The following is a 127,269-nucleotide window of genomic DNA, read 5'->3' on the forward strand; positions in this document are numbered from 1 at the left end:
CACCAGTAGCCCAAAACCACATGTTAGTAGAAAAGTAAAAAATGGATGAAAATCCAAATTGCAACGGCACCCCAAAATACGGGCCTTAATTCATTGATATCCCACTTTATGTTTTATAGGCACCAAGGGTGTAAATCGCTAAGGTATCTGTATTGTATTGAATTTCAAAACTGAAAACCTGAAACCATGCTATACCAAATTTTATATGGTACGGTTTGAGTACAAAATCAATGTTGAAAAACGGTGTAATTGCATTATATGGTACAATATGATTTCAGTACAAAAGAAGCCATTCTATTGCGGAACCATATCTAATTGAATGCCTGAGTTGATTAATGGTTCTTTACCTTAATATATTGAAACAAAACTAAATAGATTGTGTGTTTAAAGCACCTGAAATCTCATCCATACTCGGAACAATACTTTAACACACATCTCAAGACTCAAGGTTCTTGCATACAACAATATCTCAACATGGTAATTGGTAACCAAGGTTGTCTTTTGCATATTCCCCAGTCATTTCCAGATAATCAAAAACACAACTCAGTTGAGCTACAATTTGAACATGTAATCTCAAAGTTAATGCCACAGAAAAATGGGAAAACTGTTCGGTATTTGTTACATACCGACGGTATGGTATCTGAAACCGATATTGTATTGTACTGAATTCAAAATTTTGGTTTTGCACTGTATTGTACCTAATTTTGAAACTATGCAGTTCGGTATAGTTCAAATAGAGAGGTTTCGGTATTGGTAAATGGTTTTGGTATACAATGGAGATGCTTAATAAGCATAGACACTCCAAAGTTGAACTTGCATTGCACATACACATTATTCCAATCCATTACTTATTTCCAATAAACTATCGTTTACATTTTCTAATTCCAAATTACTTATAATCAGACTGGAGATTACCTGAAATACCTTTAAACTTCAAACTGAAAAGAAATTAAGAAGTCATTTCCAATCGGATCTAACACAAGCCACAAAATGAACCCTTTCTTCTCCCTCTCTCTCTTCTTCTCATCCCTAAAAAAAAGAATAATAAAAAAAAGGGAGTCGAGTCAAATGTAGCGACAAGAATTGTAAAAGAAATAAAAGAAAACAAAGACCCTGAAAGCCCAGTCACCAGAAGAGAGGCAGGATTCAATGAAGTGATGGAGTTCTGGTTAATGAGAACTTGGTAGGTGAGAGAACTTTTTGGAGGCAAAGAAAGAAGCTGTGCCTGAGATCGCCATGGCCATTGCTTTGGCCATTCCTTGTGAGCCTATAAGCAGAGACATAGTTGAACGGAAAAGAACAAAAATGAAACAAAATGGAGAAGAAGAGAAGTAAGGAAGAGGAACAAAACATAGATGTGGGGTGGGGGTAGAATTGAAGGAGAGAGACAAAGAAGGATTTTCTTTGTTTGCTTTAGAATCGGTCAAGAAGATCACGTTTGTCGTGGAAACATAAATAAATAAAGAATTTCAAGCAAGGACAACCACCTCGTCTAAAACAGTGAGGAGTTAATTTTCAGGCGAGTTCATCTTTCTTTGAGTGCCCCCTTGAATTCTCTCTCTACTGCTCTGTAGTTGCAAGTGATAGAATGAGATAGCCGTTAAAGAGCCGTTAGCCCTTTTTTTGAAATCTTTTTTAACCGTTAGAATTTAAATGTGGAATCATTCTTGTATTAAAAATTGTATATGCAAAATATTTTATGATATAAATGAATCCAGTTTTGGTATGGAGCTTTACCATTCTATCTTTTGAATTGTTTCTCTTTCCTGGTATCTCAGCTTTTTTTTTTTTTTTTTTTTTTTTAAACAATGTAGAACCCTCCCACTTAATGGCAGCTGCAATCTAGTTTATGTGAAATTAGATAGATCAAACTAACTACTTTGGAAGGAGCAATTGGAATCAATCTTTATTAGCTACGATCTCGTGGATTCCATCGACGACACCATCATACAACCTCCAAAGATGATTACCACTGATAATACTATAACCCCCAATCTAGAATATAAAACTTGGAGAAAGAAAGATCATTTTGTTTGTGCTTATATTAATGCAACATTGAGAGAATCCCCTGGCCTCACATTCTTGGCCTTCCCACTTCTAGGATGTTTGGATGCCTTAGCTGAACTATTTCAACAACAATCTACTGCTAGAAGAACCTATCTTCGAAGCGAATTGCAGACTATCAATAAAAGATCCTACACAATCACTGAATACATTCAGGAGATCAAATCCATTGCAGATTCCCTAGCTGCAATTAATGACAAGGTACAAGATTTCCATTTGGTGGCATATACTTTGAATGACCTAGGTCCGAATTACACCACCTTTATTATTACCGTTGAGAATATTATTACCCCACCTGTTTCATTTTCAGACCTTTGAGTTAAATTACTAACACACGAACAATGACTCCGTCGTGGTTATAGTAATATCAGTTCTCCTCTACCTGATCCCACCTCCCCCTAGCTCTCGTTAGCACCAATTGGATCATCACTTTTGATACTTCGTCAACATCTTTGCATTTAAATGATATTCTTGTTGTTCCACAAATTTCCAAAAATTTACTATTGATTATAAATGCCCTATTGAGTTTTTCTCCCCTGGAGTTTTTGCATGAAGGATTTGAAGTCAGGCGCAATTCTACTAAAGGAGCCTGTCAAAGATATACTTTACTCACTTTCAGCCCATGTTGTGCCTCCTTTGGTTCTTTAGAATTCCAAAGCATCTTTTGAAATATAGCATTGGTGCATCTTCGTTAATTTTAAATAAATTACATAATAGTATTTTAAATGATTCATTTTCTAAAATAAATCGCCTTTGTGAAGCCTGTCAGCTTGGAAAACATCATAAATTATCATTTTCTTCATGAATATTACTACTCGTCCTTTAGAGCTTTTTCATTGTGATCTATGGGGTCCAACACCAATTTTGTCCGTTAGCGGGGTATCATTCTTATATTATTTTTGTAGAGGATTTTACTCGTTTTACATGGCTTTATTCTTTTCACAATAAATCTAATGCGATTTATTGCTTCAAACATTTTTAAATTATGGTTGAAAATCTATTTTCTTTTACAATTAAAATTTTCCAAAGTGATGGTGCCTTTGAATTAACAAAGGGTGCTAAAAAAAAAAAAATGTACTTAGATGATTTACATTGTTTCTTGCATCTCATGCCCACACACCCCTGAGCAGAATGGCAATTCTGAAAGGATATATCGTCACATTACAGAAACAGGTTTATCTCTTATGTTTCAAGCATATATGCGAAATGAATATTGGATGGAGGCATTCATGACTGCTGTTTTTTAAATAAACTGGATGCTAACACTGGTCTTACGTGGTAGGTCACCATATGAGATGCTATACGGTAAGGCACTAGATTATTCTATCTTGAGAGTTTTTGGTTCACTATGTTTTCCCAATTTAAAGCCGTATCGAGAAGAGAAATTGGACCCAAAATCCAAACCTTGTGTGTTTCGGAGACATTAATTTTGGTATTTTATTTTTGAATGATCTTATTTTAGCATGTGGATGATTATTACTTCTTTTTTTTTTTGGGGGAGTAAATAAACTTTTTTCCCGAAACGCACTAAAGGAACACCCAATGTAGGAAGATCAAAAGTCCAACAACTAAGGAGTGGAATTTAGCACAACTATCTTCTCGATGTAGGATAGCCCTATCCTACATCGAGAAGATAGTGTGCTATTCCCCCCTTAGTTGTTGGACTTTGTTTCCTACATTGGGTGTTCCTTTAGTGCGTTTCGGGAAAAAAGTTTATTTACCCCCCAAAAAAAAAAGAAGTAATAATCATCCACAATATTACCTGACTTGAGAATAAAGGAGAACTTACAACATCCACTAGATGGTTCATATCTAAAACCACATCTTGCACACAAGCACCTGTGCTTCGTTTGAGTTCTAAATAGTTGGTCTCATCCTGAAGAAAATCTATGCCTTCCCCAACAACAAGGAAGAGGCCTTCTCGTAGAGCCAATACTTCACCCTATAGAAGATGTCAAAATGGATGGGGTCTGAGATTGCTAAAATCAGTAGGCCATCCTCCCCTACCAACCCCATTTTTGTTTTCCTATCTAGCTGCATCGGTGTTTAGTTTTAAAGTGGAGATCTTTTCCACCTGTTCTCCCATGCTCACATAAGGCCTGATTGTCAGGCAGGTATATCAAGGTTTTTTTTTTGAAAGTATAGGCAAGGATTTAAGGGCAACATTGTGAAGCCACAAAAACATTGAGGGTGATTTAGGAATTATGAGGTTATCTAACTATGAATTAATGAAATTTGTACTATTGTGCAAATTTATGAGAAATTTGGGGTGTCTATGCCAATTTGATATATTCTTGAGATGTTTCTACTTTTTTTCTACTTATTTTGAGATGTCCTCAAAATTGTTAAACATAAAATAGGGTGTCAATGCATTAAGTCCTTTGCTTAGGGTTGCTACAATTTGCACTTTATTTTATTCATTGAATTCCATGTCACTAGTTCCTCTAGTCTCTCATTTGATAGAGGTTAAATTTCTCTGATTCATCTGGCAAAGGTGAGATTGAACTCTTCTCTTTGTGATGTGTGTTATGGGAAAAATACCCAAACCTGGTTCAAACTGGAGTTAAGGGATCAACGCCAAATGGCACACATTTGATGATCATACAAAAAGACTAATACCAACCATTAGATTAGAACAAAGGAACCGAACGATGAACAAGGGGCTAAGACATAGATGACGATAGGTAAGAGTAAGAAAAGGCTAGGAGCCAAGGTAACCCAATTCATTATTCTCTTCTCACTCTTTTGTCTTAAGAGAGAGTTCTTTCTGCAATTTGAGATCCACGAACATTCTAATTAAATTGACCATCGGAGATAGATCGCTGTTCACAACGATCGGCTCTGTGTCAAACGATCATTCCTAGTGATTGCAGGATCTCCATTTCACAGGTTTTGAGTAGACCAAATTGGCTCATACAACTTCGATTTGAGTCAGATCGATCTGCTCACCCCGGCATCCTCTCTTTTTGTTTACCAAAAAAATCAAAAAAATAAAAATAAAAATTTAAAAGTAAAGAAATTTTGATTGAGAGCTCTTGAAATCCATAGATAGCCAAGGTGAGCACATTAATCGTATTTTGTTTGAATACACATGCACACAATTTTGTATTTATTTCAGTGATGGATTTTCTATAATTTTAGTTGCCCAATCAATTTCATCCTGATAAAATATCAATACTAATATTTGGTCTTGACCTAAATATTGGCTTAAAGAAACAAGAAGAAAGCATAAATTGTGTCATGTCTTTTGGTTAGTAGATTTAGAGCTGTAGCTGCCCTATTATAGGTGGTTTGACTATGTAATCTGTGACTATTTATTTTTTCATAAATAATCATCTCCTACTGAAAACAATTTCATCCATAAGGAAGAAATAATTTTTTAATCTACTAAATGGATGAAAATAAAAGGTAATTTGGCCCTTTTGAAATCATTGGATAAGAAGAGATATTAGTTCAATTTTTTGGAGGAATCAGAGGTGAAACTTTTGAGAGAGATAAGAGTAAACAGAGAGTAAAACATAGGGGAGATATATAAATATTCTCTCAAATCATTTAGGTTGAGAACTTTCAATCTACCCGTCAGGAGTAGAGGTCTGTGCTCGTTTCACATCTCTCCACCACATATTAGGAGGGGCCCACTGGGTCTCACTCTCGATTCATTTTCTTAGCATTTCGAGATGGCCCCACCTCTATTTTATGGTGGGTGAAATGTGGAGATACCACACAACAAAGGATCCAAACTCAATAATCCTAAAATACACCCATCCTCACATCTTATGAGATATGTCTCCCAACTATGTCTAGTGAAATATCAATTGTGCCATAAGACTTTGTGCTGCTGTTTTAGGGTCTCTTTGGGGTTACTTGAATCTGGAGATTTAATGTATGGAGTCATGGTTCATAAAATTAACTGTTTGGCTAATCTGAATTTGTGGAATGAAATCTGTGAATTCATATTAAAAAATTGTTTGCTTACCTAAACCTGTGGAATAAAATTTATGGATTCATTATGAAAAGCTATTTGGTTATTTGAATCCATAGATTCCTAAACATTAATGACTTATATCCCAAAAAGAAAAAAATGACTTCATTAATTTTTATCTTAAGATGTTAGGCTTCAACATGATTTGATGTTTCATGTTTGTATGCAACGTTTCATTCTTCCTTTGGGGCACCCCGTAGAACTAATCGTACTCATCTTCTTTGGCTTCCTATAAAAGAGTCCTATTATTGTACCTAAAAATAAATTGTACAAGTGCTCATGAGACCGTAACAGAGGAATGACATTTAAACCTTAATGTTAAAACAAACACCACGAAATAGCGAATTGAAAAAAAAAAAAAACGAAAACTCATAGAGATTTAACGTGATTCACACACCGATTTATATGTTACATCCATGGGCAAAGAAGAAGAGTTTTTCAATTATATAGAAGAAGAACATAAGGAGATCTCACAACCTTTTGCTAAGAACGGCATTATAAAATCACTCACCCAAAACACTAATCGAAAATCTCAAATCTCTCAATAATGTGGTACGCAAACAATATATATATATATATATATATATATATATATATATATATATATATATATATATATATATATATATATAAATGTATATATATAGAGTGTGTGAGAGAGAGAGAGAGAGAGAGAGAGAGAGAGAGAGAGAGAGAGAGAGAGAGAGAGAGAGAGAGAGAGAGAGAGAGAGAGGGGGGGTAAGGTAAAAGGCTAAACCAATCGGGTTGGGTCGTACCATATCATAGGGGCTTAGTCCCACAACCCCCCCCCCCCCATAGATCTCTGCAAGTGGACCATTAGGGTTGCTCGCCAAAATATGTTAGTGTGATCAATCTTTCAAATCAGGTACAAGAATTTGGATCAAAACATAACACTTTATAATCGAGAAATTTAAGAACCAAATCATTTGATTTGCCCTTTAAATTGAATGCAAGATATCAAATGAATGAGAATGCAAGATATCAAATGAATGAGAATTGTGCTCAAGGAAACTTTGATTATTTCCTTTTTGAGAAAAATGTTTTTTGAAAACCCTTTTGAAGTTTCATCTCAATGCCACTTTTCCTACTGTCGATATCTCTGTTTCTCGTGTTAAATCCAAGATATCTCAAGTCCCAATTGACATATCCCACAGGATTTGGTATAATATTAGTTTGTGGTCAATGTCAATGTTGATTTCAATGTTGGGCTCAGCTCATTGGTGATCGTAATACTCATAAATCATGACTCCTTATGTCTTCTTCACTCACACCATTCATAATTTATGGCTACCATCATCAGACACCACACATGCGAATTCTGAGACGCTAAGGCCCTGCAAGCAAACACATCCCACAGGGTTTGGCATAATATTAGTTTGTGGTCAATGGCAATGTTTATTTCAATGTTGGCTCAGCTCATTGGTGATCGTAATAATCATAAATCATGACTCCTTATGTCCTCTTCACTCGCACCATTCATAATTTATGGCTACCATCATCAGACACCACACATGTGAATTCTGAGACGACGCTAAGGCCCTGCAAGCAAACATATCCCACAAGGTTTGGTATAATATTAGTTTGTGGTCAATGTCAATGTTCATTTCAATGTTGGGCTCAGCTCATTGGTGATGGTAATACTCATAAATCATGACTCCTTATGTCTTCTTCACTCACACCATTCATAATTTATGGCTACCATCATCAGACACCACACATGTGAATTCTGAGACGCTAAGGCCCTGCAAGCAAACATATCCCACAGGGTTTGGTATAATATTAGTTTGTGGTCAATGTCAATGTTCATTTCAATGTTGGGCTCAGCTCATTGGTGATCGTTATACTCATAAATCATGACTCCTTATGTCCTCTTCACTCGCACCATTCATAATTTATGGCTACCATCATCAGACACTGCACATGTGAATTCTGAGACGCTAAGGCCTGCAAGAAAACCCATGCCACCAACATATAACAACAGTCATTTGAAGGCAAAGTGGGAATCCCACTCCCATGCCGTCCACTTTGGGGGTGAAAAGCAACTAAAAAGGTCTATCAATTGAGCCAATAATTTTTTATTTCAGTTGAGAAAAGTGTGTCAAAATTTGCTCAACAAATTACAGAATCAATCAAAGTTAAAACCAAATGAATTAGACATATGGCTGTGTGACACAGTTTTTGGAGTCTGTAGCTTGAGTGGAACAACTACTGACATCGACAAAAACACCAACCGACCGGATTTGTATTTGCATGTAGGTAAGACATAATTGTACTTCTTCTAGGATTTTCCACACGGAGTACAAAACTTTGTGAGAAATGGAGTAAGAACATCAATGACATTACGTCACACCAAGAAAAATATAAACATCAAAAGCAGGATATTAAATAGAAAATAACAATGGATGAAACTGCATTTTCAACTAAACAAATTTCGGGCCATGGAGAACATGATCCTCCAGCATTATGAGCTTTTCTTCAAATGAAAATGAAATGGCTTTAGACCACCCCACCTAGCTCTTCAAGAACTCCATGACATAAGTGTTGAAAGCGTAGCAGGCAACTCGGAAGCCGGGGAAGCCAGCCCCCTTGGCCAGGGCTTGGAACTCCCGCTCGGTCCTCTCTTTTCCACCAGGGTTGTGTCCCAGCATGATGATGTCCATTTGGATTTCGGTCTTGGCCGCAAGTGACGTTTCTGGGTTGGCCGGGAGAATGCCATCGACAACGATGACCTTGCCGTGTTGGGGCAACGCGTCATAGCAATTCTTGAGGAATTTGAGGCAGTGTTGGTCGCTCCAGTCGTGGCAGATCCATTTCATGAAGATCGCATCGGCTTGAGGGACGCTGACGAACATGTCGCCACCGACATGTTGGACGCCAGGGTAGGGAGGGGCATCGGCTATGACGTGGGGCAAGTCGAAGTTGATGGCCCTGCTGATAGACGGGTACTCGGAGACGATCATGTTGAGGGTGGCACCTACTCCGCCGCCCATGTCCACCAGGGAGGTGAGGCCCTGGAAGCCTTTGTAAGTCGCGAGTATCTTCTTCATGGTGATTGTGGAGTGGTTGGACATTCCGTTGTTGAAAACCTTGTTGAACCTCAGATCTGTGCCGTGGTAGTCAAATGAGGTCATCCCATGGGCCCTGTTGAACGGGATTCCACCTTCCAACACTGCCTCTTTCAAGTAGTACCTATGAATGGAGCAAAACCACAACATTAATTATATCCTATTTTTTTTTTTTGCTCCCAGCCAAAAAAAAAAAAAAAAATTAAATGAGTACTGATTAATAAATAAATATTATTAAATACATACCAGCTCTCCATGAGGACTTTGTCTTGATTCATGAGAATCAAGGGAGTGAGGCAGACTCCATCTTGGTTCTTGACCAAGAACTTGCACACTGGAGCGAGACCGTAGAACCTCTGGGAGCTGCCGTCGTCGAGGGTGGTTTGAGAGCAGCTGAGGATGGAGTAGGCAGCCAGAAGGCGCAGCATGCGGTCCAGCATCACTGAAGCTTCTGGGTTTTGTGTGGGCAGTTGAGCGGCCATCTCCGACGTTGACAGTTGTGCTCCGGGGCCTGCCTTGGCGATGATCTCGAAAAGATCGAGCTCAACAGCTGATTTAAGCACCATAGGCAGCACCGAGAAGCTGGCCAATTGCATGGCGAACATACATGCTTCCTCCTCCTCCTCCTCTTCCTTGCTCAGCGACCTCCTCTCCTCCCCTGAACCCATTAGTTACTGCTTGACTTTTGGGTTTTGGTGTTTCGAAGTTTGGTTTATATCAACCACAAAGACAAGCCCTCGTCTTCCTTCTCTTGAGTTTCAATGGTATATATATCCATTTTCGCAGGCCAGCAACTACTACGATACTTCAATAAAAAATTTATTATTGTGTTGTATATTCTATTGGTAAGAGATGAACTAGTTACATATATAATAATGATATATATTTAAAAATGTTGCTGACTTCAAAATATGCGGTAGGTAGGCAGGATTAGGTAGAGAAGGGGTTCATGCATGGTCGAATATGGGAAGGAGAGAATCTGCCATCAAATTGTCCTGGTCCCGGCCAGTGTTGTTGATCAGTTTATCTGATATGATGTCTTTGGGGTTTGTATTTAATTTGTATAAAATTAAAATAAGTCAAAAAATTAATCTTTATTTCTGTATAAAAGACTTAAAATTTGATTAGTAATTAAAAATCCTGATACAAATGGATCAACATGAAGCCCTTCTCATTATCCTTGGAGAAGGATGAACTCATGAACTCATGAACCCATGTGTGTTGGCCTGAAAGCGACTTTCGAACTAAGAGTTACTTCCCTTATTTAATGGTTAGTCTTAGAGATAGGAAAGAGGGGGAAAAAAATAACAAATCCACACAGCACATTAGTCCTCATCATTCTTTTTCTTTTTTCATTCAAAGTTTTCAAACTACTACTTGTTTTCGCGGTGTCAAAATCTATTGTTGATTCTTTTTCTTTTTTATGTAATTGTAAATTTTAGAGTTGCTGTTGGTTGTGAGGCTTAGTGTCATGGAGAATGAATGTCCCTCTGCTTTACTCTCAACTCTTCATTTCTGGATTGCTCAGGTAGCGGAACAGCAGCAGTTAATTGATCTCTGTTCACAAAAGCTGGTTTTCTAACTGCTGCTATTGCACCCTTCAGCCATGCACCTTGGTCCTCTGTTATTAACCCCTCATGGATCATTGCAGGTTACCCTTCCTAGCACCTGGTTCTGGGCACTTTGGTTTGTCAAAGGCATGCATTTCATACATCAGGAAATTAAGTTATCCTTAATTGGGTAAAACAGTGGCTTCGATGGGTTTCATGGTATTATCAAATCTCAAACAACATCAGGAAATCTCAAAAAACCTGCTGCCTTGAACAGTACCTGAGAAATAAGGATTGAATTGATGGTGACCCAACAGTCAAGTTTGATCAAATGGTTACCAATATAATCTAAGCATTACTCCAGGAAGAGATAATCGTTAGGCAGTCACCATTATTGCATGATATACTTCATTGGACAGATTCGTATATCAATAAATTTCTTATTGATATGAAATCCAGATTTGTATATCAATAAATTTCTTATCAATTGTTAGGCAGTCACCACAAGGCTATGAAATCCAGATTTGTATATCAATAAATTTACAATCCTATTGCAACCGCTGATTACTTATTTAAAGAAAATTTCTTATGCACAATACCGAAATAAGCAACATTGTCTCTTGCAACTTTTCCTCACAAAAAAGGCACATAGTTCCTCTACATGATTCACGAAGAAGGGGGGGGGGTTGTAAAGGAAGCAACTAACTGAGCTGACTGTTACAGAGGAACTTAAGCATGAACACTGATAGTGATAGAACATAACCATAATCTTTGATGCATATGGGGTGGCACAGGGGGTAACTCAGGGTCCCAAACTCGGAATGGGATGAAATTCATTATATTGATATGAAATGAGCTTTTGAGAAGGTTACACAGCTTTGCAGTGATGGACGTTGTTTTTTCGCGTTTCAGGATAGTTTTGAGGGCGTTTTACTGTTTTTAGTGGCATTTTCATAATTTTGTTTTGAGTTTATTGGCACTATAAAATCATGTTTTGGGTGAAGCAATTGAATATTGTTGTTTTTAAATAAACTTTTGAGAGACAGAGTTCTTCATTTTCAATCTGTTCTTCTATTTGGCCTTGATTTCTTTGTCGTTTTGGCAATTTCAACAAAAAAAGCCTAACAACCAGTATGTATGATCTTATAAGAAAAAACTAGAAACACAACTTCCAAACCCATCTCAAAGAAAAAATAAAAATAAGACATTAAGCTGGAAAAAATAGAACATGCAATAGAAATTTGCAGGAAAATGTAAGTCCATCACCCAGAACCTAAAACAGACTGATTCGATAAAAGGGAGAAAAAAAAAATTACATTGCAAAAGAAATGAGGATTCGAACTTATGGTGCAAAGAAGTTAGGTGCAACAGCAACAGTGCAAATAAGTAGGCCCTGCAAAAGGAAAAATATGTTATCCTTACTGAAATCCACCAAAAAAGTGGAGAAAGAAAAAGTAAAAGGAAGATGGAAGACGTGAGAAGCAGAAAGAAGATGAAGAAGAGGCAAGAAGCAGCAAGAAGATGAAGAAGAACATTGATCTACCTTCTATGCTCTTTTTCATTGGAAAAACCCTAGTTGTTTCTCGTTGAGATATCGTTATTTTATGTAAAAGAGGAGAAGAAGAGAGAGAGAGACCCACGACAAGAGAGAGAGAGAGAAAGAAAGAGTGTGACACTAGGGTTATGTGGTTTGGTTGATGTTGACAACCTATGTCCATGGTTGAGAATGCTGCTATATCTTTCTATTCTATAGTAACTAAGTTGTACATAGCTTTGTATAGAGAAGCTACAAGAGTTTTACTGAGTTACAATCTCTTGAATACGCATCCACCTTAGTATAACCGTTTGTATTTGGGATGGAAGTCATATGTCGAGGCTTTGCAATAGAGATAAGACTCTAGTGAGTATCTTTGAGTGTGATTAGGTTGCCTTTACTTGTTGCACAAGTCTTCTCAGAGTCTTCTTACGATTTTCTGTGGTTAAGCCCATGTGGGACTCTTGGTGGTTCCCCTAACATGCCCCCACAAGCTAAACAACACGGATGTAATGTTGAGATTGGAAATCAGGAAATTGAACCGTTGAGATGATAGTGGCTTGGTGAAGACATTTTCCAACTGATCCTTGGAAGAGAGGAATTTGACTTCAAGTTGTTGTTTAGCAACCTTATCATAAACGAAGTTGTAATCGATCTCCACATGCTTCGTGCATGTAGGAAAGATTGGGCCAGGTTGGCAGTAAGATAAGTGGTCCCCACATTATCACATCTCAAAACTGGATGAGTGGATAAGAAGATCAGTAACTCTTTGAAAATAGACTGAAGCCAGGTCAATTCTGCTGTAGTGTTTCCAAAGCCTTGTGTTCTGACTCCATGCTCAATGGGACCACCGTGGCCTGCTTCTTGGAAGTCCAAAAAACCAAATTTTGACTCAAGAAAATTGTATAGCCTCCAATCGATTTTCTATCATTAGGGCAGCCCACCTAATCTACATCCGAAAATGTAGACAATTTAAAATCTGCAACTCTTCCATAGTCTCCCCTCTCTGCATCTAGTCCTCATCTCTGTCATCTTGTACTTACATCATCAGCACCAAGCCACCTGTTGTGGCAAAAGGCTGCTTCTTGATGAAATCGAGATAGCAATTTTTGGAGTGCCTTTGATCAGTTTTGCAGACACCTATACCTTCCTCGGTGGGGAACTTCATCATTATGTGTCTCGGGGAAACTATGGCACCCAATGCACTCAACGTTGGTCTCCCCAAGATGATATTGTAGGCAGAGATATTGCTGATAATCGTGAACATTGTTGGCAACAATACTTGTTGGGGATTAGTCCCCACCGTCAGATCAAACTAAATGTTTCCTTCTACGGTGGTCGAGCTTCCCATAAATCTGTAAATGAGGGTTCCATTTGATGTTAGAGCCTCTTGGTCTATTTTTAGGTGTTGGAATGCCTCTAAGTAAAGGATGTCAACTAAGGATCCTATATCCACCAACACCCTGTAGATCCTATGATTTGCTAACTTGACTTTGATGATTATGACTTCATCATGAGGAGTGTGAACATCCACAAGCTCCTTCTTTGAAAAGGTAAAAGGTTCACAATTAGTGATGCCCTTCTATGGTGGTGGCCTCCAACGATCAGCTTCATAATCTCTATCTTGAGCATATGGCAGTCATTGGTGTGATGCCCTTTGACTTTGTGATAAATACATTATTTTGACATTTCAGCCCTATTCTCCGGCCTAGCATGTAACTTTTCGGGCTTCTTCAACAAACCAATGTCTCGAATCTACATCAAAATAGTAGATCATGACTTGTTCAGAGGAGTGAAAGCTTCTTCATCTACTCGTTGGGTCCTCCATTCTTGCTTCCCTTTTAGTTCTTTCCTAACTGATCTTTGTCTGGGGATTTCTTCTCGATTATTTTGTTTTAAGGATTACCCGCTATCCTTGTAATCACTTTGGTTTGCCTCTAGGACTTCCTCCACAGTAGCCATTTCATACCCCAAATCTAGTAGTTCAGCTAGGGACCTAGGCTTCACTTCTAGTTGGTACTACTCTTTCGAATGCACTGGAGGCTACCTTATCATCCAAATCCTTAATCAAGATTGAGATGTTGTTGAAGTGAGTTATGAAGTCTCAGATTGATTTAAAACGGCCTTGTTCAACGCCAAAAGGCTGTCCTCTGTCTTATCCTTCTTAATTCACCAATAAAGCGAGCGAAAAATGCATAACCCAACTCTATGAAGTTGTGGATGGAGTGTCTAGGCAAACGAGAATACCAGGTAGTTGTCAGACCTTTCAAGGATGCTGGGAAACATATGCATTTGATGACATCTCCTCCTCTGCACATCATCATGATAGAGTTGAAATGACTGATATGCACCATCAGATTAGTCGTTCCATCATACACCATGAAGGAAGGAGTGTGGAAACCCATAAGTAAAGGAGCACCCATGATCTCTAGAACAAAAGGGTTCTTCGGTTGAGAACTTTTTGCATCTCATCAGAAACCTTTTTGTCCAACTGATACGAACGGTCATTCATATCTTCGTTCTGCTGAGAAAGATTATCGCCTCTTACCACCAGAAGACCTTTGCCCCCTCCTTTTGCACACATGGAGGCGCTTGACTCAGCATAATGCTCTCTAGGAGCTTTCCTCACCTTGGGAGCTTGATGACCTATAGCTATGGCTTTTGGAAATGAATGTCTGTCATTTTGTGCTCTAGTCAATCAAAAACTTAGCGGTAAGCTCCTCCATGGTGGCCTCTTCTACTATCATCTTCTCTGTTCCTCATTGAATTAGTGGGGATTAAAGTTGTTCCATCTCCCTGGGCCCCATCTTGTTGATTGAATGGGGAGGGTTCCATTGTATTAGGCACAACTACAGTTGGGCCTTTAATTAGGAAGCATAAGTTGGCTCCATTGGTTCACCATGGCTTGGAATGAGTTCATCATGTTCATCATCCTTCTCTCTAGAGCCTGTGGTTGGGTTGGATCACACGCAGGGGTTGAGGTCATTCCTTGTAGGGGAAGATCATCATTCAATGCGACTCCAGAGTTAGGGACTTGCATTTCTCGTGGAGGTAAGTTGGGGGTATCTTTTGATGGACCATCCTTACGGGAATTTACCTTCTTCTTCCCTTCACATGCTCGTCCTCGGACATAGAACCATTATATGAGTTATCTCCTGCCATCTTTTAATCAACAGTATAGAACACATGGAATAAGAAACAAAAATGTCTTTCCCACAGCCAATGCCAAATGTTGTTCCAAAATTTGCCAACTCCGGTTTGGTCCAAAAATGTCATAAACCAGGGATCTATAGATAAGAAAAGCATTGAAAGTGGGCTGCCTCCTATGATCTCTATTTTGGATAACACAAATCTCGTGGAGAGGAGTACATGCTCGAAGAGTATGAATACTCTTGGGTAGTTGTAGGAGTAAATGCCAGACTAACTTTTTCTCTTACCAGATGATGATAGGCAAATAGGATGCCTCTTGGAGAAGACGAATGTCAACCATTGGATCCTTCAGAGTTAAACGAAGGATTAAGATTCAAGATGGCACCAAACTTGTGGGGTAAAATAAGGGCTTGATGCACCTTCTCCCAAATCTGTCAGTGATTCTAACCAAAGTGGGCTTCAGTTATGACTGTCTCTTTCTTGAACTCTAGACAAGCCATAAGGAAGCAATACTCAGGGGGTTACAGGCGAGTTGGCATATTTTCTTGATAAGAATAGAACATTCATTGTATAGGTACGAAGCAATAAATGTTGAATTTAATGCTTTAACATGTGTGCAGACATACAAGGACCGTCTCTTATCGACTCACCACTCTTGTCGAGAAGTGATAACCAAGAAGTCCACTGAATGCTTACGCCGACATGCTGAACCTTCTACATGACAATCAATGAGGGTAGTACCATAAACATAGTCATCTCTCTTGAAAAGTAGCAAGCTGGTTCTTTTGATTGAACTGAAACTAGTTGTCCTAAGCCGATAGGTTCATACTGGTTCAGCGGTCAAAGTAAAGATTAGTATTACACTATGTAATCTGCGATTATTTTTTTTTCTCATAAATAACTATCTCCTACTAAAATATTTTTCATCAAAAAAAGAAAAAAATTACTTTAATCTACTAAATTGGTAAAAATAAAAGGTAATTTGGCCACTCTAAATATAAGGGATAAGGAGAAGTAATATTTCACCTTTTCTAGAAAATCAGAGGGGAAACTATTGAGAAGGAGGTAAGATCTAGTAAATATAGGGGAGAGATAGAAATGTTCCCTTAAATCATTTAGGTTGAGAAAATTCAAAATTTACAAAGCTCACCCCAATAATCTTGAGTCCTGATCCTCTCCTTTTCAAGGATAGAAGTCTGTGCTCCCCTCACACCTCTTCACCACATATTAAGAGGGGTCCACTAGGATCTCACATTTAATTCATTTTGTCAGCATTTAGATATATGCTCCACATTTATTTTTAGGTGGGGAATTGTGAGGGGAGCATGGGGTAATGGATCTAGATTCAATAATCCTGAAATACATGCACCATCACACTTTAAAGATAAGTCTCCCAACTATGCCTAGTGAAATATCAGTTGTATTTGCCACAAGGTTTTGCGCCGCTGTTTTGAGGAGTTTGCGCAGCTGGTTTTGTGCCGCTGTTTTAAGGAGTTTGCGTAGCTGGTTTTGTGCCGCTGTTTTAAGGATTTTGCGCCGCTGTTTTAGGGAGTGTTGTTTTGGGGTTATAAGACGCCTCCATCAACCCTAGCCATATATAAAGTGGTCTAGGCTTCGGTTTCATATCCAATGTACGTCTGCTTTGAGGGCTCTTACATACCTTGAGTTGCCTATCTGTGTCGTCTCTATTCCATTCTTTTGATTCATTAACTTGTTACCTTTCTTCTTCTTCTTCAGGTATGATGAAGTGAAAGGATATAATTTTGTATCTTATTCATTTCCTGTTGTTACTGTAACAAAATTGAATTGGATATCAATTCAATTGTAAAGGAGATATACTTGTCTTGAGTTTCATGTTTCTGCATCGATTTTTGCCTTTGTTCTGCAATTGAGATTGTGAAGTTGGAAACTACATTGGCTTTGCCATTCAAGGCAAATCGGAGATCCAATTGGGTTGGAAACAATAATTTTTTGTTGCCACCTTCGTTGGAGGAACGAGAGTAGTGACAAGTACTATATACATCACCAAAGATTCAGATCTTATTCTCTAGATTCAGTTAACCCTATGATCATTGTTTTGCAGAATACATGTAATTAGATAGTTATCGAACCAAACGATTTTCTAAATTGGCTCACAACAATACTTGACTTGGTGGTTTTGAGAGGCCGATACATGGATCACACATCATTCATCATAGGTTCAAGGTATCTGTTTCTTTCATTTAACCCCTTATTAAATTCTTGTTCAAATTAGTCATTAAGTTGTACCATGCAAGGAAGTGATTGTGGTATTTCCATCTCAGTTAAGCATGGATATAAAGAATGAATGGACTTATCGGATCAATGATTTACCAGGCTATTATAAGGTTTGTTGTTATCTCTTTCTTATTTAGTCAATGTTTGTGTGTGAGGTTCTTTGTTAGTAAGGGAGGGAGAATCTCTTATGCCACATTTTTTTTTCCTGGATCCATCCATTTCCAAGAAAAGGGGGCAGCAACTGCACTTGAAGTATAACAAGGAGTAATTTTTCTAATTTCTAGATACCTTAATATTGCATAAAAACTTTTAGTGCTATTAGGAATTGGTAACACAATACTACCTCTTTTGTCACCAACTTGCAGCAGTTGTTCTAATCGGCCTATAGTCAGCCTCAATTAAAGTGGTATCAGAAATTTAATTGTGGTGTTATAATAATGCCTCTGTTTGTGTGAGTATTCAATAGCAATTATATGTTACTCCTATTTGTGGAAGTATATATTGTCTCTTCTTCTCTGCAATTGCTGAGCCAAGGAACATTTTCCATATATATATTTGGTAATTTTCTCCTCTATTTCTTTTTCCCGTTAGAGGGTTTTTCCCCCTTTCTTGTTGTTAATGGCATTAATTATATGAATCCATAATTTGATAGTTGGTTGATTGCAGAGATGAGAAAGAGTTTGTCTCGACTATGTATTGTGTAAATAAATCTACATATTTAGGTTATTTAAATAGTTAGAATAATAATGAGGTTAATATTGTTTGCATATGATATTTTAATTCACCCTCCCTCATTGTGAAACTAGAGAAGATATGGTTAGATCTGGGATGACTTGATCACCTGTTCCTTGGCTAGATGTATGTTTGGTTTTTATTATCTACAAAAAATGAAACATACCCTAGTATAATCCAGAACAATGTAGTTCCAGCTCCTAGTGCCTATTCATTGATATAGATCCAGAATACACATCTCTTGCTATTAAGTCTTCAAACATTTCACCATAATAGTTAAGAGAGATGAGAGAAAAAGGCTGAGGAAGAGAAGATGATGAGATATGATGGTAAAATGTTCTGTCTAAGAGAAATTATCTTTGTGACACCTATATTACTTCTTTAACATAATATTTAGAATTACATACAACTCCCAAAGTAGACAAAATGTAAAAAGAACAAAGTACAATGTAAGAGTTTGCTGGAAAAGTGTTCACAAGGAAGGTGTTTGAGATTTTTTAAAGAACATTTTAATGGGGGCACTAGCTTATTTGCCCATGAGGAATTAGCAAAAGAACTAGTTTTGGAAGTCTAGGGTGGGGCTTTTAGGGTTCTGGTTGAACAGAGATTTGTGGTGGAATACAACTCCTTGGAAGTTGATGTGTGTTTGAGTTCATGAGGATGCTTTGTATACATGTATTGAAGGTTCTGCATTCATGGCAGCATCATATCCCTTCCTTTTTGGAGTAGAAGAAACTTGGAAAATAGATCAACAGTATTATCTTGACACCTAGTGATATCTTTCAAGGTGGGAAATTGAATGTAATTTCGATAAATGTTTCCATAAGTAGAGAATTGAACCATCCTTAAATGTGTATCTCTATACAATGACTACATCCAGTCAAGACAATAAATTAAAACCTGCAAGTAGGCGGTCAGGGTATGAATCTCTTTTGGGGCAGGGGCAAAGCCTAATGGATGTAGGTTGGATTCAACTAAACCACATAAATATTTGTGTTATCTTCACCATCTTCTTCTTCCTCTCTACCCTATTATTAAGTTCTTACGTTTGTCCAACTTAAAATGGAATGGGTTAGAACTCATGTTACCTCCCTTAAATGGCATAAATTATATTTGATGCACAACTTTAACGGTTTGAATTAGTGGCCAGTTAACTCTAGTGCAAATGACCGAAATGCCCTTCCATTGCTAAATCACTAAACTTACATTGTGTCTCATCTCATATTCAATCTTTAGGTGGGTGAAGGGGGAGTCTTTTTCCTAAACCCCTTTAGGTTAGTTGACTTTTATCTCTTTCTTTTCAGGTAGCTGAAATGGTGAGGACAAAGAGCTAGTTGGGATGATAAGGGGATGTGTCAAGACGGTTACATGTGGTAAAATGCTCTCAAGAAATGGAAAGAACCGCGGCAACAATTCCCCTACACCCATCCTATTCTGAGGTTGGCTACATTTCCCCTTCTCACAGGTATGGTGGACACTGTTATAGAATACTAACATTTTCTTTTCTTTTTCGGAAGCTTGAACGGCACAAAATATAGAGATGTCCCCCATTTCTTTTCTATTATTAATAATTTATCATTAATAAATTATTGATGCTAACTAATAAAAATCATTGCAGGCGAATGGGTATCGGATTGAAGCTTGTTAGGAAAATGGAATGGTTTAAGATGTAAGGAGCAAAATATTCATAAAAGACAAAGAAGCTTAGTTAAAACTGTTCACAGAAAGATGCGGCTTTGCACAGTTGAGAACCCCTTCAATCCTTGTCCATCAGTGCCAAAGATTTCCAGGTTTTTTGAGTTTCATTTCATGTATGTGTGGTGAAAGAGACGTACAATAGAGGATCCCGATTCTACTTTCGGATTCATGGTGTCATATACAATGTTTATGATAGACAAGAATTGCAAATGACGGTGGAAATAGGGTTATGATTCAAATAATATATGATTTCCCTTATTCATATCTCAGAAGTACTTCTTACGAGATCTATGTCAGCTGGGAAGATCATGTATATGGAATGTTGTAAGAATTGCGTTAGAAGGCTGAAAGTAATTATTTTTAGTGTTCCTTTGTTCTGAAGACTCCACTCATGCCACATGTGTTTCATCCCTAAGGGGAAAAAAAGAGGAGAAAAAAGGAGAGAGATTATCATTGCAATTGATTTTCATTTTGTTTGGGACAAAGTTTCTCAAGGTGATCTTCTTGTTCGTTTTCTATTTACTTCTGGCAAGTCGGCTGATGTACTGAGTCTATTGACCAAGGCTCTCCCTACTCCTCGTTTTCTTCTCTTACATGCCAAACTCAACCTCTTGGATGGTTGCTTGAGTTTGCAGGAGGGTGTTAAGGAAATATCCAAGTAATAGTTGTATGCCACTGACATTATCACTTGTGACAATTTGTATCATTCAAACAAGGCCCCGTAAAAGGCGGGGCCCCCCCCCCCCCCGCGGCCCCCCCGGGGGGGGGGGAAAAGACCAACCCCCCCAACCCCATATTTTTTTTTGGGAGCCCCCCCCCCCCAAACCTTTTAAATTAGACATCACATTAAAGAGTTGTTGATCTAAATAAACATCTGATAAGCAATCATCAAGGATCGTTCCCTACAATAGAAAATGTGACCAAGCAAACAGAAATAAGTGGATATTAGCAACTAACTAATTAAGTAAATAAATAATGGGCAGTAAATTACAACAATGCATAACGATCATGCCATAAAAAATGTCAATTCCCTACAATTAAAAATTTTAAAAATAAAAAAGGTAACCCAAGAAAATAGAAATTGGTAGATACTAGTGAAATGGGTCCAAATCGACATCCAAGTGGATTTTAAAATACAAAGTGTTATTCATAGCATGAGCAAAAAGAAAATAGAAAATGCTTCAATCTTACTGTCCTACTTTCTAAAACTTGCAAGATTTCATCACAAGACCACAACTTACTACGCTTACTTAGATCCATACGATGTTCTTGTAGGATAATTTCTCTTCCCATATCTTGTATTTGATCATGCATCTTCAAGACTGAATTTTTATGAAGGATTCCATCATCTTCATCAATAAATATAATAAGGGATCTTTGAATTAACTAGGATATTGAAAACTTTGGATGATAGCCTCATGCTTCCCATATGAGAGTTACATTTTCTTTTTCCCATCCAATAAAAACCATGTAACACCAAGGAAAATTTCTTTATGATAATCCCCTTCTAGCTTATCATAGCTTATCCTCAACCTTTTTTGGACTTCTTCAGGAGAGATTTCTTTCAAATGTTGTATTGTACTTTCCCACTCTTCTATGCTTGTTCTTTTTGATAGCAAAGACCTAAACACCTCTACCTCTAGAGTTAGAGATAATCCTCTTGAATAGCTTGCCACATCAAGAGAAAGTTGCATATAATCGTCTGGAGGTAGTTCACTTGAAAAGGCATGCAAATTGAAGAGCTGAAGAGATTGGTCATGATTTAACTCCCGAGGCTTGTATATTTAACAACTTTAGCTTTACTCAAGATTTCCTTGTCTCTTGTTGTTATTATAACCTTGTTTCCTTCACCAAACCAATTGATTCCGTCAACCAAAGCATTTATTTTTTCCACACTATCAACATCATCGAGAACTATACAAACTTTTTTTTTACAAAGTCTTTCTTCTATGACTTGCTTTCCTTTATCACAGTTAGATATGTCAATATCTGTCTAGTCTGAGAATATCTTTAAGAAGTCATTGCTGCAAAGACACCAAGCTCGTGATTGACGTTGCTTGTGCTCTGACATCTGAAATAAAGCTTTGCTTTTTGAAGGTTGAAATGATGTGGTTGTACACAACTTTGGCAATAGTTGTCTTTCCAATACCACCAAAGCCCCATATTCCCACAAACTGGACATCATTGCAATCAAAATCTAATAAAGATAGTAGATGATCCCTACAAAAATAAAAACACAATAATAATAGTTGAGAATAAATAAATTTATACTTTTGTGGGGTAAAGAAATTTGAGGTTTTCAATGGAATTGAAAGCAGTAAAAAATAAACCATAACAAAGAATTAACATAATTAAATAATAACAATATGCATCCTTGCTCACATTAACATAAATTTCATGAGAGTGATAACAGAGCACAACTTCAGTAACTAATTTATTTCCAGTATTAAGTGATTGCAGCATAGAAAAAAAAACCACTATCACTCAACAAACCAAATCTTGGGATTAAAGCAATATATAGGTGATCTGGGTGATGATTCGAAAAGTGTATATACATGATTAGTAACAGATATTGCACCAAAAGACATCAAATAAACATATAATCTCTGAAAGTTTGAGATATGATAATGTGTAGAAGACTTACATGGTATCGTCAACAACTTCTCCTTTCAAACTTCCTATCTCTTTCAAAGCATCCCTCCAGCATTTCACAATATGGGGCTCAAAGTTCTTCTCATGATCTTGAAATGCTTTTGCAAAACTTCCCTCCTGATTACGAACATTTGATAGGTCAATGTTTAAGAATATAGGCAAGACCAATTGACCACTAGATCTCTCGCATTCAACAATCTGAGCAAGCTCGATCAAGCACCATCTTCTGGCTGCATAACATTCAGAGAAGATAGGGATCGAGATTTTAGACTCTTGGATTGCTTCTAGTAATGTTGAGCCAATGGATTCTTCTGTCCATAAATTTTCACTATCGACGAAAACATTGATACCTCTCTCCTTTAAAGCCCTATGAAGAAAACTAGTAACTGCATTACAGGTATCCTCACCCCTAAAACTGATAAAGACATCAGAAGTAGAAAATCCAATTGTAATGAAAGAAGAAGAGGAGGAAGCCATGAAGTATTTTGGTTGGTTCAAGACAGAAGATGTCAACAACAGCAAGCGATCTCCTCACAAGAATGAACTCCCCAAAATCACTTTTCTATTAAAACCCAAACTTTCTGAGTCTTGGAAGACGAGTTGTTTCCCGACATTTCCCATTCATGAGACCACAACTACAAGCGATTCCTGCAATTTTTTGGATTTTTTTTGTAATGGGGTTTGAATTTTTTTAACCACCGACTCAAATGTGACCTCGATTCTTTCAACCTGTTTAATTCATATAATCTGGGTAATTGAGTCATGGCCAGATTAGCAATCAATTAGATTACTTAATTCCCATTAAGTGATGATTCGTTTTAGTTTATATTTCACTTAATATTCAAAATAATACTATTGATCAAAGGTAAATTTGTTAACTCAAAAAAATCAAGGGTATTCAAAATAATACTATGGTGGTATTCATAATAATCTCCCTTAAATCTTTTTCTTTCTTTTTTTCTTTTTTCTTTCTCTTTTTTCTCTTTTTTTCTGACATGAGTTTTAATCTTCCGGCTCAACTATTCCTCCTAAACCCCTTAAACATATGAACAAGTTTATACCTAAGTTGAATGAGAACTATTCAACTTTCATTGAAAACAATAAACATTTAACGTCATTGTATGAGTGGTTCTACAAATACAAGAAAAGAAGCCAAGGAGTCAAACTCATAAGCTCATACTTCGTTAGACAATTATCTCATCTACCCATTTAAGGTTAGATGAATTAGGGGGTATTCCTAAGATCAATTGTAGCAACAAAAGACCTCACTCATAATTACTTTCAGAGCCCCATAATAATTATCATGGTGCTCTCTCACTTGATATATACTACTTATCATCACACTCTCCACTTAGTTTAATCTACTTGATTAATTTTCACAGAAGTTGGAATATCTAGTCATCAAATTTTGTCTGTTTTTCTAAGTAGCTTGTTTATCATCACACTCTCCACTTAGTTTAATCTACATGATTAATTAATTAATACATAATCTACTTGATTAATTAATTAATACACAGAAGTTGGAATATCTAGTAATCAAATCTTGTCTTGAAATTTCCCAAGACCACAAGTGGATTCCGGCAATTTTTTTGGGGTTTGGTTTTTTATTTGTTTTATGGTAATGGGCTGTGAATTATTCAACCACCCCACTTAGATGTGACCTAAATTCTTTCAACATGTTTAATATATATAATCTGGGTAATTGAGTAGTCATGGGCAGGTTAGCAGCTAATTAAATTCTTAATTCCCATTAAGTGAAGGCTCATAAGTTTATACTTTTCTAACAAAAATACAGTTTAGATGTCACTTGATGCCCAAAATAATAGTGTAGATCCAGGGTAAACTTGTTTACAAAAAAAAAAAGGTAAACTTGTCCTTTTATCTTTATGCAAGTGTAATTGCCTTCATCGTTAACATATCCTGCTCAAGAACAAGCTTAGATTTTTTGGGAATTGAGGCCTTAAAGTACTGACAACTCACTTTATGTTTAAAAAGCACAAAGACCCCAAAATTTAATTTTTATTGAATATATTTATTAATTAAATTTATCACTGAAAATAGTTAAATCATTGTTTATTTTCAAAAATATTCCTATAATAAACAGTATCTGAAAGGTTTTCAATTAAATAATACATAGTTAGCCATATATGGATGACTTTAAATTGGGTGTTGAGGGCAAATCATGGTTTTATTCCCAAATCCGACCAACCGGTCACTTGAGGTGGTTGGTTAGGTTAATCAACCGCTTTAGCAACCGCCCCCTAGTACTTTTCAGTACTTATGGTGCTTTAAGCGGTTGATCCCTAACAATGGTGTATCCTTAACAAACATGTGGAGGAGTCTTACCTTGTTAGCGGACATCTTCCAGCTCGACCTTTCTCACGCTAGAAATCCACCTGTCTAGTCCATTAGGTTTGCGGGATCTTCTCCCGATTCCCAATAAGGTAGGTTCTTCACCAACCAAATCCAAATCTATGGGCTCTGTGGCCAAAACATGGGCCTCAATCCGGATAACCCACAATTTCTTTCTGCTTGAGCTTCAGGTACTTGAACCTGCAATACGGATTTCGGGTTAGGATTTTATTACACTTAAAGCTTGGCTTACTTATGCACGGAGTGTTTCTACTTGTGGCTAGCCTTAGATTGCTAAGTAGCCATTTTAAAACACTAGGATCACATGTGAATTGCAAAGATCGAATTGGGCAATCATATTTTCTATCTACTTCTTTCTTTTAATCATCTTTACTTTTTAATGAGTTTAGTTAGAAATATGATATGGATAACAAGTTTGAGTGGATAACCCTATGTGTGAGTGGGTCTTGTCTAACACACATCCACCAAAGCTTCAGGAGGTGATGGATTTGATTAAATTAACCCCCTTCCTAATGTGCCTTTGTGTGACATGTGACATTGGAGTGCCTCGCCACTTGGTGAGTATAAAAGCAACTTAATTGGGGAATCCGGATCATCACCCCTGATGGGGAGCACTCCCCAACGGGTTTACCACCACAAATTCGGTGGGACCCATTGGGAAAAAAATAATAAAATAAAAAAAACCTTCCCATCACCCAACCCTTGGGTCCCCTGTATTTATGGTGGTAAAGCCGTGGGGGAGCACAAAGTGCTACCCCGACGGGTAGCTGACCCGGACTCTTAATTGGGAGTTATTAGAAGGAAGACAGCGAAGGTTAATTGGGCAAAGGTTATCTAGAAGTTGTCTTTATTGTCAAGGAAGCAAGTATCTTGTTGGCACTTTTTCCATGGGAAGATCCTCATGGATGATTTAATTATGGCTAAGGGAATCCCTATGGCCTCTCGAAGCTGCAGCTTTTGTAGGGAGGCATTAGAGGATGTCAAACATATTTTTCTACAGTGTCCTTTTGTTGGCCGCTATAGGGAGTCCTTGGCAGCAAATTGGGGAAGGTGTGACATGCTCACACATCTCTTGTAGAGAGCTTTAAGTTGTGGAAACAACTAGCTAAAACAACCTCTTCAGGGTGCGGGTTTGATGAATGGTTGCTTATTGCTAATTTACTACATTTGGCTGGTCTGAAACAAGCACAGGTATGAAGAGGCTCGCCTTCCAAAGGGCTGGGTGTTGATTCATATCTTCTCAAATCAATGGTTTTGCTCTTCTTACATCTCTAGGGTTAAAGCTTCACATTACGAGCACTAAGCATCCTCAAGAAGTTTCCTAGTTATCTCCTCCAAGTGAGTTGGGTGAAACTAAATACTGATAGATGCTCTTTGGGCAATCCTAGCAAAGAAGGTCTGGTGGGTTATTTAAAATGTAGTTGTAGCTGTGATCTTGAACTTCAGCATTTTCTTGAATGTGAGAACTAATTTTGAAAATTAAATGGAAGCTTTCATTCATGGGGTAGAACGGGCAAATAAGCTAAAGATCCCGAAGCTTTGGGTTGAGGGTGATTCAATGGTTGTGGTTGTGCTCATTCAGCAGCATAAGATCCCTTGGTTTATCCTTCAGCGATGGAGGGCTCTGCTTTCATTTTTAGATGCTAGCGATTGGAAAATAACCCATTGCTGCAAGGAAACCAATACGACAGCAGATTTTTTTAGCAAAAACAGTGGCTCACAACGGGATCTTCAGCTCCTAACATCCCTTGGACAGCAGCCATGCATTAGGATGGATATAGATCTAGATGCATCAGGATGCCGTAGGTTCAGATTCTAGTGTTTCACTTTGATAGCTAATGTGAGTGGGAACCAGTGTGGATGGGTGTATTGGGGGCAATTGATATTGCGGGTTAGAGTGCTTAGTCCCAAGACATGTAGGCATTGTCGTCGTATTCTTTTCTTCTCGCTTTGAATACAAATGAACTTTTGGTTGGGGGGGGGGAGATTAGTGACTTCAAGAGCCATGGATTATTATTGATAGGCCAAACAAACCACAACTACATCCAAAGAGCCAATTTACTTCAAGAAATCAGCATACTCAGTTAGGATACCTTAAAATATAATAGAAAATACCTTAAAATATAATAGAAAGAACAAAGAATGATGGAGCTACCATCGTAGGGTTGCTCAAGTGGTAATGATCAGCACCTCTTAATGAATAGGTCATAGGTTCTATGCTACCTATGGTATATGTAATTGTCTCCACTCCCTAATATTTAAGTTATGAAATTCCACACAACAAAAAAAAAAAAAAAACCCTAAAAGAGTTCTTAGATTGTAAAATATGTTGAATGATAAGTTCAAATACAACATTTGGAGTTGAAATTAAAGAAACTTGCTCGTAAAGATCTTTGCAGGCAACATTGTTGTATGAACTTGAAAGAGACTTGATGAACTGCTATTGCTTCTACAATAAGAGGATAATCAAATCCGACACTATAAGAAAAGGCCGAAAAAAGAAAGCCATGTATATCTAAATTAAAATTCCAACATCCCCCTCCCCTTTCTTTAACAAAAATCAAGGAGGTTTAAAACCCCCACCCCAAAAAGAAAAGAAAAGAAAAGAAAAGAAAAGAGAGATTACATCATTAACCATATCTTGAATTAGTTTGCACTTCAAAGCAATAGTAAAAAGCAAACGTAAGTAAAATGAGCACCGAGGCCACTTAAGTGGGGGTGAAACTCTGGTCTCCTCACTTAAGTGGTAAAAATTACCGGTAACTCACTTTCAACAAAACCCAATATTACTCATTATTTGTTATATAAGAACTAAGGTTATGAATTAACGATGTAAAAGGAGTTGAAATCCACACTCACAATGTAAGGGTTTCATTTCCAAATCCATCCATAAGTGATTGCCTTTTTTAATTGGTCAATGTCCAGTAAATTTATTAGTTTTATTTTCTTATTGGCTAGATTGTCATCCGACTATAAACAACATTGGTTTAATATTTTTTTATAAAAATTTTTAGTATCTATTATATTATGAACTTAACCCTAACATTTCTAGAAAACATAAAACTCTTCTATCCGAAAAATAAAAATAATAAATAAATAAACAAAATCTACAATGTCAAGTTTTTGTTTTGTTTTTTGTTTTTTTTTTTTTTTTTTTTTTTTTTTTTTTTTTTTTTGTATTTTTTTTTCTTTCACTAATGCAACCAAAAAGAAGAAGACAGGTTTTCTCTCAAAGTGAGATTATGTCTACTTCATTACCTATATTTTGCGTTCGGATTTCTTCGGTGTGATTCACCTTCTATGTGAAATACGTTCGTTTTGGCTTGCAAGTCGAATGATACCAAAAGACAAAGATGCGACTTAGAAGAACAGAGACTTGGATTTCCTTGAGAATTGATCATCAACTATGACCATAGTCAGACATAAGCTCTGCATATTCATCAATGGAGTTGCTCAAACCAAATTACTTCATTTTATGTCTAAGGGATGTTTCAATCAAAACTTCTTTTGAAGAATTAATCCTTTTTCTTTGTCTACTTTTTTCTTATTTGGAATGTTTATGGAACAAGGAGACTACCAAAGGGAACAATGGTAACAGTTGTTCAGGTCAATGGTTGAAGGCTGTGCACTTAGTCCTTTTATACATAGAGGCTTGATTGTAGGTTGTGATTGTATCAACATGCCAACTGTTTTATTACTTTCTAAGGTCACCAAGGAGAGACAAAAAGGGCAAAAAGGGACTAAAAGACTGTTCAGGTAACTTGGGGTTCCTATAAACAATGATAGGGATTCCAATCTTGCTTCAGTTCAGCTCCATAAATGCTGAACTATTCAACGAGAATTTACAACCATCAGATTGTGCATCTCACCGCTTATTTCTCTATGGTCGAGATCGAAATCTTGATCGAGGTCTCGATCCGACGGTTCATTCCATCGCGCTAAACAATTCAGCACATTACTAAAGCAATTTCTTAGGGCTTCAACATGGTCTATAGAGAAAATACAGAGACGACATGACCCTTGGTGATAAACAGACTTTTAATAAACCAAAATAGACCCAAATGTGCACTTTGCTTCAGTTAATGTGAATAACCGTTTAACAAACCATTGGATCGGGATCTGGTCGAGATTTTGATTGAGATGTCAATCTCAGCCATTGATTTGCAATGGTCAAAATCTCAATCTGATGACCGACAATCTCGCTAAAAGTGTCATGTGCATTAAATCTGTATAACACAAGCAAGGTTCTCCAAATATGGAGTCCGGATCATCTCCCCGACGACTTTATAACCACAAACTACAAGAGGCCCATAGGTAAAACAATAATAAAATATTTAAAAAAACCTAATCACCTAATCCTGTGAACCCCTGTATTTTATGGTTGTAGAGTACCGTCGGAGAGATGATCCGGACTCCCAAATATGGATGGATTTAACTAGAATAAGGTCTGTGTTTTGTTACCAGAAAGGGAAAAAAGAAAAAGAAAAAGAAGGAAAACGGCTGTGTTTGGGTAGGTCCCACTGGTGGGGACTCTTTTAATTTTAAACCCCATAATTGTCATTTTGGTGGTACTGGTGGGTATCAGTGGGCATGTAAGACTTGCCCCGACGCTCTTTCTGATTTTTGAGGTTCAAATCGTCGTCTCTGCTTCCACACCCCTTACTCTATAAATTGCTTCTTCATTACCTGGACCGCTCTTATTCAGCGGTTCAGAGAAGAGAATATGGTATATTGACCTCTTGATCGTTTCACTTTCTTCGAGGATTTGAGCATCCATGGGGATGGGGAACTGCTTCGATTCTTCTGGTAACCTCTTTCTTCTCCCTCCTTCGCGAACTTAACCTGGTTTCTTAAGTGATGCAGCTCCATTGATTCTTGGTCTTTTTGAGTTATTTTTCCTGTCAAAGAGTATCGTGTTTGCGATGCTTATCATCTGATGTAAATTTTTTGTAGGAGTCTTCCTTGTTTTATTTTGCGCTAAACGCTGTTGGGCTTTGGAGCTGGAATTTTAGTCATATTGCCTTAACTTCAACGCTTTTGTCTTCTTTCTGTTATTGTTCGGAAATTGAATATGAGATTCTTATTGGTTGTGTCTTTATTTTTTTTTTTTTTTAATTTACTTCCAAGGCAATTCTTTTTGATGGATTTGAAATGGAATTATTATTACCAGTTTCGGTTGTGGTTTTGTTCAACCATATAGCCTTCAGATGAGTTCGTTTGGGAGGTTTAAGTAGCAGGGTTTAATCTGCAAAACGGTCCTTGTTTATTTCTGTTTTCAATCCTTTGGCGTGTATTAATTTCATAAATGTATTGTATTTGATAGTTTTACTTCTGTTGTTTCTAATGAAGTTTTGGATCATCTCATGATGCAGAGTTTCTGGAAGGATCACACCCCTTGAATTATGATTACATGATATTGAGGATGTCTACCTATATCGGATCAATGATTTACCAGGAGAATATAAGGTTTGTCTATCTCTTTTATATGTAATATTTTTTTATCTAGAATTTTCATTCTGTGTCTTTGTGATATTTTGAGATATTTTTTTCTTCTTCTTTTCTTTTTTAAATTGGAAGTCGAACTCTTTGTGCAAGTGTGTGCATGTGTATACCTGTGGTAACATTAATATGACATTGGATTACTCCTTAAGCTGAAAGATATGGTTCATTTATATTTATAATCCAAAAGGTGCAACAACCCAACACTATTTCTTACAACCAATGGATTATAGTTATAACTATGTCTGTAGGAGGGGGAGAACTCCTTCACCTACTTCTTAAGGATTTGTCCATTTCAAGAACGGCAGTGGCCATATTTGCTACTTAGGTAGAGTATGTGGCAGTGGTAAATTTTTAAACTTCATAAATTGAATGCCACTTAAACAACTACGTCATTATATATAACAGGTCACGGATCATAATATATTAAAGCCATTATTTACAGTTCCCTCCTCCATTTGTTACTGATCGGTTTCAGTTTTTATAGACCACCTATGGCTGATCCTAATTAAAGGCAGTGTAGCATTAATTGTAGCAGAAGTCAATGCTGTATTATACATTTAGAAGCAAATATTTTACAGCTCCTATTTTTGAGGATGCTAGCAGTGGCATTAATTACTATGTCTCATTGGCTCTCGTAAAAAATGGTAAATTTTATAATCATCAAATGAAGTGACTATTTTATATTTCATGGTTTGTATTTTATTTCTGCTGCTTTGAATGTTGAGTATGCAAAATGAATAATATACAACCCCTCTGTCTGGCACTGTTGGGCAGTGGTATTTATGAGCCATTTCTTATTTGTCTTGATAAAAGTTATAATATTTTAACAGTGACTTGATTATGATATTTTATATTTAGCATTGGTAATACATGAGTGCCTCTATTTGTTTGTATTTAGCAGCGGTGTTTTATTGCCGCTTCTACATATGTAAAGTATATTTGCTTTCTTTCTCTCGATCGGTCTCTGCAATTGCTGAGCAGGGAAACAATTTCTTGTTCGTTTGGTGATTGTCCTCTCTTTTTTGTTTGTTTCCAGATTGGAATTGTCTTCTTGTTGTATGCCATTGGCTTTAAAAATGTAATTCATGATATGGTCCATCTGTTGACTGCAATGGATTAGAAAACATGGTTAGAATTGCCAAGCAGTGTGTATAAAGGGCATAAAGGTCCAGGAGGCCAGATGTAACCCCCAAATTGAGGTTAGTCTTCAAGATCAGTGAGGTTGAAATCAGCAGTAAATTAGGGTTCTTGAACCCCTGCAACTATGACTTCTTAGGAAAAGTACAGCTGAAAGCGGCTACTTAGGTCTGAATATGTCCAGCGGCTAGGGTTTCTGGAGGCTTGGTGGGATTTACAGTTGAGGAGGAAGGAGAATAGGGTTCGGCCAATAGGTTTAGGATTTTCATAGAACCATGCCTGAATTCAGTTATTTAATATTTAAACTTTATTCTGGAATTCAAGGGTTTAAGTATTTAGGGTTTTCTCCAATTTAGGGTTTCTAAAGTATGACTAGGGTTAGGGTTGGGGTAGAAGGTAGGGTCGGGGGAGGCGAAGATGATCCTAAAGTAGAATAGGATTTGGATGAGGGGTTTGTAAATTATGAGCGAAACTAGATTGGGTTTCTAAGGTTTTTAAGAGAAAAGGGAGAATTAGGGTTTACTGGGGTTTAGGTGAAGGCATTAGGCTGAAGAATTACTGTGGAAGTTCTGCTAACTTTTTATTTCCTCTGTTTCTCCTTTCAAATTGGCTAAGGGGTGGAGTTTATTGTAATGGTAAAACAGAGCATTTGCTGCTTCTATTGTAGTCATGTGTGCTGAAAGCGAGGGTGTAGAAAGTAATTTGCGGCACAGAAGGATTACTTTGTACCTCAAGATAAATTTGGGGTTCGATCCTTTTTGCCTACTTATAATTTAAGTAATTTATTTTGGTAGGTTGAACAAAAGAGGAAAAATATAAAAGTGCATAGAGTTATTTTATTCTTAACAAATACTAAACCAATGGAAACTGTTTGGTTATTAACTGTGCGTCCTTAATTGGTCTTTTTTGGATAGATCAGGGAGTCCATATGAAAATTTTTTGTACATTTTGAAATAGAATCCCAACTTGACTCTCCCTTCTGGGACTGCAACTCTAAACAAGAACTCAGATAACAAAGTAAAAGTAGATTTGGAATCCACAAATTTTTCTACGGTCAACTAAAACTAAACTCACTACGACTCCCAAAAAGAAGGCAAAGATGACAAATTTGCCACTGCCAGGTTCTGCCTTCCTAGAGGGGCAGCAAGAAAAGGGCTTCCCTTCTTTTTTTTTTTTTTGGAGGGGGGGGGGTGTCTATCTGGTTACATCGAGGTCCCTGCCACTGCAGTATCTGGTGAGGGGTCATAATTCATGCTGCTCCACCCCTGCTTTCACAAAGAGGCTGCTGTCTGCATAATAATTTTTTTATATCATTGTTTTTTAATAGTAATCAGTTAAACATCATTGTTTGCTTAAGATCCATCTGACCTCATTGAGAACCAAAGAAGATATTAGTGAACCTAGGATTTTGGTATTGTTAATGAAATCGTGGTAGAGTTATGATCCCCCCCCAAAAAAAAAAAAGTCCAAGATAGTCAAGTTTTAGTTCAGTTCTAGAGTTGCGATTGGAGTATTTCGGTTCCCTTTATTTACATGATGTAATCATGCAACTACGTTCAGACTAAATAAAATAAAATAGTTGTTTGTGGTTTGAGTAACGGGCTGGATGTGTATGAGATTCATCCCCCCGGGGGGTGCCTCCTTTTAACTCTTGTCTCCCCTGCAACTCTGATTTCTTCCGAGGCCTCCACCTAGAGGATTATCACATCCACATCTTCTGATGGTGTAGGTAGATCGATCCTTTCAAGGAATGAACACTAATTAAATCTGGAATGAATCAGAACAAGGAAAGGGCTTTTTGCCTCTTCGCTTACTTCTCATCCTGAAATCTTGAAAAAGACCTGGACTGAATTTTGCATATGAAGCCTCTTAGAAATCTTTGGATTCAAATTCATGAGTTTAATGGCCTTAAACTAGCGTTTCTTTCATATGCTGGTGATCTGATATAACTCTTCGCTCACTTCATGTCTCAAAACAGAGAGAGGAACAAATGTGTGGAGGAGCAATCATTTCCGAGCTCATTGACGGAAAACAGCAAGCTGACGAAGGAAGACCTCTTATCAGAATTCGAAAGCTTTGCTAATATTGTCGGCTGCAATTTTAATGAAAACCCCCTTCCAAATTGAAACCAACTACAGGTGAGTTGAGTTATTTTAGTCCCTGGAGTTTCTAAATGTGGAATTTCTATGTGATTTTCTTCTTTTGGGAATTGTCTTGAAATGCAGGAAAGGATAAGAAAGAAAGGGCAAACTCGGCACCAGAATCGTCAGATGCAGGTTATGGGAAAAAAAGAATATATACAGAGGCGTCAGGAGGAGGCATGGGAAAATGGGCTGGCAAGATTTGCAACCCGTGCAAAGGAGCCTGTGTTTTGGCTGGGCACTTACAATACTCCAGAAGAGGCTGCGATGGCATACAATGAAGAGGCCAAAAGAATCCGTGGTGGCAAGAAACTTTCCCAGAAAAACAAACAGCATAATCACCACCACCTTTCAAAAGAAGACGCTGCCGGAAAAAAGAATCTAGCCAGAAGAGCTTAACCCTGTCACCACTGCCAGCAGAAGCTAAATAAAAAGTACTGAATCAACCAATGGTTGTGCCTGGTAAAATTGTGGTGATTCCCAATGACTGGGCCTGGTAAAATACCAGATACTATGGACCCAAGGTTTAAAGTATTCCACGATACCATACGATACTAGCCGATACGTATCCATATTTGATCCAACCGATAGGATACATCTCGATACGTCTCTCTATTGAATTACACTAAAATACATTAGCCAGAACGATACAATATTCGATACAAGACGATACGTCTCTTAAAATCACCTGATCGATACGATACTCGATACCGATACTTTAAACCTTGTATGGACCACGGAGTGAGAAAGGATGAGACAACAAGAGATGGATAATTTGTGGGAAGCAGCACAACAGGTAGCAATTATGGTGACGAAATGGAGCAATAAACAGAAGATTGAGCTAAAGTAAGCTCACAGTGCTCAGTTCAATTGGGTAAGTTAGAAATGTATTAAAACTTATTTTCGTTTATTTTGTTATAACATACTTAGGACTGATTGTGATCTTTTGCTCTGCTGATGATCAAAGCTATTGCGGAAGTTGCCTTGACTTGTCTAATTGAATTTGTACAGGAAAACAGTCTTTTTTTTAATGTTTTTTTTACTCATATAACAACTCATCTATATGTCTGTGGTTGAGTCATCAGCTGAATTTTCTCTATTTGATTGATATTGATGAGGCTATGCCTAGTTAAGGGAATTTTACAGTTGTGTTGGTTGTCAAATAAATGACTGGTGGTTTAGTTTCTTGCCATAATTGAGAATTTATAGAATATATATGATTTTTTTTTTTTAAGGTGGAGAAACTCAAGACAACAAATCAGCATGAAAACAATGTGATCTTGTTTTTCTTTTAAATTTTTCTGAGGGTTGTTCTGATCAGCATCATACTCTACATTCGGATAATATTATAATGTATGAATTTCATTAGAGCTGAATTTCTGTTTCAGTTTCTACAGGCTTTCAGTTTTCTGGTAGTAGTAGGATTTGTCTGGGTATTGCGGCTATTAGATTTCCTGATTCCATTGGAAGTTTGCAGAGACCTATTGTAATTGCTGGTATATAACCCATCAATTGCATCTTTAGATATATTTGATTTGTTTAGCAGAAATTATTTACTTTTCTCTTCTTCTGGTTGCTTGTTCCTACAATCCGAATCTCATGTTTTTATACAACTGCATTGTTTTCTGTGTTGGCTAATGGTTTTTTTGTTTCTGTTTCCATATAGGTCCTGTATTCCTTACTGTAGAAAGGAATTAGCCAACCATATCTATCTCTGACCTTTTTTTAAGGGAAAGCAAGAGGAGCACGAAGCATCCTGATTAGAAATGTGGAGGGGCCGCAGAAGCTGCTACATGTCCTTTTAGTCCTTTTTTGCTTGCAGATGGAGATGCTACCTTTGGCAGTTGTATATATTTGTAGCTTGTACAGTTTGAACCTAACCTTTGTTGTATATATTTTTAGCTTGTACAGTTTAAACCTAACCTTTATTGGATATATTTTTAGTTTGCACAGCTTGAACCTAATCTTTGTTGATTTTATTTTATCTTTATTTGTAGTTAAGTTCAATGGTTGAAGGCTATGCACTTAGTACTTATAGAGGCTTGGTTGTAGGTTGTGATTGAATCGACATGCCAACCGTTTTCTTACTCTCTAAGGTCACCAAGGAGAGACAAAAAGGGAAAAAAGGGACTAAAAGACTGTGTGGGTTACTTGGGTTTCCTATAAACAGTGATAAGGATTCCAATCTTGCTTCAATTCAGCGCCATAAATGAGTTGAACTGTTCAACGAGATTTACAACCTTCAAATTGTGCATTTCACTGCTTGTTTCTCAACGGTTGAGATCAATACTTAACCGCTTTGATCTGACTGTTCATTCCATCACGCTATCCAATTCATGCATTAGTGAAGCAATTTCTTAGGGCTTTAACATGGTCTACAGAGAAAACACAGAGACAAGACGACCCTTAGTGATAAACAGACTTTTAACAAACCAAAATAGGCCCAAATGTGCACTTTGTTTTAGTTAATGTGTAAAAGACCGTTCAACGAATTGTTGGATCAGGATTTGGTCGAGATTTCAATCGAGATATCGATTTTAGACATTGATTTTCAATGCTCGAAATCTCAATCCGATTACCGCAGTCTTGCTGAAAGTGTCATGTGCATTAAATTTGCTGGACGCAAGCAAAGTTCCCCAAATATGGAGTCCGGATCATCTCCCTGTCAAGAGAGTAATAAAAAATAATAAAATATATATTTTTTAAATCTCATCATCTAATCCTGTGGGCCCCTGTATTTTGTCAATGTAAAGCTGTCAGAGAGATGATCCGGGACTCCCAAATATGAATGGATTAACAGCTTAGAGGCGTGTTTTTAACCAGGAAAGGGAAAAAAGAAGGACGAAAACGGCTGATTTGGGGGCCAAACCCCTAAATTGTAATTTTGAAATGTAAGATACTACCGTTTATCAGTGGGCAAGTAAGAGTTTGCTCCGCCTGCCCACACCCCCCCATCACGCTCTTCGTTAATCCTCGACTATCTCTTAAACCAGCAGAGAATATGGTATATTGACCTCTTAATCGTTTCACTTTCCTCGGGGATTTGAGCATCCATGGGGATGGGGAACTGCTTCGATTTGTTCTGGTAACCCCTCTCCCCTCCTTCACGAACTTAACCCGTCGGATGCAGCCCATTGATTCTGGGTCTTTGAGTTATTTTTCCTGTCAAAGAGTATCGTGTTGCGATGCTTATCATCCGATGAAAATGGGGGGTCTTGTTTGCGCTAAATCTTTGGGCGGAGCTGAATTCAGTCATATTGCAATTCAACACTGGCCCGTATTGTTCGGAAATTGAGATAGAAGATTCTTATTGGTTGTGTCTTTTTTTTTTTTTTTTTAAGAAAGAGATTCTTTAAGATGGATTGAAATGGAATTCTATTACAGTTTCGGTTGTGGTATTGTTCTACCGTAACCCAAAGATCGTTGGGAGTTTTAGAGGGGGAATCCGTGCACCGGTCCTTGTTATTCTGTCTTAACTTTGGCGTGTATAACTTCAAGGGTGGCGGGCTAAGAAGTTTGGATCAGCTCTGATCCGCGGAAGGACACACCCTGAACTATGATACCTGTGAGGGCCCGACAAAATGCATTTTGCCTTTTTCTTTTGATCCATCACGCAAGGTGTCATCTCTCAAGTCTGAATTCTAAACTTCAAATAAGTTTTTATGTTTTTCGTTTTTCACAATGAGCAACATACCCAATGGTTCATTTATATTTATAATCCAAAAGGTCTAACAACCCAACACTATTTCTTACAACCAATGGATTATAGTTATAACTATCTGTAGGAGGGGGAGAACTCCTTCACCTACTTCTTATGGATTTGTCCATTTCAAGAACGGCAGTGGCCGTATTTGCTACTTAGGTAGAGTATGTGGCAGTGGTAAATTTTTAAACTTCATTAATTGTATGCCACTTAAACAACTACGCCATTATATATAACTGGTCTCGGATCATAATATATTAAAGCCATTATTTACAGTTCCCTCCTCCATTTGTTACTGATCGGTTTCAGTTTTTATAGACCATCTATGGCTGATCCTAATTAAAAGTGGTGTAGCATTAATTGTAGTGGAAGTCAATGCTGTACTATACATTTAGCAGAAAATATTTTACAGCTACTATTTGTAGGATGCTAGCAGTGGCATTAATTACTATGTCTCATTGGCTCTTGTCAAAAATGGTAAATTTTATAATCATCAAATGAAGTGACTATTTTATATTTCATGGTTTGTATTTTATTTCTGCTGCTTTGAATGTTGAGTATGCAAAATGAATAATATATAACCCCTCTGTCTGGCACTGTTGGGCAGTGGTATTTATGAGCCATTTCTTATTTGTCTTGATTAAAGTTGTAATATTTTAACTGTGACTTGATTATGATATTCTATATTTAGCATTGGTAATACATGAGTGCCTCTATTTGTTTGTATTTAGCAGCGGTGTTTTGTTACCGCTTCTACATGTGTAAAGTATATTTGCTATCTTTCTCTCGGTCTCTGCAATTGCTGAGCAGGGAAACAATTCCTTGTTCGTTTAGTGATTGTCTTCTATTTTTTGTTTGTTTCCAGATTGGAATTGTCTTCTTGTTGTATACCATTGGCTTTAAAAATGTAATTTCATGATAATGATCCATTGGTTGACTGCAATGGATGAGAGAATGTGGTTGGAGTTGTTATGTAGTGTGTATAAAGGGCATAAAGGTCTTGGAGGCCAGGTGTAACCGCCATATTGAGGTTAGTCTTCAGGATCAGTTAGGTTGAAATCAGCAGTAAATTAGGGTTCTTGAACCCCTGCAACTATGACTTCTTAGGGAAAGTACAGCTGAACAGCAGCTACTTGGGTCTGAATATGCCCAGCGGCTAGGGGTTCTGGAGGCCTAGTGTGATTTACAGTTGAGGAGGAAGAAGAATAGGGTTCGGCCAATAGGTGTAGGTTTTCGTAGAACTATGTCTGAATTCAGTTATTCAATATTTCAATTCAAACTTTATTCTGGAATTCTAGGGTTTTCTCCAATCTAGGGTCTCTAAAGGATGACTAGGTATAGGGTTGTGGTCAAAGGTAGGGTAGAGGGGAGGCGAAGATGATCCTAAAGTAGAATAGGGTTTGGATGAGGTGTTTGTAAATTATGAGCAAAACTAGATAGGTTTCTAAGGTTCTTAAGAGAAAGGGAGAATTAGGGTTTACTGGGGTTTAGGTGAAGGGATTAGGCTGAAGAATTACTGTGGAAGTTCTGCTAAGTTCTTATTTCCTCTGTTTTTCCTATTCAAATTGGCTAAGGAGTGACGTTTATTGTAATGGTAAAACAGCTCATTTTCTGCTTTTATTTTAGTGATGTGGGGGGGAAAGTTGCGCACAAGGATACGCCGGACAACCCCCCCCCCCCGGCACCCGGCTTAGTTTTTTGTAATGGTAAAACAGCTCATTTTCTGCTTTTATTTTAGTGATGTGTGCTGAAAGTGGGGGTGTTGAAAGTATTTTGCAGCACAGAAGGATTACTTGGTACCGGAACTTATATCTCCTCCCCACCTCTTCTTATTTTGGTGTTCAATCCCGATTGTGTACTTCTTATAATTTAATTAATTTATTTTGGTAGGTTGAACAAAAGAGGGAAAAAATATAAAAGCACATAGAGTTATTTTGTTCTTAAAAAATACTAAACCAATGAAAACTGTTTGGTTATTAATAGTGTGTCCTTAATTGTTCTTTTTTGGATGCTTCAGGGGAGGCAAAATGCAAAGATAACTTTCTTGGACTAAAAATGACATGGGTCAAACCACAGGGGGTCCAAATGAAATTTTTTGGTAAAGAAAATTACATTTTGAAATAGAATCCCAACTTGACTATCACTTCTCGGACTGCAACTCTTAACAAGAACTAAAATAACAAAGTAAAAGTAGATTTGCACTCCTAAAATTATTCTACCGTTGACTCACTAGGACTCTCTAAAGGAAGGCAAGATGACCAATTTGCCGCTGCCAGATTCGGCCTTCCTAGAGGAGGCTGTAAGAAAAGGGCTTCTCTTTCTTCTTCTTCTTTTTTTTTTTTTTTTTTGGTGGGGGTGTGGGTGGGGTTCCAGCTGGTTACATCAAGGTCCCTGCCACTGCAGTATCTTGTGTGGGGTCATAATGCATGCTGCCTTACCCCTGCTTTCACAGAGAAGTTGCTTCTGTCTGCATAACAATTTTTTTTATATCATAGTGTTTGAATGGTAATCAGTTAAACATCATTGTTTGATTAAGATCCATCTGACCTCATTGAGAAACCAAAGAAGATATTAGTGAACCTGGGATGGCTTGATCCAACCAGTTCCATGGCTAGATGCACCTTTTGTTCTCTCCAGTTTTAATCAGTGTAATGTGATCGTTTGATTAAATGATCCTTTGATCCATCCACCCTCAATGAGAAACCAAATAAGATATGGTTGAACCTTGAATTGCTGGCTTGATCGAACCAGTTCTTTGGCTAGATGTACATTATGTCTGGTTTTTAATTACCTGGACTGTCCTGTGCTAATCATCCTGTGTTTTCTTTTTGCTGGATTGGGAGTTAATTAGTGGTTTAGAGGTGATGCTTGTACACTACCTACTCTTGGTTGAGATAGACCAATGTGGGTGACCTGACAGAGATTAACTGCGTCTAGTTTGATATATAGTTTAGTTGGATACTTTACTCTGTGTATTATTTTGTAATTGTGTCCATAAAATCAATTTATTTTTTAAATTCTGGTATTGTTGAGTTATTTGTGTCCCTGGAGTTTCTAAATGTGGAATTTCTTTGTGATTTCCTTCTTTGCGGAATTGTCTTGAAATGCAGGGAAGAATAAGAAAAAAAAGACAAACTCGGCAACAGAATTGTCAGATGCAGCTTACGGGAAGAATGAGAAAGTGGCGAGATTTGTGACCCACCCAAAGGAGCCCGTGTTTTGCTGGGTACTTACAATACTCCAGAAGAGGCTGCGAGCCAAAAGAATCCGTGGTGACAATGCAAAGCTGAACTTTCCCAAAAAACAACCACCACCACCTTCCAAAAAACGCTGCCTGAAAAAAGAATCCAGCAAGAAGAGCTTAACTCTGTCACCACTGCCAGCAGAAGCTAAGGAAAAAGCAACCAAGGGTGACTGGTAAAAGGGGTCAACCAATGGTTGTGCCTGGTAAATACTATGGACCTTGGAGTGAGAAAGGATGAGACAACAAGAGACGGATCATTTATGGGAAGCAGCACAACAGGTAGCAATTATGATGACGAAATGGAGCAACAAACAGAAGATTGAGCTAAAGTAAGCTCACAGCGCTCAGTTCAATTGGGTAAGTTAGAAATGTATTAAAACTTATTTTCGTTTATTTTGTTAGAACATACTTAGGACTGATTGTGATCTTTTGCTCTGCTGATGATCAAAGCTATTGCAGAAGTTGCCTTGACTTGTCTAATTGAATTTTTACAGGAAAACAGTCATTTTATTTTTATGTTTTCTTGCTCGTTTAACAACTCATCCATACGTCTGTGGTTGAGTCACTAGCTGAATTTTCTCTATTTGATTGATATTGATGAGGCCATGCCTAGTTAAGGGAATTTTACAGTTGTGTTGGTTATCAAATAAATGACTGGTGGTTTAGTTTCTTGCCATAATTGAGTATTTATAGAATATATGTTTGTTTTTCTTTTTTTGGTTAAGGTGGAGAACCTCAAGACAACAGGTCAGCATGAAAGCAATGTGATCTTGTTTTTCTTCTAAATTTTCTGAGGGTTATTCTGATCAGCATCATACTCTACATTCAGATACACTATAATTTATGAATTTCATTCCAGCTATTTCTACATGCTTTCAGTTTTCTGGTAGTAGTAGTAGTAGGATTTGCCAGGGTATTGCTGCTATTAGATTTCCTGATTTCACTGGAAGTTTGCAGAAACCTATTGTAATTGCTGGTATAACCCATCAATTGCATACTTAGATATATTTGATTTGTTTAGCAGAAGTTATTTACTTTTCTCTGTTTCTGGTTGCTTGTTCTTACAATCCGAATCTCCTGTTTTTATTCTTCTATATTCTTCTACTAGTTCTAGAAGTGCAAATTCCCATTAATGGGTCTGGTTAAATTTGAAGATTAAGATTTATTTCTTTCTTTTGATACCTGTAAAACCTTCTTTCTATCTGTATTATGAAAGATAGCATTGAGCCAGCCAAAATGTGCTTATACAATTCCAATTATGGTTAATCACAACTTCTCATCATCGCCTTAATTGTTTCTCTTATTGTAGGGGAAGCAATTCATATTGCATCAATATTAGTCTTGATTAATTTATTCTTTTTAAGCTTAATATATGTACATGTGTAGCCAGAGAGATTGCCTATTTTTGGCAGGATTATTATCAGACTGTCACTTTAGTGAAATAACAACTGCATTGTTTGCTGTGTTGGCTAATGGGTTTTTTGTTTATGTTTCCATATAGGTCCTGTATTTGTTACTGTACAAAGGAATTAGCCATATCTATCTCTAGCCTTTTTTCGAAGGAAAAGCAAGAGAAGCACGAGGCATCCTGATTAAAAATGTGGAGGAGGGGCCACAGAAGCTGCTACATCTCCTTTTAGTCAAGGTTTAAAGTATCCCACGACACTATACGATGTTTGCCAATACGTATCCATATTTGACCCAACCGATGCGACACATCTCGATACGTCTCTTCATTAAATTACACTAAAATACATTTGGTTGAGCGATACAATACTCGATACAGGACAATACGATCTCTTAAAATCATCTGACCGATACGATACGATACTTGATAGCGATACTTTAAACGTTGTTTTTTGTCCTGTGCTTGCAGATGGAGATGCTACCTTTGGCAGTTGTATATATTTTTAGCTTGTACAGTTTGAACCTAACCTGTGTGGTTTTATTTTATTTTTCTAAGCTCTCACTGTTGCTTGAGATGGTGTTTAATATTAAATCAATTTTATTTGGATTATTTTAGATTATGAGCAAGGCCATGCTGGCCTTCTACAAGCTTTTTCAGTCTCCAAGAAGGCCACTTCTCCCCCTTTTTCCTACTACAAGCTTTTTCAAATGTTGGTTTTTTTTTTTTTTTTTCTTTTTTTTGGCCAAAAGAAAATAGTAATTGAACCTGACGTGAATCGAACACGCAACCTTCTGATCTGGAGTCAGACGCGCTACCATTGCGCCACAGATCCTCTCTTTTTCAAATGTTGTTAAAATGCTAGGTAGCATAACTCTTTCATCCCAAAGACAAAGACAAATGGGCTGGAGAGATTGATCTGCTTTTGCTTTGAAGTGATCAAAGGCTGTGTCATTCGGGACAGGTAAAATGCCTACCTCCTCAAATGCTGAGGTGTCACCTTAAGAGTCCTAATAATATGATGATAATAGTAAATCATTTTCAAAACTTTCAAATTTTAAAAATTCTAGAATCTACTTCACCATCCCTCCCTTACTGTGAACTATTGGAGTCCTTGACAGCTACATTGACCTCCTCTCTTGGATTAAGCAATAAGGGATAAATAAACTCTGATTCCCTTTATCCTAAGGAGTTCTTTATAGGCCCTCTCAATAGGCAATGACTCACTCACATTTGCACTTTTCACATTATTTAGATTTTTAAAATTTTACTCACCAGAACAGAACAGTTAACAACATATTGTATACCAATTAAATTTTCTTAAATTTTCTTTTCCTTGATTGAAAGAAATTGGGAAAAATAACTTTAAGAAATTGGATAGCAAAATTTGCTTATGAATTTGTATTCATAGTATTCTTTAAGGGGGTCTGTATCTGTAATTTTTCTTAACGGAAAATATCTATATCTGTCTGTTAAATAACTTAATTCAGATAATTCTTTATTGGATCGGATGATATCTAGATAAAAACCTAATCAGTTTACAAGTCTGATCCAGACGCTCTACCGCGCATGGAAGTATTCTAGCTTTGGGAGTTGAAGATATATTCGTCCTTATATCAATTTAGATTGAAAATCTAAGCTCACACTAACTCTGAGGGACAATAGATTCCATGCTAATCATCACTAAGACACTTAGCAAGCTATACTAACAATTCCACTCCTTCGAAATTAAAAAAAATAAAATTGCCTGCCAGTTCAATAAATAAAAAAAAGAAAAAAGAAAAACCGGAATTCTTCCCTAAGGCTGTGTTTGATTGCAAAAGTGGGGTGATGAAGAAAAATGTGGGCCCCATGTGTAGTGGGGTGAGGGAGAAGAGAAGAAAATGAAAGGAAAGTGTGAAAAAGTATTAATTGTGGATCTCACATTTTACTTATTACATATTTTTCCATAAAGTCCTACACTTTTTGTGCGGTTTTGAAACGGCTTGGGGTGGAAAAGTTTGGTTGCCCATCACCAAACAAGTTTCATTGATTCAAGGAAACTTATCTCTCACTTTCTCACCCTAAGCAACCAAACAATATGCAATTTTAGGATTTAAAAGTAAAGTAAGAAAATTTTGTTTTTTTCAAGAATTTTCCCACCCTACCTTTTTCCAACAAACAAACGCAGCCTAAATCAATGAACGAGCGAAAATGATTGATGGCAGCAACAGCGACAACAGCATACAAGTGTCCCAATTAAAACGTCTACTTGAATCAAACAATAATGGATTTGGCCGGTTTCAATTTAAACAACGAAAACAATAAACCATTCATTTGGTCGACATCTTCTAGGAGTTTATTTGTTTAAATTGTTGGGCTTGACTTCAATGTTGTGCAACACTGTGCTGCAAACGGTGATTTTGATCTCGATTGTCAGTTTTTCAAAAGCGTGAAAACATGTTTTTGAAAATGGACGGTCAAGATCTAAATGTCTCGATCATTCGCTGTAGGTGCTGCATATTAATTACATGGCACTCTAGCAAGTTCCCAAATTGTTAGGTTAGAAAGAGATTGCCAAAATGATTATTATTATTATTTTTTTTTTGGTAAAAAGAGAAACACTTCATTCATAAATTAAGAAAAGTACAGACATACATAAAAAAAATACAGACACATAAAGAAAAGAAAAAAACAACAATGCATGACAACACAAGGTTTGGACTAAACCAATGAGCGGAAATTGACCAAACTGTTGTACATGCAATAGAACAGGTCACCCAGATGATTATTTTTTAAAATGCTCGCTTACCATGAGGTGGCCTTCAGTCTCCAAGAAGGCCATTTCTCCCCCCTTTTTCCTACTACAAGCTTTTTCAAATGTTCTTAAAATGGGACGCAGCATAACTCTTGCATCCTCTTTGATAACTTAGAGTTCTACATAGACAAATGGGCTGGAGAGACAGTGATCTTCTCTAAGTGATCCAAGACTATGTCATTCAGGATGGGTAAAATGCCTACCTCCTTAAATGCTGAGGTTTCACCTTAAGAGCCCTAATTAACTATAAGATGATAATAGCTGTTGAGCCAACGTTGAGCATTGATGCACAAAAATAACTTAAATATACGTAAGGAATTGTTCCACATATACACAATTCTTCCTCTAAGAATGTTACATTGTATCTTAATTTTTGTAGGGGTTTCGATTAGGGTTTTAAAAATTTTCAATAAATGTTCTATATAACAACCCCCACCCCTTGACTTTAAACCAAGAATCTGATTGAAATTGAATAAAAAAATTTTATCCAAACAATATTAATATCGAGTTGAATGGAACAAATTTTTTTCTACTAAAAAGTCATTTTATTAAATTAAGAATAAAAAGAAAAAAATTAGTAAAAAATACATTTGCAGAGCATGATCCCTACTAGACCTATAAACAGATTAGATTCGGCTCAGATTCACCAGTATCTGAATTCGAATCCAATTAGCAAAACCGCTATCTGAATCCGAATCCGACAAAAATTTAGAGAAGGCATCCGAATTCGAATGCAAAAATTTATTGGATATCCAATAATAATCTGATCCGATAAACCATTTGATTATTGATTGCTAATTGTCATTTTTTTTATATTTTTGTATTTCTAATTTCTAATTACAGATTACCAGTTCCGAATCCGATTATTTGCCCAATTTTTTAGAGAAAAGTGTTTAATACTTTACTTTAACTAGATAATTTCTAATTATTCCATTACTGATTACCAATATCTGAATTCGATTATCATCCATTTTCAAAGAAAAAAAATGTTGAATACGTTACTCTATCTGGATATTATCCAATCCAATAAGCTATTATCCAAATCCGAATCCGGTTGCTTAACGTACGGATACATATATTTTCCGGTAATAAAATTATCCTTAAACGAATACAAATGCGAATTCAGAGGTGGATTTCGGCTATCCATTTACAGATCTAATCCCTGCCTTCCACCTCATGCCTTTGATATTCCAAAAAAAATCAGCCTAAAAAATTTAAGATAGGAAAACCCCTTCCGTATCAAAAGAACCAAAGATTGAAGTTTCATTGTTCATCTCACTGTTTTCTTTTCCATCAAGAGTCAATCAATTTTTGTCATTTGCTTCAACCACAAACACTGGAGTAAGGCTGCTTCTTTCTCCCTTGTCCACAAGTTGCACTATTTTTTCCCTACCAATTAGTCTCATAATGGGTACCATAACATCTTAGCTTTCCTGCAACCCCCAATCAAACCTTTGGATTAACCCCTAAATTATGATACATTTTATCCATGGCCAAGTCACCCTTCACATGTAATGGAGCCTCCACATGGGCCCCCTCAATTGAATGCATGGTAGAGTCCAAGTTCTACCCATAAACCAATTTTTGAAAATCTCTGCAAATTGTTTTGTGTGGGGCCTTTCTTCTAGCACATTTTCAAGACTTGTCAAAATTTATAATTCTAGAATCTACTCCGTCATCCATCTCTTACTGTGAACTATTGGAGTCCATGACAGCTACATTAACCTCCTCTATTATCTGGATCTTTCCAGATCATGGTGGCATGTTCCACCAATGTTCATGATTAATTCCTCTTTGTTATCGTCCAGGTTTCCTGGCTTGAACAGTTTTATTTAATGAAGTTTACTTGTTCTTGACAACAAAAAAAACCTCCTCTATTGGATTAGGCAATAAAGGGCAAACTATGACTCCTTTTATCCTGAATTAAGAATGTAGGCCCTCTCAATAGGCAATGAATGACTCACTCACCTTTGCACTTTCCATAGTATTTAAATTTTTAAAATTTTACAGAACAGTTAACAACATATAGTATACCAATTAAATTTTCTTTTCCTTGATTGTAATTGGGGAAAGTAAGTTTGAGAAATTGTGCTCTGCCGTGTATGAGTTTGTAGATGTATGTAGAACAAATGAATGGCCCAGTTGATTCCCTGGTACAGTTATTCCTTAAATTCGAATAGAAAAGAAAAGGGTAGATGAAGAGTAAAGAAATAACAAGAAGGTGGTTTACAAAAAAGATCCATTAGATCCAAACAGCCCCCCAAAAAGATGAAAAAGGAAAAAGAGAAAAGAAAAGAAAGAAAGAGAGCTTTTGTTATTAGCCCAATAGATATGGCAGTTCCGATTCTTGTCACCATCATCACCAACCCATTTCAGTTTCTCATCATTTAATGCCTTACTCTTCCTTGATCTCTCTCTCTCTTTCTCATCTCACTCAGCTCTTATATATCTGATAGTTACTGTTCCCGGCCTCTCTTTCTCTCTCTATGAATCATCTCATGACGACCATGAAAAGAAATATCGTTATCTGGGCTTTATTAGTAGTTCTGGTGAGCTTTGAGTTGCAGAGAAGTAGTTCACAGGTTTATTCAGAGATTAGCAGGACAAGTTTTCCAGAGGGTTTTGTTTTTGGGACAGCTTCTTCAGCCTTCCAGGTAAGAACTAGCTACTACTTATTACTGATTTCCATGCTCTCCCATATCTGACATCTCACTTTCAAAATTCATTGAATCTTGGCATTCCAAATCAGTTCTGGGTTGGAGTTTGTTGGTTATGCATGTCTCTTCTTGCTTTCAAACTGGGTTTTCTTTTCTTTTCCGGTTTGAAAAATATTTTATGCCGTAGGAGTTCATCTGTTTGGGTGGAAAAGATTCTTCATGTCTGTTTTCCATGCAGTCACCAAATAAAGAAAGAAATTTGAGTTATTGGTTTCCCATGTGAGTAGTCCCTGTAGCCTGTTGGTGACCATAAAGGCTCCACTTCTCATGGCATTTAAGTCCACACGGGAAGGAAGTAGGGGCCGCGGAGTTTGAATTTAACTTACAAGCGTTTTGGTTTCTAGAATTTGTTTGATAGCTAATTATTTACAGTGACTTCTCTATTTATTTTGTCGTTTTAAATTGTTTCCAATCAATAGGAATGAGTGTTGACATTTCGTACATGAAAATAGGAGTAGCGATCACCTCCTTGTTCTGGAATACATTCTTGGACAGCTTTTTAATTATACAATTATAAGAATAAAGATAGAGCCTCCAATAAATACTAGACCTGTAAATGGATAACCAAAATTTATCTCTGAATTCGTATTGGTAGTATTCGTTTAAGAGTATCCGCATTTGAAATTTTTCTTACTAAAAAATATTTGTATCCACTAAGCTACCGCGGATAATTCTTTATCGGATCGGATAATATTTGGATAGAATAAAGTATTTCAACATTTTTTTTTCTCTGAAAATGGATGATAATCGATAACCGGATAATCTAAAATCGAAAATTACTTGACTAGATTAGAGTATTAAACACTCTTCTCTAAAAAAAGGTTGATAATCGAATTTGGAAACCGGTAATTGGTAACCGAAAATTGAAAATCAGGAAGAAAAAAAAATGACAATCACCAATCAATAATCTAATAGTTTATCGGATCGGATTATTATCAATATCCAACAAAGTTCCATATCCGAATTTTGATGCCTTCTCTAAATTTTTGTCAAATTCTGATTTGAATTCAGATGCCAGGATATCCGAGCCGAATCCAATCCGTTTACAGGTCTAGTAAATACCACATGGACTCCACTAAATTTGTGATGAAGAAGCTTCAAGCGATTAGGGAGAAGGAGGTGATCTGGGCACTAGGATCAGTTATGCCATTCAATCTAGATCAGACGCTCTGCCGCACATGAAAGGATTCTAGCTCTAGGAGGTGAAGATATATTCACCCTTATTTCAATTTAGATTGAAAATCTAAACTCACACCAACTGTGAGGGACAATAGATTATGTTGCTGCACAATCCTGGTCGTCCCTTCAGCCGGTTGAACCTGCAAGAATGAGCTCGACCGTGGAGATCGAGTTTTCACCTCCGACGATCTAGTCAGGGGCCCGACTAAGGAAGACAAGAAAGTAATGAACAATAAGAATTCGAATAGTGATAGTTTTATTCAGCATACCTTTCTCTTGTGATGTCATACATTTTTATAGTTTTTCTAGGCCGAGTTTTTACTGGAACTCAAATCCTTAGTAAGTCGGTGGTAATGTGAATCTTAGTGATTGAGTACCACTTGAATACGAATAGTTGAATTCTACTGGAATACTATTCTTCTTGGATTACGATTCACTTATTCCACCGACCTTACTTGGTCCAGTTCGGATTGGTCCGACCTGATTGGTCTACCCGATCTGATTGATCTTTCCGACGTGTTAAACGAATGGTTAGACAGCATATTTCCCGTATCATAACCCAAAGAATAGTCAACGGACTTTGGAGATTTGATCCCAATTACCGATCACAAAACGCTTTTATAGTTAGAAATCAGGTCCTATTGCCGATGTCACTTGATGTGATCCCCGTTAGAACCGAAATGACGCACGCTTTAATGGGCACTCCGGACGTGCGCATGAATGATGTCTCATGATGGTTTTCCCGGTTTCGATAATGCATGAATTTTAATCGTTTTCTTTGCTTTATCCTTTCATCCTCTGGATTGGAATCTTGGGAGTTTATAAGTGAAAAATTCGTGATTAACCGTCTAGGTGAGACTTCCTCGGGAGACATTAGATTGAAATCATTTTTTGAAGTTCAAAGGTTTCAATCTAGGCCCTTAGATTAGGATCTCTTAAGTGGTTTAAGAACCACTCTCACTTTACTCATTTGGGATTTGCATTTTTGCATGAAAGAACAACTCACTTCTTTCACCTTCAAAAGAACTCCACCCCCATCACAAGTAAGTCGCTCGTGATTTTTATCAACTTTATCTCTACTTGGTGCTATGTTTTGAGTATATTCCTTTCGACTCTACTCCATTTCTTCCATTAACGAACTCGAGCCAGAACGTAATGGTGTTAAAAAGAAAGCTAAACCTCAAGACTCCCGACCCCACTTTAGGGTGAGGCGCGAACAGAGGCATCCTCCGGTATAGGACACGAGAGTGATACCTCATTGACCCTCTTGCTCGGTGTCGCCAAACCGGCTAGTGATGAGGAGTTTAGGACTTCAAGTATCGTGCTGGTTTAGCACAAACAGGAGAAGATGGCGACAAGTTCTCCGAACTTGCTTTGAGAGAAGTCGCCTAGGACCTCCGAACATATAGATTTCGATCCGAGTAGTTCAGTCCCTGAGCCGACCGAGAGTGACTTGAACTCATCCGAGCTCGGATGCATACCAGATGATTTTGTGCTAGAGTCCCCGCTCTATGAGCGTCTCACCGACCTCTCGGGTGAGTTTGTTGTGTATGAGGATGCCTGTTAGTAGCTTTAGGCTCTCGTGCACCCAGCCTTTGTTGACACTCTTAATCAATTTGGGATGTGCCCGGGGATGTTAGCCCAAATAGTTGGCGTAACATAATTTGTTTTGGGGCCTATAAACAAAAGGAGGTCGGTGTGACTCCGACCTTAAATTTGTTCCTCAATTTTATGCATAAGAAACAGGAGCAAAGTCGTTGGTTCTATCTTCCAAACGAAGCTCTTGACCGGATGGGAGGGTAACTTTGTTGGAACAGAACTCTTCCTCAAATACTAAGGGTTAGAGGTCTAGATACTCTTTGTTCACCCTCTTCTCCTCGATTCCGATCTCTTGGCCAAAAAGTCCTAGGAAGGTTCAAATATTCTCCTCCCCCATCACCAAAGAAGCAAGGATCGACGGATGATCCCACGAAGATCGGAACTTGCTTCAATGGATTTTGTTGAATATCCCAAATTCTTCATCATTGGGGTCTACCGAAGATGTATGTGCCATAGTCATCCTATCAAAACACCGGGATATGATCGGTCCGTGAGGATGATCTCAGACCATACCATGCTAGAGGTGAGCAAAGCACAACAAAGACACGACGGTCCCATCTAAGGATAAGAAGACCAAGGATAAGATCTCGTGGAAAGATAACCCCGATCCTCCCACCAACAAAGAAGGTGCCACAAGAAGAGCCAACGACCACCCTCCTAGTGAGGATCTGGTCAAGAGATTCCACGAGGTCGGGAGGCTTAGCTCCACCACATTTCACCAGACCGAGATGTAACTCAATTGAGTCCCCAATGCTAGAGTTCCAACGAGTGGGGGTGGAGCTATCCTTCCATTCGACTTTGAATATCTTCAAAGTTTTGGTCGCTACAAGCACACACGGAGGATAGATACCTCGTACTAGAGTTACTTCATATCATTGTAAATCTTCACCTGTGTGCGATGCGTGCTTGTCCAACTCCGGGTCAAAGCATGACTCAAGAGCCCAGAAACGCAACAAGAGGTTGGAAGGGAGCGCACCTTAAGTCAAACAACACTCTTGATTGCCGAGCCGAGCTCCGAGGTGCTCGTAAAGGGGACAAATGAAGCTGTGGAGCTTAGAAAACCCTCTCCAAACACCGGAAGAAACGCAAGGTCGGGAAGGAAGCAGATTCACCGACAAGAGAGAGCTGGATCACAAGTAAATTGATGAAGGCGGTTGAGAGAAAGCTCCATGTGTTTGCAAGAGTTCTCGAGTAGGCCTTCATGAGTCCGGTACAAACGTGGAAGGCGTTTTCATCCAGTTAACGCATGGGAATTAATCCCAGAAATTCTAATGGACCGCCTTGTTAACGAACAAGGTATCTTCTGTACTCCGCTTGAAACGCAATAAGAAAGTCACCTAGATGTCAAACTTATAGTGCCATGAGGTAGAGCTGGTACCAATCTAATCCATCAATGATCAAAAACCACATAGGCTCATTGTGTCTAGAAGTAGACATGACGGATTTATAATGGTGATGTGATGCTTAGGACACTTCGATCCGTTGTATGCGAAGGTAGGGCATTTAAACCTACATCTCGCTCGAGACGCTTAATGAAAATCCCTAAAACCATAGCTTTCCAGATTTTCAATCGCCCAAGTCATGATATCTCTCATCCGCTTGAATCATTATGGTTTGTCTTTGAAGCTTTGTGATGTGGCTCATCTCCTCCAACTAGAGATTTGAATAACCTCAGGTTCGAGACTTTGCACCTCCCCCTTTGAGATTGTGAGTTATCCGTCGACAGGGTGGTGGTCACCGCTCCCTCGGACTTCAGAATCCCGGAGCAATTATGTGTTGCATGGCCATCCCGATCAACTCGCAGGATAGATTCATCGCTAATTGTTCTTGAACTTCAACAATTTGATGCATCCGATTGACTTGCTTGAGGGTCTGGAAGAATTGGAAGATCTTGTTGAACGGAGTTCGGAATTTCCACCCGGAGGTTTAATGCCCCCAGGTTGCCTGTACCTCCCCGACCCTCTCGATACCAAACCGATAATCTGTCCTCATAATGGCTATCGAGTTCCCACGACCCAATTGTTCCCACAATCTTCCCTACCGTGAACCCAAGAATGACTCGACCGAGTAACCTCCGACATCTAGTAGGTCCACTAAAGAAAACAAGAAAGTATTGAACAATAAGAATTCGAATAGTGATAGTTCTATTCAGATACCTTCTCTTGTGATGTCATACATTATAGTTTCAGGCCGAGTTCACTGAACTCAAACCAGTAAGTCGTAACAATCTTAGTGATTGAGTACCACGAATACGAATAGTGAATCCGAATACTATCTCTGGATTACATCACTTATTCCACCACCTTACTTGGTCAATTTGATTGGACCTGATTGTTACCCGATCTGATTGATCTTTCCGACCTAGTTCGGGTTAAACCGAATTGGTTTAGACCAGTTCATATTTCCCGTTATCAGATTCCATGCTAATCATCACTAAGACATCTTAGAAAGCCTCATTTATACTCGTAATTCCACTACTAAATTTTTTTTTGCCTGCTAGTTCAATAAATAAAGAAAAAATAAAAATGAAAAAACGTGATTGTTCCCTATAAGTCAATGAACGCGTGAGAATGATTGATGGCAGCAGCAGCAACAGCATACAAGCTAGGGTCAAACAAGAATGGATTTGGATTCATTTGGTCGACATCTTTTGCTGGGAATTTATTTGTTCAAATTGTCAGGTTGGAACTTGGAACCAACTTGAACCGAATTTTTAGATTTGAGAACACCACCATATATGATATATATCTGAACAAATGCAGTAAGGAATGCACACTGTTCTTATGCACAACACATAATTGTCTCACCTTTAACTGATAATATTAACCAACCCATTTCTTTCTCATGCTTTCCTATTCCATACATTTCATGTGTGAAAAGAAAATCATCGTTTATTTTTGACCTTACCACCACCACCACAACCGCGTTCTGGTGCCACCGACCCATTTCTCTACTCAAAACGTTCCATCATTTAATGTCTTACCAGAAAGGAATAAAATGTCTCCTCGCTCCTTAGTCATTTTCCATTTATAAATCCAAAACATCCAGCTTCTAATCATTATTAACCCATTATCTCTCTCTCTCTAAGACTCAAACTCTATCTTTGTGATGATGATGAGAATGACTATGAGAAATGCCATTATCTGGGTATTAGTTCTGGTGGCATTTGAGTTCCAGAGGAGCAGTTCACAGGTTTCAGAGATTCACAGGACAAGTTTTCCACAAGGTTTTGTCTTTGGAACGGCTTCTTCAGCTTTCCAGGTAAATCACTACTTCTGCTTCTTCCCATCCTCGATCTCCTAGAATATCTCACTTATCCACTCTAATGGTTCCAAAATTTCTTGGCAATTCAATTCAAATCAGTTCTGAGTTTGCTGTTCGTAATGGGTTTTTCTCTTGCACCCACTCTGTTTTTTTCCCAGTAGAAAAAGGATTTCTGCAAAACAGAAAACCCACATTCAATTCAATTATTCAAATTTCAAAGACTTTTTACTTGAATCTTTCAATGGGAAATGAAGAAGGTTTTGCAGAGAACGTCAATGGGGTTAATTAGAGTGAATTACGAGTAAATAACCCATATCTATCGGATCAAATTCGATTTTCAACCGTTCTTCCTTGCAAATTCTTCCACACAGATGTCAAGATTCACCGTTACTTACGAGGACTAATAGCTGGGAAAAGCTAGTCTATGATTCCATACTACTTCGCCTCTGAATGAACCAATCAGCTTTGGCCTTTAAAATCTATTCTTAAAATCCTTGTTTGGTTGGGAAAAGAAAATGAGATAAAAACTTCAATCCATTTCCTTATCATGAACTATGAGTGAATTTCTGGGATTTGAGCCATGGACTGGCCCACCATTTAGAGATTTTTTTTCATTGATTTGTCCCTTTCTAGAGATTCCATTTTGATGATGAACCAATCAAAAGTTGGAAATTCGGATTCGATAATTAGAAAATTTGATGTTTTAACGTTCTGAGTTTTTTCCATTTTTGGTAATGGTTTGAGTTTGCAGTATGAAGGAGCCGTGAAAGAAGATGGAAGGGGACCAACTGTTTGGGACACTTTTTCTCATTCATTTGGTACGTAAATGCTCTTATTTTGCTTGCTCTGGTGTATTGTCTATTTCTTTCCTCTTTTTTTGAAAAAGAGATTCATTTTTGCCACGTGGTTTTTATGCATAAGATTATGAGAATTTTCAATTTTCTGATTGATTTGCATGTTTAGATTTTATGTTTTTTCACTATACATTTAGGAAGGAGGTTTTACGTTAAATACTAATGAAGTGAACTATAGATGTTCAATGGCGAGTGTCCCTCCTAATTATATGGTGGAGTACAATTAGGGGTGTAAATAGAATAGCCAAATCTACTTCTGAATTCGCATTCTCATCCGTGTATAGGTATCATCCGATTACTAATAGGATGTGGATATGGTATACCCTTTCTTATCGATTATTATCCGTCCGATAAAATTATCCGATTAATTTATTTATTTAGATTTATTTTTCTTTTTTTATAAATTTTTTACTTGTGATATGTGACTATTTTTCTAGATTTTCTATTAAAATAGCTATCAAAGTTGTTAAATTCTTAAATTTCAAACCTAGCCCTCACAAATAAAATGGTAAAGATGTAAACAAGTAGTCAACAACTTGTATTCAATCTATATTCATGCCCATTTAGAAGAATCTAATAAAGAAAATAACTATCCGATTATCATCTGAATCCGACTTAATCCATCCGAAAATTGACAAAATATTATCCGAATCTGTCGAATATAATAGGATGTGAACATGGTATTACTACCATCCGATTTGAATCCGATCCGTTTACACCCCTAAGTACTTGATCTTAGCCAAAAGGCCGAGAAAGGTATACATGCCTAAGTACAATCCTTTACTTGTCTAGATAGAGGATCTAGATCTATCCACCTTGGTAGTCTAGGTTTCTACTTTTTTGTTAATAATAATTCAGAGGAAGGACAATTTCACCTAAAGGGCTGGCTTATTGTCAAACACCAAGGCTTCATAGTGTGAAGTTGAAGATTCAAATCTCTTAGGGCCAAGGTGAAGCCCTATATGTATATGAAATAGTTATTTCCACCACCCCCCCCCCCCAAAAAAAAAAGCCTAAGGTTATCAATTTAAAAAATATATAATCAATTCCCGACAGTATATCTCTCATTAGCCCTTTCCCTTTATGGTGCAGGTAAGATTCTTGATTTTAGTAATGCCGATGTTGCTGTGGATCAATATCATCGTTATAACGTAAGTCTTCTCACCCTCTCTCTTCCCTCTTTCTCTGCATTAACTATACGTACAAAGTGTTAAGGTACTTACATTTAATCTACTGATGATTAGATTATTTATTTGAATACATGACATTATCTAACAATAGGAAACAAAACAGCAATGATTATATAGAGGAATAAAATCTGAAAAATTCTTTCTTCAAATTTTAAGGACAGTTGACAGACAAAAATTTAATTAGGTGTTTAATGTTTAATGCAGGAAGATACACAACTTATGAAGGACATGGGCATGGATGCCTATCGCTTCTCAATTGCTTGGTCTCGGATTTTCCCTAGTAAGCAATACCATTTTATCAAAACCCTAGATCTTAGAACCCTAAAATTTTTCAACAACTCACTATATAGCATGGATAATAGAACCTCAACCCTTCTTATTTTGTTGGAAAAAGAAGAACTGATGCTGGTTTTTCAGATGGCAGTGGAGAAGTAAATCAGGCAGGAATTGATCACTACAATAATCTGATAAATGCTTTACTAGCCAAAGGAATTGAACCATATGTTACTCTTTATCATTGGGATCTTCCACAAGCCTTGGCAGACAATTACAATGGATGGCTCAACTCTCAAATCATGTAAAATTATTTTCTTTAATTTTTCATTATGTATTCAATCAAAACCCTAATTGATCTCTGTAAGTGAAACTAATGAACTTAAATGTTGTATATTCATGCAGAAAAGACTTTGCAACTTATGCAGAGACATGCTTTCAAAAATTTGGAGACAGAGTTAAGCATTGGATCACCTTCAATGAACCTCATACATTTGCAATCCAAGGTTATGATGTAGGTCTTCAGGCGCCCGGTCGCTGCTCTATCCTTCTTCACCTCTTCTGTAGAGCCGGAAACTCCGCGACGGAGCCTTACATTGTTGGTCACAATGTTCTTCTTGCTCATGCTACTGTTGCCAACATTTACAAGACAAAATATAAGGTAATTAAGTATATAAAACATAAGAATCAATCTTACATTAGATGTAAACAGCTTGATCTAGAGATTGATAATTACTGCATGATACAGGCAAAACAACATGGCTCTCTGGGGATATCATTTGATGTTATCTGGTTTGAACCAATGACGAACACCAATGAGGATATTGAAGCAACACAAAGAGCTCAAGATTTTCAGCTTGGATGGTAAATATTTGCATCAGTGAAGATTATAACTTAATTCTAATACAATTTTTTTTTATTTACTCTAATGTGTTAATTTACAGGTTCATGGATCCTTTGTTTTTTGGAGATTATCCAAGTTCAATGAGAAGTAGAGTAGGAAATAGGTTACCAAAATTTTCCAAAGCTGAGACTTCTTTGGTTAAAGGATCTTTGGATTTTGTTGGCATTAATCACTACACAACATATTATGCAAAATCCAACTCCACCAACTTAATTGGTGTTCTCTTAAACGACAGCATTGCAGATTCTGGTGCAGTTACACTTCGTATGTATCTACTCACTTTCGTTCATATTTGTCAAACAGAATCCATTGATTTTGTAGACTTAATCCCCCAGTTGGATTCTATCAAATTTGAGAACCCTTTGTTAATTAGTTCATACTGATTTTTTCTTTTTTTTGGGGGATTTTTTTTTCAGCATTCAAATCTGGGAAACCAATCGGAGAGAGGGTAATTTGAAAGAGATTTGATATTGGAATTTCAAATAAATTTATTTTATCAATTGTTGTTACTAATTATGGTTACATCTTAATTTTGCAGGCATCTTCAATATGGTTGTACTTTTATCCTCAGGGGATCAGAAGTTTGATGAACTACATTAAACAGAAGTATGGAAACCCACCAGTCATTATCACTGAGAACGGTAATACTTAATGATTAAATAATTTTTGTCATCACCATTAGTTTTAGACAAGAGAACTAAACCATGGAGAAAGAATGCTACTCTATTGTGTGAGGTGGCGATGTTTGACTGTTTTTGCACCATGTCTTTCTCGATTTTGGATCTTAGTGGATAATCCTAACCTCACATCTTCACCACATATTTAGGAAGAGGGTTACTTTTGAACATTGACAAGGTGAACCCTTCCTGAATATATGGTGATAAGAGGAGATTAGGTAGGGTTATCCTAAAATGGACTTATGTTTCTCAGGGTACCCTATGGTGATCAGTCTAGATCATCTACTCATAGGGGTAGAAGACTGTGCTTCCCTCACACTCCTTCACTAAAGGTTTGAAAAAATGTCCATCTTTGAGCACTGACAAGGTGAGCTAGAAATGAGCACCCTCCCCCCTTTTCCCCCCGAAACATAGACGGGTTTGAGGGGAGCATAGTCCTTTACCTGCAATCCCAATTAAGGCAATTAGGCAACTATCTGTCTGGGTTTATATGGTTGCCAACATTGACAGGATAATGTCATACCCCATAAAAGTTGTTTTTTTTTTCTTTTCTAAATATTTTGCTATTTCATTGACAGGTATGGATGACCCAAACAACCCATTGATCTCCACCAAAGATGCTCTTAAGGATGGTAAAAGGATCAAATATCACAGTGGATACCTTTCAAACTTGCTAGCTTCTATCAAGTATGTATACTCTCTCTCTCTCTCTCTCTCTCTCTCTCTCTCTCTCTCTCTCTCTCTCTCTCTCTCTCTCTCTCTCTCCTCTCTCTGACCAAAAATGTTAACCTAGAATGGTTGAAATCTAAACTCAAATTAGATTAGAAGCTAATTAATTAATTAATGTGTTGCGGGTTTGTGATTAATGCAGGCAAGATGGGTGTAACGTGAGAGGGTATTTTGTATGGTCACTACTGGATAACTGGGAATGGGCTGCTGGATACACTTCGAGGTTCGGTCTTTACTTTGTGGACTACAAAGACAACCTCAAGCGATACCCTAAAGATTCTGTTCAGTGGTTCAAAAAATTCTTGACTTCTTAAGCTTCTCGATAGTATTGAATTTGCAATGAAAATCCAATTAATAGATGTTCAGTGATTGAAGAAAATTCAAACTCCCTGTACAGACTATTCTTGCTGTTTGGAAATGAAAAGATATAAAAAGTAAAAGAAAAAAAGAGATGAGTTGAAGAATACTCTCTTAACCTTCTTCTTCAATCAAATCCTTGCTTTTCGTCAATGAGCTCCTTCAGCTTCCATCTTCTTGATCATCAGGCTCTGATCACTGATAACACAAACTGTTTTCACTTTCAAAAACCAGCTGGTAATATTAGAAGTTAATTAATTGGGATATATAATTTTGTCTTTAAGCAGAAAGGTTACTAAACTAAGATCAAGATCTAGATCAGGTTTCTTTCTGATGCATGGAGTGACCAGTTCAGGCAATTCTTGATGATAATTGATCAGAAAATCTCCATTTGATTGTTGATCAGAAAACCATCATGGCTCCATGGGGAGAGGTTGGTGATGTTAGAGTGTTTATTGATCAGCCAATAATCTTTTGACTACCAATCTTAGTGTCGCCCTCAGGCACTGAGGTGTCTTTTCCTTAAAAAAAAAACTCAATCTAGGAGCATGATTCATGCGACAAGAAACAAGATGGATCGATCATACTTCCTCGTGAACCTCCATTGGTCCAACGCAATTGCTTGTAAAGACTATTATGCTCTTGGATTTAGAAAAGTCTTTTCTTATACATATACACAGAATAAGAATCATTCAAGATGAAACATGGCTTTCTCAAAATTTTTTCTTACTTCACTCCCCATGGTTTGACAGGAGGATACAACAAATGTTCAAACATAGAAAAGCTAATCTAACTTCATGGATTTCATGACTAGTGGATAGAGTGTTTGGCAGATTTCCATAAACAGTATACATTTACGTGTACATACAATACACATATATGTTTACTACTTGCTTTGTTCAAAAAACTAGGTACAGTGAATCAAACATAGCAGGAGTAAAAAAAAATTCTTCTGTTTTCTGGTTGTTGAGAAGAAAGAAATATAATACAAGAATAAGATGCATGGCTCCTCTTGGCTCCTACGGTTGGGTTGAACCAAGAATTTTCTTGATCAACCCAACTTGAACCGAGTGAAATATATATGAGGAATCGATCTTCTCTTTCTATTTTCTATTTTAAGGGATTGAGTAAGAACTGGGAAGAGACGCAACTGACACACCTCAGAGTCTATAAAAGTCGAATATGTGTGAAAAGAAAACCATTCAGGCTTCAGGAAGGTTGTTGCCTGGTCCTCATCTCTCTCATCGCCACCGCCGCCACCGCCGCCACCACCACCACCACCTTCATTCTCATTTCTTGCAGAACATTTGAAGAGAACAACATGTCAAGAAGAAATATTTTTCTTTCTGCTTTGGCAGTACTTCTAGCTGCTTTTGGGTTCCAGACAGTCACCTCACAGGTTCCAGAGATTAGCAGAACAAGTTTCCCAGATGGTTTTGTGTTTGGAACTGCTTCTTCTGCTTACCAGGTAAAAATAAGCTTCTTCTTTCCAAGTAAACTGAGATCCAATTGTCACTTGCTTTGATGATTTAATAAGTTCTATCAGTCCTGAAATGCCAAACACATTTTCATTTTCCTTTTCCAATCTTCAAAGTCGATCTCACACCATTCATGGGTCTTCATTAAAACGAAAATTCATTCATATGTCATTCATGGGAATTGATCATTGGAGAGAAATTAAATTCAACTCTAATCATTTTAATTTCTTTATTTTTTTAATTACAAGCTTGATGAAATAGAATTCGGACGTTGGCATTATGACTTCATGCAGTTTACAGGTTGGACATGAAAAGTGTGTGTCGAGCTGTAGTGGTTGGCCTTAGCTAAAACTGGAAGCAACAACATTAAAAAATAATATGAAACTAGTGAAAATTATATTGAAATGGTCATCAATGGTAAGCCGTGTTGGCTTTGCTATCAATTAAGTGTTTAATTATAGTAGTAAAGAATGTAAAGCTGAAATAAACGGTATAACTGAGCTGTTGATGCTTCCTCAAAATTTTATTTTATTTGGAGTGGAGCACAAAGATATTATCAAATACAAGAAATTAATGGATGGTGAGCCGTGTTGGTTTGGTCAAATTATTTTTTTTCTGGTGGAGTTTTTTGGCCGGTTTCTTCAGTCCAATTTTCTATTGGAAGTCTCTTATGGTGCTTAATTTCTTATTAAGAGATAACGCTAGTCTCCCTTCCTACCTTGATTGTTTATCTGACCTGAAGAAAGCTTTGAATACAAAAGGACATCACTTATCTTTTACGTAAGAAAAAAATTTTCATAAGATCGATTTCACTTACTTCTATGTTCTATCACATCTACACTTGGTATAGGATATATTTTTTTTTAATGGTAAAATAGTTATTTTAACATCAATGTAAAGAAAATATACAGAAGAACTATAGTGTCCTGGTGTGATAACAATTACCATTACTATTTGTTCCGAATGAATATGATACAGAATCAGCTTGACATACCTATATCATTTGATAATTGAGATGATGTTTATATAAATCAAGAGTATTACCGAACTTTCTCCCTTGGTTGGCATGCCTTATCTTTTTTGTTAAAATATAATATTATCCTAATATAGAAGAAAAAAATTATCTTAAAAAAGTAATAAAATAGAAGAAAATGTATGTGCTACATCTCCCCTAAAATATTTTTCACTTGTATAGTTTGAAGGAGCTGTTAATGAGGATGGAAGGGGAAAAACAGTTTGGGATACATACGCTCACTCATTCGGTAACAATTTCCTCTCTCTCTCTTTGCTACTTTGTGGGTGTATGTGTCTTATATTTCATACGTACATGGGTTTGTATGTACTTGTTTGTTAATCAATCCTATAGGGTTGGAATAAGTCTACAAGTTTCATATAATTAATCTTATACCAAACCTTTATGGATTAAAATTCTCATATGGAATGGAAGTGTAGCTAAGAAGGCATCCAATGGCTATTGTGTCATGCATGCAGAGATGTGTGCCTGCTATAACAATAACCATTAGATGATGCTTATTGGAACTCTTTGGATTCTCCCCCTTGGTTTCTCTTAACTAAACATGATCACCTATTCACCTGCATGGATCCTTCATAAAAAAATGAGATAAAAACACTTTCAAGACGAATCTAATGCATGAGTGGAAGGTGATTAATTATAATGAAATACACATTTGCAGCTAGCAAATCATCCAAGATATCTTGCATTCTTGCTAATTTGAGGATTACTTAATTCGATAATAGCAGCAATCATCTAAGACATCTTAGGGTTCTTAGTTTAGCATTCCATTTTTAACTTTTTGTGTTTTAATTAATCTGCAAATCCTTGGGATGATTGCAGGTAAGATTCTTGACTTCAGTAACGCTGATGTTGCTGTTGATCAATACCATCGTTATAATGTAAGCACCTCATTCTCCCTCTCTCTCCATCTATCCCTCTCTATCATATCATATTAATCATGGTGTTTAATGTTTAATGCAGGAAGATATACAACTTATGAAAGATATGGGAATGGATGCCTATCGCTTCTCAATCGCTTGGTCTCGAATTTTTCCAAGTATGAGTACTATGTTTGCAAACAAGAAAAAACTTCGAAAAAGAAATAATTGAATTTTGATGTTAAATCTAAAAACGCATAATTCAATCATTTTATCATCATTTTCTGTTTTTTCTTACTTTCAAAATTAGTTAAAGACATACTTAATGCTCATGGTGATTAATTAATCATTTGATACACTTTTTTCTCTCAGATGGCAGTGGAGAAATAAATCAGGCTGGAATTGACCACTATAATAATCTCATCAATGCTTTATTAGCCAAAGGTAACAAAAAGTAGAGATATTAATTATACATTGATAATTGAGCCGATTATTAAATATCCCTAGATTTTATAAACTATTATTTTCCGGCCCTTTATAAAATTTATTTTATTATGTTTACATGCTCCTTATATTTCAAAATTATATATCAATTACACATCTATTCTTAGAATAATGAGATTAATTAGTGATGACTTAAATTGTATTTGTAAGATTGTTGTATTCCCTCTTTAAGATATCTTCATAACTCTTTTGACTTTTAAAAAGAAGAAAAAAATAGAAAAGCAATAATTGGTTTAAATTATTATTCTCTCACTTATAAGAAGATTCAAGATTCAACAGCAAATATGTTTTTCCATTTAAAACAAATGATGATAAGACATATAAACAGGTTTGCAATAAAATAAATTCCAAAGAATATAAAGGTAATAGTTTATATGTGTATTTTGTTCTTGATAATTAAAACATAACTTCATCAAAACTAAAATGGTTCTGCAGGTATTGAACCATATGTCACCCTCTACCATTGGGACCTTCCACAAGCTTTAGCTGACAAATACAATGGATGGCTCAGCCCTCAAATCATGTGATAATTTTTCACTTTATTTATTTTTATATGATTCCAATTCTATCCAAATTAGAAGCTAAATCAAAATTTGATTTGTTCTACAGAGAAGATTTTTCAGTTTATGCAGAGACATGCTTTGAGAAGTTTGGTGATAGGGTGAAGCACTGGATCACTTTCAATGAACCTCACACATTTGCTGTCCAAGGTTATGATGTAGGGTTTCAAGCACCTGGACGATGTTCCATTCTCTTTCACTTATATTGCAGAGCAGGAAACTCAGCTACAGAACCTTATATAGTTGGTCACCATGTTCTTCTTGCTCATGCTACTGTTGCCAACATTTACAGACAAAAATACAAGGTAAATTAAATGATTGTAGATCTATACCTTCGAACCTTAATGCCAATTCAAGTGCTGAAACTACTGCTTATGTTTGTTTCTTCATTGTTTTTAAACAGAAAACCCAAAAGGGATCTGTTGGGATATCACTTGATGTCATTTGGTTTATACCAATGTCAAACTCTACTAAGGATATTGAAGCAACACAAAGAGCTCAGGATTTTCAGTTTGGCTGGTAATCAATTGTAATTCTTGCTTGATCTTACCAAGAGTTCTTAAAGATCATGTTTAAGATTTATGTGCACAATTGCTAAAGCATTACACCCTGAGTATCTAGTTCGGAATACCTAGATTATTGCTTCTTGCTAGTATTTATAGAAAATACAAAATATTACAATCATTGGACTCTCATAAGACCCATTACCATTAGATAGCAACCAATTCACCGGCCTATATTAAATATAAGTTGGATGTTATTCAAACACCTCATTAAGAAAACCTTCATTCCGGCCTTCACGGCTCTTAACTATGCTAACTTGTGTTATTTGTATACAGGTTTATGAATCCTTTGTTTTTTGGTGATTACCCAAGCACAATGAGAAGTAGAGTTGGAAGTCGTTTGCCTAAATTTTCCACTGACGAAGCTGCATTAGTTAAAGGGTCTTTGGACTTTGTTGGAATAAATCACTACACTACATACTATGCCATGAACAATCTGACTGATCTTGCTGGTCTTATACTGAATGACACTTTGGCAGATTCTGGTGCAGATACACTTCGTATGTTTTCAACTATACTTTAAATCATCATGACCAAACTTGCACCCCTACTAACTTGACCTTGACGCAGCCCTACATCCTTAATATCACATTTTATTTTATTTTACTCCTGATACAAGTTCTCAACAACCCCTCCCCTCTCCCCTTTTTCTATCTATTTTTTTCAGCATTTAAAGATGGAAAAGCAATTGGAGAAAAGGTAAATGAAAAGAAAATTAATTAATTGAGTTGGTTTATATGTTAGTTTTTGCATTATCCTATTCTTGTTGTTGACTACTTTTTTTTTGTTTTAATGTTGGATTGCAGGCAGCTTCTATATGGTTGTATTCATATCCTCAAGGGTTGAGAGATTTGATGAATTACATAAAACAGAAGTATGGTAATCCATCAGTCTTCATTACAGAAAATGGTAATTACTCATTAAATCAAACATGTTAATTGATCACTTAAATACCTATCATAATGTATAATATTGTTTCCAAATGTTAGGATTTATGCTCTAGGCATAAGATTACTTAAAGCATATTATACACTAAGTATCTAGTTTGGAAGACCAAGACTGCCGCTTCTAATTAATATTTATAGAAAACACGAAAATTTACAACTAATGAACTCGATCTCCTACAAGGCCCACTATACTGTTAGATCATAACCAATCAGAGAGCTTATATAGCATAACTCCAATCCCTAAACACTGATCCAGTATTATTAATGTTGGTAACAGGAATGGATGACTCTAATAATATATTCGTCTCAGTGAAAAATTCTCTGAAGGATGAGAAAAGGATCAAGTATCTCAATAGCTACCTTACAAGCTTACGAGCTGCTATCAAGTGAGTATTCATCCTCTATCATTCAAGTCAAATAAATCAGAATCTGCTAGCTCTGATTCAAACCCAGTGAAAACTGGGTTAGTCAGTTCTAGTTTTGAAAACCAGAGGTAAAGTAAAGGATTTTACATTAAAACTAATGAATATGTTTTATGTTTGTGATTAATGCAGGGAAGATGGGTGCAATGTGAAAGGGTATTTTGTATGGTCTTTGCTTGATAATTGGGAATGGACTGCTGGGTATTCATCTAGATTTGGCCTTTATTTTGTTGACTACAGAGACCATCTGAAACGTTATCCCAAAGATTCTGTCCAGTGGTTCAAAAAATTCTTGTCTCCTTCAGCTTTCACCAGTGATGAACTTTGAAAGACTAAAATGGAAGGTGCTTGAAATGTATATAAATAATTACTCATGACAATAACAAAATACCTACATTGTTAGAACAAGAGATCCATTGAATGACCATAGAGTTTAAATAATTTCCTGTTAAATCTATCTGTATCATGACTGTCGTATTTATGTAATTTGTGCTTAAGAATTGAATGTTCAATTGTGTTTGCTGGTTGTTCTAGTTAGGTGATCAGAGCTACAAAACTCATTTGCCTGGGAGTAAATGAAGAATCAAAAAAGGAAAATTTTAAAACTTAGACTAAATACAAATTCTCGGAAGTTGGTCCCGGCGGGGCTCGAACCCGCGACCTTCGGCTCATAAGACCAACGCTCTAACCAACTGAGCTACGGGACCAGAAGTACATCATTAGTCTACTTTGTTTTGCCTAAAAATTGTAAGGGAGATCTTTCAAGAAGGCCAAGTGAGGTTGGGTTTTTTAAAACTCTAACCTTGATCCTATAGGACTAGGCTAGGATAAGCTAGACATTTAACCCTAATCTTATGAATGATTATCCTATGATTAATTAAAAATAACTTACACTGTGGTAGGTTAGTAGACCATCGTGAAACACCCAAAGCTAGCCTAGCCTTGATCCACCCAAACCTTGTTCATGCTCGAGGTGCATTTGAGCCATGACAGGCAAGCTTGAAACCCTATCATGTGACATTTGATTCTTGCATTGAAGTAGGGGTGTTAATGAGTTGGTTGTGCCAATTTGCACCAAGTCCCTCATCTTAGGAATGACCTATCCTACCCGACTGGTTAGAATGACTGAGACCAGCTATGTACCCGAGGATGTCAGCATGGACATTGTCTTGTGCCCTTGAGAGTGAGAAGATGAAGAAATGTGACAGTCCTGGAGGTCACACTGACAAATGAGGACCTCAGGAGAATCCCTGATTTGTCCTATTGAGCGACTCACATATCTTCATGATTAATGCTCCATACGTATCAGAAGATATGTTGGCCTCGAGCATATCCACCTAGAGCATGCTTCCTGCCGTTTTGTCGGGTGTTCAGGTAGAGACAAGTCACTCACTCGTCAGCTTTTCTAGTGTAAAGTATGGTCCTCGTCAGAGCGGTCGACGAACCCTGCTGGTGTGTCAACTGCATGGAAAGCATGAAGTGGCTTAGGTAGATCCGATGGAACATGATAGTAAGGTTCAACTATAAATTCTCTAAACCACCAAGGAATCTAGTGATGCTTATTAACTCCCAAACCTATCCACAAGTTAATCTACTCAAGTAATTAAAGCCCCATCCCAATGACTAGTTTTTCTGAGCCTAACTGAATCTTTGAAGAAGGCTGACCAAGCACAGAGTCAGCTTGCACTCACCCTTTTTGTGTGAACAAATCCCAACAAAACCAGTACCAGAACGGAGTCAATCATCATTCATCCGAAGAAGTTAAATTTTGGAGCAAAACTTAGCTCCGTCTGTCGGAAACTGAGCATTAAGCAAGCCATTTCCTTGATAGTTTCCTTCTCTTTCCCTGTTTCAAAGCCACAGGCAACAATGATGAGAGAAAACTCAGAGCACCACAAGTCTAAATCTATAGGCCGTGTAGAAAGAGTTAAGACGAAGAAAGATAATGGCTAGAAAGACGCCCTACCCGGAGATTCTTCTCGCATTCAATAGAAAAAGGAGAGAGGGCAAGAACTGAGATCCTTGGTTGAGGGAAGCCTCCAAATACAAGGAGCCACCCCTGTAGCCATGACAAATACAAGGAGCCACCCCATGTTTAATGTTGGAGCTTCAATATGGTTGTACTTATACCCTCAAGGCCCTTTTTTTTGGTCAATTATCCTCAAGGATTGAGAGATTTGATGAATTACATAAAACAAAAGTATGTTAACCCATCAATCATCATTACAAAAAATGGTAAATTATTCATTAAATCAAGCATGTTAATGATCATTTAGACACCATTATATTGTACAACTTTGTTTTTAAATGTTAGGATTTAAGGTTTAAGCATAAGATTATTTACATCATTACACGCTAGGTATCTAGTTTGGAATACCTAGACTGCTTCAGCTAGTATTTATAAAAAACGCTAGGATTTACGATTGATTGCCACCAATTAGATAACCTATATTAGAATATAAGTTGAGTACAACTCAAATACCTCAACACTAATCCATTATTAAAGTTGGTAACAAGGATAAATTACTCCAATAACATATTCATCTCAGTGAATTATTCTTTGAGAGACAAGACAAAGATCGAGTATCTTAACAGTTACCTTACAGGCTTACAAGCAGCCATCAAATAAACTATTCATCCTCCTGATCCAGACCAAAGTTACTCATGAAACCATAAAAACCACAAAACACCTACATTGTTAGAACTACGCATTCATTAAATGAATAATTCGCTCTTCTTTTAGTAGAAGAATAAACCCTGTTAAATCTATCTATATCACGGCAATCTTATTTATGCAGTTTGTGTTGTAAGAATTGAACGTTAATTTTGCTAGTTACCAACTGGGCTTTTCTAGCTAAGTGATCAACTACGACAATGATTTACCTAGAAATAAAAATACAAAATACAAAATAAAAGCTATAAGATCCAAATGAAAGGAAAATTTTAAAATTTTGAGAGTAGTTTGAATCCTTGGTCCCGGCGGGGCTCGAACCCGCGACCTTCGGCTCATAAGACCAACGCTCTAACCAACTGAGCTACGGGACCACAGGAGTAATGTCAAGGGATTGTTTTGCCTAGAAATTGTAAGAGAAATCATCCAACAAGGCCAAGTTAGGTTGTGTCTTTTTTTAAACTCTAACCTTGATTCTATAGGACTGGGCTAGGATAAGCTAGACATTTAACCCTATCGATTGATAAAAATAACTTACATTGTAGTACGGTTGGGTAGACCATAGCGAAATACTCAAACCTAGCCAGGGCTTGATCCACCCAAACCATGTTCGTGCCTAGGGTGCATTTAAATTTAAGCCATGAGAGGCAAACTTGAACCCCTATCATGTAACATTTGATTGTTGCATCAAAATACTGGGGTTTAATGAGTTGGTTCAAACTGGTTTTGATTTGGTTTCCTTGGTTTTTGTGTGCCTTATAAGGAAACTGAAACCAAATTATTAGGAAGTTTTCAATGTTAGCTCAGATCTTTTTGGTTTGGTTGAATTTTTATTGGGTGTCAGTTAGGGAGTTGTTTCTTATTAAGGTAGTTGATTTGGTTCCACGACAAGACCCACACGCATAGAACATAATCAGGTAAGTAATATTGACCAACCTGTAAATGTTAGTGGGTGATTCCTTTTAGTAGACATATAACATGCACATGATAACAGAAAACCTATTTTATTCTTTCATTGATGCAATTTATGGAAAGTGCATGATATATGTGTCTTAGTGTATTTAACAAAATGCATGGGATTGGATGACAACTTAATGATTTGACTGAACTGCTTGACTTAGAATGCTAATAGTATTCTTGAACTTTTAATTATGAATTTGAAATGATGCTTATGCTTATCAGATATGGAATTGTCATGCTCTCATATTTAAATGATTGAATTGCATGAATTGTGTTCAGATGAGACTGAATGATGCTTGAAATGAAAAATGTACATGGAAATTGGCAGAGCATGGTAAGGCAATTTTTGAAAGTGAATATAATAAAGAGAAAGAATAAAATGTTAAAGGCTTCTGTAAGTCCTGGTACTTATGTACCCAAATGGGAGGGCATGAAGCAAGACTGAAAAGTGAAAAGAAAAGAAAGGAAATAAAAGAAATAAAGAAAGGAATAAAATGTAATGGCTTCTGTAAGTCCTGGTACTTATGTACCCAAATGGGAGGGTATAAAGCAAGACTGGAAAGTGGAAAGATATACTAAATTGATGATGGCCTCTTGTAGAGAACACCTGGCCTTGAGCCAAGAGACTGATGCCACTTGGGTGGTTGAGAATGATGCCACTTGATGCCACTTGTGTGGTTTAAACTGATCCTACTTGTGTGGTTTAAACTGATGCCACTTGTGTGGTTGAGACTGATGCGACTTGTGTGGTTTAAACTGATCCCATTTGTGTGGTTTAAACTGATGCCACTTGTGTGGTTGAGACTGATGCGACTTGTGTGGTTTAGACTGATGCCACTTGTGTGGTTTAGACTGATGGTGCTCTCTCTACAGGTAGCGTTTAGGTCTAGTTTAATGAAAAAGGAAAAGGAAACGAAAAGGAAAAAGGAACAGGAAAAGGATAAAGGAAAAGGAAAAAGAAAGGAAAATTTGGAATGTATAATGTTATATGATTTAGATGTGATAATTGATGCATAATGAACTGCCTGACTTACTTACATGGTTGTCCTTTATTGCTTACTGGGCCGCAAAGCTCATTATTGTAAATGTTGACAGGTACTCAGATTCATGATAAAGGCAAGGTGTTGCCACCTGTCAATGCCTTTAAAGTTGAAGATGTAATCTCATATTCCTTTCGTTACGTTTGATGTTTGTATAACTGGATTGTGAATAGATATATTCTTTTGCAACTGTATATTCTTGACTAGACATTGTTGGAAGGTCAAATGTAGATATAAAAGGACTTTAGACTTTATATATATATATACGTTTACAAGTCAGACTGTCAAGCAGGTTGTTTGTTTTGCCTTGAAAATGTTTTGTCTAGCATTTTGTTTTTATTGATTATAAAGAGGTGTTAATGAAGAAGAGCTGTCACGTGCCCTAGTGGAATGTACATGATGTGTGCCCCACCAAGCCTGTGAAAACTGGGGCCGTGACAACCCCTGTAGCCATGACAGATTCTCAACTCTTTAAAAGAAAATAAGTGAATTTGAGTTGGTTTATATGTTAGTTTTTGTGTTGCTATCTTATTCTTGTTTTTTACCCTTTTTTCCTATTTTATGTTTAATGTTGGAGCTTCAATATGGTTGTACTCACATCCTCAGGGCCCATTTTTTTGGTCAATTATCCTCGAGGATTGAGAGATTTGATGAATTACATAAAACAAAAGTATGGTAATCCATCAATCATCATTACAAAAAATGTAAATTATTCATTAAATCAAACATGTTAATGATCATTTAGACACCACTATATTGTACAACTTTGTTTTTCAATGTTAGGATTTAAGGTTTAAGCATAAGATTACTTGAAGCATTACACACTAGGTATCTAGTTTGGAATACCTAGACTGCTTCAACTAGTATTTACAGAAAACGCTAGGATTTAAAGTTGGCAACAAAGATAGATGACTCCAATAACATATTCATCTCAGTGAATTATTCTTTGAGAGACAAGACAAAGATCGAGTATCTCAACAGGTACCTTACAGGCTTACAAGCAGCTATCAAATAACTATTCATCCTCCCGATCCAGACCAAAGTTACTCATGAAACCACAAAACACCTACATTGTTAGAACTACGCATCCATTAAATGAATAATCTGCTCTTTTTTTAGTAGAAGAATAATTCCCTTTTAAATCTATCTATATCACGGCAATCTTATTTATGCAGTTTGTGTTGTAAGAATTGAACATTAATTTTGCTAGTTACCAACTGGGATCCAAAATGAAAGGAAAATTTTAAAATTTTGAGAGTAGTTTGAATCATTGGTCCCGGCGGGGCTCGAACCCGCGACCTTCGGCTCATAAGACCAACGCTCTAACCAACTGAGCTACGGGACCACAGGAGCAATGTCAAGGGATTGTTTTGCCTAGAAATTGTAAGAGAAATCATTCAACAAGGCCAAGTTAGGTTATGTCACTAGGGCAATGGGTGAACCCACAACCCTAGTTTGCAATATGAAATAGAATGAGAAATTCAATTCAATATCATCCATGTATTTTTATATCAATAATTTAGGATTCAACAAGAAAAACTCAATCCATTCAATCTCATCCATCTCATACACTCTCATATCAATATTCAAGATATTGAAAAATAGAAGACATAATCACAAGATAATACTAAAGCAAATCAAGATATTAATAATAAAAATTAATTAACATAATTAAACATGCAAGATAAGGTTAAGTATATTCATCACTTTCCACTTGATTCTTTTCTCCAATGATCAGTAATTCCTTCTCACAAATTAGTGACTAAAGATATATTAACATATTCATGCAAAAAAATAATTATCACAAATTAGAGCCAATTTGGGTTTCAAAAGATATCCTAAAATCTTCCCACGAAAACCCAAATCTGAAAACTATGTTAAAAAGAGTCACTAGTGAATGGTCACTAATTTGCCACCAATTCGAAGTCTATAATGGAACAAAACTTTGGAAAAATCTAATTGGCAACAAAAGGATCCGGGTACCTTCAATTTGATTAAATTTGACCCATCTAAAAAGCCCTAAATTTGGCTCTCATTCATAAATCACTCGTGAGTGACCTAGAGAATCAAAATGCATCAACCTTAGTATGAAATCTTACCATTACTCCCATACTCAAGGGAAATATTAATATAAGAAAAGATAAGCATCTAGGATACCTATCATTATTCCCTTTCATAGATCCCTCAAAAAAGAAGAGAAGAGAAATTACTCCCACAAACTAAGAAGGGATATTAATACAAGAAAGGAAAGCATCCAAGATACCTAACAACATTCCCTTTTAAGATCTCCACAAAAGAAGATAAGATAAACTCTCATCAACTTTGATTAAAGAGAAAGGTTAAAGAAAACTAATATTTCCTAGTGATTGTGCGAAGATTCGTATCATAAAAACCTTCGGAATGATGGAAATCGCTCCTCTCTTTCGTTTCTCCTTTTCTCCAAAGCCTCCACCTCTTTCTAGCCTTAAAAAAAATGCATTTACGGATGAGATAAAACATAAATAGGGTTTAAAAATCCGAAATTCCAATTTTGCCCCTAAATAGAAAATGGGGTGGGGGTTGGTTCACCCAAACGGCCCAAACTTCTGGTCCATGGTTGGACCTCCAAACGAACTTCGATTTTGATGATTTTTGGCTCGTTAGAAAGGTCTTTGGACGATCTTCGATTTGATACCTTATCCTTGTCAATTGGATTCTTCATCGTTAACATATGGACATTCCAAGATCACCCTTTTTACACTATCGTGACTAATCTTCTCTCTTCATTTAAATTCTAGGAGAGTTTTTGAGTCTTTATAAGGGTCATCTACCAACATTGGTTCAATTTCCAATCATTCGGGCTCGAATTGAATGGTCCACGATTGTCGCCGAATCAAGGCGTAGGTTCTCGGTCTTGAAATCACGGGTAAAAGGGTAGAAATCCTAGGGATTTCATAGATTTTCTGGCTAAGTGATCAACTACAACATTGATTTACCTAGAAATAAAAATATAACACAAAATACAAAATAAAAGCTCTACGATCCAAAATGAAAGGAAAAGTTTAAAATTTTGAGAGTAGTGTGAATCCCCTTGGTCCCGGCGGGGCTCGAACCCGCGACCTTCGGCTCATAAGACCAACGCTCTAACCAACTGAGCTACGAGACCACAAGAGCAATGTCAAGGGATTGTTTTGGCTAGAAATTGTAAGAGAAATCATTCAACAAGGCCAAGTTAGGCTATGTTATTTTTTTTAACTCTAACCTTGATTCTATAGGACTGGGCTAGGATAAGCTAGACATTTAACCCTATCGTTTGATAAAAATAACTTACATTGTGGTACGGTCGGGTAGACCGTAGCGAAACACTCAAACCTAGACAGGGCTTGATCCACCCAAACCATGTTCGTGCCTAGGGTGCATTTAAATTTAAGCCATGAGATGCAAACTTGAACCCCTATCATGTAACATTTGATTGTTGCATCAAAATTCCACAAAATTCTAGGAAGTTTTCAATGTTAGCTCAGATCTTTTTGGTTTGGTTGAATTTTTAATGGGTGTCTGTTGAAGTGTTGTTTCTTAATAAGGTTTTTTTTTTTTTTTTAATCTAGACAAAGCTAGTGATAAGAGTTGAAAATGCCCTGTTTCATTCTATATTTGGTTCCACGACAAATTCCCCTCAAAGAGCTTGCTCTAACTGATATGAAGTCACTCATGGAATTAAAATAGACTCTAGCTCTGACTTCTACAAACCCAACTTATAAGAAGTTAAAAGATTGACAAACTGAAACCAAGTTCCCCAAACCGGCAACTTTCATGATCATTCCATTGAAACCCCCTATTTATGCATTTAGTACTTCATCTGGACATCAAAGAACTGATGTTTACTCTTGTCCAGATTGCATTCTAGCAACCACTGTTCTTCCAACAGAAAATACTCAAACAAGTCCTCCATACATGAAAAGAAGAAGATTCCTCGCAGAGAACGTTACACCCTGTGGCCTCACCGATTAGCACGTGTGGTCCCACCAATATTTGAATTAAATTCTCAGAAGAAAACAAAAAGAAAATTAATTTCGAAACAACACTTCCATTGAAGATGAACCTTACTTAAAAATTCATGTGATTTTATAATTTTAGTGCAACAGGTAAAACCCTCATTAACAAGTATCACCTTACAGTAAAGATCATTATTGTTTCATTCTTTTGTATAAATTCCAAAAATTACGACACACACACAGAAATTCTTTTTTTTTTTTTCCTTTCCCAAATCATTGTTCCTACTGTTTAAACCTAAATTTATACTATGAAACAATTTGTCTTCACCACGATTCACATTTTAATGGACTTAGGAGGGCCTATTTGGTTATCTAATTCTAGAGATTTCAAATCTCTGGATTCATGAATTAGAAATTTATACTTGGTTATAAAATATTCATGGATTCGTGAAATCCAAGGATTCACTTTTTTGCCTAAAAACGTGAATTAAATCATTCTTGGGTATTGGTTGAAATAAATGGATTCCCCCATAAACAAAAAATTGATGAAATTTGAGGATTCTCGCGGAATAACTCAACGAAACTCTATGAACTTTAATAAATTTGAGGCTAACCAAACAATTAACTTTTAAAATCATGAATCTATAGATTTGAAATCTATACGGACATTTGAAGTCTCATTTCATTTCAAATCATTAGATTCATATAGCCAAACAGGCCGTTAGGAACAAAGAAATAAGATCTCAAAAAGTAATTCATTCACAAACCTTTTTTATCTAAATCTTCATCACATTTTAAATGGAGACATTCGTACCTTTTCAAATACAAAATTGATTCTAAAATATAAGATTTTAAAAATATAGTTGGCATTAAATATAATTTCTATAAATGAAGTAATGTATTATTAGTTTTAATGAAGGACAAAATAGATAAAGCAAATTACACTAGCACTCCAAAATGGAGGCCTTAAAGCACTAACACTTGACTTTATGTTTAAAAAGCACAGAAACCCCAAAATTGAATTTTGGTTGGATATATTTGTTATCATTGAAAACAGTTAAATCACTCTTTATTTTCAAAAATATCCCTATAATAAATAGTGTCTGAAAGGTTTTCAGTGACAAATTGGACAAATATATCAAATGAAAATCCGATTTTGGGTTCTCTGTGTTTTTTAAACATAAAGTGGGATGTCAGTAATTTAGCCTTTAAGACTTCCATTTTAGGGTATCAATGCAATTTGCTCAAATAAATATTCCATATCCAATATTAACAACCACTTAACACCATTAGAAGTGAAAGGAACAATAATAATTTTATAAATAACAAACTATAATTTATAATAAAACCAAAGTTTTGGGGCAATAACAATTATCCCTAATTAAATCCTACCCTTTTCCTTTTTGCCCAAAATAAAACCTACACAAAGAGCATTCCATTTATTTCTTTAAATTATTTTTCCCAATTGAATTTTTTTGGGGGGGGGGGGGGGGGGGGGTAAAATTGCAATTGAATAGAAATTTAGAATTACGATACGAAAGTGACCGAGTCGTGCCTGTCTCGGGCGTGCTCGCCTGGGTCAAAACTCGGATTAACAGGGTTGTGATATGTTCTTGTTTCATCAAATTCCCCCCTCTCGATCCCTGTTTTTCTTTCATCAATGGAGTCTCTCTTAGCCAACTATGCTTCTTCAGACGACGAAGAACAGCAGCAAATCCCCTCGAAAGCTACTTCCAGTTTTGACGAACCAACCTCCGTTTCTAGAGAACCCCCTAAGCTTTCTTCCTTTCTTCCCCAACCTAAATCCCATTCTTCTCTCTTCTCCTCCCTTCCTACTCCCAAGTCTCACCACCCAAATCCAGAAACCCCTACAAACCCTTCATCTTCAAAACCCAGTCCTGAACCCACCGAACCTAATTCCGTTTTCTCTTCCCTTCCCCCTCCCAAGTCTAGCCTCCCAAACCCATTAGCACTCACGAATTCTTCAGCTTCAGGTTCCAATCCCAAAAGGGTTGTTCAGTTCAGGCCTCCCATAAGCCAATCTCTGCTGTCCCGAGATGTCGACGATGATGAAGACGAGGATGATGAGGAAAAGGAGAGAAAACCCACCAAGGAATTTAACTCCTCAGAGCCGGTCTCCTCTGTGAAATCTTTCTTTTCCAGTCTACCAGCTCCCAAGAACTCGCTGGGTTCAGGTACTTCGTCACTGGGCTCTGGTCGGAGATCTATTGTCGAAGCCGATGCATCGATATCGAATTCCAATAGTTCAAGGCAGGAGAAGGAAACCGGCACTAGTAGAGACCTGGGGAGTCATGAGGGAAGTTGGGTTGATGGGTCTTCTGCGCCAACTGGAGCGATGGATGCTTCTTCGGAATCGTCGTTTGCAGGAGCTGAAACCACGAATTGGGTTCCGGGAAATAATCCTTATGAGAACTATGACTATCAGAATTATGGGAACTATGTGGGCTATGGGGACTACAGTACCTATGTGGATGGGACCTATGGTACCTACGAGGGTAATCAGGTGGATGAATCCACACAGATGACGACGACATGGGCAACACCAGAGATTTCAGGGGCAACTGAAACTGCGGTGGGCATGCCTAGGAAGAGAGGAAGGAATGACATACCTGCGGAAATAGTTGAGGTGAAGCAGGATGAGTTGACAAAAAATAGACCAAGGGAGGACCAGGTGAAATTGACAGGGATAGCTTTTGGGCCTGCTTACCAGGTACCATACATGGCCTCGTGTATTTCTGTTTCCTCTAAGCTAAAAGTGGTGAATTTAATGTTTGTATGATCTTTCGTTTCTTGATAGTTTTGCTATTTTTGGAACTCTCTTTCATTGTTTTATTTTTGCTATTGAATTGTAATACCTGCATACTCTTAGTAATGGATTCCTAGATAACATTATGTTGTTCCTAAAAGAACAAGGATCATCAACTGATCTAGTGAATCGCGCAGTACAGTCCTTCAGTATTGTAGGCCCTTGTATTGTGCAACCTCAAGTCAAATTCCTTATACTAGCAATATTCGTTGGCTACACATATTGATGTGAAGCAGGATCTAGGGTTTTACTGAATGATGTAATGCCTAGATCTAGGCTCACCTCAAGATCCTCTTCAATGAAGGAAACCAACAGAATATGGTGTCCTAGGGTTGGGAAAGGGATAGGGTTATATTCAGTTGATTGCTGAAGGAGATCTAAGGTTTTCAATGTTTTTAGGGTTTAGGGTTACTTAAAGAAGAAGACAAGTTGCAGAAAATACTAGGGTCTAAAGGGGAAGAATGAGCTGGAACTTTAGGTTCAAGGTGGGGTATAGGGAAGGGATTCTATTTCCTATTAGAGGTACGTAGGGGGTAAGGGTATTCTAGGGTTTTAGGTTAAGTTTATTTTCTGGTTTTGAACTTTCTGGAAAAGTTCTAAGCTGCCTCAGGTTAGAGAAGAATAAAAGGTGAAGGGAGGGGCTGTAACTAAGGTTTAGGGCTAGAGGTGGGTAGGTGTTTAACTAATATTGAAGGAGGAGGGATCCTAACGCTGCCGCTGGGATGCAAAGGGGTTGGGGGATGTCTGTGATGGGGGAGGAATGCTGGAATTGCAGAAAGCTAGGTTATGGAAGTAAGGGGGAATTTGCAGATTGAGTAGGAGAAGGGAGAATGGGTTGGGATGAAGGGTAGGGGGTGGTACTTGGAGTTGAAGAAAGCTTGCTGGAATTCAAAATCTTCTGCAAATATCACACTCTTAAAAGCTGCCTTAGGCTCCCACTAGGGAACCCACAACTCCCGGATGCCTTCAACATTCAATCTCAATTTTATTTATCAATTCAACTTGCTGACTATAGAGTATGAAGGCTTATTTATAGCCTTTAAAAAGAAAACAAGATAGGGCTCAACTTAAGAAACCAACTTGGATTCTAACTTGCAATCCAACTATAATTTAAATTCCTACTTGGCTAAAGATTTTTACTTATAGAAGAATTCTATCATATCTCACACTAGAAGGATCCAAATTGAAATATAAGAGCACTATACATTGTGTCGGCGATATATCGCCGTGTCGCTAGGGGGCGACACGACTCCCCCCAGCGACACGACATGTACAATATGTCGGCAGGGCGATATATCGCCAAAAAGTCGATATATTTTTTCGGTGATATATCGCTACATTCCCCATCTATAACAGTATTTCATTCGTTTTTCGCCGATTTTTGCCAAAGTGACTTAGGACCTCTACAGGCTCCGGGGGCACTACCCCCACACCCCTGTTGAGGCGGCCTCCCCTAGACCCCCACCCGCTCATTTGTCCATCGGCAACAATATGTGAAGCATGAGCCATACTCATTACTCAACATAATTGTATAATGAATTGTAAACTTTAGTACATCTCTTTACTAGCTATGTATTTGTGTTCTCTTTGCATATTTACATTAGTTTATATTAATTTTTCAAACTTCCAATTTTGCCCGCATATAGCCGGACATGTGCCAATTAGAAACTTTAGATTTGGTGATGTTTTAGGTCAAAATAACACTTCCATATTTATTGGCCTCAAATTAGGCAACACGTCAAATTTCATGTTAAAATGACCCCAAATACCCTTCAAAACAGGGGATCGATTTTTCATCGAACCCTTGCAAAAAATCGGGCAACATGTAGCCCGTGTCATAGGGACCGACACGGCAACACCCGGTCGATCCATGTATAAGAGTAGATATGGAATCCTTGAAAGAAGTAGACTGAAATTAGGGGACCCCCTTACAACTCAGGAATCCCACCCTAACAAGGACTCTTCAAACTCAACAAAATTAAAAGTAAATGTAAGGTCCCAAAAACATATTGGTCCTAATGAAACCCTAAGTTGACTCAACTGAAAAAGAAGTGCAAAATTATCAAAATACCCCTATACTTGGATGAATTTTCTTGGGTTGCTGGTAGGGCTTTAGGATGCTGATGAGCCCCTTGGGCCCTCATTAGGTGGTCTTGGATCTGGTTTACATCACATATCTTGCTTCACCATTCCACTCTATTTATGCTCATATGACCCATTTCATCTTTGCCCCTTTGCGTTATCTCCTTGTGCTTGTCATTTCCATCTCTCTACTTTATGTCCAATCAATTATTACTTGTGCATTTGTTTATTACGAGTGTCTGGGGACCATATATGAAACACCTTCATTATCTTATAAATCCATGTTGTCATCCAATATCCCTCTGCATGTATTCAATTTTGTTCCATCCTTAGTAGTCTTTTCAGTCCATCCATCTCAATGTTACTTCTTTGCACCTTTATGACCTTTTTGTTTCAGTTCTATGTGCCACTTGTAGCTGCCTTATAATCTGCCTCTAGGCTTTATGCAATGCATTTACAAGTAAATATGCGTTAGCTTCATCTGGATTCATTCAACTTGATTTTATAATTTAAGTATATCCTGCTCAATATTCCCTCCTCAGTACTAACTGAAGTGGCTAAGGTTTTACACACACCCAGAAAAAATTGCTCCAAGTTTTTGTTGTCACCCATCTTGATAATTTTTTCATGCTTACTTTTACTAAATTTTTACTTTGTGTTCTCCTAATTTATCTGGCTAATCTGATAGCCTGTTGATTCTAATGGTTTGGTCCGTAATTCTGTTAATGGCATTTAATCCTCCTTTTTCCTTATCAACTAAGACTGTTCATTGGCTAGCAAAATCTAAACTGTGGGATTTTATCCCATATATGAATAGCAAAACATCTTACAAGATATATCAATCTTGTCCCTTTTTTTCCCTTAGATACTCTTGAACAAGTACATTTCTATGAGTAATAAATCTCATATAATGATGATTGTCTGACCTTTTTAAAAGGTTTGAGAAATTAAGAACTCCTACAAAGTTGGGACAAGCTGCAATTTCAATTTTAGCAGTTTACATAATACCACTTGACTTAAGGGGTGCTTGTTGAATGGGTTGGCCCAGGAGGGGGCCCCCAAACAGGGGGGAAAAACCCAAAAAAAAAAAGGGTTTAAAAAAAAAGAAGAAAAAAAAACAACCCCCCCCCCCCGAGGGGTGTCAAAATTGTTGAAATGCAATGCTTGCTTTCATGTTTGTGTCACGAGTTACTTTTGGGATTCAACTCCACGTAATTTTACTGGTACAATCTTGGATACCACCAGTCTGATAAAAGGGTTCCATTGGTTACCTTAATTTCTTCACTCCTGTTGTGAATTTTGATTTTGTTTTCTGAGGCTTGGGGATCAGAAGTTCCTTTGAAGGTGAAATCATTTGCAGGTAGCAGATGATAACAGTGTGCTAAGTGTTGATAATCTACTAGGAAGATACTACAGACTTACAATTAGATGGATGCTTTCAAGGGCATGATTCTAGACTGCATTTCTTTATCATCCATTGGTGCTAACTATGATGGGGTCCTTCTTCTTCTTCTTCTTTCTTTCTTTCTTTCTTTCTTTTTTTTTTCTTTATTATTTTTTTTATGTATACCATGGTTACATGCATGCAGCTAGGTTACAATAGAATAATGAAGGTGATTTATACTTATGATTTTATATATGCAGCTTTAGATTATGTAGGTAGATATTATATAAGTGGTAGAAGTTGTAGCCATAATAGTTGTTGTATCGTAATGAGAATCGTGGGCAATGTCTAGAAGATAGAAAGAGTTGAGGGCAATTAATTTGAAGTTATGGTGTCCCCTATTTATTCTCTCTACTAGTAAATATGAAATTAGAATTATAACCCAATTAATCCGCTTATGCAAACGAGGCAGCGTTTCCTTAAAAGAGCTCGCCCTAGTATTTTTCTACCAGCTATCTCTTAGGCAAGAAAATTGTTGATGAGAAGAAGGGAACCATGTATGTACCAGACCGGTATTAGAGGAAGGGAATGGACGGCAGAGTCAATATGCCCAGAAGATGACATTAAATCACTCAATGAGGAATAGAAGCTGTTATAACCCAACCCATATTTTGAGTTAATGTTAATTTTTATGTAAGATTCACTAATTTTAACCTTGGATATTTCAACATGAGATCTTATTCCCAGAGACCATGAGCTAATTTGGTCAAAACCAATGCAGATGATGAAATCGCACTAAGGGTATTTTAGGGAATGTCATCAAGATTTAACTTAGCATCCTGTGAATTATTGAAGATCTTCGAGGGAGATTTGGAGTAAACTAGAGATATGGGATTTGTTGAGGAGTTAATTATCTTTGTGGTGATCTAAAGAACTCCTTATTTGGATTCTGGATGAGGAGGTTATGTTGGAACCGTTACTGAAATCACTAATAGGCTAATTAATGCGATTAAATCACATTAAACCTTTGTGGGTCCACATGGCTGAAACTGGACAATTTCATCTATATTCCTATACTTGGTGGACCAACTGAACTTGTTTCCCCTTATGAGACCTTATCAATTAGGGTTATCAGCATCATAAAGTAAGGCCAAACTGTAACTTTAGTGAAAAGTGTTATCTGACCAGCCAAACCAACCCTAGTTGATGCAGTTGTTTTTAAATAGAGAACTTTTGGGTCTTACCGCTGAGCGTTGCAAAATGTGAACTGCGAAGGACAACCAAACTGTGGGGAAGGAGGTTGAAGAGAAGGAAGGGTAGGAGAAGAGAAGGAGAAGGAGGAAGGAAGCTCGATCCTTTGTGATCTGTCTAGCTTGGAACCTTGGTAGGTACCACTTACATCATCTCCTTTCTTCTCCTTTGTTTAAAATTTGGAGCCTTGGGAAACTTAGATTGTAAGTTTTGGATTGAGGGGGTACTCTACATCCCAATTTGTTGACCCAATCAATTGACATGTGAGACCCCTTCTTGTTGCGAATTGAGACTTGAAACCCTGGGAGTTTGAGTTGGTTAATTCAGAGTTTCCACCCCTGTGATTGAGGCACTAATGTGTTATATCTCATTGGTAATACATGTGGGACAACAAGCTCGCTTATGCCTGCTTTACCTCCAGCTGAATCTAGGTATACCCTAACTAAATTGGGGTTTTGCCTAGTTGGAACCTAGCATATCGCTGCCTTCTACGCTAGAAACTGTCTTGTCTGTTTGAACCTGTCAACCTGGTGGACTCTGCATCACGTGGAGCAACCTACAAGAACTAGTTGAGTGAGGTGATTCATGTAGATAGTTAGATACCATATGCTTGTAGTCTCTTGTCAAGACACAACAGGCATGGGCATCAAGCTTAGGGCATTGTATTGCTAATTGAATCGTTAGATCTATTTCCCTCATTTGTTAGGATGGACTACTATGCATAGGTTGATTCATGTTGGTTTCCCTTCCATTTGCTATGTATTATTATTATTATTATTATCTCATCTTCATCGTCATTATTATTAGATGATGACAGGCTATGATTGCTTGATTGCTTATCTTATGCCTTCTTTGCTTTTTTTCATGTTAAGATGTTTCAGTTAATTGACTATGATATGAAGATGAGATAAATCATGATTTAAGTAACGAAATGGATGTTGACAACATGAGATGAATGATATGATTAAGAGATGAGATGGCATGGGATGGGATGGGATGGGATGAGAGGGTATGGTGGGTCCTTAAGTAGAGTCATACCGCGAGTTGTTAAATACTGCATGAAGAAATTGCTTGCAGGCTTTGAATTTGGGGATTTTGCTGTGACTGAGTAGAAGGCACCAGTATAATACTAACTCTTTTGCATTCCCAAACCAAAATCAGCCATAGAACGGCTGTGTCCGACTGAGTTCAGTGCCATATCTCATTGTTGTGGTGAGTTTAGGGTCATAGATGACTAGTTGAGTTTGATAAGAGAACGCATAGCTTTGTGGCAGTCTGGATGCCGGATAATCCAGATCTGGGATAGGGCTGCTAGGGTGGGCTTTCATGTAAGGAGAAGTCAAAGAATAGTAAGAAAGGGAAGGAGATATCACATAAGAAAAGGGGGAATAAGGATATATTTTCACACACCGGCCAATATTCTCTCACAAACATAAACTCAAATCATATTTTTATTCTCTGTCTAATGATGGGGGATTACATCATATATGTAGGAAATTAGAAGTCTCCTAAATTAGGCTAATTATTTGACTAGGACACTAACTTAGATAAGGAAACTAAATAAGTAGAAACCAAAATTCCTAAAAATCTGACTTCTAAAATAAATTAAATAAAAATACAATGACTTGGAGTATTTGGCATGGTAATTGAAGTTGAGATCATATTCCTTGATATAGGAACCTCAGACCTCATTGGTCTTACTAGACATTCCATCCCTGATCATTTGTGGGTCTCTTCTCCTTAAAATTTTTTACTTCCAGTCTACTTCATGGATCCATGAGCCAACCTCTTTTGGTTAGGATAAGGTTGAGTTGTTGTTGGTTTTTGCATGGAAGGTTATTACTTGCCTAATTATATTCTATTGCATTGATATGGTTGCAATGTTGCGTATGTGCATAATTGTATAAATTGCTGTATTGTGAGTATTCCAATTTTGTATGTCTAGGCAACTCTTAGGTGCCACCCACCTCAATGCCTTGGGTTTCTTAGTCATCTTGACCATGGTAAAGAATGATTGATCTTTCTTCAATATTGTAGATGTACTAAGAATAGTTGCAAGTGAAAATCCAGTTAAAATCCACAAAAAAAGTGGCAAAAATTGAGAGTTCCAGCGAAATATAGCTTGATCCAGGGTGAGATATGGCGAGATCTCGAGCGAGATATCTAGATCTCGCCATATCTCGCCGAGATCTCCTACCATAATCTTGACAACTGAAGGTTATTATGTGCTAGACTCTCACCCTGCTAATATTTCCATGGTTATGCAGCTTGCTATCACTAGATTGAATGAATTAGATATAGAATATGTTAGGATGATATGGTAAGGGATTTGTCCACAAACTCCTTTTTACAACAAATCCTGATTAATGGTCAGTTCTCTTAAATTCATAGCTGCATTTTAGAGGAACCTAAATTGGAAGGTGTTTATGTGTTAATATTTGTAGGCAAGATTTTTAGGGGGAAAAAATTGTAGGCAAGGTTTGCCACTAACAAACTCAGAATAGGGAGCATATGTTTGCAAGAATGTTGGTAGATTATTGCTGAAGAATTTGTGAATCAGATGTATGGCACTAGTTAGTTTTTGAGGTGGATTAACTGATGCTTGTGGAGATGGGCGATTTTTTTTTCCAACATGATTCATCTCATTAGCAAGACATCCTTATCTTTTCTGGGCAAGGAAAGTGTGTAGTTGTTACAAAACAGAGTTAATAGTGTACTGACCATTCAGATTGCAGGACCCTTTTAATTTTTATTTCTGTATAATAAAAGTAGAGCAAGGTAATACTCTACTGACCGTTCAAATTGAAGAATCTTAATCCCATTTAGGCTGTGAAAAACATTTTTATATTCTTCAATCATTATCATAGAAAGCAGTCAACGTATTGGAAAACACCCCCCCCCCCGGCGGGAGGGGGAGGAGCATTTTCCCAACTAAATGAGGTTGGGTACATGGATCCTTACCTTCCAATCAGCTCTTTTTAAGATCAATACTAGATACAAGGCCTAAGCTATGCATATCTTTTCTCACCATCCCTTTTAAGATTATCGTAAATAACATTGCTATATTATCTAGTACCTGTTTTCTGTTTGGATAATTTTTAAGTCCTTTTGTAGATGCCTGGTGGCTCCATTTCTGATTGAAGTTCTTATCAGTTGATCACATAGTTATTGCACCTGTTGAATAGGAAGCAGAGGCTGTGCTTTCTGATTCAAATTAATAGAAGTTATATCTTTACTACTATATCTTTTCTTGGGTTCATAGCTCAGTTGGTTCTTGTTGAACAAGTTTTCTGACCCTTCCCCTCAAATGAATAAATTAATAAATTAATTTTCAGTAATGCTTTATGTTTGAGATGTCTTAAAAAATGTCAACTGAATGTAATTTATTAATCAGAACTTGGTGGTTGAACAATTTGTTGAACCAGTGATCTTGAAGAAAAAAATATATATTTAGAGTCCTGCTTCCCCTTCAAATATAAAATATCCACTTCATCTCATGCCAGTGAGAAAAAGCTAGTTTTTGCGTTAAGTGCTTCTCTGAAGCTACAGTGTTTCCCACTCCCTCAGAATGGCGGTTTTTAGTCATTTTTCTAAGAAAAATAAACATGTGAGAATGTGTAGTAAATCTGTAGGTTCAGAGACACTATTCCGCATGTCTGTTGTAAAATTGAACATTGGTTTCTTTCCTTGTGCTCAAGTGTTTTCTAAACGTGGAATAACTGTGTCATGGCTAGCTTTTTTCCAGAAAAATAGATATTCTTGTTTAGTAGACAGTAAAGGAAAAATAATGCACTAAATCATAAGATTTTCTCATGTAGGCTGTTTCGAGTAAGGGGAAGCCTACAAAGCTACACAAGAGGAAGCACCAGATTGGATCTTTATATTTCGATATGAAGCAGAAGGAGATGGAACTTGCAGGATCGTCGTGCCAGAGGCTACCTAACAAAAGCTGAAACACAGGCCAAATATGGTTGGTGAGTTGAAATGCGGCTGCTCACTATGGTCCAAGCTTTTATAGCATTGGAAGCAAAAACATGATTTCCTTGATACAGACTTACAGTGTAACTGTTTATCTATAGCCAACTGACTGAAGTGTGGTTCCTGTTCGTACTTGGTGCCAAGGGTCGATTTATCTTGTTTCCCATCTATCTTGTAGAGCATGTTATGTGTAAGGGAGCCTCTTGGTCTTTCCTGTCTCAGATTTATTGGAAGCCTCTTTTCACATATCCCCACATGAGGACCTCTAAAATGTAGATCCATTGGAGATGATGGTTGCTTGGGATCTCATACTTACAGAAGCTGATAAAATTGGGCAGGGAAGGCATTCAACATCTTTGATGCCAAAATAGAACTACTGGTTCTTATTTCTAAACAACTTGCTCTGGAGATAAACTAGAGGCATGGGTTTTGGTCTTGTTGTCTCTAGTTAGTAGTGTAGGATAAATTGAGGCAACAATTTAGCAGTTCCCAGTGCGTGGTTTGACCTTCAATTACCTCACTTGGATTTTGATCCTCTATTGCTGACGTTTCTGTTGTTTTGTGCCCATCACTTGGATTGCCCCCTGTGTTGATAAAATAAGAATTTTTTCCCCCTGGTTTACAGGTGAATTTCTCAGTGATCATTGGATGGTTTTCCCTTTTCTTAAATGAATGTCATCATGTAAGAGATGGCCAGCAGAGCACCAGAGGTGTTAAGGTGCAAAAAGCAGCCCATCCTGGTTAACCCAATCAATTAGCTTTACTGGTAGTAAGTTCAAGGAGGTTATGGTTGGAATCTCCACCCTTATTACACCTTTTCCCTCCCTGCTGGGCTATTGGCTCCTGTTGCTATGACTGGTTGATGATTTTGGTCTCATAATTCTTTGGTCAATCAAACTTAAAATATTTTATATTTCATTTTCCTTTTCACTAATAATAATCAAAAATTAAAAAGAAAGTTGGAAAAATATATTCCAAACTTTCCATTTTATACATTTTTTTTTTTTGGAGGGGGAGATAAATCCTTCTCTTTAAAGAACTTAAATGGAATATGGTTTTATCAATTTGCAAAAATAGAAACTAATACACAATTTGAAAACTCGAATCATCGTTTACAGAGGTATTCGAGAGGATCATCGAGAAACTACAAGAAGTTGGTAAACAAGAGGGAATTTGGTGAAAATCCATAGGTTTCAGAAAACGAACCATCATATGTTTGTTTAATTGTATACTATTCCACTGAGATTTTGTTTCTTTTCTGGTCTTGTAGGTTCAGGGAATTTGACAAATTGCTTCCATCTCAAGTTTTAACTCTTCAAAATTTCATGAAGTTGAACTCATGCTCATATTCTTGGAACTTTTCCTCGGATTTGAATCATGAAATCTACTAATCCATTTATTTGGCTGTCAAAAAAGAATTTTTCAGTATTGGTTAAAGCATTTCCTAGGTTATGGTGATGCAGATAGTAACTATGGGAACAATTACTAGGCGCATGCCTTGCTCTATGTTTTAAGAAAAACCAGATGAGTAGATGATGTGTTTTGGCACCTGGTCTAGATCTACATATTATTGAACACTTTGTCCTTTGTTGTTAGTATGAATAATGTATGCTTTCAACTGATTTTATATATAAAATGCTTTTATCAAAGGATAATTCCCACTGCCCCCATAAACAGAATCTGATCTAATTGTTTGTCTGTTCCCTTTGATTGATGATTATGTGTTGTTCTTCATTAGTCACTTGTGAACCAAGTTGATAATTACTGAACTTAGATGTTTAGAATTTGGACTGGCAATGCTTTCTTCTAGTTTCTCATCCATTCTCCCTTCTGGTTGCCTCCTGTTAGATGTTTATACTTGTTCTGACCATACTCATTTAATTTTCTGAAGGTATATACATCAACTGAATAGTTTAACTATTGAAGCATTCGGTACAAAATGCAAGTTTATTTTCCAAAATTTAGCACAAAATAACTCTAAAAAGCTTCTCATTGATTTTTTTTTTTTTTTTTTTTTGCAAAAATTGAAATCATATGATTGTTTTCCCTATGCATTGCAAGGTTGCAAGCTCGTCATATAATTTAAAATAGATTTATATTTACGGATAGATTTATATTTACGGTTACAATCTACCATAATGGAGAAGTTCACACCTGCAAAAGAAAACTTTTAACATACTCCATATTAGAGTTGAGGATTAAATACATTGAAGTTTCTTCTTTATTTTGACTTTTTAAGACCTGGTTTTGATTGAATCATTGTTCGAACTAGATAAGGTGGTGATGCGTCCAAAATCTGCTTAGCCCTTAGATCAACTTGTGATGACCTGCAAAACGAAAGCGTCAGATGTGGCCCGACCGCTGGGGTCGGGAGTCCACCTCCGAAGGCTAAGTCAGTTGATGAACTTAATCACAAAAGGCTCTGTTAGACACAGAGCTAAGGAATGAAAAACTGGAAAAGTGATCTAGATCGTAAGCCTCTGATAGTTTACGTCTACCAGTGTGTATCTGGATCTGAGTCCCTTCTACCTCGTAGGTAAGTAAGGTTTATATAGAGTGTACCTTCGAATCTTCTTCGTTGGATGCATTTGAGCCTTCTTCGGATAGTCGTTGAATTCTAACAGTTAGATCCGTTGAGCGATAGACTTCTACTAGTTTGAACTAGTAGAGGACTCCTGAGATAACCTCACGGTTATTCAATGATTATCCCTCCAATAATGATAAGTGATAGCCACCAAGTTGTGTCTGCCATCATTAGGGTAATTAACCTAATCCATAAGTTGGATTAGGGCGTGCTTCTTGCCGATTTAGGTTTCTTCCTCAGCAAGCTATCTTTTGGACCCGGCTTGCTATGAAGCTAGTCGATTCCCTCCGCCTCGACCGGGGTCGAGGGTCAAACCGAGTACGAACCAGGTTCGATCATATTTCCTCCATATCAGGTGGTAATTTTATATTAATTGCTATACTTGTTATTTAATTTGGTTTTATTGTAATCATAGTATCTTTCAAAATGTATGATGTAACCCCTCTTTTAAGCTGCTTCTCCAAACATTTGTATTTGTAGCTTATAATCTTGTTCACAATTCATTTTTATTGTGTTCTCTCTCGTTCCTCTCTCTTTGTCTCTCTATACTAAAACATGGTCAAAAACCCGAGAAAGGAAAATAAAATAAAATAAAACTTATTTAACATTAATCAACTCTCAAAGCCAGCTCCACTTGTAGGGTTTCCAAACCAACACAAACAGCAACATGCATTTGCATGTGTGTTTCTAACTAGAAAATATATATATATATATATATATATACTAAATAATAAATTACACGAGCAAATGCACGTAGTGACAAAGGAAAAGATCTTTGAAAATATTATTTTAAAATTTGAATAGATAGATCTTTAGTAAAGTCTTTTAGTTATGTAATGTAATTTACTTCAAAAGAAAAAAAGTGATTTATCTTTATCTACTAATAATATTTTTTTTAGTGAACAAACAATTTGAAGTTCAAATATTACACATTTTACATAGTTCATTTTATTCTTTATTTAAAAATCTCTATTTTTTGGCGGAATAATTGGTAATTAAAGTAAATAATTAGTTAGATTCTTTTCTTTTCATTTTTGTGCTACTTTAAAATAAATAAACAAAATAAAAAGGAAAGAAAAAGAAGAAGAAAAAATGTTAAAACTAAGTTAACCAATGAAGTAGTTGGCTTCAACCCTTCTACTGACATTGAGGTGGCCAAGAGTAACACAAATGAAGAAAAAAGAAAAGTTGAATACAATATTAAAATGCTAATTTTATCAAGTTTCTTCTCCACATTTAAACAATAATATGAGCACACATACTTAAGAGAGAGAGAGAAAAAAGTAACTTTATTAAATATGGGAGAAATTTGAATACAATGGAATAAAAAATTAAACATCATAAAAACAATTAGTTTGGCCTTCAACAATGAGAAGCCATTTCTAGAACATTATAAAATTCTTCATCTTTCATGCCTTTTCTTTTTGTGTATGATAAACTTCACAATGGCCTACAAGGTATCAACAGATGTAAAGATTCATAGTCTTAGGATCGATATTTTTCTATTACTTGCAAGAAAATTATGTATTTGAGAATTTTTCGATCAACATTGGAAACATCTTTGATACAAAATTGTCTCAAATGAGCATTTTACACTGGCACCCCAAAATGGAGGCCTTAAAGCACTAACACCTGACACCCCACTTTATGTTTAAAAAGCACAAAGACCCCAAAATTAAATTTTCATTGGATATATTTGTCAAATTTATCATTGAAAATAGTTAAGTCACTGTTTATTTTAAAAAATATCCCTATAATAAACAGTATCTGAAAGATTTTGAATGACAAATTGGACAAATATATCCAATAAAAATCCAATTTTGAGGTCTTTGTGTTTTTTAAACATAAAATGAGGTGCTTTAAGGCCTCCATTTTGGGGTACCAGTGCAATTTGCTCTATTTAAAATTTTCAACTTGTTGGAGAATGTTCTTATAAAGGAATATGGATATATCTAATATAAAGAAACCTTTGCAAAGGCTAAAACCATGAGTTTAATATTTGTAAACTTATACTTTAAAGGTGTTATTATAGTCATTGTTTTATTCTTTGATGGAAAAAGAAAAAAAAAATTATGCTCAACAAGTACAATTTAGTGTCATATTACATTAGTCAAACACTTAATTAAAATCAAATTAGAGGTGAAAATGCACAAGTTAAACTATAATTTTAGAACAATACCCAAGTTGAGATCCTTAAAGTTCTTAGTCAGTTAATTAGAAAAAAACCCAAAAAGCAGAAGCTGCTTTAGGCTTCAAGAAAAGATAGAAAGTACAAAAATCAAACTCAAAATCCTTTGACCAAATTTCTCTAGGCTCACCTAGCATCTAAATAAGTTATCAATCTACATTTCTTTATAAATGTTTTAGCAACTTTTAAAACTTATACAGGTTGATTTTCTAGTAAAGACATAAAGACTTGTGAGTAGTTTTCATAGGGTAATTACTTTTCATCCAATCAACTAATCAACCTTGTGATTTGAGTTAGAAGTTTAATTTTTTTTTTCAAAATAAAAAAATAAAGGTTTAAATTTGAAGGATGCCATGATTCTTTCTCAAGTTTGCACAAAAAAAAATGATTATTTCTCAAGTATTTAGTATATGCAGACTAAATTAAAACTCTGAATTTATTCATACCTATATTTAGTCATCAAGATATGCCAAAATGAAACATTAAGAACCTTTATTTGATTCAGATGATAACCCAAACTATAATTAAATCAAAAGTTCCTTATATCCAAAGCTAAAAACCCATTTGACATTAAGAAGTTGTACGCATTTCATTCATAAAATGTCAATCAATATATTGTTTCTAAATTTTTACTTCTCTACAAATGAAGCAACAAAAGCAAATTAAACAAAAACATACAATTGTCCATGTCTTTCTCAATTATCACTTGAGGCCTCTAAATTTGTAAGCCTGCATTAGCAATCGGCTACAAAGGAATGCAATTTGACAGTTAAGAAGTTCAAAAATATTATATGCTGATGTCACCAAACAAGCAAGCTATAACACAAGAATGCTATGGTCATCTAATCATCAACAAGTCCAAATAATATCAAAATTCATCAGGAGATTAAACCATTAAAAAGATATTTAGAAACAAAGTACTATATAGTATTAGCATTAACCAAAAGAAGGTAACGTCACATGCCGATGTCATTAGCAGACCAAACAATAAAACAATAAGATATTCATCTAGTTAAATAACGTGATTTTTTTTTTTTTCAAATTTGGTTTCACAGTGATTAAATTGAGCATCTTCTCAATAGTCTAGAGAACAAATGAGTTAATCAAAGGTCTTTTAAAATAATTAAACTCAAAGCTACAGTTTCCAACATTTGAAAAGAAGGATTCACAATCAACCAAACAAATGTTCAAAGAATCATCAAATGAGCTTCATATAGCACATATAATCATCACCATGATAATCAATCAGATAGCATATCTATTACAGTTTATGTGGTTTGCTTCTAAACACTACACATATTAAAGGGAGGAGATAAAAAGGATGGCCGAGAGTAATGGAGAAACTAAGAGAAAATATTTGAGTTAAAGAAGATTGATTGAATTTTGATATTCTACTCAAATTGCAAATATTAGCAAAATCTGAAATAAAATATGGAAAAAATTTAAGAATAAAAACTTACTTAAAAGAAGTTCAAAATCCCATAATATCATATATATCACAATTATTAGCAAAATTGTAAAAAAAAAATAAAAATTGTTGTAAGAAGAAAAAAATAAAAATCTGAACTGTTTATTACTTTTATCTAATACCGTGAACAGAAAGAATTTGTAACTCCTCTATCCTTGAGGCTTCAATTGCATAAATAACTAACTAAAATAAAATCAAATGTCATCCGCATCACGTATATATGATCAAATACCAGAAGAAAATTACGAAAATTACAACAATCACTTACCAAGTTCGATAACCCTTTTTCTTTTAGGTTATATTTTCCCTCGCTGCTAATTATCAGTTCCAAGGTAAATGTTCTTGACCAAATGAAGCTCTTTGGCCACATCACTAATGTCCATTCGATCCCATAGTGATTCAGCTGAGCAAGCAACACCAATTCTAATTACCGAAATGAGACATTCTCGAACACTTCCCTTCATGCATTTTTGACTTTCGGTGATTTCAGCTATATTTTTTTCTGCCTCTTCATTATCTTTTTTCATTTGGAAAAGTGATGGATCAATGACAACCATCACATTATCATGCACATCCATATTAGCCCAGAAATGCAAATTAAAGTTGTCCTTAAACATTTCATCTGTAGGTCGTTTTTTGGTGAACATTTCTAACAACAAAATGCCATAATTGTAGACATCACCATGCGTCGATACATCAGCACCTGCACCATACTCTGCAATATACACATCTTCGGTAAATTCCTTTTGGAATTATCGAGAATATGAAAAAATCCTATCAGTTATTATTATAAGATAAGCATGGAACAGGAAGAGCTTATTTTCTTCTCTCTATTGAACTCAAAATGCGAAATTGAGAACAACCATGGATGAAAGTTCATAGGTTCTATATCGTTGGGGTGGAATAAAGGGCGGCAGCAAAGTCAAAGATAGCATCTTTCTATCATCACTTTTCAATTGTTTCAGACATTGAGTTTTTTGTCTCTTCTTTATGAAGAGACCAATTATACTTTAACATGTAACTAAAGTAATAATCATGCCTTAGGATTTGAAGTGAAATACATGAGAAAAATAATTGGAGTCATCTTATGAATTCACAAAAGAAGAGAAAAATGTGCATATTAGATAATAAAATGGATTATGTTACCTGGTGCAGTGTATCCAATAGATCCTTTTATTCTGATTGAGCTAGATTGATTTTGATATCTTGCTGTGGCTCTTGAAAGAATTTTTGATATACCAAAATCACCCAAATGTGCAGTCAAATCATCATCGAGAAGAATGTTGTTTGGCTTTAGATCACAATGAATAATTTGCATATAACAATGGTGGTGAAGATAATCCAATGCTGTGGCTACATCAATTGCAATATTCAGTCTTTGAAGGAGGTTTAAATGTCTTTGTTCATCACCCACTCCATTCACATGCGGATATAACCATTCCTCCAGATTTCCTTTAGGCATAAACTCATACACTAAAGCCATAAAATCGTTCCCTTCAAAATTTACACTTGAACAACTCGTCAAGATCTTGACAAGATTACGATGTCGTATATTTCGAAAGGGCTTCACACTCAGCCATGAAGCTCTTAGATGCACCCCTTTGTTCAACTTTGAATACCTTAACTGCAACAATTGTTTCTTCATGATTGGGAATACCTCTATTGAGAATGCCTTTATATACAGAACCAAAACTCCCTGCTCCAATCAAATTCCTTGATGAGAATCCATCAGTAGCTTTAAGAAGTTGAGCATAAGATAGCTTCCAATGATGATCCTCCACAAAAGGTATCATGGATTCTTTCCTATCTTTCCTTCTTTGATGAATAATGAAAAATAATACTGTACAAATGAAAGATAGAAAAGCCCCACAACCACATATGGTGATTATCAACTTGAAAACTTGTGACTTGCCATCTTCTTTAGACTTTTGGATATCGCATACTTGCAAATGAAGTTCTGGTATCCCACCACAAAGCTTACTATTTCCAAGGATAGAAAAGGCACTCAAGTTTCCAAAAATTCCTTCTGTTGGTACCTCACCCTCCAAATGATTAAATGACAAATTTAATTTGAGGAAAAACTTGAATGTTCCCAAATATTTTGGGATAAAACCAGAGAAGTTGTTTTGTAAAATGTCTAATTCTTCAAGACCTCTCAAAGAACTTAGTGAGAATGGTATAGACCCTTGAAGTAGATTTCTCCTCATATAAATGTATTGTAGGCTCACACAAGCACCAAGGGTGCTAGGGATTTTACCAGACAAGATGTTGTCTTGAACTTCTAAGATTTCAAGATTGATCAATGCACCCACTTCCGAAGGTAGAGAACCAAATATATGATTTTTGCCTAGGTATAATTCCACTAGTGTGAAAATATATAATATTTCTTTGGGGATGTTACCACTGAAATTATTTTCAGAGAGGCCCAACCATAACAAACTTTTGCATTCTCCAAGACTTGAAGGTATTTTCCCATTCAAATAATTATCATCTAAATGAAGATCATTTAACATTGTTAAATTTCCAAGAGAATAAGGGATTGGCCCTGTGAATCTATTCTCCGCTAAATAAAGTCCATTGAGCACTTGATATCTGTCAAATGAAGTTGGAATATTGCCTTCTAGCAAGTTTTCAGTTAAAGTCAAGAACTGTAAACTTGCAAGGTTCCCCCATCCCTACTGGAATTTCTCCATATATTTGGTTTTCTTGCATTATAAGCATTCTTAGTTGAGTTGACAAATTTGCTATGGAGTTGGGGAGCACACCACCAAATAGATTTTCATCAAGCCACAACTCTTCTAAAATAGTACAGTTGGTCAATGTGTTGATAAAACTCAAGTCACCACTCTCTCCATTTCCCAAATGATTGACGGCAAATGAAAGCTTACTTAGTTTTGAGAGGCCTCTGAAATCAATAGCCACCTTCCCAACAAGATTATTTTCAGAAATATCAAATAGTTGGAGTTCTGATAGATTGGAAATTGAAATTGGGAGAGGTCCATGAAATTGGTTGCCTGCAATTGAAAACCACAATAGATTGGGTAGAGTGTATCCTAGTGTTGGTGGAAGACTCCCATGAAGTCGGTTATCTCGAAGATGAACAACACGGAGTGAAGAGAGATTATATAGAGCAGGAGGTATTGTACCTAAAAACTTATTTCCACCAAACCCAAGCTTCATTAATCTTGCCATTTTGCCAAGGTCATCTGGAATACTTCCACTGAATCTGTTCTGACTTGCAGAAATGGTTACAAGGGATGAAATATTTGTAAAGGAAATTGGAAGCTGCCCGCTTAAATCATTGTAAGGGATTGCAAGGACTTGAAGCTTTGACAATGAGTCGAATTCTATCGGAATTTTTCCTACAATATTGTTGTGACCCAACCAGAGTTCCACAAGATTGGAACAACGTGATATGTTTGGTGGGATTTCTCCTTCGAAAGAATTATTATATAGATATAAATATTGAAGCCTTGATAGAAAGCTTATCTGGTGAGGGATCTCACCGTGTAAGCTGTTGTTTGGGACTGAAATCTTCCGAAGGAAGCTGAGGTTGCCTATTTCTGGTGCCATGGATCCTACCAATTCATAGGACGGTAACAACAACATTCTGACTCTATTTGGATGCCGACGACCACCACACGAAATGCCTCGCCACTTGCAGTAGGGGACAGAGTCATTCCAAGAGCTCAAAACATGAAAGGGATCATGGGTTATGCGAGCCTTGAAGGCCAGCAAGGCTAGCCGATCATCCGTTCCATTAAGCAATGAAGATGATGCTTGTTCCAAGCTCATGAAGCTGCTGCAGAAGAGAGTGAGTAACCCATCACTACTCAAATCGCAATTAAGAGTTGCAGGCAAATGATCCAACTGAAGGGAACTATTATATATTGGGTGAACGTAAGACGTGTTGTGTGGCTTATTTCTGACTGGTCCAGATTCAATTTAGAATTAATGGTTGAAATGGTTAGATTTTTCCTTGTTTTGTTTGGAAGGATGGTTGAGTAGAGTTATAGACTTGTAGTTATTAATTGGACTTTGTCTTGAGACACTTGTGCTCTTTAGTCATTACCGTGTGAGGTCGGTCAAGAGCAGAATCGAGATTCCATTTGGCCTCTAAATGTGATGCCTATATTTTCCATTGTAGCAATTCCGCTATGTAATTAAGATTAATTCAATCATTCAACTGTTGTAAATATGTTTAAAAATTATTAATGTTATTTTATATAAATATCTGTTTTAATCGTGTCTTTTATTGATGGTTTTATTTAGTCTCATATCGGGTTGAGAGGATCTGATTATATGGTTTATATATAGTAAGGTCACATGTATTATTAATTTGGGCGACACGAACCGAGCCTGAATCCTATTGTAACCCTAACTTTCAGCCCGCTGGGGGAATATGACTTTCCTGCAGGGAGGTCAGCTGGATAGGTACCTTCTTGAAAGGAGTTGAGCTGAAAGGTACCCACACAAAGAGAGCTGACCTTACCCTTTCACCCACAGCCATTGGGGCTCTATATAAACTCATTTTCATGTTCATTATATATACTGAAGTTCCTCCTCCTCTTTCTTTCTCTCTCTCCCTGTTATTGTTTTGTCAATTACCTCATACACCTTAAGTAACTTTTCTGGGGTGCAACCTTAAAGGTTAGACTGATTTTGGGATGAAGACACTGTAGAATCCATATTACACAAATCGGGGTGTCTAAATACCTTAACGAAATTATATTTGATACGATTCAGCTCTCAAGAAGAATTGTAAGATCAAGTGTATTTGTAGATTCCTCAACAACGTTTCAACAAGAACCCTAGCTTATATCATTATATCTTGCGACAGACTAGTCTGTGATAGATAAAGAGTAGTTCACTATAAAGAGAGGTGGGCCTTACCACCGCACCTTATTCAAATTAAACACTCTAGCCTTGGATGCTGCCATAATTGAGTTCTTCACTATTGGAATGTGGTATACAGTTAAGAAATGTTAGAATAATTGGCTGGTTTTGGCAGAGGAGAAATTAAAAAATTTGTGGATTCCTAATGTAAAATTAGTAAATTAAGTTGAATGCATTAGTAAATCAATTTAAATGAAACCAAAACCTCAATTCTTTCACACCCGTTTGTGCAATGGTAAAATTGAAGATGTATCAAAACGTGGTTCCTTGAAATTTCAATTTGTATTTTCTTTTATTATTATCTCCACATTTGGAAAACTAGTTTTGACTCTAGCCCAAATCATCAAAATAAAGTCAACTTTTTAGAAAATCTAGTCATCTCATTGGCTCTTTTTTGCTGTTCAATGATTTACACTGAAAAAAAAAATCATATTAATAGGTGATTTTCTTTGTGTTGTTAATTTTTTTTTAGCCTAAAGTTTTCATTTTTTCGAAATATATATACATATAGCAAATTGGAGTCACACACCAAGACAATAAACGATATTCATTGACACTCCATTTTAATTTCCATAAACACATGTCCCTTTGTCTGTTAAACCTATTAGTACTAGAGACAAAGACCATTATACATTTCTAAAGGGTTGAGGACTAAAATGAATAAATTAGTATATCCTTGAGGAGAAAGGATGGTTTACAAAAAAAAAAAGAATTTTTAAATGTGGGTCTCTTTAATGGATCATAAACTAATGTTGGGTTCCCTTAGTACAATATATTACATGTGGGTTTCAATCAGACTAACACCGTCAGCCACAATTAAGTATATTCAAATTTCAAACATGGAGGAACGAAAGTGTTCCTCAGGTTATTTGATCCATTGTGTTAGTGTATGATTTTAAAAAGAAATAATAGGTCATTGTAATTATATGGTTATATATATATATTATATATATATTATATATATATATATATATATATATATATATATATATATATATATATATATAATATATATATATATATATATATCCAAAGAAAGAAAAAATAATAATAATACAATATATTAAATAACCTCAAAGGCATTTTGGTCCCTCCACGTTTGAGATTTGAATATACTTAACGACGGCTAATGGTGTTGGTCTGATTGGGACCTACATGTAATATATTGCACTAAAGAGGCCCAACATTAGTTTGTAATCTACTAACGAGACTCACACGTAAATAAAAAGGTGTTAAAGGAAGTAAACTTATATCGAGATTTGAAAAATGAAATAAGGATTATAGCGATTGATTACCTGAATTGATGAAAGAGGGGTATGTTCGAATTATATAAAGATGTAATTATTATATTAGTTTTAAAAAAAAAAATCATTTTCATTTATTTTAGGGATAATTACTATTATTCTCCTATATTATATACCTTATTTACTAAAAGAACCCTGCTCTTTATAAAGTTACTGTTGCCCCCACAGTTCTAACGATGTTAAAAGACTGTTGCGGTTGGATGTTTAACGTCTATTTTGCCCTTCTAGAATTTCTAAAGCCAAAAGATAATATCATCCTCAATTAGAAAAAACATATGAAATATCATTTTTTATTTTTTTGTTACAAAACGGGGTCAAAAGACCCAAAAAAACAAAACAAATCAAACTAGAGCACAACTCTTGAGACAATCCTCTCTAAGGATGTCTGTCATTTTCTGCGGGGGATCATTGAAAAAGACCAGATCATCTCTTCCAATTAGCCGCCTCATAGACAACCAATCAGCAGCCTTGTTATTTTGACGTCTCACATGACTAAATCTAACACGGCCTCGAGAAGCATATAGGCTTGAGACAATCTAACCTTGCTCGTTAACTTCTGGGTCCAATAACCTTATGGCCTTCAGCGAGTCTGATTCTATTTGGAGTGGCCATGCTCCCATATCCAACGCTACATTTACCCCTTCTTTGATTGTGCACATTTCCGCCTATACTACATGGCATAGAGGAATCTTGATAGCAAATCCTCCTCTGAACAGGCCTTTTTGATCCCGGATCACCCCAGCTACTTGAGCGTAGCATTCCTTCACTTTCACAGCAGCATCCGTGTTGCACTTAAACCATCCTCTTCTAGGGCATGTCCACCCTAAAACTTCTTACTCTTTACTTGGATCAAGAACAGGGCTTTGCCATGTTGTCCAAGCTTCCTTATTGGCTCGATAAAATTTCTCGATAATGATCACACCATTCCCTGGTCTGGAAAAATCTACCTCATGGATATCTCGATTTCGTCATCCCCAAAGAAATTGTAAGGTACACACAAATCGTTCAGGCCAATCGTTGCTCCATTTGATAACAAACCCACAGATATTGATATAGATCCATTCCTGCTTTTCGCACCTAAAAACCATATTTGATATCGTGGTTTAACCATACCTTTCCAAATGCTTCTTGCAAAACAACAATCCCTAAATACATGTAATATATCTTCCACTTCTGTTATGCAAAGATTGCATTTATCATTATCTTGAAGATGCAAGTGGCGCTTTCTAAAAATAATACTAAATAAATTAGTAAATATATAAAAACTAAAAAAAAAGGAGTTATCATTTTTTTTTTATTACCATATATTTTGAATTGGTTTTGGGTTTTCCGTAGGGAGAGAAAGAAGTTGGGATGAGGGCTGTTGAGAGGAACCTAAAGAAAAATGTTGTTTTTTTTTTTCGGGTAAAAGAAGAAGATGAGTTTTTTCTTTTTCTTTTATGTCTTTATCAAATTGATAAGAAAATCACTTAATTAGGATTAATTTTTTCCTAATTATTGTATTTAGTAATGAAATTTAATATAAAATATAAATAAGTAATATAAAACCTTAGGGTTATTTTGATTTTTTTTAATAGATAAAAAGATGTTACATTATCACTTAATTAACAGAATTCAACACCAACGGGGGTTGGTTCAAATGGTAAGCAGCTTGGTCCGCTTAAGCAAAGTTCCGGTATCGAAATCCTGTGGATGCAAAAAATCCTCATTGGGAGACTCACCCACCATAGTCAGGTGTGCGACCCATCTTGTGTCCAACACCGGATTAGTTAGGGCAAAGCCTTGAAAACCGGGATTGGCAAACCCAAAAAAAAAAATAGAGTTCAACAGGAAGGACATCAATAATTAGAAGCAAAATCCAAGATTGAATTAATTTTTGAAATTTGGTTTCCAATGAACAAACCCAAGTCCAAAATGTATTTGGTTTAGTTGCTTGAACCAGAGCCAAAGGGAAAAGAAGACCAATTTATTGAGTAAACTACGAATTTTGATTTAATTTTCATGAACTCTTCTTCGTCCTCTACTATTTTTTCTTGTTCTGAAATGGCTGATGACTATAAGAAAGAACTCCCTCTTGTTAATGGAGAAGGGATTTTTTTGTATTATTTTCATTATTATTTTTTTAACAATTTTTCATTTTGACATACCAAACTTATTTTTCATTCCATAACTTATTCTCGACAAATGTCACCAAACAGTTATTCATTCTTGACCAATAATGAGTTCTTGTACTTATTTTTTTCAAATAGGTATAATAGTTATTCCTAATAAATGTATCATTGCCAACGCAAAGCTGCTCTAGTGGTGAAATCAACACCTCTTAATGAAGAGATCATGAGTTTTACTCTTGCTAAGGCATATTAATATCCTCATCCCCATATTAATAAAAAGAAAAAGAAGCCCATTTGTACAAAAAAATAATAATAACGGTACACTTAATGGTTAATATAAATTGTTTCAATTAAAAAAGGTAATTTTCATCTGGACCCCTGAGGTTTGGTCCATGTCACTTTAGTCCAATTTAAGATTCCTTTTGCATATGGTTCCCCTGTGGTTTTAAAAAATGATTAAATAAGATAAAAAAATGATTAAATAAAGACAAACTTAATAGAAACTATTAGTTTAATAAACTTTGTAACCAAAATACCCTTGTGTCCTTTGAATTTTGTATTAATATTTTAATTATAATCTATTAAAATAGATATTAAAATAAATAAATGAAAAATCTTACCAAACTATTTTCCCCCATAAAACAGCAAAGTTTGAAATGAGAGAAATGGAGATCGAGTCCCTGGTTCAGAGAGAGACTCTGCGTTAGGATATTTGAGAATCTTCTGTGATATTGCTTGGGCAATCTGGTCTTCGTTCCGAATCACTTTGCTCTTATTGTGCGAAGGTTGGGTTGCGAGTGTTTTTAAGGAAGTAAAGAAGGTGGGTAGCAGATAACCATTAATTTCTCTGACAATGGTCGCCCAAGCAGGGAAGAGAAGGAAGAGCGCATAAGCAAAGAAGGGGAAGATGGAGAATCCGGATCTTCTCCCCGTCGGGGGAGCACAAAAACCAGTGGGTCCCACTGGTGAAAAAAAACTTTTTTTTTATTTTTTTCCAAAAAGTGTTTTTCATCCTGGGCCCCACTGATGTTTGTGCTCCCCCCGCCCGGACCGAAGATGGAGGTTGAGGGAGTTCAGAGTCTCACGATGAAGAGAAACAACGGGAAACTTTCGGCGACCCCGCGACGGAGGTTTCGACATCATCGTCGAAAGGCCGAAACTTTAAAAGAGAAATGAAGAATTGCTCGCCGGCATGTTTGTGCTCCCTGTCGGGGTTGCTGACCCGGACTCGAAGATGGAGGTTGAGGGAGTTCATGAGTTCTACACGATGAAGAGAAACAACGAAAGAGAAACTTTCGTAGTTGCAGAACCCTTTACGTCGACGGAGGTTTCGACATCATCACTCTGTTCAGAAAAGTGATACACAGAAACTTTAAAAAGAGAAATGAAGAATTGCTCGCCGGCAGGAGCCTCTATTGAAGAATAGTTTATTAAACTAAGATTGTATTCCATCATTCCGTTTGTGGGTTGATTCTTAGAAATCTTAAATGATTAAAAAATTAGGTCATTGCAGGAGATATATGCTTTGAATTCTACCTAAAATTTATTAAACTTTCATAAGGTATTTTCATCACAAAATTTATTAAACTAACAGTTTCTGATAAACTTGTCCTTATTTAATCATTTTTTAAAACTACAGGGGAGCCATATGCAAAAAGAAACTTAAATTGGACTAAAACTCTAAAAGTGATACGGACCAAACCTCAAGGGGTCCAGATGAAAATTACCCTTAAAAAATAAAACTTGTCCACGTTTGGTTTAGAAAACATGCAATGTTAAGTTTATATTCCTTGGTCCCGGCGGGGCTCGAACCCGCGACCTTCGGCTCATAAGACCAACGCTCTAACCAACTGAGCTACGGGACCATATGAATGATATAAAATTCTAAGAGAAACCATTCAACAAGGTTAGTTTGATTAAAACTCTAATGTTGAGCCACAGACCAAACTAGAATAAGTTAGACATTAAACCCAAACCATAAAACCACAAAAATAGTAAAACAATGCATCTAATGAAAAAAATTCACAACATGATGAGATCTAGTAAACCATGGTGAAACACACAAACCTGACAAGCTTTGATCCACCCAAACTGTTCATGCTCAAGAGGCTTTTGAGCAATCAGAGTTGAACTTGCATGGAATTCAATTGTATATATCTTAGTTCATTCCATTTTTGAGTCATCATCAAAGAAAATTTTCCTTCTATCTAAGATTGAGAAGCATCCCAGTTTGTTGTTTATGATAAAACTTCAAAAGGAATGAATTTTATTGGGAGATTCGAATAATCAAGAAATAATGGTTTTGGAGATTGTGAATGATAACAAGTATCAGGATGGATGAAATGTTGAAGGAGATCAGGGCCAGCTGCATTAATTAAGGAAGTGCCAAGGTTTAGACAAAGCATCGGAACTGAGTATGGAATGATGAAAGTAAAAGCTACAAAATTAAGCTTAAGCTGATTCGAGTCTGCAGAGATATCTTCCTGAAGCTGGTTTGCATGCTTATCTTCAAACCAGAAAAATTGCAGGAAATAATTTTGCTTCTTTAGTCTCCAAGGGGTTGTGCTATCTCAAGTTTTAAAGAACCACCTCAAACTAAGCGGTCTTCGAGAAGCTTAAATTCTATAAGAAAAAGGTGAATCCGGTGTTGAAGGCTTCTCTTCATTTCTCTTGTGTGAATAGATTTTATTGTATGTATTAATTAATTTTGGTGTGCGGTCTCTTCTTGTCATTTTAAATGCAATTGGGATAATTTGTTGCATCGATCTAAGTCAATTCCATTCAAAGGTGCAGATGGAGCCTTGCAATATGGGGAATGTGAGAGGCGACATTAGGGTTGCATCAAAATGATCGTGTCACATGTGGATACATGTCTTGTTTGGAATAGAACCAATTTATATCTCATAAGAGGTGTATCAAAGGTTTTTAGCTTTTATTTTTTTGGAACTAAGGTTTGTTCGAGTCAGCTTATTGTGTCTTGATTACTTTGCACGGTAGTTGTTATATATAATTTGTTTAAATATAAGGTAAGGTTTCAGCATGGTTCTTAGCGGATTAAGTTGGGATCATGGTCCGAAATGTCGCCGGGTGTCGCCGTGTTGGTGCCCGGCGACACCAGCGATATAGGCGATATTTCGATCGGTTTTTTGAGAAAAACTCAAACAAAATCGATGATGAGATCTGCAGTGGGGGAGAGTCCAAGAGCGTTGGAGAGATAGATCTGCTGGGACAGTGGGAGAGACCGAGAGAGATGAGAGATCAGAGAAAAGAAAGCGGGAGAGAGTCGTGACTCGTGAGAGTGTCCAAAGAGAGATCTATAATGGGAGAGACCGAGAGAGACCGAGATAAACCAGTCATCAGAGATCGCAGGGATGAGAGGTCCATCTGCCATGGTTTCCGGCAGCTTCCGTTCCGCAGAGAAAGAGAAAGGAAAGAAATACTGAAATATTTAAATGAGAGAGAATAGTTAATGCGAGAAAGCCATAAAGGAATTTTAAATGAGATAAAGGAAATAAATAAAAGAGATCCCAGATTCCCAGGTCGCATAAATATTTTAATAAGGAGAGAGAGTAGTTAATGTGAAATTTTAAAATTTTAAAATCTCTCGATATTTTCAAAATTTATTGCAATATATCGAACTTTTAACAATATATCGCGATATTTTGACAATTTATCGTCGATATTTTGAAAAATCAATGTCGCTGGGAGGTGTCGTGTCGGCGATAGGAACCATGGTTGGGATTGGTTTCAATTGCTGCTGCTGACAATGTGACTCATTTAAAATAAAATTGTTTAAATTTTACAAACATTCCGTTGTAGTCTAGTTGGTTAGGATACTCGGCTCTCACCCGAGAGACCCGGGTTCAAGTCCCGGCAACGGAAATTAATTTTGGTAATCTTTTGGCCTGTATTGATATTATTTATGGGATTTTTTTTTGAAGCTAAGGTTCATCCAGGCCAGCTTGCGCGAACCTTGATTACATCCTCGGGGGGGGGGGAGACATTGTTTGCAAAGGTCGAACCCATGACCTCTCTACTGAGAACCATGGATCTCTACCACTTTACCAACCATGTATTGGCCATGTGTAATTTATAAAGAAGCAAGACATTTAACATAACTTCTAACCCTTTTACACTCAGGAATGAAAATGGATGACCATTTGATCCCAACTATTGCCAAATAAGCCAAAACTATCAAACAATTGGAAAAATGCTAATTAAAGTTCAAACCCTAGACCACAACATGGATTTTTTGAACAACAACATCAACGCGGCAAGGGGTGGGGAGAACCCACCAACCACACAGGGGAAGAGGGCCAAACCTCCCGGCCCGCGAAAGGGCCTCCCGGCAGAGGCAATCCATAGAACCCTAGGATAAAGGCAGGGATACAATGTGTAAAGTTATCCATTAAATAATGGATATCTTGGATCAGTGGGTCCACTACCACCACAACATGGTATTTGAACAATGAGGAAAAGCTCATTAGATTTCACGTTTAAAATGCTAATAAAAAATCTAATTATTTGCAACAATAATTGACTAGGCACTAGGCAGGTTTCTTTGAAGACAAGAATTAAACGAATTAGAAACAAATAGAAATATCAATTGGAGCCTAATTTTAGTCATTAATTAGAAACCATGAACTGTAGCAATTAGGGTTCTCTCAACAGAAGTTAAATATGATTGATCTACTTCTTGATTGAGATCAATTTGGTATTTAAGTATATGCAACACAAGGAATGTAAAGCCCATGAATATTCTCCATGATTTTCTTTATTTGGGATCAAAAGGCCTCTTATAGCTGCAAAGGAAATCTTAGAATGTAAATGGGAAGGAACAGCTTGTTATGGATATTTTATAATAGACGTAACTAGGTCGACCATAGAGGAACCAAACCGATCAAACCTTGGTCGGACCACAAATAAAACAAAGACACTAAGCAAGGTGAACAATTTGAATCATATCCAACCTCCTTAAAGATTGGGATAAAGATTCCGATTAAGTCAGGTTACTCTTAGAATCCAGATCGGACTCGACAACTCGACAATACAATCCAAGTAATACTATCTTGGAGGATAAGATTCCTCTCCCCAGGAAGCTAGCAACAATTACAGAGTTCTATTCGAACTCCATTACTGCACAGTTAAGGTAATGGAGTTCACTGATTAAGGTAATCTCTCCTAAGATCTATAAATACTCACATATTCGTCATTATCAGGGAGGCACTCTTGAGTTATTGAATACATTGAGAGATTGAGCTTGCTTCCTTTGTTCGTCTGAACTAACTTGTTTGTCGGAGACAAAACTCGACCACATTTGAATATGAAATAAACAATATTCTAAGTTTCCAAATTCAAACAATGAGAAAATGGATACGGAATAGTACTATTTTAAAAGTTTGTACTTAATTACTAAAATTGAATCTTCAACTTGGAAGAAATTAATATTACTACTGCAAATCATAGATAGATTTCACAGAGTCTTGATGGCAATGATCAAGATTTATGGTCCCCTACCCTCATAATTCATAGCCACTCTACTACTTAGTCAACCATATTAAATTAATTACAAAGGTACTAAATAACAATCAACCATGTGAACTTATGGGCAGAAAAGATTTCCTAAAAGGTTTCCCAGTATTCTTGTTGGTTTGAACACCACCATTTATGACTGACTGGACTCTGAGACCAGTTTCAGATGTTGAAGGAAGCATGGAAGTACTAGACTGCTGGGGAGGAAGAGGAGAAGGAGGAGAAGGAAAGGCCGGGTGAGAAGGATAATTAGAAAAGCAATTCAAAGGACAAACAAAGCATCTTCAGTTATAGAGTGCAAAAGAGTGCAAAAATATCAATTAGCTGAAACAAGTATAAAATTGCATCTCCCTAACTAATACCAACTATACTAGTATGCTTACTACAAATAGTCAATCATATAGTATAGTAACTATTTTGTATGAAAATCAGTAAGAGGAAATCTCAATAGAACATTTTATTAACTGTCTTCCACATTTTCTTTTCAACACATCTTTTCTAACTTTATACAAGCAAAAAGTCCAATTCTCTTTAGAGTTGTATGGTATTACAGGATCTTCCATTTGGAATTTCAGGTTTTAATTTCAAAATCTATGATATTATTATCTATTTTTTTTAATTTGTTGAGGTGTGCGGAAAGGAAGACTGGTGGCAGTGATGCTCAAACACATTGATGTCTAAGCTAAACTATTTTTCAAAGATTACCACAATTAAATTAATCCTCATCCCAACCACATGGATCTGATACACTAAACTCTATCCAATATGACATCGTCTGTCAGCACCTCTCATCAGGATACATCCAAATAAGCCCTATTTTCTTCTAGTTTCTCTTATCAGATAAGATCTCAAATAACTTGCAATCGAACTTGAATGTGTTCATTCCGAGGTGTACAGTGTTGGAATAAAAGATCTACAGAGAATGAAAGATTTTACCCAAAAGAAGAAGAAGAAAAAAAAAAGGAATGAGATAGAAAGGAATAAAAAATCTACAGAGACGAACTAGGTCCTAACTGGTTCCCATCGTCTCTATTAGATTTGTATATAAAGAACGAAGCAGCTCTAATATTTCTACAAACAAGGAAACAATAAAGGAGAAGGTTTGCAAGCTTAGGTTCGATAGTCTCACCGCCTCGAGTACAAGATGCTGAAGAGAAGCTTCTGGGACTAGGGTTTGGAGGAGCTTCTGGCTCGATGGTGAAGCTTCAATGGTCTCACCTTTTCGACTTCACGATGTTGAAGAAGAGTCTCGAAAAGAGTCTGCGACAAGGGCTTGGAGGAGGTTCGAGTCAATGCTCACCGTCTCCAGTTCACGATCTTGAGGTGATTCTTACACAATCATCTCCATTTATACCGTAAACCCAAAATGCTGATTCTGTTTGGAAACCACCTCAATAGGTGGCTTCCACCGAATCCGAATTTTACACAAAAACCTGGAACCGTCCGATTCTCATGAATCACGTGGATTCGGAATCATTTGCAACCAAACGAATTTTTGAATCATGATTTCCTGAAACTGATTACAGGGAATTGCGAAACTAAATGCCATGTATAAAATTAGTAAATTAAATTGAGTGCATTTTAGTAAATCAATTTAAATGAAACCAAAACCTAATTTTTTCACACCCGTTTGTGCAATGGTGAAATTGAATATGTATCAATACGTGGTTCCTTTGAAATTTCATTTATATTTTCTTTTATTATTTTCTCCACAGCTGGAAAACTAGTTTTGACTGTAGCCCAAATCGTCAAAATAAAGTCAACATTTTAGAAATCCTAGTCATTTTCGCTGTGACTTGTATGCTATGCATTTAATGTGCAGCATATGCAGCGAACAGTCGAGATCGAATTCTCGGTCGAGATTTCGATCTCGACCATTGACTTCACCGTGCTGCGCATTTACTGAAGCACAACCCGTCATTTCATTGGCTCTTTTTTTCTGTTCAATAATATAAACTGAAGAAAAAAAAACATATTAATAGGTGATTTTCTTAGTGTTGTTAATTTCTTTTTGGCCTACTCTTTTCATTTTTTCGAAACATATATACATATAGCAAAATTAGAGTCTATCATGGATATAGGTAAGTGTAATTGAAGAGGGTGGGACTCTAGAGTTTGTAACCGACTATATCACGTAATGATGAAGAGTATCCAGAAGGGGACTCTAGAGTTTGTAATCCAAGAGGACTCTAACTTTGTAATGCGGTCTCTCTGAAGACCATAATATAATGGGATTCAACCAATGGGAAAATGGAGAACAAGTTTAATCTCTTCCCTAAATCTTCTCTCTCTCGGTCTCTCTCTCGGTCTCTCTCCCTCTCGCTCTCTCTCAGTCTCTCTCTCGATTTCTCTAAGTTTACGTCCTCACCAGATCCGAGTTCCCTCAATTCAACATTGGATCTAACAGAGTCATACACCAAAACAATAAACGATATTCATTGACACTCCATTTTAAGTTCCATAAACACATGTCCCTTTGTCTGTTAAACCTATTAGTACTAGAGACAAAGACCATTATACCTTTCTAAAGGGTTGAGGACTAAAGATGAATAGATCAGTATATCTTTGAGGAAAAATGATGGTTTATCCACAAAAAAAAAAAAAGTTTGTAGATATGATCCCTTTAATGAATCATAAACTAATGTTGGGTTCCCTTAGTACAATATATTACACGTGAGTTTCAATCAAACTAACACCGTCAACCGCAATTAATTATATTCAAATTTCAAATATGGAGGGACCAAAGTATCCCTTAGGGCCATATATTAACACAATGTATCAAATAACTTGAGGAGTGTTTTGGTCCCTCCATGTTTGAGATTTGAATACACTTAAAGGCGGCTAACGGTGTTGGTTTAATTGGGACCTACATGTAATATATTGTACTAAAGGGGCCCAACATTAGTTTGTAAAAAACTCAAGGGAAGTAAACTTATATCGAGATTTGAAAAATGAAATCAAGATTATAGCGATTGATTACATGAATTGATGAAAGAGGGGTATGTTCGACTTATATAAAAATGTAATTATTTTATTAACTTAAAAAAAAATTTCATTTATTTTAGGGATAATTACTATTTCTCCCCTATATTATACACCTTATTTACTAAAAGAACCCTTCTCTTTATAAAGTTATTGTTGCCCCCACAGTTCTAACGATGTTAAAAAACCGTTGCGGTTGGGTTGGATGTTTAACGTCTATTTTGCCCTTCTAGAATTCTGAAGCCCAAAGATAATATCATCCTCAGTTAGAAAAAACATATGAAATATCAATTTTACTCCTCTATTCTTATCATTTGGATTTCAAATTAAAAATTATAAAATTTATAACATCAAATTAAAAAATAAATAAATAAATACCTATGGGTAGTAGGAACTTCCCAAAATTTATATGTCAAATTAGAAAGTAAATAATAAAAACTAAAAAATAATACTAAATAAATTAGTAAATATATAAAAACTAAAAAACAGGAGTTATCATTTTTTTTTATTACCATATATTTTGAATTGGTTTTGGGTTTTCCGTAGGGAGAGAAAGAAGTTGGGATGAGGGCTGGTGAGAGAACCTGAAGAAAAATGTTGTTTTTTTTTTCCGGGTAAAAGAAGAAAATGAGTTTTTTCTTTTTCTTTTATCTCTTTATCAAATTGATAAGAAAATCACTTAATTAGGATTAATTTTTTCCTAATTATTGTATTTAGTAATGAAATTTAATATTAAATATAAATAAATAATATAAAATTTTTAGATTATTTTGAATTTTTTTAATAGATAAAAAGATGTCACATTATCACTTAATTAACAGAGTTCAACAAGAAGGGCATCGATAATAAATCCAAGATTGAATTAATAATTTATGCCTTTTTTTTTTTAGATTGTCTATATTCTACTACTGATTTTCATTATGGTTGACAACCCAAAAAAAAAAAAAATGGCAATGAGTCATCAGGAAGGACATCAATAATTAGAAGCAAAATCCAAAATTGAATTAATAATTTATGCATTTTTTTTTAGATTGTCTATATTCTACTACTGATTTTCATTATGGTTACAATGGCTCCAATCTTACTTCCCAAATATCTGCATTTCATGTCTCCAACTATTTTGAAATTGTCCAATCTAATTCTTAATTTTTTGAAACTTGGTTTCCAATGAACAAACCCAGGTCCAAAATGTATTTGGTTTAGTTGCTTGAACCAGAGCTAAAGGGAAAAGAAGACCAATTCATTGAGTAAACCACGAATTCTGATTTAATTTTTATGAACTCTTCTTCATCCTCTACTATTTTTTCTTGTTCTCCTTCAACAACGTTGGAAATGGCTGATGACTATAGGAAAGAACTCTCTCTTGTTAATGAAGAGGGGATTTTTTTTGTATTAATTTTCATTATCATTTTCTAACAATTTATCATTTTGATATACCAAACTTATTTTTCATTCCATAATTTATTCTCGACAAATGTCACCAAACCATTATTCATTCTTGACCAATAATGAATTCTTGTACTTATTTCTTTTAAATAGGTATAATAGTTATTCCTAATAAATGTGCACTTGCCAACACAGAGCTGTTCTAGTAGTGAAACCAACACCTCTTAATGAAGAGGTCGTGGGTTTGACTCTTGATAAAGCATATTAACATCATCATCCCCATATTAATAAAAACAAAAAGAAGCCCCTTTGTACGAAAAAATAATAATAATAAAAGTACACTCAATGGTTAATATAAATTGTTTCAATTAAAAAGATAAAACTTATCCACGTTTGGTTTAGAAAATATGCAATGTAAAAATAAACTGGTATAGTTTATTTTAGGCCTGTTTGGTTATGTGAATCTAGAGATTTGAAATCTCTGGATTCACAACTGGAAGATTTTTACCCGTTTGGTTGTTGTGCATGAAAACATTTTAAATAATATATGAACTACTGTTTTGGGGGGAGCCAAAAGGAAATTTTGAAATCATTGGAATAGTAAAAGTTAAAATAAAAAAATTCTACTTCCTTATATTCCTTGGTCCTGGCCGGGCTCGAACCCGCGACCTTCGGCTCATAAGACCAACGCTCTAACCAACTGAGCTACGGGACCATATGAATGATATAAAATTCTAAGAGAAACCATTCAACAAGGTTAGTTTGAATAAAACTCTAATGTTGAGCCACAGACCAAACTAGAATAAGTTAGACATTAAACCCAAATCATAAAACCACAAAAATAGTAAAACAATGCATATATAATTGTCCTATATTCTAATGAAAAAAATTCACACCATGGTGAAACACACAAACCTGGCAAGCTTTGATCCACCCAAACTGTTCATGCTCAAGAGGCTTTTGAGCAATCAAGAGTTGAACTTGCATGGAATTGAATTGTATAGATTTTAGTTCATTCCATTTTTGAGTCATCATCAAACAAAATTTTCCTTCTATCCAAGATTGAGAAACATCCCAGATTGTTGTTTATGATAAAACTTCAAAAGGAATGAATTTTATTGGGAGATTCGAAAAATCAATAAATAATAGTTTTGGAGATTGTGAATGATAAAGTATCAGGATGGATGAGATGTTGAAGGAGATCAGGGCTGCATTAAGGAAGTGCCCAAGTTTTGACAAAGCATCGGAACTGAGTATGGAATGATGAAAGTAAAAGCTACAAAATTAAGCTTTAAGCTGAAACCATTCAGCAGAGATATATTCTTGAAGCTGGTTAAAACTCTTATCTTCAAACCAGACAAAATTGCAGGAAATAATTTTGCTTCTTTAGTCTTCAAGGGGGGGGGCAATCTCTAGTTTTAAAGAACCACAAAAATCTAAAACTAAGCGGTCTTCGAGAAGCTTAAATTCTATAAGAAAAAGGTGAATCCGGTGTTGAAGGCTTCTCTTCATTTCTCTTGTGTGAATAGATTTTATTGTCTGTATTCATATCTAATTAATTTTGGTGTGCGGTCTCTTCTTGTCATTTTAAATGTAATTGGGATAATTTGTTGCATCGATCTATGTCAATTCCATTCAAAGGTTCAGATGGAGCCTTGCAATATAGGGAATGTGAGAGGTGACATTAGGGTTGCATAAAAAATGGCCGTGTCACGTGTGGATACATGTCTTGTTTGGAATAGAACCAATTTATATCTCATAAGAGGTGTATCAAAGGTTTTAGCTTTTATGTTTTTTGGAACTAAGGTTTGTTCGAGTCAGCTTATTGTGTCTTGATTACTTTGCACGGGTAGTTGTTATATATAATTTGTTTATATAAGGTAAGGTTTCAGCATGGTTCTGAGGGGATTTAGTTTTGGGATTGGTTTCTGCTATCATCATGAGTATTTTTGGGCCAACCCTGGCCCGGTTCTGGGCGATCAGGGGGACTAGGCCCGTTAATCCTCAACTGTAGACCTTGTTGGTGATGACCCACGTGCTCGGCCCAGGTAACCAGATATAATCGGCGCCTGGCATAATCTAAGATCTCCTCGAGTCAGGAGAAGACAAGATCTTTGATGGACCTGACGCGCCAACGGACAGATACGGCGGAGGAGACTTCTGTCTCGCCCATCTGCCAGGATGACTCCATAAGCGGTAAAGGGTCAGGTTTATAAAAGGAGGGAGGGACCTAAGCAGGGTAAGCTCCACACTCTCCAGCCTTCATTATCTTCAGCTTTTTAACCCTTCAAGAGGATGGTCTTCATCATCTCTTGGGGTCTTCTCTCCTTAATGGAGTTTGCTATTTGCTGGCCTGAGCTAACTAGATCGTTGGAGGTTGCTTCCCGTCCTCAGAGGCGGCCCACTTTCACCTTGTTCTGGTCTTAGGAACTGGAGCTGGATCTGGAGCGAACCTTGAAGCCAAGATAACATTTCTTGCACTAATAGATTCAATTGCTGCTGCTGACAATGTGACTGATTTAATATAAAATTGTTTAATTTCTATAAACATTCCATTGTAGTCTAGTTGGTTAGGATACTTGGCTCTCACCCGAGAGACCCGGGTTCAAGTCCCGGCAACGAAAATGCTTGGATCTTTCTTCCGAGCACCGACCCCGGGGGAGACACCTTGCAGGGTCGAACCACGACCTCTCTAACCATGGATCTCTACCACTTTACCAACCCTGTCTTGGCCATGTGTCTTTTATAAAGAAGCAAGACATTTAACATAACTTCTAACCCTTTTACACTCAGGAATGAAAATGGATGACCATTTGAATCCCAACTATTGCCAAATAAGCCAAAACTATCAAACAATTGGAAAATTGCTAATTAAAGTTCAAACCCTAATTAAAGTTCAAACCCTAGACCACAACATGGTATTTGAACAATGAGGAAAAGCTCATTAGCTTTCACGTTTAAAATGCTAATAAAAAATCTAGTTATTTGCAACAATAATTGAGTAGGCAGGGTAGGCAGGTTTCTTTGAAGACAAGAATTAAAAGAATTAGAAAACAAATAGAAATATCAATTGGAGCCTAATTTTAGTCATTAATTAGAAACCATGAACTGTAGCAATTAGGGTTCTCTCAACAGAAGTTAAATATGATTGACCTACTTCTTGATTGAGATAAATTTGATATTTAAGTATATGCAACACAAGGAATGTAAAACCCACGAATCTTCTCCATGATTTTCTTTATTCAGGATCAAGAGGCCTTGATACGGAAGATTCCTACCCGACCGGGTCTGATGTGGATGGGGCTCCACATGCTAGTTAGTCGAGACATATGCCGACCACCCCGACCAAGGCGTAATGTATGCTGGACTAATATAGCAACCGTTCTCAATGGGGAAGGTCAACTCAATCACTGATTGAGTAGGACCAATAACGTGATGGAGGCATAATCTTAGGAGAAACAACACCCTCTATCGGGTAAACTTACCAAGTACATAAAATGTAATACTTATAGTATAAAAAGGGGGACATACCCTTCTAGTAAAGATCCAAGACACTTTGAGCATAATCTTGTGTAGCTTTTACACGAGTTCTCATTCTATTCATTGTCTAACTTAGCCATCGGAGGTGGCTGCCCGGCACACACGAGCCGGCCCGCATCTAACCTTTCTTGCAGGACTCATCGTCCCGAATACGAGAGGAGGCTCAGTCAATCCAGAAGTTTAACTGAGACGCATCAGTTTGGCGCCGTCTGTGGGAACGACAAATCTTCAAGTCATGGCAAGACGAGGAGGAAATAATGGACGTTCTCGAATAGAAAATGCTAGTGAGAATCAGATTCCCGAAGATCAAACACATCAAGACAATGGAGTCCACTCAACCCGAGTGGAACAGGATCCTCTCGAGGGGAACCTGGTCGTTGAAAATCCAAACGGGCAAGGCACATCCCGAGGCCCTCAGGGGTATGCTACGGCAATAGATATGGACGAGCTCCGCAAGGGAATGATCGAGATGCAGGGGGATGTTGCGGGGCTTGGTCCATCAAGTTGGAGTTGAGCAAGGACCAAGGCATAACACTCGGACGGGAAGGCTACTGAGAACCTTCCAAAATGCAAGAAGATCCCGGCCAAGAGGGAGGATCCCGAAAGGAAGACCTGAGTCAGGCGGGAATGGAGTTAGGCAAAATCGCCTTAGAAGAAGGATGGCAGAGATCGAGCGCAAGTTGGAGGATCGAGACCATGATGAAGATCTAGATGTGGTTGATCGGGAACCATTCTCGGATGAAATCATGAACATACCTCTTCCCCAAAATTTCATCATGCCAACTCTCACTCCATTCGAAGGAAAGACAAACTCAAAGGACCACATAAGCTACTTCAAATCGGTGATGACTATCCTTGGATGAGAAGACAAATTACTCTACAGAACGTTCCGGCTTCATTAAAAGGCTCGGCCATTAAGTGGTTTAGCAACCTGCAGCCGGGATCCATCCACAACTTCAGGGAACTTGCCCGGAAGTTCATAGCCCGATTCAAAATGCGGTCGGAAGCAAGAAGACGGACGTAGCGGGCGTAATAGGCCTTAAAGGACAAGGCAAGGAATGAATCCATTCGGGATTTCCTGAAACGTTTCAATGAAGTAACCATTGAGATATGGCGAGATCTCGAGCGAGATATCTTGCCGAGATCTCCCACCATAATCTTGACAACTGAAGGTTATTATGTGCTAGACTCTCACCCTGCTAATATTTCCATGGTTATGCAGCTTGCTGTCACTAGATTGAATGACTTAGATATAGAATATGTTAGGATGATATGGTAAGGGATTTGTCCGCAAACTCCTTTTTACAAATCCTGATTAACGGTCAGTTCTCTTAAATTCATAGCTGCATTTTAGAGGAACCTAAATTGGAAGGTGTAACCAAGAAAAGGGGAAAAAAACCGGAACCGGGGGCCGGGCCCAAGGCCCGGGCCGGCAACGGACCGCTCCCGACAACGAACAACAACGCCCAACGCGGCCCCCCCACGGACCAACCGACACCAACCAGCAACACCCAAAGAGAAACCCAAACACACGCACAAACACAACCACCCCACCACCGGGGCCCATTATGAGGAAAGCCTAACGCGAAGGAAAAGCGCACCCCAAACGAAAAGAGGAGAAACAACGCGGGCAAGGCCCCACGAGAAGGAAGGTGTAGGAAAGGGCCCCCCCTGCCCGGGAGAAACCCATAGCCAAGGTCCCCCCGACCTCCTAGTGCGCACCAAAGCCAGGATCAGCACAACCCAAATTTTCAACCCCTATGTATCTCACCATGCTCAAAGAGCATATTCCAACAATGTGTTAATATTTCTAGGCAAGATTTTTAGGGGAAAAAATTGTAGGCAAGGTTTGCCACTGACAAACTCAGAATAGGGAGCATATGTTTGCAAGAATGTTGGTAGATTATCGCTGAAGAATTTGTGAATCAGATGTATGGCACTAGTTAGTTTTTGAGGTGGATTAACTGATGCTTGTGGAAATGGGCGATTTTTTTTTTTTTTCAACATGATTCATCTCATTAGCAAGACATCATTATCTTTTCTGGGCGAGGAAAGTGTGTAGTTGTTACAAACCAGAGTTAATACTGTACTGACCATTCAGATTGCAGGACCCTTTTAATTTTTATTTCTGTATAATAAAAGTAGAGCAAGGTAATACTCTACTGACCGTTCATTTCATGCCAGTGAGAAAAGGCTAGTTTTAAGGGCTTCTCTGAAGCTACAGTGTTTCCTACTCCATCAGAGTGGCGGTTTTTTAGTTCATTTTTCAAAGAAAAAAATTAACATCTGAGAATGTGTAGTAAATCTGTAGCTTCAGAGACACTACTCCGCAATGTTTGTTGTAAAATTGAAATCCTTTGATTGGTTTCTTTCCTTGTGCTTAAGTGTTTTGTAAACGTGGAATAACTTTGTCATGGCTAGCTTTTTTCCAGAAAAATAGATATTCTTGTTTAGTAGACAGTAAAGGAAAAAATAATGCACTAAATCATAAGATGTTCTCATGTATGCTGTTTCGAGTAAGGGTATATTCCTTGGTCCCGGCGGGGCTCGAACCCGCGACCTTCGGCTCATAAGACCAACGCTCTAACCAACTGAGCTACGGGACCATATGAATGATATAAAATTCTAAGAGAAACCATTCAACAAGGTTAGTTTGATTAAAACTCTAATGTTGAGCCACAGACCAAACTAGAATAAGTTAGACATTAAACCCAAACCATAAAACCACAAAAATAGTAAAACAATGCATCTAATGAAAAAAAAATTCACACCATGATGAGATCTAGTAAACCATGGTGAAACACACAAACCTGACAAGCTTTGATCCACCCAAACTGTTCATGCTCAAGACGCTTTTGAGCAATCAAGAGTTGAACTTGCATGGAATTGAATTGTATATATTTTAGTTCATTCCATTTTTGAGTCATCATCAAAGAAAATTTTCCTTCTATTCAAGATTGAGAAACATCCCAGTTTGTTGTTTATGATAAAACTTCAAAAGGAATGAATTTTATTGGGAGATTCGAACAATCAAGAAATAATGGTTTTGGAGATTGTGAATGATAAAAGTATCAGGAGCGATGAGATGTTGAAGGAGATCAGGGCAGGGCTGCATTAAGGAAGTACCAAGGTTTTGACAAAGCATCGGAACTGAGTATGGAATGATGAAAGTAAAAGCTACAAAATTAAGCTTTAAGCTGATTCGAGTCTGCAGAGATATCTTCCTGAACCTGGTTTGCATGCTTATCTTCAAACCAGAAAAATTGCAGGAAATAATTTTGTTTCTTTAGTCTCCAAGGGGTTGTGCTATCTCTAGTTTTAAAGAACCACCTCAAACTAAGCGGTCTTCGAGAAGCTTAAATTCTATAAGAAAAAGGTGAATCCGGTGTTGAAGGCTTCTCTTCATCCCTCTTGTCTGAATAGATTTTATTTTCTGTATTCATATCTAATTAATTTTGGTATGCGGTCTCTTCTCGTCATTTTAAATGCAATTGGGATAATTTGTTGCATCGATCTATGTCAATTCCATTCAAAGGTGCAGATGAAGCCTTGCAATATGGGGAATGTGAGAGGCGACATTAGGGTTGCATCAAAATGATCGTGTCACATGTGGATATATGTCTTGTTTGGAATAGAACCAATTTATATCTCATAAGAGGTGTATCAAAGGTTTTTAGCTTTTATTTTTTGGAACTAAGGTTTGTTCGAGTCAGCTTATTGTGTCTTCATTACTTTGCACAAGTAGTTGTTATATATAATTTAAATATAAGGTTGGGTTTCAGCATGGTTCTAAGGGGATTTAGTTGGGATCATGGTCCGAAATGTCGCCGGGTGTCGGTGCTCGGTGACACCAGCGATATAGGCGATATTTCGATCGGTTTTTTGAGAAAAACTCAAACAAAATCGATGATGAGATCTGCAGTGGGGGAGAGTCCAAGAGCGTTTAGAGATAGATCTGCAGTGCAGTGGGACTGTGGGAGAGACCGAGAGAGATGAGAGATCAGAGAAAAGAAAGCGGGAGAGAGTCGTGACTCGTGAGAGTGTCCAGAGAGAGATCTGTAGTGGGAGAGACCGAGAGAGACCAAGATAAACCAGTCATCAGAGATCGCAGGGATGAGAGGTCCGTCTGCCATGGTTTCCGGCAGCTTCCATTCTGCAGAGAAAGAGAAAGGAAAGAAATACTAAAATATTTAAATGAGAGAGAATAGTTAATGCGAGAAAGCCATAAAGGAATTTTAAATGAAAGAAAGGAAATAAATAAAAGAGATCCCAGATTCCCAGGTCTATTTTAATAAGGAGAGAGAGTAGTTAATGTGAAAATTTTAAATTTTAAAATCTTTCAATATTTTCAAAATTTATCGCGATATATCGAACTTTTAACTATATATCGCGATATTTTGAAAAATCGGTGTCGCTGGGGGTGTCGTGTCGGCGATATATTGCCGACACGAGGAACCATGGTTGGGATTGGTTTCAATTGCTGCTGCTAACAATGTGACTCGTTTAAAATAAAATTGTTTAAGATTTACAAACATTCCGTTGTAGTCTAGTTGGTTAGGATACTCGGCTCTCACCCGAGAGACCCGGGTTCAAGTCCCGGCAACGGAAATTGTTTTTGGTAATCTTTTGGCCTAGGTTCATTTGGGCCAGCTTGCGCGTACCTTGATTACATCCTTAGGGGGGAGACGCTATTTGCAAAGGTCGTAACCCACGACCTCTCTTCTAAGAAGCATGGATCTCTACCACTTTACCAACCCTGCATTGGCCATATGTAATTTAGAAAGAAACAATTACATCCTCAGGGGGAGACAATTACATCCTGGGGGAAGACGCTGTTTGCAAAGGTCGAAACCCACGACCTCTCTACTAAGAAGCATGGATCTCTAGCTACCACTTTACCAACCTGCATTGGCCATGTGTAATTTATAAAGAAGCAAGACATTTAACATAACTTCTAACCCTTTTACACTCAGGAATGAAAATGGATGACCATTTGATCCCAACTACTGCCAAATAAGCCAAAACTATTAAACAATTGAAAAAATGCTAATTAAAGTTCAAACCCTAGACCACAACGTGGTATTTGAACAATGAGGAAAAGCTCACTAGATTTTCTGTTTAAAATGCTAATAAAAAATCTAGTTATTTGCAACAATAGTTGACTAGGCAGGTTTCTTTGAAGACAAGAATTAAACGAATTAGAAAACAAATAGAAGTATCAATTGGAGCTAATTTTAGTCATTAATTAGAAACCATGAACTGTAGCAATTAGGGTTCTCTCAACAGAAGTTAAATATGATTGACCTACTTCTTGATTGAGATAAATTTGGTATTTAAGTAAATGCAACACAAGGAATGTAAAACCCACGAATCTTCTCCATGATTTTCTTTATTCAGGATCAAGAGGTCTCTTACAGCTGCAAAGGAAATCTTAGAATGTAAAAGGGAAGGAACAGCTGATAGGAAACAATATCTAGAGAGTACCAAAAGCAATCAACTTAACAATAGAAATCAAATGAGAAACGAAGCATAGGTAGCACGTTGCGTTTCAAATTATGAGATAGACTTTTATTTGGTATCAACATTTACAATTAAACAAACTCAAACAAACACAATGTAGATGGTATTATTTTAGATTAAAAAAAAAAACCATGTCTTTTTCTTCCACTACTACTCACTTGTAGTTCAATCGTAAGAAACTAATTCTAGAGAACACATTACGTGTACATATGCACATCCTTCATTACTAGTACTAAAAAAAAAACCTCTTTTAGCTCTCTTGACCTGGAAATTAATTCTCCTCAACCCTTTTTTCAATCAAAATTTCCTTATTTAAGTATTGGGATAATTATTGTTGCCCCCTGTGTCACAACTTAATTGTTACTTTTTCATCTGTATTTTTTTAAATTATTAATTCAACATTAGACTTTACCTTGAATTACTGTTGCCCCCTATTGTTAAACTCCGTTAGTTAGAGTAATGAGGGGGTAGTTTTTATTTACTTACAATTTCCAAAATAACCATAAGGTTTTATTCTACTTATTTATACCTTATATTAAATAACATTATCACCTTAGTAAATTAGGAAAAAATTAACCCTAATTTGGTAGCTCTTTGTATTTTAGCTTTTTTTATTTACTTTTTAATTTGATGTTATTTTTTAGTTTTTGTTACTCACTTTCTAATTTGAATTACTATATAATTTGACATTATCAATTTGAGGAAGCTCTTTTCTTAACGAAAAAATAATAATTTAGGTAGTCTTTTTTTTAATTCAAAATAATAAAAGTACAAGTGCGAATTGGTACTTGATGTGGTTTTTTCTAAATGAGGATAGTATTGTATTTTGACTTATTAATTCTAGAAGGACAAAATAGACATTAAACATTCAACTGTAACGGTCTCTTAACAATGTTAGAACTGAGGGGGGCAACTGTAATTTCATAAAGAGTAGGGACTTTTTAGTAACTAAGGCACTAAGCTATAGTATAGGGGGACAACAGTTTTTATCCCTTAATTATTTCATATTGATGATAGAGAGAACTAGTTTGATTTCAATATCAACCAATTACCTTTATACTTTTAATTAAAAAAAAAACAATAATCTTCTTGATAATGCATATACATGTAACTCTTCCACTTCTTTCTATTGATACGAAAATGGGAGTAGATCTCTTGAGCTATGGTGGGCAAGTAGAAAGATGTACAAATTTATGAGTCCAAAATCCCCTACCCCTAGTACTCCCCCCCCCCCCCCCTAAAATTTTCCTCTCACTGCCCATCTGACATATGTAGGCCCCTTGGTCTATGTCAAATGGGCTGTGAAAGGGTATTGGGATAGGGGATTACTAGGGGTAGAGGATCTAAAATGCAAATTTATGTTTCAAGTAGAGATGTAGAACTTGATTTTTTATTTTGGTAACCGAGAGGTATAGAACCGATCATCAATGACAAATTGTGTATGATTTATTTAAAAGCACGAAATGATGAAGGATGGTTACATTTTATATTCCTATTATTCCTCAATCAATCACTCGTCAAAAATATATAATATTATGTCTAACATTGTAATTCTATATTCTCATTAATTTTTTATTCTACTATATATTAATACTAACTGCAATAAACTTTGTAGCTCATTTTATGTAATTCATTCCCATATAGATATCAACACGTGCATCTGCATGTATGACCTTACTAGTATATAAACAAATGATACAAAAACCACAAGGCAATAGTGTGCTTAAAAAGACAAAGAAATAAATTATTTGCCCCTTGAATTATACCCTAATATTGTTTCATGAAAAATTACCCCGTGATATAGGAGGTGTCAATGGGCCAAGTTGGGTCAAATTAGTCTAAATTGTAAACCTATCCTAGGGACCTAGACTTGAGCCAAAATCCTATCCAACCTTACCAAGTTTAAGAATCTACAATCCAAACTCCAAAGCTTACCTATTGGAGTTAACCTACGCCTAATCCATCCTGATTTACACTAATAAAGTCGAGCTAAGCCTAATTTATATTAACTCTGACCTTAATTAATCTTTACCTCTTCCTTGTTGACACACCTAAATAATTGTGTTATATCACATCGAAACAAAACAACAAGCATACTCTACAACCCTAATTATCTTCTTTCTCTTTTTTTAATCAAAAAAATAGCTATTAGTACATCAATTTTAGAGATGAATGAGATATCTTCATTGAAAATAATGCTCTTTTTTTTTTGGGTACAAGGAAGCTTTTCTATATTGGAGATGTGGGTATTACATATGCATAAGGGTGTCAATGTACGGTTTCGGTAATTCGGTATAGTTTTGGTAAGGTACCAACTTTAATACCGAAAACCAGAATCGTACCGTATTGAATTTGTAAAAACGGTTCGTTCAATTTCCAGTATTAAATCGGTACGGAAAAACAGTTTAAACACGGTATCTAGTGCGGTACAATTTTGATACGAACGAACTCATGCCACTTTTAATTAAATGGTTTTGGTACATATGCCACCAGTAGGAGTCGAACCCACAACCTCTTTAATATTATTTTTTTCTTAACTGAAGTGTCATCTCTAGCTTCCATGCACATCAACTAATCCTTAAGGTAGACAAAATCATAAACCTACCCTAGAACGTAAACCTAAACCCAAAACCCTATCCAATCCTACCAAGGGTTATGAATTTCCAATCCAAACCCTACTATGCTAGGGTTCTTCTAAGCCCAAAATGCTCTAATTTACCTTGATAAGGTGGATTATCCCTGATTTGCCTAACCCTAACCCTGATTTTTATCCCTTTATTGTTGACACACTACCTGATGTGTTCCACTGAGACAAAACAATAAGTATATTCCACAACCAATTATTCATTTTTACCAAAAATCTAACTATTGATACATTGATTTTATATAAGAATGAGATATTATCATTGAAATAGTTTTTTTGCTTTTTTGTTTTGTTTTGTTTTGTTTCCTTATATTCAAAGATCAACCATTTTCTCTTTGTTTTCATGTCGAGAATTCTTTGTAGATGAAGAGATGTCAAAGGGGTTTCTTACTTTCCAAACAAAACCTCCTACATCTATATATAAACATTCATAAAAATACGCAAGATAAGTACTTTGAAATGTTGATTCATTGCCAAATACGGCTTAGAACCAATAGTTCATTATCTAATGGATTTTTTTGTTCTAATACTCCATCTAAGAGTTATCAGTGTTTATCAAATACGTTGTTTAAATCAACAAAATAAATTTGGTCGGTTGTAATTGAGAAAATTTTGTCCCTATTGTCTCAAACATAAACTAATGAAGGATGACAAGGTGCAATATTTCGATGGAATTCGCTAGTTCGCCCAAGGGCAAACCAAGCGAATTGGCAAATTTCGCCTAAAATTCCGGAAAAATTTTGGCAAAGTCTCGCCAAATTTTGAGGTGACATAAGGGCTAAAGCTACATGGTGACATGGTGTAATCATGTAGTGGCATATCATCAAAATGGCAGGGCAAGCATGTGAAATGTAAGTTGTTTTTTCAATTTAAGTAATAAAAAAGTATAAAACCAGGTGCATTCGCGTAGAGGCATATCATCAAAAATGGCAGGGCAAGCACGTGCAGTGTAAGCTGTTTTTTTCAATTTAAGTAATAAAAAAAATAAAAAACCAAACGAAATATCTCGAAGAATTAGAAAAATGCCATTCCTCTTTCCTCCTAGTTGCATCTCTAGTCACCCATTTGGCTTTAGGGAAGTTGATGTTGTCGTCGAACTCTTCTCGTTTGGTCCACCATTTAAGCTTAATCGGTTTCGTATCATCCTCATTTTCAAGTTGCTAGTACAGATCCAAAGCGTGTTTATGGATTTTTTTTTCTTCCTTACATTATGCTGTTGTGAGATTCCACTATGGCTTTTCTCTAGTTTTGCCTTCTGCGTTTGGTGTATATCTCTTCTTCACCACCGGAAGCTCGACCGGTTTGCGTGCGTTTCGGGTTTTCTTTTTCTTTTTCTTGTCGTTCCCATGGCTTTTACAGTTTTACTCCATCACTTTGCTAATTTTGGGTTTCACCCTTACCTTACAACTTTCAAGTTGATCGTCTACTTCTGCAAAGTTTTTGAATTTTCGCCAGTTCGTCGGCAAATCAACGATTTTCCGGCGACTTTTGTGGAATATTAATTTTGGTGAATTTTTTTATGTCGGTAGTCTTTGAACCAGCCGAAATTCACCGAAATGTTGCACCATGAAGGATGGTTACATTTTTTTATTCTTAGAATGCCCTCAATCAATTATTCACCAAAAATATATTATTAATTATGTTTAAAATTGCAATTCTATAATCTCATTAATATTTTATTCAAATTATATATTAATATTAGTTGCAGTAAACTACATAGCTTATTTTACGTATCTTTCTCATATAGATACCACCACGTGCATTTTGCACTTGTGACCTTACTAGTATAGTAAGAAAATAACATACCAATAGTTGTGCGGAGGATGAGTAGGGGCCCATATGTATGTTATCTTATTTTTATTTTATTTAGACCCAAAAAAATAATATTTTTATTTTTGTTTTATATTCTTGGGTGAAAAAATATGTACATTATTCTATGATGAAAAATAAATTAATAAAAGAGAAAATTAGATATACACTCATTAAGTTTACAGATTATTACGTTTACACCCATTGGAATTCTCCCCTGATATCTAACACAATTAGTTTAAAATAAAATTTGACATATTTATCCTTACTAAGTCTTCTTACAAGTGGAACACCACCCTTTTTTTCTTTTTCTTTTTGTTCTTTGTTGTTCATCTTCTCTCATTCTTCAACACAAATAGTGATGCCTGCAACTCATCTTTCCTAGCTTGCTTTCATTCATTAAGCTCCTCACAACTTGTTACCTTAAGCGAGCAAAGTTATTAAATTTGAAGAAATCAAGACTATAAAAATAAATTACCCACAAAACCCTATAAAATCCTTGAGGAATGTAAACTCCAATGGATTAAAAATGGAAATATTTGAGGAAGAACTGGAAACAACAAGATACAATATAAAGAGTAAAGTTCGATCTCATATGATTGGTTTTGACGTATTTTGAGATTCACATTTAGGAATGTATAGAACACCGCGGTTCTTGGTAGGTCTCTTTCCAAATGAGATCATGAGAAGGAGATGAATGAGGATACAATGGTATTTTTGTGGAATTATCCCCGCACTGCATTTACTATACCACAAGTTAAATTATCCCGCATCAAGGTAAGCGATTGGTTAACATAGTTTTCAAAATATAGACGTGATTGAAACCATACATTTGATAAATTACTGAAAATCAAAGAGGTAGGGGAATGGCCAAGGGTTAACTGTATTGGGTAGCCATCAACTCCATGGGTGTTGTGTCATCTTTTTCTTATAGTAAGGTTGTATTTGATATATAATTTAAAACATAAGTGGTTGATATATAATTTAAAACATAAGTGGTGCAAACGTAATATGGTAAAGTTTTCAAATAGTGTAAATGTAAATATTTCCAAATCCATGGGGTGTATATGTAATTTGCATTTAATAAAATGCTCTTATATTGACTTGCTTATTTACCTTTCTTGAACCTTTAATTGTCTTAATGTCTATGCTACATGATGGACCAATGTTGCTTCAAATTTGTTTACAAACAAAATTGATATCAAAATAACTAGGTTGTAATTAAGTATAATCAGTCCCTAAACATGTTTAGCTCTATATGGTCAACGAGATATCTTGTATTTGAGATCGACCAAAATGGACAAATATGCATTAAAAAAAAGAAAAGAAAAATTCAGTGTAAGGTACCAACAATGTAGCCAATAAGGATACTACTTAGTTGTGCTCAAAATATAATAAAGAAAAAAGATTCTTTGGAGTCTAGATCTTGAATTTCTACGGTGAAGTATGAGAAATCCTATGAACCAATCTCATAGAATCTAATGTTTTGAGAATTAAATTACTCCATTGTGGGTCCCATGATTAATTCCATATGATTGTTTTTTAGGATGTCTTCTACCTCATTCTTTTTGGTGAATCAAATGCGGAATTTTCTTTTGGGAGAAAAGTTTTTGAATTTTGAAGTCATGGGAAAAGAAAAGTACAACCTTAATTATCTATAAATAGAAGCCAACAAATATATTGGCTTCGTTTGTTTGGAAAGGTGGGGTGGAAAAAAATGGGTGGGAAAAAAAAAATGTGGGTCCCATGTGTAGTGGGGTGAGGGAAAAGAAAAGGAAAAGAAAGGGTTTTGTGGAAAATGATAGTGGTGGGTCCCACTTTTTACTTTTCCCAACTTCCCAAAAGTCTCACCAAATATGTGAGATTTTAAAATGGCTTTGGGTGGGAAAGTTGGGCCTGCACATCAGCAAACAAGTTTCTTTGATTCAAGGAAACTTGTCTCTCACTTTCCCACCCCAAGCAACCAAACAATCTACCATTTTTGGGATTTAAGGAAAAAGTAAGAAATCTGCACTCTTTTCAATAATTTTCCCACCCCACCTTTATTCCAGCAAACAAACGCAGCTTAAGGGGTGGGGGGGGGGGAATCTAAAATCAATAGATTATGTTGTTTCTCTGCTTTAGCTTCTTTACAAATGTGATTCAATATGATGCTATCAAATCCTTTGCTAAGAACTTCATGTCTATCTCACAATTTTTTATTTTCCATGTACTGCCTTGATAATTGTTATTACCAATTTTGCAACTCCACGAAACCATGCCTGAACACTAGAACTATGAATTGAGAAGATCCATCCACATTTACTTTAATCCAACCCTCAATAGGAGCTTTCCATTTAATATGCTGTTGTTTTTGCTCTTCATTTGAACATATTGGTTTGGCAATGAAATAATAGTAGTCTTATGTACTTTGAGCAGCAATGAGTTGTATTTGTTGAGGGGATTTTGAGTTTCTTCCATGACCACAACAATTGTAACTTTTCCATGTATATATATTTTGAATGAAAAGAAAATGCATTAACTAAAAAGAAGGAATTGGGCGAAAGAAGTTCCACCCAAAACGCTCGAGCACAACAGACTATTTAATGGCATATTACCACCTAGGGTTACCTTCTTACCTACTGTCAAGACTTTGTTTCTGGATGACCGTATATAATAAAAAGAGATTGAAAGAATAGAAAGCCACAATAATCATTTCTTTGTTCCATTGAAAAATGATACAAATTTCTATAACAAGTACGACAATTGAGTTAGCTCGAAAATGTTCAATCCTAAGACTTGAGGGACCTACAAATAAAATGTATTTTGCATATTAACATGAAAAAAAAGCATGCTAATGAGTTTCATTTGGGCAATAACACACAAAATTAACATTTATGAGACGAATTATGCCATTTCGCAACAGTGTTGTTGACGGCTAAACTATTATGCAAAACCCTCAAAAGGAAATTTTTGTATATTGAATGCAATTTAAAGGTTTTGAAGAGTTTCTAGAATTTAGTTTCATTTGTACCCTGAAAAATTGCCTCAGTGGAAATGTGGGCAGCTAAAAGTTTGGTGCAAAACCCTCAAAAGGAAATTTTTGTATCTTGAATGCAATTTAAAGGTTTTGAAGAGTTTCTAGAGTTTAGTTTCATTTGTACCCTGAAAAATTGACTCAGTGGAAATGTGGGCAGCTAAAAGTTTGGTGCAAAACTTCCCCATTTTAACAAAAGAACAAAACCAATCATCTTCTAAAGGTTGGGGAATTTTGAAGCATTTCCAAGACAAATGGGAAGGGAAGAAGGAGGAGTATTCTATTAATGTTCCAAAAGTAATATTGGATCAGGTCACCAACCATGAGAGTAGGGTTACCTTGAAGAAGAGGGGGAGGTATAACATGATGAGGGAGAGGGAATCCAAGGATCGTGTAAAAAAAAAAAAAAAAAAAAAAAAGAAGTCAAATCACCTTTCCGATGATTTTGAGAGAGCAGGATTTGAGGAAAGGGAGGTTCTAGCAATACCATTCCAAGTGCGGGAACCTTTCTTATTCTATATTTTGGGAACCTTTCTTATTCCATATTTTGGGATCCATAGCAATTGTTTAATAACAACACCGTTCTTTCCTTAGATGTTGTTTCTGTAATGCTACCAAGAGGTTGTGTATTTGATCATTGAGACTATGTTGTTTTGACCATGAGATGAAGCTCGATTATGTCCATATCTGTTTATTGAAGTCACAATTTAGGAAGAGATGCTCTGCTGTCACATTCAGTTTCCCACAATGAAAATAAGATTTGGGAATATTACATCCCTATTATAGTAGCAAATAAGGAGTGGGGAGTGTATCAAGTAATGCATTCCAAATAAATATTTGAATCCTTAGGGCCATATTTAAATGCTATAGCTATAACTAGATTTTTTGTTAATCTATACTTGACAGAGAGCCCTTCAATCTATATGTTGATGCAACAATAAAACATCCAGGGGTTGTAGGATGCCGTATCACTTCATCCTCGTTGTCTACATTTGGAATTGGATGC

The 127,269-nt window shown here is 36.4% G+C and overlaps 6 protein-coding genes, 1 long non-coding RNA gene and 11 other non-coding genes across 19 annotated transcripts; 7 read left to right on the forward strand and 11 right to left on the reverse strand.

The window, feature by feature from the left end:
• Positions 1-8,136: 8,136 nt before the first annotated feature.
• Positions 8,137-9,887, reverse strand: LOC149006530 (caffeic acid 3-O-methyltransferase 1-like). The gene is made up of 2 exons (XM_089166528.1): positions 9,379-9,887; positions 8,137-9,256 (listed from the first exon to the last, which is right to left on the reverse strand). Exons 1-2 carry the CDS (start codon positions 9,798-9,800, stop codon positions 8,578-8,580), a joined length of 1,101 nt encoding a protein of 366 aa, XP_089022654.1. The 5' UTR covers positions 9,801-9,887; the 3' UTR covers positions 8,137-8,577.
• Positions 9,888-21,040: 11,153 nt separating this feature from the next.
• On the reverse strand, positions 21,041-23,282 carry LOC149006531 (disease resistance protein RPV1-like). Its single transcript, XM_089166803.1, has 2 exons — positions 22,697-23,282; positions 21,041-22,272 (listed from the first exon to the last, which is right to left on the reverse strand). The coding sequence occupies exons 1-2, from the start codon at positions 23,179-23,181 to the stop codon at positions 22,071-22,073; spliced, it is 687 nt and encodes a 228-aa protein (XP_089022929.1). The 5' UTR covers positions 23,182-23,282; the 3' UTR covers positions 21,041-22,070.
• A 6,512-nt stretch (positions 23,283-29,794) lies between these two features.
• Positions 29,795-35,811, forward strand: LOC149006532 (uncharacterized). Its single transcript, XR_016175343.1, has 5 exons — positions 29,795-29,883; positions 30,450-30,543; positions 33,695-33,854; positions 33,942-34,731; positions 35,524-35,811. It is a non-coding gene; the product is annotated as an uncharacterized LOC149006532 (long non-coding RNA).
• Positions 35,812-42,972: 7,161 nt separating this feature from the next.
• Positions 42,973-43,044, reverse strand: TRNAW-CCA (transfer RNA tryptophan (anticodon CCA)). Its single transcript has one exon. It is a non-coding gene; the product is annotated as a tRNA-Trp (tRNA).
• A 4,229-nt stretch (positions 43,045-47,273) lies between these two features.
• On the forward strand, positions 47,274-59,187 carry LOC149006534 (beta-glucosidase 40-like). 2 transcript variants are annotated; one of them, XM_089165611.1, is made up of 12 exons: positions 47,274-47,660; positions 54,517-54,583; positions 55,712-55,770; positions 56,014-56,089; positions 56,227-56,386; positions 56,488-56,743; positions 56,831-56,946; positions 57,027-57,250; positions 57,403-57,434; positions 57,525-57,627; positions 58,242-58,350; positions 58,535-59,187. In XM_089165611.1, exons 1-12 carry the CDS (start codon positions 47,493-47,495, stop codon positions 58,704-58,706), a joined length of 1,542 nt encoding a protein of 513 aa, XP_089021737.1. In that variant the 5' UTR covers positions 47,274-47,492; the 3' UTR covers positions 58,707-59,187. The 2 variants fall into 2 exon arrangements, with proteins under 2 accessions (XP_089021737.1, XP_089021739.1); XM_089165613.1 differs by lacking the exon at positions 47,274-47,660 and adding an exon at positions 53,489-53,762.
• Positions 59,188-59,912: 725 nt separating this feature from the next.
• Positions 59,913-65,671, forward strand: LOC149006535 (beta-glucosidase 6-like). Its single transcript, XM_089165996.1, has 13 exons — positions 59,913-60,217; positions 61,423-61,489; positions 62,083-62,141; positions 62,224-62,299; positions 62,493-62,564; positions 63,060-63,147; positions 63,234-63,489; positions 63,588-63,703; positions 64,024-64,247; positions 64,415-64,446; positions 64,554-64,656; positions 64,972-65,080; positions 65,249-65,671. Exons 1-13 carry the CDS (start codon positions 60,071-60,073, stop codon positions 65,442-65,444), a joined length of 1,545 nt encoding a protein of 514 aa, XP_089022122.1. The 5' UTR covers positions 59,913-60,070; the 3' UTR covers positions 65,445-65,671.
• Positions 65,672-65,749: 78 nt separating this feature from the next.
• TRNAI-UAU (transfer RNA isoleucine (anticodon UAU)) lies at positions 65,750-65,823 on the reverse strand. The gene has a single exon. It is a non-coding gene; the product is annotated as a tRNA-Ile (tRNA).
• A 2,264-nt stretch (positions 65,824-68,087) lies between these two features.
• TRNAI-UAU (transfer RNA isoleucine (anticodon UAU)) lies at positions 68,088-68,161 on the reverse strand. The gene has a single exon. It is a non-coding gene; the product is annotated as a tRNA-Ile (tRNA).
• Positions 68,162-71,058: 2,897 nt separating this feature from the next.
• Positions 71,059-71,132, reverse strand: TRNAI-UAU (transfer RNA isoleucine (anticodon UAU)). The gene has a single exon. It is a non-coding gene; the product is annotated as a tRNA-Ile (tRNA).
• A 1,726-nt stretch (positions 71,133-72,858) lies between these two features.
• Positions 72,859-72,932, reverse strand: TRNAI-UAU (transfer RNA isoleucine (anticodon UAU)). Its single transcript has one exon. It is a non-coding gene; the product is annotated as a tRNA-Ile (tRNA).
• A 2,425-nt stretch (positions 72,933-75,357) lies between these two features.
• LOC149006540 (mitotic checkpoint protein PRCC-carboxy-term protein) lies at positions 75,358-86,044 on the forward strand. The gene is given in 3 exon segments (XM_089166916.1): positions 75,358-76,492; positions 85,124-85,222; positions 85,224-86,044. Coding segments are annotated over 3 exon segments (1,230 nt in total). The 5' UTR covers positions 75,358-75,421; the 3' UTR covers positions 85,284-86,044.
• Positions 86,045-91,533: 5,489 nt separating this feature from the next.
• On the reverse strand, positions 91,534-95,343 carry LOC149006541 (uncharacterized). Its single transcript, XM_089167451.1, is given in 4 exon segments — positions 91,534-92,238; positions 92,670-93,081; positions 93,083-94,192; positions 94,194-95,343. Coding segments are annotated over 4 exon segments (3,048 nt in total). The 5' UTR covers positions 95,319-95,343; the 3' UTR covers positions 91,534-91,837.
• Positions 95,344-101,625: 6,282 nt separating this feature from the next.
• On the reverse strand, positions 101,626-101,699 carry TRNAI-UAU (transfer RNA isoleucine (anticodon UAU)). The gene has a single exon. It is a non-coding gene; the product is annotated as a tRNA-Ile (tRNA).
• A 1,944-nt stretch (positions 101,700-103,643) lies between these two features.
• TRNAE-CUC (transfer RNA glutamic acid (anticodon CUC)) lies at positions 103,644-103,716 on the forward strand. The gene has a single exon. It is a non-coding gene; the product is annotated as a tRNA-Glu (tRNA).
• A 6,659-nt stretch (positions 103,717-110,375) lies between these two features.
• On the reverse strand, positions 110,376-110,449 carry TRNAI-UAU (transfer RNA isoleucine (anticodon UAU)). The gene has a single exon. It is a non-coding gene; the product is annotated as a tRNA-Ile (tRNA).
• Positions 110,450-112,285: 1,836 nt separating this feature from the next.
• Positions 112,286-112,358, forward strand: TRNAE-CUC (transfer RNA glutamic acid (anticodon CUC)). Its single transcript has one exon. It is a non-coding gene; the product is annotated as a tRNA-Glu (tRNA).
• A 3,448-nt stretch (positions 112,359-115,806) lies between these two features.
• TRNAI-UAU (transfer RNA isoleucine (anticodon UAU)) lies at positions 115,807-115,880 on the reverse strand. Its single transcript has one exon. It is a non-coding gene; the product is annotated as a tRNA-Ile (tRNA).
• A 1,929-nt stretch (positions 115,881-117,809) lies between these two features.
• On the forward strand, positions 117,810-117,882 carry TRNAE-CUC (transfer RNA glutamic acid (anticodon CUC)). The gene has a single exon. It is a non-coding gene; the product is annotated as a tRNA-Glu (tRNA).
• The last annotated feature ends 9,387 nt before the right edge of the window (positions 117,883-127,269 follow it).

This window comes from Hakea prostrata, chromosome 8 (assembly GCF_041222555.1).
Source record: "Hakea prostrata isolate BN-2017 chromosome 8, UWA_Hpros_2, whole genome shotgun sequence".
In the NCBI taxonomy this organism is placed as follows: Eukaryota; Viridiplantae; Streptophyta; class Magnoliopsida; order Proteales; family Proteaceae; genus Hakea; species Hakea prostrata.

Bases quoted from the DNA above. Each gene is read 5' to 3' on its own strand.
- LOC149006535 (XM_089165996.1), top strand. From the start codon at position 60,071: ATGTCAAGAAGAAATATTTTTCTTTCTGCTTTGGCAGTACTTCTAGCT. The intron at 60,218-61,422 runs GTAAAAATAAGC...TCACTTGTATAG, and splicing joins CTGCTTCTTCTGCTTACCAG to TTTGAAGGAGCTGTTAATGA. The intron at 61,490-62,082 runs GTAACAATTTCC...GGATGATTGCAG, and splicing joins TACATACGCTCACTCATTCG to GTAAGATTCTTGACTTCAGT.
- LOC149006534 (XM_089165611.1), top strand. From the start codon at position 47,493: ATGAATCATCTCATGACGACCATGAAAAGAAATATCGTTATCTGGGCT. The intron at 56,744-56,830 runs GTAATTAAGTAT...TGCATGATACAG, and splicing joins TTTACAAGACAAAATATAAG to GCAAAACAACATGGCTCTCT. The intron at 57,251-57,402 runs GTATGTATCTAC...TTTTTTTTTCAG, and splicing joins TTCTGGTGCAGTTACACTTC to CATTCAAATCTGGGAAACCA.
- LOC149006530 (XM_089166528.1), bottom strand. From the start codon at position 9,800: ATGGGTTCAGGGGAGGAGAGGAGGTCGCTGAGCAAGGAAGAGGAGGAG. The intron at 9,257-9,378 runs GTATGTATTTAA...CTCCATTCATAG, and splicing joins AAAGTCCTCATGGAGAGCTG to GTACTACTTGAAAGAGGCAG.
- LOC149006531 (XM_089166803.1), bottom strand. From the start codon at position 23,181: ATGGCTTCCTCCTCTTCTTCTTTCATTACAATTGGATTTTCTACTTCT. The intron at 22,273-22,696 runs GTAAGTCTTCTA...TTATTTTTGTAG, and splicing joins GAAGTTGTTGACGATACCAT to GGATCATCTACTATCTTTAT.